General features: G+C 37.8%; 6 protein-coding genes across 6 annotated transcripts; 3 read left to right on the top strand and 3 right to left on the bottom strand.

Moving 5' to 3' along the window:
* Positions 1-6,019: 6,019 nt before the first annotated feature.
* LOC308693258 (zinc finger MYM-type protein 1-like) lies at positions 6,020-8,400 on the top strand (the record flags this gene model as incomplete). The annotated part of the gene is made up of 2 exons (XM_081370052.1): positions 6,020-6,113; positions 6,159-8,400. Exon 2 carries the CDS (start codon positions 6,268-6,270, stop codon positions 8,398-8,400), a length of 2,133 nt encoding a protein of 710 aa, XP_081226178.1. The 5' UTR covers positions 6,020-6,113; positions 6,159-6,267.
* A 14,381-nt stretch (positions 8,401-22,781) lies between these two features.
* Positions 22,782-45,851, bottom strand: pax3b (paired box 3b). The gene is made up of 9 exons (XM_081371310.1): positions 45,538-45,851; positions 43,965-44,200; positions 43,657-43,783; positions 42,970-43,119; positions 31,516-31,715; positions 31,273-31,438; positions 30,996-31,183; positions 25,102-25,330; positions 22,782-23,900 (listed from the first exon to the last, which is right to left on the bottom strand). Exons 1-9 carry the CDS (start codon positions 45,620-45,622, stop codon positions 23,866-23,868), a joined length of 1,416 nt encoding a protein of 471 aa, XP_081227436.1. The 5' UTR covers positions 45,623-45,851; the 3' UTR covers positions 22,782-23,865.
* An 8,780-nt stretch (positions 45,852-54,631) lies between these two features.
* rnf228 (ring finger protein 228) lies at positions 54,632-55,460 on the bottom strand (the record flags this gene model as incomplete). Its single annotated transcript, XM_081369695.1, has 1 exon — positions 54,632-55,460. The coding sequence occupies exon 1, from the start codon at positions 55,364-55,366 to the stop codon at positions 54,632-54,634; it is 735 nt and encodes a 244-aa protein (XP_081225821.1). The 5' UTR covers positions 55,367-55,460.
* A 2,465-nt stretch (positions 55,461-57,925) lies between these two features.
* Positions 57,926-67,180, top strand: sgpp2 (sphingosine-1-phosphate phosphatase 2). The gene is made up of 5 exons (XM_081370358.1): positions 57,926-58,289; positions 59,126-59,287; positions 59,877-60,056; positions 62,495-62,584; positions 64,429-67,180. The coding sequence occupies exons 1-5, from the start codon at positions 58,050-58,052 to the stop codon at positions 64,990-64,992; spliced, it is 1,236 nt and encodes a 411-aa protein (XP_081226484.1). The 5' UTR covers positions 57,926-58,049; the 3' UTR covers positions 64,993-67,180.
* Positions 67,181-68,670: 1,490 nt separating this feature from the next.
* farsb (phenylalanyl-tRNA synthetase subunit beta) lies at positions 68,671-81,886 on the bottom strand. Its single transcript, XM_081371480.1, has 17 exons — positions 81,723-81,886; positions 81,149-81,204; positions 80,082-80,236; positions 79,930-80,005; positions 79,714-79,829; positions 79,473-79,623; positions 76,760-76,868; positions 76,543-76,613; positions 76,319-76,380; positions 76,184-76,235; positions 75,262-75,323; positions 73,997-74,204; positions 73,817-73,897; positions 70,677-70,769; positions 70,444-70,561; positions 70,221-70,373; positions 68,671-69,335 (listed from the first exon to the last, which is right to left on the bottom strand). The coding sequence occupies exons 1-17, from the start codon at positions 81,778-81,780 to the stop codon at positions 69,184-69,186; spliced, it is 1,773 nt and encodes a 590-aa protein (XP_081227606.1). The 5' UTR covers positions 81,781-81,886; the 3' UTR covers positions 68,671-69,183.
* A 542-nt stretch (positions 81,887-82,428) lies between these two features.
* Positions 82,429-124,399, top strand: scaf4b (SR-related CTD-associated factor 4b). The gene is made up of 19 exons (XM_081371479.1): positions 82,429-82,657; positions 83,346-83,429; positions 83,764-83,808; positions 83,898-84,059; positions 84,141-84,270; positions 85,148-85,353; positions 85,472-85,567; positions 85,759-85,844; positions 85,927-85,990; positions 86,075-86,236; positions 86,384-86,454; positions 91,920-92,134; positions 92,270-92,370; positions 95,469-95,582; positions 99,924-100,080; positions 100,211-100,305; positions 122,211-122,355; positions 122,585-122,647; positions 123,040-124,399. Exons 1-19 carry the CDS (start codon positions 82,622-82,624, stop codon positions 123,534-123,536), a joined length of 2,529 nt encoding a protein of 842 aa, XP_081227605.1. The 5' UTR covers positions 82,429-82,621; the 3' UTR covers positions 123,537-124,399.
* Positions 124,400-144,179: the final 19,780 nt, after the last annotated feature.

Raw genomic sequence — 144,179 nt, 5'->3', positions numbered from 1 at the left:
CCTCCATCTGCCTCTTCCATTCCCACGTCTTTGAGTCCGGAGGGGCCACGTGTGAAGAACAGAAGAAAAGGTAACTTTTTGCATAGTACATACTCTACACTGTTAATAAATTTGCTCCCAGTCACAGTTGACTTAATGTAAATTAGATTCATCGGCTTACCGATTCATTGGTAGCCAGTTCACAGTATTTAGTTATTTAGCTGTGGCCAATGTCCAAGGGCGGTGGTTAATGTCAATCCCTGACTTAAGCTAAGAGGACTTTGAGAAAACCAATCCTGTACTTTTTGCTTGATTGACATAAACAAGGACAAATTCACTTTGACATGAATGGAAAGGACTGCATATCGCCTCACATGTGAAATTATAAATATGCACTGATTCAGCTACAAAGCATGGCATTCATGGCTTAATAAGCTTTCCTTGTTTTTTCATTATTTCAGGTTGCCGAAAATGTAGTAGGCAGAAGGTGTTCCTTTATGATTGTATAACTGGGGAACGGATAAATGAGGTAAAATATGTTCCGTTAGGATGCTTTCTTATCTCAGTGACTGATTCTGACCTTTCAAAGATAATACAACAATATGTTATGCCCTATTCATTGATTGCTTAAACAGTTAGAATACTTATTACTTGTGTTTGTGTGTGTAGGGGAAAGCCGAATTGAGAGTCCACTGGTTGCCTTGCACTGTGTGGTATGTTATGTTTTATTAATTATTTAATTCCATTGCAATGCAAATTAGTCCATTCCATGACTAATACAATGTAGGCAAAGTTCAACTGGTTTCTTGCAAGCAGCATGGAAGTTCATGTCAGTGTTGTCTGTGGCAAGAGAAAACTCCCTGGTCCTGTAGTTGATCCCGTCAGTAAATCATCCTCTGAGGTAGTCTTTAGAGAAACTGGAGTGAGGTCGATTGTCAGTACTCAGAAGCAAATAGCAATGAGGTAGAGGCATTTGGAAGAGCTAGATCCATCAGGTAGGCCCTTGTAACCTTTAGGACATGCATTCCGATGATGAAAAATGATGGAATAGTCTTCCGTGCATTTCAAATTCAGACACACTCTCTCAGTCCAGACTAAAAACAAATATCTGGACTGTCTTTAGTCTGGACTGAGAGAGTGTGTCCTAATTTGGAATGCTCGGAAGACTATTCCAAAATTTTAAAGACAAATGGGAGAATGATCTACCTTCTTGTCTTCATTTAGAATATTCTATTTGTAATATCCTGGATTTTGTGATTAACACAATGGATTATAGGTAATGAGGAGCTGGACCATTCAGTGCTTTCTGAGTAATTAATAGAATTCTAAAATAAGCTGACAGACAGCCAATTTATGGACAATAAAATGGTCCTGATGTGATCATGTTTTCTGTTTCTAGTAAGTACTCTAGCGGCTAGCTCTAGCTCTGAACTAGCTTATTTATTGAGCCTACACATTAATTAATTTTTCAGCATCTGAAACTCTTATGTGTCATAAGTTAGTTTTTCTAAGATGGAGAATCCTGTTGTATGTGCTGGAAATGTTATTTTCAAAGGAACATAAGAACATCAAACATAAGATCTGTGTTCTAAACTGTTGTAGATGACATAACATTTTCCTCATCCCACTAATGACAACTTAATCCCTCAGTTTATCAGAAACATTTTGAAATCAGTAAATTTGGAAATACATGGCTTTCAATGTACAGAAACTGAATGGAAAATTGTGTAACTAGAGCTGCCAGACAATTGTGGTTTAGGAAAAAGTACCATATTTTCCTGTGAGATGCAATGTTGTAAAATACACCAATTAAGTCCAAGTACCTCAAATTTGTTATTAAGTAAATTGAGTACATGTACTCAGTTACATTCCACCACTGGGCTTAACCAGAGTTAATGCTACTTTAACAAGCATCAATACATTTCAAGAAACTCTCTAAATTTAACCCAACAGTGATTTATGTATTTATTTTCCTCTGTGTTCTAATGAAATGTTGTGCACTTATGATATTTTACAGTGGCAAAACCTGGGATGACACATGGGAGCCTGCCACTGAATTCCTACATGTAATGCCTAAGTCCCCAGATCCCAACCAGCTTTCAGCATGACAGCCTAGTCACCTGTACTCTCACCTGGAAGTTTATTTATTTTTATTTTTTTTTCTTGCTTTTGTTCATTAAACTTTTTTGCACAATACCCAGTCTCTTTTTTGTTTATTTTCTTAATGGTGTTTCAAAAAAAAAAAAAAAACGTTTGCATTTTTCATGAAATGAAAGCTTTAGCGTAAGTTCTGCTGGGAAGACTCAATTGTTACGTCACTTATTACCTTCTCATCTATCCAATCGTGTTCTAAAACTTGTAGTAAAATAAATCTGTACTTACACATGTCTGAGTTCACAGATGCTGACGCCTACATTCCCCTTCATCCTCCCCACCACCACCAGGATGGTCCCTCCCCATACCTCACAGGGGGTCGGCTGCACCCCTGCCTTCGTCTTCAGGCAGGAAATGCAGATGATTGCGAGCTACGCATGGGGCCAATGCCAAAGAACTTTATATCTCAATACTTGCTTGCTGGGCTGTTAATAAATGCATACTTGTTACGTTATTTTGCCTCCCGAGTCTTTCTGGTAGAACTAGGCGTACAAAGTTAGTGCTGTTTGTCATAATGGCTTTCCAAAAGGCATTATTTTTACATATTTTTGTTTTAGTATATTAGTAAGTCTACTTGAACTATTGGTCTGGTATGCCAGCCATGAATAAATACTACAGAATACTACTAAAGCTATTAAAATGTCACTTAAATGTTGTAGTCCTGTTTGAAATGTTCAATTACAATATTATATGTTAATTCCTTTAACATTTATAATTATAATTGTCATTAACTATTTATATTTGCCTTGCATTTATTCACAGCAAAATAATTTAAAATGAATCATGTAAATATACATATTATTTTTTTTATTTTGGGGGGCAATGTGTTCTTCAAAGGGAAGAAAATAATGTTTTTTCTGGTGGCTCCTGGTTTGTTGTTTTTTAAAAAAGAAAAGAAAAATTAAAGTCTAAATAGTTTGGCATATCAATACATTTTGGGAAATTAGTACAAAGTGTGTGCAATCATCTTTAAATGTTACAGACGCATTTTATTTGATTAAGAGATTAACTTATATCTGTTTAAAACAAAATACTGCATGCTAGAATAACTAGTAGGCTACTTTTTGTAATATCCATGTGGGGCGTCGCACCCGTGGGGGATGTGGGTGTTTTAACACCCACACTTTTCCCGATGAGAGGGTTCAACACCCACACTTTTTCTGCAGGTTTTCCGCAGTTTTGCACAAACGCCTTACTACAGTCGTTCCTCCGTTTCTGCCGGAGAAGAGGCTGCCTCCTCTCCCCCTCCCTCTCAAACGTGACACCGGCTTTGAGTGTGACCGGCTGATGATTGGCTGTTCTGCCTTAAGTCCCGCCTCTCTTGGTGTGTTAGATGTATCGCCAGCTCGTGCTGAGGCGGGAACTTGATTAAAGTTACTTGAATGTTTATCGTTATTTACGTCTCCCCTTTCCAGGTACTTTGAATGAGTGTTTATGCTTTGGAGGTTTTTAAATAAGCTTGATATGTGTTTGGGAAGATGTTCTTTTTATGTTTTGTTGACATGTCGAGTGTTTTCTGTATTATATTTCGTTTTTTAGACTAATGCTAATTTGGATATTGTTCAGCAGCTAGCTAAATTCAGTTATGTATGTGGTATGTAGTGTATAAAGTAACTGTGATGAAGAAGGCAGGGGATTGACGAGGAAGAGGGACAAATAGCCATTATTAAGCAGTGTATTTATGGGTTTATTGCCAGTGCAATTGATTTTGATGTTTTGAGCGTTGTTTGTTGATTAGCTGAATACTTTAGTGGATACTTACCTGTTGTGTTTGATTGTACCTTTTGAGGAGAAAAAAGTGAGAAATCATGACCTTGGGTCTCATTCATGAAACATTCGTAAATATACGAGTAAATATGTGAGTGATTTGCGAGACATTCCCGAAAATTCTTCTCCTGATTCACAAATACTTCGTAAACGTCAGATTTGATAGTGAAATGTGTGTGTGGGTTAATGAATTCCAATCAGTCGTAAATGGGACGCGCGTGCACGCTCATTCTCTCAATTACCATAAATCCCGCCCATTAAAACCAACTGACAACTATATATGGGCATCATCTTATGACACGAAACGAAGGATTTCAACATGTCTTCTCAAAAGCGAATGAAGAAGAGAAATTTCTCAGATGCAGAAATTGAAGTTTTATTATCAGAAGTTCATTCAAAACGCCACATTTTATTTTCAAGCATAGGCCTACATAGTGGCGTATCAGGTCCTAAAAAAAAAGGATTTTTTAGGTGCTTTAGGTAAAAATGCTTGGCAGCATATTACAGATGCAGTTAATGGAGTTTCATCTGTTAATCGAACAATCCCAGAAGTGAAAAGAAAATGGTTCGACATGAAGCTTGACTGCAACACTTGTGACTTGCGGACTTGTAAAAAAAAAAAAAAATGAATAAACAGCTTGAATATAAAATAAAAAAATAAATAAAAAAAATAAAAATAAAAAAACTTGCGGACTTGTGTGCCGTTTGCAGATGCTATTACTGCCTCTCGTAATAAAAGTCAAAAGAAAAACCGTATGTAATTACTATATAGGCCTATAATATTTTTTCAAAATGCTGTGTAAATATGTAGCCTACCCGATTAAGGTGAATTAAAATGCAGCCTTATTAATGAGCAAAACGTTCGGATGTTAAGCGCACTATTTACGTGTGGCTGGGAGCAGATTTATCTGGGTGTAGATTTCTTTCGTACCAACTAACATTTGGAAAATACGAACATTTTAATGAATCCGAAAATTTACGCCAGAACCACTTTACACACGATTTACACAAAAATTTGTTCTGCTCGTGTTTCATGAATGAGACCCATTGTTTGCATATCTGTTGAAGAACTATGAAAGAAAAGTGTATATTATTTTAATGTTTAAAAACAGTAAATTGTTACATTATTTATACCACCTGAGAAAAAGCTTTGGGTGGCCTTTTTTTTTTTTTTTTTATAAATATATCTCCCCTCTTCAGGGCGCAAGTAAGCAAAATTTAGCAGTCTCAGTCACAGTCCTGTCAGACCCATGTCACTATCAAGCTTACCACTGTCTTTTTGTCACGCAGTATCATTAAGATGCAGAAAAGAAAGAGGCAGGAGAAGATTGACATCTTTTTCAAGAGAAATCCTGTAAGTGAAGTTGAAAGCTGAAAGTTGAAAAATGTTGACATTAAACAACAGTAGCCTATTATCATTAGATATTGTTTGCATTTATTTCATGATATTACTTTTCAGTATCCACTGAGGTTTGCTAGTGCCACAGCTGTAACTGTTTGACCCTATTCCTTTACCACTGCACCCTTGTTTAGGAGAGAAAGTTGCTGGAGCCATCAGTTTCAGATAGAGCACAGGAAGGTTCACAGGTGAGCAATGAAATGAATATTACAGTTTCTGAAAGAGTTATATGAAGGAAGAGAGGCCATGCGTGTGTTTGTGTAATGTTTGGTGCTTATTTCCATCCCAGGTGCATGCGTGTGTCTGGTGTGTTTATATCAAATTCACAATTTCATTTCAAACGTTTTGATTAGGGTGTATGTGAGGATGTGGCCAGGAGTGAGGAAGACAGAGATGAAGAGGGAGGAAAAAGCAGACCCGAAGCAGGCAGGCACGAAGCAGGCAGGCCCGAAGCAGGCAGGTCCGAAGCAGGCAGGCACGAAGCAGGCAGGCACGAAGCAGGCAGGCACGAAGCAGGCAGGTCCGAAGCAGGCAGGCACGAAGCAGGCAGGCACGAAGCAGGCAGGCACGAAGCAGGCAGGTCCGAAGCAGGCAGGCACGAAGCAGGCAGGTCCGAAGCAGGCAGGCACGAAGCAGGCAGGCACGAAGGCAGGTCCGAAGCAGGCAGGTCCGAAGCAGGCAGGTCCGAAGCAGGCAGGTCCGAAGCAGGCAGGTCCGAAGCAGGCAGGCCCGAAGCAGGCAGGCACGAAGGCAGGTCCGAAGCAGGCAGGTCCGAAGCAGGCAGGTCCGAAGCAGGCAGGTCCGAAGCAGGCAGGTCCGAAGCAGGCAGGTCCGAAGCAGGCAGGCACGAAGCAGGCAGGCCCGAAGCAGGCAGGCACGAAGGCAGGTCCGAAGCAGGCAGGTCCGAAGCAGGCAGGCCAGAAGAACAGAGTGAGGGAGAGGTCAGAGAGGATAAGGATGAAGATGAAATGGTTGAGAGAGGAGCAGAGAACTCAGACGTGGCTGTTACTCGCCATCAGTTCAGTAAGCCCAATCAACCAGATCCAAAATTAATTGCAAAACAGTCCTTGCCCAAATATACTCTGAGTTTTCAAACTCAGTGGTACCAGAAATTTCCATGGCTCCATGTCAGTCCTGGTGTTGAGGGTGTATTGTGCTTTTACTGCTCCAAAGCCTTTAACTCTGAGACATCACCTCTTGCCAAGAATGCTGATTCAGCATTCATTTCATCTGGGTTTAAAAATTGGAAAAAAGCCCTTGAGCGATTTACTGTGCATGAGAGATCTGATAGTCATAAGACAGCCATGACAACGCACATCTATGAAGATCAATCAGTACAGGTTCAGCTATCTAGTGCGAGTGTGAAACAGCAAGAGGAAGCAAGGGGATGTCTTCTCAAAATCATTGGTGCTGTGCAGATGTTGGCTAGGCAGGGCTTACCTTTTAGGGGCCATGAATGTGGTGAGGGAAATTTTGAACAGGTTCTGAAGTACAAATCAGAGGATGACCCCTCTCTAACCAAGTGGTTGACAGGTGGTAGAAAGGATGTATATACTTCAGCTATGGTTCAAAATGAAATTCTAACTTTGTTCAGCAGCGTGATCATACGCGAAGTAGTTGAAAACATCAGATCACTTCCACACCTTCAGTTCTCTGTGATGATGGATGGGACACGAGACGTGTCTGGAAAAGAGCAAGAGGCAGTGTGTTTGAGATATGTTGACAAGGATTTAGTCCCTCGTGAAGAATTTATTGGTCTTTATGAGGTTTCTTTGACAACAGGAGAAAATCTAGCAAAAGTAGTCATGGATGTTTTGCAGCGCCTAAACTTGCCTATCACTGGGTTGCGTGGCCAAGCATACGATGGGGCCGCAAATATGGCTGGCAAATACAATGGAGCACAGGCCATTGTAAGAAAAACACAACCTCTGGCTCCCTATGTTCATTGTGCTGCCCACTGTGTTAACCTAATTACACAGAGGTCCTGTACTGCCTCAATATTTATACGGAATTCTCTGGATTGGGTCAATGAGTTGGGAGTGTTGTTTGGGCAGTCAGGGAAACTGAAGGGCATATTTAAGGGAATTGCAAGGTCTGAGGAGGGTGAGGGTCCATGTCACACTATAAGACCTCTGTGTCCAACAAGGTGGACGGTCCGCACTAGTGCCATCCGAAGTGTGCTAAACCAGTACGAGTGCATAAACAAGGCTTTGGCTGAGATGGCAATGAGTGAGTCTGATGCGGCTAGTAAGGCACAGGGGCTGTATGAGACATTTCAGCAGGGAAATGTTGTCCTTGGTCTTGTGTGTGCTTTGGAGATCACAGGGGAGTTGGAGGTTTTGAATATGTCCCTCCAGAGAAGAACACAGACCCTAGATGGTATGCTTTCAGCTGTTGCCTGTGTTAAGGAAAGTTTCAGCAAAAAGAGAAACACAGAGAGTTTTCAGGCTCTTTACACAAAAGCAACAAGGATGTGTGAGACACTCCATCTCACTCCAATTGCCTCTCCTCGTGTCCGTATCCCACCTCAGCGCTTCACAGGTAGTGCTCCTGCACATGTACATGTGTCCCCTTCTGACTACTACAGGACTGAATTCTACAAAGTTCTGGATGTTGCTGACATGCAGTTTAGAGAAAGATTTGAGCAGGAGGGAATGCAAATGTTAAGGCACCTGGAACAAATTCTCTTAACTGGAAAGATACATGATGTTGTCCAACAGTACCCAGAAATCAACCCAGACATCCTCAAAGTTCAGCTTGCGTTGTTCAGAATGAAGTACAGCTTCCAGTCTAGTACTGAAATTGTTGCTGTTCTTCAACGGATGACCCCAGAGGTCCGTGGTCTCTTTGACCAAGTCGAAACAGTTGCCCGACTCCTCCTAGTTGTGCCTGTGTCATCAGCAGAGTCAGAAAGGAGTTTCAGCAGCCTCCGGAGGCTGAAAACATGGCTACGCAGCACCATGACCCAAACCCGCCTCAACAGTGTTGCTGTGTGCCATGTACATAAAGACAAGCTGGACAGGGTAAACAGAAAAAAGATTGCTGAACAGTTTGTCTCCTGTAAGGAGGGCAGAAAGAGCACTTTTGGTTCTTTTAAATGAGAGGTAGTTGGTCATATGTTCATTGGTCAGTTTGGTTGTTGTTCTTTGCATATATATATATATATATATATATATATATATATATATATATATATATATATATATATATATATATATATATATTGTTCTTAATATATATATATATATATATATATATATATATATATATATATATATATTTATATTGTTCTTAATATATATATATATATATTATATATTGTATATCTGGAGTTTGCTGTAACAAAAATAGTTTCCCCCTCTGATTATTAAAGTATTTCTGATTCTGATTCTTTAGCAAGTCTACTGTTGCGTATTTTCACTTATTTTATTATTTTCCGTGTTCCGAGTGTGTTTTTATACTTTTCTAGAATCACTAATTTAAATGGGAAGCTTTTTATATCTTTTTTTTTTTTTTTCGAAGAACTATACCATACAAAATGTTATCAAGAAACAAAAAAGTAAAAAAAGAAACAGAAAAAGATGGAAATACAAATTACAACAAACAAAACAATTGCCAGGGGGAGGAAAGTATTATACACGCATAAAATCAAATAAATAAATTGCAAAATTTACAAATTTTTAAAGTTCTTACTGCTTTCTTATTCTGAGTCTCTGATACTGTCAATATAAATACATATTTCAGTTAACAAAACCATAAAATTGTTTTTTTTTTTTATTGCTAAATTTACACTTATGAATGTGAAATTTGGTCAACAGAATAAGTAAATTAATTAAGTAAAAGTACTGTTCTTTTTGGTCAGGATAGTCAGTTAAGCCAAAAAGTACATCTTCCCATAAGAGTGAAAAATGTTTTAAACACTGAATATTCTCCCTAATAAACCTTTGGACCTTACCCCATAGTGTAACTGAGTGCACAGTGCCAAAATAAGTGCAAGGCAGTCTCCTCATATTCATTACAAAAAGTACAATTTACATTTATTCCTTTTTTAAAAATTTTGTAAGTAATGACTTGCTGGATAAAATCTGTGAATAAGTTTATAAGAAACTTCTTTAATCTTATTTCTAAAATAGCTTTTTATATCTTGTATGCTATACCTTTTGTACCCTTCTGTCATTGTATTCATCGTTTTTATTGTTAATAAACAAACCACATCCATCCCCCCCACTTTTAAAAAGCTTGCTACGCCCCTGTCCATGTAGGGTTACATCCTATCTTCAGTCGGAAGAGCCTGTTTTTTTTTTTTTTTTTATTGCAGAACTTATACATGCATGATCAGGGAAACTAAGCGTTGTTGTATTTCTTTCAGTAAAATAATTACAACAACAACAAAATAAATAAATATCCTGGACTTGCGTACATCAAAAGTCGGAAGAGCCTGTGAATACCATATATGGACAAGTGTGACGAGGCTTTGACGTTTCCATGGCGCCAGAAGGACAAGCTGTGGTTGGACTAACGTTTAGGTCAGAATAAAAAGCGCTCCATATCGCAAACTATGTTTTGCTGTCGTTATGACGTCAGTAATACTGTCAGTTAACAAAGAGGTATTTCTATATTGAAAGAAATTACACGTTTACCGAGATCCTAACCCTAACCCTATAGTGTAGTAACTACACACTTCAATGAACTACAATTTACAGCACCCGTCCTATCGACACAGTAATAGAGGCTTATGGGTAATGTAGTTTAAAAACGTCTAGTAATAGAATTAAATAAATACAATCTTTAATGAACAAAGGGAGATCCAAATATGTTCATTCTACAAACCTCTTTGACATATTTGAGAGCCAGACTGAAATTTGGTATTTTACTGTGGGCACTATTTAAAATGTTTTTATAACACCTTTCCATGTATGCCAGACATCTCTGTCCAACATTATGTATTAAACAAAACCTAAATAATTGTCCTACCAATTTTAACTTTGATACGCTTATCAGACTTTGCATTTGCAGACTTTGCAGAATGTGCATTTTTATGCCCTTCCAGGGGTGCTATGGGACCCCTGGGGGAGGAAGGGGAGTAAAACCTACACAGATGTACTCTCTTCATCATGGTCAACAAACTGTATTGAGGCACATTTATATCTGAAATTTTTTTTTCTTTCCCCCCTTTTCTATATTTACATCTTGCTTGTGTTAGGTTTTGATTATATTGCAAGACTCTGAACTCGGAATACAAAAATACAGTAATATTTTACAAACGTTGTATAATACACGTTTTCTGAATTGCTAAAACACTAAACCCCCCAAATTCTGAATAGCCTAATCTAATTTGTCGAACTGTATATAATACAAGTCAGTTCAGAGTGCCAAAATTGACTCAAAATGTTGCACTGAATGTTGATACCAACAATGAATGGAAACAATATAAGAGGGAGAGGAGGAAGAGTATGTGTGTAAGAGATGGTGAACAAGGAGGAATATGAGAAAGAGCAAGTGTGGAGAATGTTGTCAAGGCTGGATCTGCTTTAGGGTTTTTCCCTTTGCTTGCAGAGATGACATTGTCCGTGATGTGAATAAAGTCCTCAGTCTGAACCCAACATGAAGACATGATGCTGAAGCAGAATCAATCTCTCTCACTTACCTTGATTCTGCAGTTGCACATCTCTTCTGAGTGACTATAATGCTTTTCATTTAGAGTTTTTTACTGTAACCTTTTTGTCTTTTACAGTTGGGTCACTATATTTTCACAATATGCAAGTGCTGAATATACAGACATTCAATACTATACAATATTCAGTACGATACTATACTTGCAGTGCATACAGTATACAAGTTATTCACCTTACTTACCTCACCGGTAAGTTGTAATTACTATACTTTTGCTATATAATTGCAAAATTTGTTTACTTAGTTACGATACACTTTTTTTCGGTAACTGCGTGCTTTGGATTCTGTGTTCTTATTTTTTGATGTACTGTAGTGTCTAATGAATGATCGGTATAGTGTTTATAATATTGACTCACTGTGTGTATGATTGAGACTGAGCATTGTTTAATTTATGGTTTCGAGGCAATTATTTGATTTTGCAGAAGAGTCAGAGGTTTTCTGAATGTGGTTTGAAAATTTGTTTTTGTGTTTAAGGTTTTGAGAATGTGAGTGATGGTTTCAAGAAATGTGTTTTAGCAATCCAGAAAACTGTAACATTATACTGTATTATATTGGGGAGAAAATTATTCCTCCCCATTATTATGGTTTTCTTCCTCATAATCTGCTTCTTGCATGTCTCTAAACAAGTTTCAATTGTTATACAGCACCCTAGAGTTCAACAAAAGTACCCCACACAGTACAGTACTTCAATTAATGCACTTTATTTCCACCACTGACTGGTTGTAGAGGCATGCATGCACACAATTCTATATATGTGAAAGAAGAGGTAACACTTTGGTTATATTGGTAACACTTTACAATAAGGTTCGTTAGTTAACATTAGTTAACTACAAAAGTTAGCATAAACTAATAATGAACTGCACTTATACAGCATTTATTAATCTTTGTTAATTTCAACATTTACTTATTAAAATCTTGTTAACATTAGTTAATGCTCTGTGAGCTAACATGAACTAACAATGAGCAGCTGTATTTTTATTAACTAATGTTAACAAAGATGAAACAAATACAGTAACAAATGGATTGCTCATGGTTAGTTCATGTTAGTTAATACATTAACTAATGTTAACTAATGAACCTTATTGTAAAGTGTTACCCTTATATTTATATGGTGATAAAAAGCAGATGTTATTACATGCTTTATATTCATAGTTAAGGTCATTGTCCAGAAGTATGAAAGGTGCTACACTCTTGTTGATTACAGTCCATCATCAGATATTTCGTAGTCACTGTCGTACTCATCAGCTGAATCACTGTACAAGAAGTTGATGTCCTCTGCTCCAGACAAAACTTGCAGGTAACAGTCTCTTGTTTGCGCCTTCATTTCTTTGATTTGATGCCGCTTTCTGAGGATGATGCTCTGCAGACCTTTCAAACCCTCTTCACTTAGGCCACATTGCGAATCTTAAAAGAGGAACACAAGAATATAAGACCAGCCTTAGAAACTTTATAAACAGTCATCATTGTTGTGTATATTTATTAGGACTGCCCCCTAATAGTAATCTTTGGTCGGGGCAACCCTACATTTATGTAATTTATTACAAATACATACTTTTCATTGTCTCACTGGAAAACAAGCAGGACAGCTCTCTGAGGGTATCGGAACGAGTTGAAAGAGATTTCCAATGGTGGTCCATCTCTGCAACAAGAATCTTCTGCTCCTCCTCAAGTCTCCTTACTGACATGATGATGTCAAACGCCCTTCTCTTTGTCCTTAGATCGACAGATTCTGGGATGCATTTATGATAAATAAATAAATAATTTGTATTAAACATCAACCTTAAAAGAAACTCTGAAATTGTATGGGGTTACAGAATGAGATTTAAAGCATTGCGGGTTATGTGTCATTATGTATCAGATTTGTCAGAAGCAGTCAACAGACTAGTGTACATACCACTGTGTGGAAGCTGCCATGGCCAAGCGGTCTCACCAGACAGAATGGTTTCCAGGCAAAGAGTTTCTGTGATTGGAACCATTCTGTTGTATTTCTCCACAACAGATGTCAGATGTCCCTTCTCCTCCCTGATCTTGCGGCGGATTCTGGCACGCCCTTTGTTGCCATCGGCATCTTTATAGAGACGCTGGGAACGTCTCTTGATACTGGCTACCAGCACCTCAATTCTGCTGGCCAAGGCATCAGCATCATTTGTAGTTGTTGTTGATGCTGAGAATAAATAGGTGTGGTTTGCACTTTACAATACCAGTAACAATTACAATTATTTGTAACTAAATGTATTACAAGTAATAATTTCCTCACCGTCAGCCCAATCCTTTACATCATTCACCCAGTCTTCCAATTGGCTCGCTGTCACTGTCAATTGGGCTTTCATGGACTCTAGGTTTTGTAACTGGCTTTGCAGAGATTTAGTGGTCTACAATAACAAACAATAGTAAGAAACAAGAACCAAATGTTCAATGCACAGCTTCATACACTGCTAACATGCAATACTGAACATCTAAAATTAATTCTACTGATGTCATTACCTTTTGATATCGACGGGTCAGTGAGATAGCCAAATTGTTGAACTTTTGCTGATTCCAGCGCATGGCCATGAGAGTCAGCATGTCTGTGCGTCCTGCAAACACAGAAAATATGATGTTACCATATCCCCCTACTTATTATGTAAGGATGTAACTAGTGCAGTATGTGGTCATCTTACCTGCTTTTGACATATGCTTAGTGGTTACTGCAATCCTAGAGAGGAAGGCATTGCACTGTTCCACCTCCTCCCCTAGAGTTAAACCAGCACCGTCCTGATAAGCCCCACTCCATTTCACCTGGTTAAGAATAAAATGAAAATGTCCATGAGCAAGACACCTAACCCCAGCTGCTCCCGACAAGCTGGACGGCGCCTTGCATGGCTGACACCGCCGTCGGTGTATGAATGAGTGAGTGAATGGGTGAATGTGAGGCAATATGTAAAGCACTTTGGTGGCCATGGGTCTGTTAAAACGCTATATAAATGCAGTCCGTTTACCATTTATCACATAGCAACATTTCCTTACCTCGCATTTAAAATCATGGGCTTTGGCATGAAATACCGAAAGAAATGGCTTCATGTTAAGAAGATGCTGGAGCTCTGGACAGCTTTTTGCAACTCTTTGGAGGTAAGGCCAATATTTGCAGGTCACATCCATACAAAAAAAAGTGATTTGCCTACTGGCCAGCTTTTCTTGCAGGTACAGGGGATAGGCAAAAATTTCCCCCCTATACATATTTAAGGCAGAGAGCAGGACTCCGTGCCGACACACCGCAAGCTCCAATCCCTCCTCGTCTACCTTGCTGGCAGATCTTTGGGAGGTCTCTCTGGCTGCTGACCACTCCCCTCCACAAACACCTCTTCCACTATACAATATGGAACAATATTGTACAATATGGAAAATGTTTGATGAAAAAAAGAGTCTCCTAAACAAACTTTTCAGAAAGAGGTTATTAGTGCTGTAGTCTAATTATCATCTAGAATTTTACATGTTTGGTTGTGTTGTGAATGTGGTCCACAAATCTTTTCACGTCTTCGTCCTTGGCTATGAAGACGCCTTCAAAGATGGCCTGTTCCTCAGATCTAAAAAACAACAAAAAACAACAATTGATGATTGACAACAATTTATGATAATTTATAATCTGAGATTACTTGGTTCACAGCTATGTTTTCTTATTAATACAAACACTGTGATACAGTTTGGTGTACCTAGCAGCATTCTTGAAACGGTAATGCTTGCGGTTTCCATCAACTGAAACTGCAAGCATATCTGGGGTGCATGCAGGACAGTTGAAGGGCTCTTCCTTGCATATATTGTCCACCTCAAATCGCACAGCCTCCCACTCAAAAAAACTTTTCTGAAAACTGTCTGCTGAGATCTTGCCAGTCTATTAAAAGTAAGGAAACCAACAGCTATTAATGTACAACAAATACATAAGCATCAAACAGCTTATCAGCCCACAACTCAAAGATATCAACAACACTGCAGGATAGATAAATTCAATACTCACACGACCAAAGCGGACAGTTCGCTGATTCAGCATTCTTAGAAATGCTTGGCAGGACAGTCCTGGTGCCGCCATCTTCATTTCTTCAAATGAAAAAAAGACATCTGTGGCATAAACTGTGGCAAACTGAAGGGTTGCAGGCCAGTAGTCACTTCGGTTTAGGTCAGCGACTCCAGCAGTCCAAGTAGCTTGGCATGCCTCACAAATTAACTCTGGCATGCTTAGATCATGTCGTCCTGGAAATATCAAAAACACATCCACTGTAATGTAAACCTTAGCTGATTAATCAGGGTTTGGGTTCTTTGTACAATTTATACATTACTTTGTATACTTCATATATATATATTTAAGTTTTATATCTATGTGAAACGTGTAGGGAGTCGCGTATGGATAGATATTTATTTTTAAGATGCTTCTCACACAGGACAAAATAAAGTTCTTCACATTCTTACCATTCATTGTGACCACAGCAACAATCTTTCCTGGACTAACCCTCAATGACTCTGGAGAACAACCACAGATTTTGTCAGGCATCTCCACAGGTACAAGCCGGACTGAAAACACAGAGTATCCACATACATTCAAGATAAAGCAATAAGAGACAAAAAGGCATAATTTAAATAGTAAAGCTTATGAGCTTAACTTTTCTGAGAATGAGATATATGTTGTACACACACAAACCAGAACTTACCACAATGGGAAAGAGCCTTATCCACCACGAAAGTTGTTGGAGGCAATGGCTGGAAGAATCCAGCAGTCATGGCATCTCTGTTGTGGAGGACATGTCTGGTGTGCATGCTGACGTCACAATCAGCACAGAGGAAGGGACGTGGTCGACAGTCACAACACCGGACAGCCGCTGGATTTCTCCCACACTGTTGGCAGATGCGTGTTGCCACATTTTCTTGTGCCGCAGCAGTGTTCACCAGACGGGGTCTCTCTGCCCTCCACCTCTCTGAAAAGAGACTTTGCCGTGTGCTCCAGTTCGAGGAAGCCAGAAGTTTTGGGGTTTCAAGAGGTGATGCCTCATCACCTGAGGATTCGCTTAGTGAGTGCTGTAGATCTTGTAGAAAACACTCTGTAAATGGTAAGGAATATTAAAAAACAATAATTTCTTTTTATGTACATGTATATTTTTACAATATTAAAGTGTACTCCATTATTTGTCTGCGAAAGGATCAGTATTCTAGCTAATTTTAAAATAGAAACATTTTAAACATAAAATTTACATTCTAACCCACTGTCATATATATATATATATATATATATATATACACACACACACACACAGATACAAGGGCCAATGGAAACACAATGAAGTACACACCAACAGTCTCTGGAGTAAAGGCCACTTCACAGTTAGTGTCAGGAGCAATGAAGGGAGGATCAGTCTTACGAATGTGATCAGCTGTAGAGGATAAAAACAACACAAATCAACATTTGTTACATTCAAATTTCCAACTTGTCCCAAGGCCTGGTTACCAGCCTAAATTGGTGCAAGGTCACTGTTTAACTTACTGTATAGCTAGAGAGAAATACTAGTACACTTTTTGTTTCCCAAACCCTAACGGAGACAGTCCAATTACTGTCGGTTATCTGCATACAAGGTGTCACTAGATGATGACAGCAAATAGGAATGCTTATATAGGAGGAAGCTGGCTGGCCATTGACAACACACTCTGAAGAACAAACTGTTTCAAACACAGCCTTGCCAAGACCAATAACTTGCAAGAGATTTAGTGCAAGCTAGCTCATTTGACATCATAACCATATTGACAAGATTTTCTGACAATGTCAATAAAGCCCACAATAAAACTAATTTTTATGCGCTAACTTGCTAGTTTATACTGCTTTACACAAATATGTAATATTAGCCTTAATCTGTCTCTTTCACTTAATCTAAGACTTGTGACATATTTAATTAATCTACTTTTTATGTAAAAAAATCAAATGATTGGTTCTGGTTTGATTGTTTTCCTGACATATCAAGCTATACATAGGCCTATATTCCTTGATTTTATACACTCATACAGTAAGTGCCTAAACAATGTAAATCTTCAAAATATCTTGAATGAAAAACAATACTGACCCTTATTTGACTGATTCCTGCTTGATCTTGGCCTCGCATAGACAATATTTCCAGTAATGTCTCTTTTTCTCCATTCCACCCTCGGCTCAGGTCTCTTCACTGGTGCTGCTGCCTCCTCTTCTTGCAGCTCACCAAGAAGGTCATCAAGACTTTGGAGCTCATCCTTCAGTTCTTGGTCATCAACCAGGTTATCCAAGATCATGAGGTGTTCTTGGATTTCTGAATCACTCTTGGACATTGTGATGGACAGAAACACAAACAGACAGAAAGACTCACAACGAAGAGATGGACAGATAAAACAAATATAGATGTAAACAGAGAGAGAAAAAGAAAAAGAAAGAGAGAGAGAGAGAGAGAGAGAGAGAGAGAGAGAGAGAGAGAGAGAGAGAGAGAGAGAGAGAGAGAGAGACACTGATGAGTAGTACAGGTTAACAAGACGGACGTGGCTCTTAAAAGTGCCTTTGTTTGTGTGTGTGTGAGTGTATGTATACTGTATGTGGTGTGGGGTTAGAATAAAATGAAATTGAAGCTGCCAAATTTGAAGGACCTAAAGGAAAAAAACAACAACAGATTTTAACATTTTACACCAGTATTCTCTTCATCTGTGTTGCCAGAATGGGCTAGAGTGTATGTGATATTGATTTTATACAGTTCAATAAACAAGAAGTTAATATTGTTAATTACATTTTATACCAAAAAAATAAATAATGTAAGTTTTGCTCTATTTCGCCAAAAAAAAGCCAAAGCCACAGCTGAACTTATATATATATATATATATATATATATATATATATATATATACATATGAATCAGTCAATAAGTTATACTTATTACATTAATTATACACATTGTTTTATTTCATATTGAAAACTTGTGATGAGCCACAAGGTTGTAGTTATGAATTAATCGGTATTGTTTATTATAGATTTATTTGGGTGTTTATTAAATCATTTTGTGTGGATTTTAAACAATAACTGGGCTGTAAAACAAACCAATCTGGCAACACCGTTCTTCATCTGAACATTTATAATGTTGGATAATAGTTGTGGGCTAATGTAATACTGGAAATCTTACTTTCCCCTATAATTGTACCTTGCATGATTATATGCGACAAAAATTAACTTTCAGTATTTGATTAGCTAACTTTGCTAGCCTGCACATGTGGTGTAGCAAGCTATATGCTTTAATAATGTCTTCATTATCATTGATATCTTCAATATCATTTTCCGTCATAAGAAAAAAAATGACACCTTACACGTCTAAAGGTTCTAAATTGGTTCTTATTGTCCTGATTCAAAAGTTTTTGATGTGTACATTTAAGAATAGTATCCATCTCTATTAATTAACTCTTCTACTTACCGAGTGGAAAATCGCAATGGACCTTGGGATCGCCCCATACAGTGACGTCAGCGTTATTAATTAAGAGGATTTAATAAATATAAATAAATAAATAAATAAACTTTGATTAATTGAACACAATCGTAGCGTATTGTATATATTTATTAACATCAACAAACCTCCGATAAAAATACGTTATCCAGCATGCTCTAGTTAAAGCAGTGTCACTAAACGTTACCTATGACTAGAAAACGCTTAAATGCTTACTTGAACGCGCCATGGAGTGTTGTTAAACTCACCTCTGAATGCCGTTTTACCTGCAGTTGGGCGTTGTTTTGGTTAAACTCACCTCTGAATGCCGTTATACCTGCGTTGTTAAACTCACCGCTGAATGCTGTTGCTCACCATGTGCGTTGTTAAACTCACCGCTGAATGCTGTTGCCTATGAACGCGCTAAACCTTTGCGCAGAGGGCACTTTGATATCAGATTGCGAGAGGTTTTAAACATCAAAAACTAGTTGAAGGGCCAGATAAAGATGATCTGGGGGCTGCCATTTGACTAGCCCTGGCATAGATCATTTATTGTAGACTATTCCTTTTAATTTTGTATTTATTGTAGTCTCGGCCCATTCACCGCGGACAACGGTTCCCCAAGACGTCAAATTTCAACGCCGCAGGCTCCAGTTCAGAGTTCTATAGAAGTCTATCGGACTACCCTGCACGTTGAAAATTGACGCTAAAGGTATACCCAGATCGTTGAAAAGTGACGCCAGGGGGTCCTGGCCAAGCGTCCATATGTGACGAGTTGGGAGTGAGAATGTGTTGATTTAATATCTTCACTAATCATGAGTTCATGTTGAAGTAACTATTAATTCAGGTATTAGTACATGATTATTCATACCCTGTTATTGTAAAGTGTTACCAAACATTCTTTGTAAAAACGACTCCAAGTCAATAAATCACTGGTCCTTCAGGTGTGTGAGAGATCAAGAGGATGTTGGATGAAGTTATAGCCTAATAAAACCAAACCTGCATTTCCATCCTCAACAACGCCTTAAGTCTTAAAAACACTACATGGAAGTACCACGAGCTTGACATTAAATTTGCCAAGGACCATGGTTTCTTTAAAAAACCTTGCCGTGTATACGAGGTTTTGAATATGAAAATAGATGTAGGCTAGGCCAGAGCCGGATTAACGCAAAGGCAAACTAGGCACGTGCCTAGGGCCCGATTGGCGGGATGGGGCCCAGACAGAGGGACAAAAAAAATAAAAAAATAAAAATAAATAAATGTTCAAATGTCCTATCTACAATTTATTTCAAAATTTATTAAATAACTAAAAATAGTGACGATGTTTATCTAAACCATAGACTGTTACATTATATCACATTAACGCGAGGCGCCAGCCAGTTAAGTCCGAGGGGACGTCAGCGGCGGTCAGGGGCGGTCAACGAACGCATCCATCAGGTGCTGCGAGTGCGAAGCAAAAGCCTAAATAGGCACGCAAAGAAGCACATTTCGTAATGCAGGTCATCGATTTTGGAGTGATTGCAATGTATTTTAAATATAAACTTGTGGGCTACTGTAGATCAGCGTCATTTCTGGAAAAATAATTCATCGCTTTGTTAGTCTACGAGTTTAAAAGAGCGCGAGCGTCATTAACGTGCCCAGACGCGACGCTTTGAATTTGCGCGTACAATGAATAACATCGCGTTGGGAGCTGACTAATAAAAAAGCTACAAAAGTAAAAGACAAGACGTTTGTATTCAAAGTTAAAAAACCAACACACTGCAACATTTTTAAATGTTTCAAATAAAAGATCTCATATCTATGGGTCTATCTTCTATATTCTGATGCTGATGATTAGATAATACCCTGACATCCTAGCCTATACGAATATTAGTTTAGAATTTTTTTTCTGCTCAGTAGCGATCGTATCTTTCTCTTCCACTTGATTTGTGTATAGCATATTTAAGGTAGCAATGCAATACATAATATCATATTACTGATATTAATAATATGACAATATCTGCAGTCAATATTGATTAAATGGGAGGGAAACATCCTGCCCATAACGTAGCTATGAAAACATTTATAAAAGCACGTTCATGTTCATCTACTGAAGTGCTATTCTGGAACTGTGAATAAACTGAATAAAACAGCAAAATAACAAGAAGAACAATAACATCTTCATTAAACAAAAAAGAGATTACCTTAGATAAAGTTTGATGTAGTAGGCTACCAGTAAAAAGTCTGGACCCATTACTATTTTTAATGTTTCTGAAAGAAGTTTCCTATTATGCTCTTCAAGCCTGCATTTATTGGATCAAAAATACAGAAAAACAGGAATATTCAGCAAGGATGTGTTAAATATATAAAAGTGATAGTGAAGACTTTTTTAAAACAACTTTTTAATAATCAAAAAATCCTGAAAAAAAGTATCACATGTTATAAAATAAATATTAAGCACCATTTCTAACATTTGATAATAAATCAGAATATTATAAAGTTTTCTGAAGGATCACGTGACACTAAATTCAGCTTTGCATCACAGAAATATATTTTAAAGTATAGTAAAATAGAAAACCATTATTTTAAATTGTAATAATATTTCACTATATTATTTTTCTGTATTTTTGATCAAATAAATCCAGGCTTGATGAGCATAAGAGACTTCTTTCAAAAACATTAAAAATAGTCATTTGTCCAAACTTGTGTACTGTGTAAGTAAAAATATACTAAATTTAAAATTAAATGTTGTATAAATAAAAAGGTTAGGAATCATATTTGTTTCAAGTGTTTTTTATTGGGGGTGGGGGGCCTCCAACATGAATTTTGCCTAGGGCCTCCAAATGTCTAGAACCGGCCCTGGGCTAGGCTATATTTCAACAGTTGTAGGCTTATTCTAATATGGCATCATCATACTGATATTTCAAAATGTTAATGGCCTTAATGTCTCTGCAATAAAATTTTAAAAGATGAAGTAGCATTATTTTAGAGTTGATTAGAATATATTTTAAAATAACAAGCCCGATTTGCTGTAGAGCCGCAGGTGTAATTACACACCAGTAGGGGGCAGCATTGCAATGGAAATAAATCAGCAGGTCTCTCAGGAACCAGGACAGTTCTGAATGAGCATGGATATAAAATATATAATGAGAGGGAAAAACTATAAATTCAGACCAGTATAGGAGTACAGTTTAAGGTAGTCTTTAACTGTACTAAATGCAGAGCCAATGGAGCTTCTTTTAATCTATTTTTGTTGGTGGAGAAGAAATGAACAAGCTACATGTTATATTTTGTTTGAAAGATAAGCTATTATATTAGCCTATTGTTTAACAGTTATATGAAAACAGCATTTCACTCACAATCACAGATGTTTCAAAAGCACACTTGCCTGTGTGATATAAACTGCATTAATGTGTCATATGATTTAGAAAATGTTACACCAATCTGATGTACAACTAATTGTGGAGCATATCAACTGACTTTCATGCTCAATATTATTTAAAAAAAAAACTATTCCCCTCTAATTATAGAAAAATCAACAATAATTGTGTTTCCCTGCTATGAGAGCGTAATGAAGTCAAGACATGTTTGAGGATCAGATGAAAAACAGATCAGACTGTAGTTTTATTTTCATCTGCCTGAGCTCGTCCTCTCTCTCTCTCTCTCTCTCTCTCTCTCTCTCTCTCTCTCTCTCTCTCTCTCTCTCTCTCTCTCTCTCTCTCTCTCTGTGATGAACATGTGCCAGACCTGTGAACTTTACACTTTGACCCCTCAGATGATGGAGCAGGGTGAAGGAGAGGACTCTGTTTGAAGGTTGGCATTTACAGGGGAAGACTGCGGGTCAAAAGAAGCTTCTGAGCGAGCCAATGTAAGAAAGAAAGATGCATGAGTTTGTCATAAAATAGCATCTGTCTCCCTGTCTGTTATTCTTGAGGTGTTTTGAGGAGGTTTTCAGTGTTCACAGGTGAAGCGTTTGATCAGATGGGGAAGAACAGAGACATGAATCATCCTGGAAAGTGTGAAACATCAGCTATGAATGGAGACAGATGTGTGAGAGATGAATAACCTCTGTTGTTTTTATAATTACATTTTGAGTGAATTATAATGACTACAGACTAACTGAATCCTTAAAAAAGCCATATTAGCTTTATGGATCTATTTAGCAATTGACAATATCCATAAATGCACCAAAAGGAGGTCATGTCCCCTAAGTAAGTACACACACGCACACACAGGGTTTATTGTCATACAATGAATGATTTAATTAGGCAAAATATCTGTGGGATACATATACATAATCACACACACATACAAAATAAATTAATAAAAAAGACATTCAGAGTTTTTGTGGCTGTATTGTCAGTATTGTTGAGCGTTTTTAGTTTTTGACCATCTCTTGTAAGAAGAAAAACAACAAGGGGGGGGGGGGGGGGGGGGTAATTATCGTGGGGATGGACAAACTTAAATGGCAATCTTAAGCATATCAGATAATATCAAATCAGTAGAAATATATTTACTAAAAATAAAAAAAGTAATTTTCACAGTGCATCTTTCCAACACCACGAATGCAGCACCGCTAAAGGAATTATTTTTGAAATGTATAATAAAACAGACAGTATGATTTCGAACTCACTTTAAAGCATCTATGCATCTTTTTTGTTCAAAATTAACAACATTTAAAGTCAAAACATTTGTTCTTCTCCCGAAATGTGTTTTTGTCTTACCCTGATTCATTATGGTAAGCCTGTTATAAGTGTTTATATTTCAGACCTGACAGGATGGTTTTCGTAAGAAATTGTGTACATACGTCACTTGACTGTGTGTTTCGTCATATCTGTAAATAGAGACAAGTTACACATGTATGGTTTGTGAACTTTCCAATCATCTGTCATTAAAAAAAAAAACTAAAACATCATTCAAATGTCAAGGAATGTGTTAGGAAAAAGTTCATTGTCGGCTCTTAAATATTTGTCTTTTATTTACAACGTGGGCAGAGTGTCTGGCATCATGAGAACGGCCGATCTCGTTCCGCGCTCTTGCTTTGGACGGCTGCGAATGTCTCGTATGAATATGGTCATGCATTTCGATTTCTCATATTGCACTTAAACATGTTTTGCAGTAAAATCATACACAAATGTCTCCTTTTTCATTTTGATTCAACTTGTCTTGTTGTGTTTTCTGGGATTGTGGATAATTCAACTGGAAGGACTTTTGAAGAAGAGTTCAAGGGAATGTTTTAGACAGACAAAAGCCCTTTTGATCTGCCGGCTGTGTGTGTGTGTGTGTGTGTGTGTGTGTGTGTGTGTGTGTGTGTGTGTGTGTGTGTGGCTGCATGTGCCATCCTGTGGTGTAACAGTTTTATTTGTATTGCCAAGTCAAAAAAATTGGATTTCAGTCTATATCTGTGAAAAATCCTAATTCCGGCTTTGAAAATGCAGGACTTTGGGACGGTTGAGTTGCACGACCCATTCAGGCAATTTCAGGCCTCAGATAATGAAAGGAATCTAGAAGAAAAGAAAAAGAGGATTTTGATGAAAATGTATCAATAAAGTTATATGATTTATTTGAGTAATATAGAGCTTTAGTAATATTTGGTCTGATAATGTTTGAGTTACTCCAGCTGCCGGACTCTAAAAGAAAGCATGTGCCGTTCATTGGACACAGTAATCAGGCTGGCAAACGCTGACCCTCCTCTTCATTAAAGAGCTGCCGTATCTGTGCGACGGCCATTTCATCCGAGCGTAACTGTATGAGCTGACTGTGAGCTGGGATAGTGAGTTAGACAAGAGCAGCTGCTTCTCATCATGATACTGCCACAGGAGATTAGCATCCAACCATGACATTCACACACACGCAAACCCAGTCCAGATATTACAGAATCAGACCTCTGCAAATCACACAGAACTATATCCAAACATCTGATGTGAGCGTGAAGCCTTTTACCCTCTTATTACATGTTCAGGTTCAGAATATCAGGTCACAAACAAACTGCAAGTATTGGGAGTGACGATCACATTTTGGAGATTTTCTGTCAGTGTACAGATGACACTGTCACTATCAAAATGATAATGTTCGACATAACGATTATTACTGTAGCAATGTTTTTTTGTGTCTTGCAGCTGTAAACGGGAAATACATGTGCTAATTTTGACTAATTAAATATAATAACTTATAATTTTATATTATCATTAGAATATATTTGGAGAGTGATTTTGAGATTAAGTGATTTATTTATTATTATTTTATTGATTTTACATTATATATTAAATTGTATAAATATATTATTTAAATAGAATAATATATAAATATGTAAATAATTTTTTTAGCTATATAAAATATTTGAATGCCTTTGATATAGAGAATATCTAAAAAAATATGTTTTTACAATAATAATTAATAATGTATAAATAACGTATTATATGCAATTTTATGTAATTTTTATGTCATGAACAGTGTAAAATTGCTGGTACTGGTGTCAGATTTAAAAAATATGTTTTCATTTTTTGATTCTTTTTTCTTTTTTCATTCTTTTTTTTTTAATTTATTGAGAAATTGTGCATGCAGGGAAAAGACAGAGGTATATGATCCGCAAATGATGCAAAGAATTGGACACACACCCTCCAGAAATCAGAGCATGTGCACAAAGACTCAACCTGTAAATCAAATAAGGTTAAAGTAGGCTGACAGTAATAATAACGACCTTACTTTGTCCATACTGGCTGTACTGGTAGGGGGCGCTGTGCTCTGTGCTGTAGAAGGAGGCCGGGCCGTAGGGCTGAGGACTGGGCAGGTTAGAGAGGACAGGTAGAGTCGACAGGTTCTCGACGCGCTGAGGGCACGAGCTGCTGACGGACACACACGACTCCAGAGACGACAGAGAAAACTCAGCCTGGCTCTGGTGTGTGACTCCAGCTGGGGTTATTAGTCCCATGACCTACAGAGAGAGAGAGAGAGAGAGAGAGAGAGAGAGAGAGAGAGAGACTTCATTCGAATCACACTGTCTGTTCTACATAGTATGTGAGGATGGGATTAGAGCATTTAAAATGATAAAAGTGCATAGAAAATATTTCGAAGGCCAATTTTTTTTTTCAAAATGATCCCATTTTACTAATAATCATACATGGTATTTGTAGAAAAATGGGAAAGGTGCTTGTAATTTTTAGCCATGATATAATCAGACATTTCCTTTAACCCTAAAACTCAAAGCAATGCAAAATTCTAAATATGGGGAAAACACCAATTGAACACAATTATCAATACAAAAAAATCTGTCATATTAATGAGTGTCCTCTAAATGGACAGGTCTTTGGTACAATATGCACAAAATTTAATGTTGGCAGTCAAAGCTGTTTTTGAGAACTGCTGGTATGCAATAATAAAGGACTCGAGACGCTGTTTGTTGCGCCTCTAGCCGCGACTGTATTGTTTAAAATAACACACACACACACACACACACACACACACACACACACACACACACACACACACACACACACACACACACTTGCATACAGATATCTGGGTAGATCTCTGTGACCTGCAATTGATCAGGCAAAAACAATAATTGAATTTGGGGATTTTTTAATCTGATTCTAGGACTAGAACGGAGCCAGAGGGCAGTACAGTGTGTGTGTGTGTGTGTGTGTGTGTGTGTGTGTGTGTGTGTGTGTGTGTGCGTGTGTGTGTGTGTCTGTGTGTGTGTGTGTGTGTGTGTGTGTACTCATTATTATTTAACCTAGAAAACACTGTGCTGCATTTCAGGAATGTTGCATGTGTGCTCTGGGGAATAAAAGTTCCTGAAGCATAATTGAATCTACCACCAGAATTATGGCCAAAATAAACACACACTCCAGTCGCTGCACCAAATAAGCACCTTAGCATAGAAACAGAAAGAGAAAAGCATGTCTCCCAGGCTACAGGATCCTATTACATCAGAGGACACAGTAAACGCAGTACAACACACACACAGACACACGGTCACGCACATGGTCTCGCTTAAACACTTTCCCAGAGTGAAATGTGCCGAGTCCGGGATGGAATTCTGTTTCCGAAGCTCTGGAAGATTTTCTCTGCGAGTTTTGGAAAATTTAGCAGGCAACAGAATTTTTTTTTTTTCACTTTAAATTTACATTGTTCCTGGATACTATTTAAACTAAAATTTTTCATTGAAAATCTGAGTGGTGATCTGGGCAGTGGTGATCATAGATGTGTATATGTAGATGCCACAATTAGTTTTCCAAGAGGCCACAACATTGCACAGCCATGGTTGTAAAAATCATCTGCTAAAGTCTATTGCAGATATAGATATGCATTCATGTGCATAACTTGTGTATAACTTATTATAACTTGCTCTTAAGTAGTCACCAGTGACGTGCGGTGATGTCTTAAAGAGGCTAGGCACTGAGTTATGAAAGATTGCCTGATTTATTGTTTAAAGGCTAATAATAACAGTAAACATTACGCACAAGCGCGGCATATCAAGAAATGTACAAATCAGGATCGCGTGTATTCTCTCAGTCTCTCTCTCTCTCTCTCTCTCTCTCTCTCTCTCTCTCTCTCTCTCTCACACACACACACACACACACACATACACGCACGTCGCACACACACAAGCGCGGCACAGGCACACACCGCGAGTAACAGTAGTTTATGTCCACTCCACTCCAGCATTAGAATGCAACCATTCTTAATCCTTATTATACTACTGGGCCGTTGAATGCTTGAATCTGATTGGTTGACGAACGTTCTAAGGCGTGCATTATTTTCAGGGAAACGCACAGCTAAAGTAGTTCCAGGCAGGTCTTGACCGCATTACAGTTCCATATCACTTCGCGTAGTTAACGGTAATAACGGAAAATAGGATACAATTCATAACAAGAAAAAAACATTTAGCCGCATGAGCTTGATCTGGAATTTTCAATGTCTAGCTTCACAATCAATGGAAACATGCAGTTTAATTTGAACAAATAAAGTATATTCCTATCTATAATCAATAGAAAATTAAACTGAATATAGGCTAAATAAATGGATAATCCTGCAGCACGGATTATTATTGCAGATAATATAACAAATAAATAATTATTGATAGGCCTACTTGTTAAAAGGGCTTTGTGTTTCATTTATTTGGCTAGTCTGTCATCTGTCAATAATAGGAAAAAAAAAAGAATGAATTCGAATTAATTAAAAGGAATTGAATTAATAAATAAATAATAATATTGACGCACATGCTTTTCTGTCTCATTATTGCAACATCTCTCTCTCTAATAACTGCATTAATAACTGGGGACACACTTTAAGGCCGGTTATGAATGTAATTTGATACGTATGACTGATCATGCCCAAACGCGTGTTCAGCGCGTTCAGTCTGTGTTCAGAGTCGGTGTTTAAAATCTGCTGCAGTCGATGAAAACAGTCAGAGAATGTGTCAGCTAGTCGTGTGTCCAGCATTAGTCTGCTATCAGTGGCTCAAACCTCCGTTACTAACTCTAAAATGACGTTTTGGAATTAGCAACGGAGGCATTGGTTTAGATGCGTAAGAAATTAGTCCTACATACAAGAGCGTTTTAATGACAAAAACTTTACAAACGTCTTGAAATACATAATCTGAACAATGTTTCGAGGTGTGGTAACTGTAGTATAAGCGGAATAATTGACTTCAGGCCGTTGAATTATTAGAAAAATAATGCACACCCGAGGTGAACGGCCACTCCGCTTCGCGTCGTGACCGCATTACCACCTCGGGTGTGCATTATTTTTCTAATAATTCAACGGCCTGTCGTCAATTATTCCTTACTTGTTGCACAGCGGCCAAAAGTAAAATCACACACCGCTCAATTGAATATGAAGTCAAATGGCTTGCATTAATTCAACCATATTTATCAATTCAATATTAAGGCCAAAATAGTTTTTGACTCACCAATCGGTAGATTATTTGTAGCCTACATCAAATTCATCCGCCGCCATTTCCTCATGAAGACGTCGATCACATCTTTGTAAAACTCATCTTTATGGGCCTTCAGTTTGCACAGTCTCTGGCTCTCAATTTAAAACATTTAACTCTCTGATGACAGCCTTTTAACTCCGGTGCTGTCATTTTGGCTTTGAATTTGCCGCGGGGATTAGGCATGTAGGCTATCTGTGGTGTGTAACGTTAATGACGTTAGCTGCGCAAATGTCCAGTAATATCTTGATTTTAATTGGTCCATGTCTGATATGTTACGGAGATGTTACGGGCATACCATATTTACGTCCAAAGGCACAGCAGAGTTGTGCTTTTTGACGTACATGTGAAAGAATACAGGATCGAAGTGCGCGTGCGCAACATGGGTTTTTCGCTTGCCGTCTGCAATGAATGGACAGTAAAAGCACTGCTTATTCTACGATTTGTTTTTTATTTGATTATGCGTAACTGCTACATTTGTCATCATAACGTCTAAATAATTGGAATAACACACATATTGCATATATAAATCACAAGAATAAACAGTAAAAATACAAATACAAGTTTATTATTTAATAAACCATTTTATTTTTGAATTTTGGCAGGGTAGGCAGTGCCTAGTTTGCCTACCCAGACCGCACGTCACTGGTAGTCACGGACTAGCGTTCACATCCCCATATGGCGGACGGCTTTACTTATAAACGGCCCATAAAAACAGCCGCTAATGATAATTCTATGTATGTTTATCTATGAGTGTTAGACTATTTTTTAGAGCAGTTTTTGCATTTAGTAATATTTCCAATCAAATTAAATTAAGTAGCTTTAATTTTTTAAGTTTCATTTAATTCACTGTAGTTTCAGAAAATACACATTATGTGGGTTTAATATTTAAAATATTTGCTGGTTGTATATACACAGTAAATACACACATTCACATTCATATACATATAGTACAGATCAAAAAGCTGCATACAATTTATAATAACTGGTTTCTATTGTAATATATTTAAAAATATTATTTATTCCTGTGATCAAAGCTGAATTTTCAGCATTGTTACGCCAGTCTTCAGTGTCACATGATCCTTTAAAATAATATTATAATAATATATTATGATGATTTGCTGCTCAAGAAACATTTCTGATTATTATCAGTGTTGAAAACAGTTGTGCTGCTTCATATTTTAGTGGAAACCTTGACAGGATTCTTTGATGAATAGAAAGTTCAAAAGAACAGTATTTAGTTGAAATAGAAATCTTTATAACATTTTAAATGTCTTTACTGTCACTTTTGATCAATTTAATTCAACCATGCTGAATAAAAGTATTAATTTCTTTAAAAAAAAATACATGCAAGACAGCACAGATTGAAAGATCTATCTCAATATCACACTGGGATGCTTTGAATCTTAACAACATTTTTCACGTATTAGTATTCCCACTGTATGGATGATGACAGCGAGGATGTGAGACTGTAATACATTCACACCCGTCAAACCTGTAATTCACAGCGGACTGTCAGTGTTCTTGACAAACACCCCGTGGAGGAATTGCTGCGCTCCTTTTACAAATGAGAAACATGTGTGGGTCAGTTGTCCGATCTATCACACTGAAGAGGGTGTGTGTGTGAGATGAGAGTGTGTTCTGTGCTTTGCCTCGCACGTTCCAGTGATAAAGCTAAAGATAACCGAATGAAAAATGGCCCGTAGATGACCCGCGATGGAGGAATTTATCTGCGTAATGCGTCGCCTTGAAGTGTGTGTTTGTACAGAAGCCAGAAGAGTCCATTAAACTGACACTCAACTTTGGGTCAACAGGTGGGATCCACTACACCTCCACTGAGTCACTCTCAACTGGATGTTTTTAATGATTTAAGGGCTTCACCAAAAATATAAATAACATTTAGCACTTTTGTATGCAGTGGTTTAGGGTTTGAGCTCTATCATGCTGCCGATTACCACAGGAATTAATGTTTCTTGACAGTTTGCTGCTCATAGTTTTGATTAATTTGTCAGTTAAAACGTTTGTTATTTGAGCTGTAAAGTGTCTAAATTGTCCTTTTGAGGTGGGACTACTTTTCTATGTTGATGAACTTCTGATAATACATTACTGACGTAATTCCTGTGAATAGAGTCAGCTTCATGTGAAAAGTTATTAATAAAACAAATGTTTCATTAAAAAAAGTCAATAAATAAATTACATTTCTCCATTGGTTTATATATAACTGATCCACGGCTCTACCACAAACACATACTCACTATTTTTATTTCAAATTCAGAAGTTTTCCTTGCTTTACCCCGGTCTTGCTTTTTTTGTATTGAATTAAATACATTTATGGTGAGATTACTACATTTTATTTAATTAAATGCATTTATGGTGAGATTATTATATTTTCATGTCAATCTGTGTTAATTTTGACCACGAAACATGCGCTGTCACTTTAATTCAGCGCGTGCAGCACAGCAAAAATAGACTCGGTGTGGAAACGATCGCTGTATACACACCGCAACTGGAACGGATCGACGGACCGCATCCGCGTGCAGTGTGAAAGCTCTAAAAAAATACGCAATATATTGCGTAACGGAGTATGTGTGAAACGGGCATAACTGGTCTGGAAAAATAATAAAAAAATGACTAGAAAGTAGTTCTGTGGCTTTATTACCTGAGAAGACAGTCCATTATGATGCGTGATGGATGAGTTGGCGTGACTGTTATGAGGTCCAAAGGTATCTGAATATCCTGCGTAACCATGGCGACTCGAGAGACAGTAGGAAGCCCCGCCCTCTGGCCCCGCCCCTCCTGAACTCTGATGCGGCGGGAGCGGCTGAGGTCTGTGTACAGTACTCGAATCTGAGAACAGATACATTCACCAATAATGGTTACACAATACATCACAATATATTTTAGGTAAAATTGGAATTTATATATAAAATGTTTACCTTGAGAAAGGCCAGAGGGTGGGTACGGGCTCTCTGACAGCTGATACGGGGAGAGACTGGACATAGCCGGATGTGAAAACCCACCAGGGATCAGGTGATTGAATGCCATGATCTGATTGGCTCCCGCTTGCTTCCTCCAACGAGCTCGTCTATTACTGAACCAAACCTGAGAAAAGACAAACATAGGAAACAGTTCATATGGAATTTTTAATTCTGTCTATTCGTTTTGAGGTGTATTTGTACCTGTACTCGTGCCTCTGAAAGTTTAGCTCTCTGAGCGAGCTCTTCTCTGGTGTAGATATCAGGGTAATGCGTGCGTTCAAAAGCTCTCTCCAGCTCCTCCAGCTGTTCGGCTGTGAATGTTGTTCGACTGCGCCGCTGTTTCCTTTTCAGCGGCAGGTCGGGCTCAGATTCCACCTCTGAACCTTCATCAGACAGACTCGCTGAAGCACATGCAAAGTGTGCAAAGAATAGAGAATTTGTTATTAGATTATTTAGAGATTTATTTAAAGGGGTCATGGCATGAGAAATCAAATTTGCTTTGATCTTTTGACATATAAGAGGTCTTTGAACCATTAAAACATAAAACATCCTGCAAGTTTAACCAGTCCTACTTAACCAGTCCCACTCCGAGCGGGATTCGAACGGGATTCGGGAGGCGGGTGCGCTAACAAAGACGCTAAAGACCGCAGTCACTAGCTCGCCTCTTGAGATCATGGGATTGAGGTTTACACGTACAGTTCATAATGGCCTACATCCGTTACAATCACGCCCCTAAACCTCACTCCCATCCGGGTCACGGCACCAAATGTAAGGAATAGTTACACATCATCACACCATAGGCCCCGCCCACTGGCATTCTGTCACTTAAACGGCTGACATTTGCCTACACTTGATGTGAGTGTTGCGTCAAAAGCAAATAGAATCCATTATAATCACTGGCACTGTCTACACTGGGTCCAGTATACAGATGCGTGTTCAGTTTCTGACATACTCCACGCACTTGAGTCTGTCGACAACAAGACAAATGGAAGAATGAAAGAGCGATCGCTTTGAAGCGTCCAGTTTAAACAGCTTGTTTGTGTCTCTGTAGAGACTTCAGAAGGATTCCAGCATCAGAAACAAGTGGATGATTCATTTTATCGCATCAGAGGATTACATATTTATTCGGAGCATTTTGATTTGTAAATGAGTTATAGTGTGATGGAGAATTCACAAAGAAACTTTTGTTGACAGCTAACTTTACTGGTTCTGACAGCAGATGCATCACTACAATTTCATAATTATTTGTCTGTAAATTATGTTTTTTCACATATGTTTTTTTGTGCATATATATTTATACAATTTTTACATGTTGTAAAATGTTATAAAATTGTTTAGAAAATTATAAATTATATAATTTTCTACAATTTTCTAATGTGTAATAAAAACAAATTAAACAAATATTTTAATTGGATTGTGTTTTTTACTATTTTGGAAACAACAGAGGTTTATGGTAAATCGCCTTTTATACAATCATGTAAAGTCGTCGACCTACAAAATATACAAATACAAACAAGCAGAGGCACAAAAGACATTCCTCAACGGGCAGAACTACAAAACAAACATGCTTTAGTAGCTTTTTCTCATTTTTATTGCTGTAGCGCTTTTATGAGGGAGAATTTGATGAGCTTCTTCACATCTTTTCTTGAAAGACTTCAGAGCCAGGCTTATTTCTGCGTCACAGTAATTCATTGTCTGTTTTTTATCTGTCATTTTTCCTCAGTAACTGAAAAACCAAAGTGCAACAGTCAATAAAACACAATTAGAGAGAGCTGCAGGAGGGAACATAAAATGCGAAAAAAAAAATTGTCCTTTTAAGGACAGGGACAGGATGTTTTTAAACAGGATGAAAGAGAAATACAGAGGAGAAAAGAAAGAAGCAACGCGCTGGATGATCATATTTAATAGAAAATAAGAAGAAAAACCTATAAAAGAAAACAATTAATAAATCAAACCTGATACATGTCTTCGTAAAAAAAAGTTAAAGTTGAAATGTTTTTCTTGTTTTAAACAGAAATCAGCCATTGTACCTATGAGGACTCATCGAGAACTATGGGAAATTCCAACAATTTCACAGGGATTTGGCTTAGGGAACGCTGAACTCTGTGGAAAACTGTTCATCAGCCTGGAATGACTTCACAACAACACATGCCAAAAGGAGAAGCTGGTAACTATATATTCATGGGGCTGGAATTAAAAGAGATTCATATTTATATAATTTATAATCTTCAGACATTGATCTATTAGTCAATATCTCTCTCTCTTTCTCTCTTTCTCTCTTCCCCTCAGTCTTTGTTGGATTGATTTGCACGCTCCATCTGTGGAATCCGTCACGACGGCCAGGGCTCTCAGTGGAGGCCGTCACCTGCCCTGGAGGGGGTGGAAGGGGCATACAGAAGGCCAAAGGTGGGTGTGTGTGGGGCAAAAATGGAAAGGCTGGGCCAGTGCTAAATCTCTTCAAAAACCCATTCACAAGAAGCACAGAAGCACCTGAAACTTCAGATCTGGATGCGGACACAGATAATTCAAAGATCTGAATTCCACTCAAAACTGATTCTGATCCATCCATTCAAGGAATGAGAGCTGAATAATGAGTCGTACAGGGTTTTCTAGTTCTGTGCACTCACATAAATAGGCATGAAGACCGATTTTTTATTTTATTTCCATAAAATAAAAGTAGATGGTGATTTAAACTGTGAAAACTGGTAAGTGGAGATATTTCTACAGGATTTAACACTTAAATTTAGTTTAGGTGTATTTAGGTTATATTTAGTTTAGGTGTAATGTATTTAGGGTGATTAAGTGACTTTACAAATTATATATATATATATATATATATATACACAGTATATTCTGTTGGTATACACTAGGTTGTGATCAAACAGGCTGCGGTTTTCTGTGCTGTTTTTAATTAAGTTTTTTAATATGTTTATATAAATGTATATATACATTACATAAATGTAAATATACCCTAGACATTATTGATATCAAACAGCGTTCTCACATCACGTAAAGTGATTGCAATGTGGCAAACTGGAAAAATGCAGTCTCAAATGAGATTTGACACCAGAAGAGAAGATTATCAGTGAACAATCATTTTGATCAGTTTTTCACACAAATCTATTGTATGACTTGAAATATTGTGCACAAGTTGCATGAACTGCTTTTATGATACTTTTATGGTGCTTTTTGTCATTTTAGGAGCACTTTTTTGTGTCAAAATGTTCATTTTTGACACCTGATCATCTGGTTGAAAATAAGTAAGCAATTGCAGTTTTATATTTTTGCTGAGTGAACCAGAATCAATGCAAATGAATAAACAGAAGGAAAGAGCAAACAGTAAACACAGGTTTAATTCAGGCAGAAGAAAACAGACCGCAGGTTTCTAAACACACAGAACCAAAAACCCAAGCGTCATGGAAATGGAACCACTGGACAATCTAGAGATATTCTGCCTTCTGTAAATACACAAGAGTGTGTGTTTGCCTTTGAATGTGTGTGTGTGTTTCAGGTCTTTGGCATGTAAAGTTAGCGTGTAGTGCACACGAGTATGTGTTTTAAGGTCTTGCTTAGATATTTTAGCCCTCCGCTATGTAAACGGTGCGGTCACTAAAAGCATCTCCAAAGTTTCTTTTCAGCTCTGGGCCCTCGTCGCTTAAATTCAATATTTGGAGGCGAAACATCACCCCGAGCACATTTACCTCGTGCGTCCATGCACACAAAATCCACCTAATACCGTGGGACTCCAAATGCATAAGCACTTTCACTTCTTATGAAACTTTTATGAAAATAAGACTTAATATCCTATGTAATTTTCCTTCTAAAGTAAATGCATCTTAAACTAAGAACGTTTAGATTTTTGGAATGGGAAACAAGACAAAAATACTGAGGAAGAAAATCCTCTTAGCTTAACTTTGGTCTGTGGCAAGCGGCAGAGGTCCAAGATAAAACCATATGTGCGTGTGTAGCGCTCTGAGTTTGTGTTTTGGTGTGTGTTCCTCTGATTCTCTTGGGGGCAGGTAATGAAGAGGGCTAATTGAGCCAATGACATGCCCCCTCGCCATCAAAAACGGCCCAAAAAGAAAGACAAAGAGGGGAACAAAAGAAAGCTTGGGAACAAATGCAGCGTCTCGAAGAGGGGAGAGCGAGGCGGGTCCGTTTCAGCGCCGAGGCCGGCTGAGTGACTGCCCGACTACATTAAGCAGTACATAGAGAACTAACAGATGCCGGAGACAGAAAGGATGAGTGACAGCTCGTGGGCCCATCTGCCCCCCAGCGTTTAGGAACAGAGAGAAACAGAGGGAGGACTTGACTTGCTAAAGAGCAACTGTGACCCTCGCAGCTGCCCTCAAACAACCACACGTTTCAGCTCTGAGCCAAATGTGCTCTTCGTCTGTTTAGCCTCTTTTTCTTTGCTTTTTTGGTTGTGTGACTTATGTAAAAGAAGCTAGTGTGTATGCAACGATAAACATTTCGAACAGTGGTATGGTGCACGCTATGGCCTCATCACATGGCACGTTTAATTTGGCCACTGGCATCAAGTTATCAATTACAGATGATTATTTTGCAGCTTGAATCCAAGTTTGTGTAGAAATGCATTGACTGCGGTTCAAAAGCAAGGGTGGATATTCAGCAAGGTTGCATTAAATTGATAAAAAAAGTGACATCCTGACAAAAAAATGTATTCACAAAAATATGAAGCAGCACATGTTTTCAACATTGATAATAATAATAAATGTTTCTTGAGCAGCAAATATACTGATTTCTGAAGGGTCGTGTGACACTGAAGACTGGAGTAATGATGCTGAAAATTCAGCTTTCATCACAGGAATAAATTACATTTTTAAATATATTCAAATAGAAAACACTTATTTTAAATTGTAAAAATATTTCAAAATTTTACTGTTTTTACTGTATTTTTGATCAAATACACTGTAAAAAGTGAATAGTTGGATCAACTTAAAAAAATTACTTCAATTGGTAACACCTAAATAAATTAAGTTTTATCAACTTAAATTATCATGAAAAACGTGATAATTTAAGTTGAGAAAACTTAATTTATTTAGGTGTTGCCAATTGAAGTAATTTTTTTAAGTTGATCCAACTATTCACTTTTTACAGTGTAAATGCAGCCTTGGGGAACATGAGAGATTTTTTTACAAACATTAAAAATCAAACCAACTCCAAACTTTAGAATGGCAGTGTATGTCAGTCCGATCAAATAATGAGTCAAGAAAAAGACTGCTGTTAATATATTACTTCACACTGGAGAAGGAGTGCATTGCATTGTAGGATATAGTATTCCATGCGGTGTGTATATTGCACATTTTGGCAATTCATTTTGTGCTCACAGAAAATGTGCATACTATGAACAGATTGTAAGATGCTATTGCAAACATAGTCAGTGTTTTATGCTGAAGGGAATAGGAGTTAAAACAGGAAGTAGTCACCTGCCTCTCTAAACATACACCAATGTGACCTTTGCTCCCTGGAGGTCAAACGCCAGTGACCTCAAACCGCTCTGTTTACCAATTGAAAACACATATTCAGACAAGTGTTTGCTGACTGTCTCCTTTAAGTATTCACTACTTAAAACAAGTTTTTCTTAGCAAATTGAGAAGGAAACTGCACTTTGTGATTGGGTGAGTTGATTCATATTTGATAATAGGTTCAGTTATCAGCAATCCAATAAATAGCAGCCATCCTGAACTCTCTCTGTTGTTTTCGTGCTGTCTGTGTTATAATTCACACACACACACACTGTAATTTTGCCTTCAGGGCCTGAACACAAGCAGACACGGATTCCTAAGTCTGCTGACCCTGACACTGCACACTGGACACAATGGAGACAGTTTGGTTTGGGGGGTTTCCCCACATTGTCCATCTCACTGTAATCCTTTCACTGTCTGTCTCTCTTTTTATCAGAAAAAGAAACAATGTATGCATTAATATCTCAAATAAGATAAAAATGTTACTCTGTAATCCATAATTTCACAATTCCAAACCCACGACCAAATTGTTCACATGTAACTCCTAGAGATTACAAGATACTGCTTCGGCATGTTCAGACTTGCATATATATTTCCTATCTGATCAGACTGAAAAAAATCCCATTGAAGATTCCTTCCTTAGCAACTTAGGTGTGTGGAGTCAAGTCAGTTTTTTTTATAATACTCATAGGTCCAGATTTACTAAACAGGACAAATTAGCGTTAACACAATCCTATAAAAGCACCGATGGGAGTGTAAAGTTCTGCATGTGATCTACTGACGACACGCAAATTAATCCGGATCATTTCCATAACGACCAACACAATCTATCAAGAGCAGCGCAAATTAGCGTCTGGTTTAAGACATGCTTTTTTGGTGATATATAATGGCGATAATACCAGTAAATTAACTAGCGCAAACCTTAGTAAATCACCTTGCATGATTGATTTAAAAATTATCCTCCCATAAATTTAAAAGGGAAGCTACAAATGCAAAAATAACCCTGTCCACGCCGTTTAAGCGCTAATTTTTCACTGCATGTCTTTAGTAAATCCTGACCGTATTTTTTTAACGCCAAAAGAAGGTTTGCGCTGGTGCAAGCTGTTAATAAATCTGGCCCATTGTTTCAAAGCAGCATTACAGGAAATCATGATGGTAATATTTATAATATCTTAATATCTTCATGCCAAATTTAGCATATTACAGCTGGGCGATAATTTATTTAACATTTTGCAATGACACAAGCAATCAAGCAGTTGAGATTTTCTATATCATATAAATAGGCCTGTATGTTTATGCATGCGGATAAAGTTGGAGATACTTATATCCAATACAGTTCACATTTTTGCAATGATATAAACAATCATGCAGCCTAGATTTGCTATATAGTATATAGCTTTATGTGAATACACTGTTTTTATGCAGGTAAAGTATCTTTGGACCACACAGAAAATCATAGCAACCGCCTAGCAACCACTTCTCCAGTACTTAAACAACATCAGGCCTTAATGAACGTCACTTTTCAATCCTGTTTTCAGTTCAGGCTTTGTCTTGCCAATTTAGTCTGGATGAAGTTTCCTTCTTTAGGTCTTCCTGGTGGTGCATTTGTGTTTTTGTGCTTGTGTGCATGTGCTTGTGTTTGCTTCGGCTTTCAGAGTAAATTACGAGCCGCTGACTGCACACTCCATGGTGCCACACAAACCATCCCGCGCTGGGCCAGTTGGCACTGTTTGTGAATGCTTGTGTACGTGTGTGTGCATCCATGCATGTGTTTGCATGTTTGTGCATGTGCATATGCTTGGCGGCGTGTGCATATGTCCGTATTATAGGAGTGTCAATCATTTTACACTTTTTAAAGTAGCATTTTATATTCTGGCCATATTTAAATGCATCAACTCCAATATAATACAATGCTTTATCCCAGCTAACAGGGAACGTTCTCTGGTTACACTTTATTTTAAGGTGTCACTGTTACAGTGTAATTATATATATTTAAGTACAGAGTAATATTAATTAACAACATGTACTTACTATAGGGTTAGGGTAGGATTAGGGTTTGGTTGAGGGTTAGTTGCATGTTATTGTGCATAATTTACTGTTATTACTATGGTAAGTATACAAAAACATACATAAAGTGTTACGGGTTCTCTTAAAGTTCCAAACAAACATTCTTCCAGTAAAGTTAAAAGGACATCCGTCCAAAGTTATCTGGTCTTTAATTATGCTTTCAAAAATCATTCATGGAGCTTCATTTTAGTTGCACGCTTTGTAAACGTGACAAGATGGTCCAGAGAACATTCAAAAGTAACATTCCCAGAATGTTTGCAAAATGGAACTGTTAATGTTCACACAACCAAGATAATAAATTTCCCTCCCCGCACACACGCCAACATCTTTGAGTCTTTAAGATGAAATATGGAGCCAGTATGAAGGAAAGGGTTCAGGAATCAAGCTGCTGCCTGTTCAAAAGAAGGGTGTAAAGACTGAACTCAACTTGCCTGTCTGTGTCTCCCACAGAAGGAGGGGCGATGGTGGGAATGAAACGGACAGACAACGGCCCACAGATATTAACCGAAAATGCGCCGCGGGCCAAGAGAGGTAGAACGGGGCATGGGGAGGACGGAGGAGAAAAAGAGCGAGGCGCATTTGACTCATTGGCCAGATGAAAGTGAAGTTCAAATAAAGAGCCTGATTTAATCGGCTCGGGCAACTCGTCTTTCTCGGATCGCGAGACGGGCAGAGCGTGACGGACGGGCTTTGTGGAGGCGCGCATGACGAGAGGCTCGCCCCCATTGTGACTGACGCTCCGGGCCATGAAGGAACAGCCGAGGAGAACACTGGTCCCTATTGACCGAAATAGCCTTTAATAAACTCCCGTCGCCATTAAGTGTGACACTGCATCCCGATCAGTATTATTTAGGGAGCTGAAGTGGTGTTAGCAGGGCATTGGTGGCAGTCAAATAACGTTCACCTTAATTAGTCACGCAGAGATAGGCTGTTAGCTCATTAAATATCATTATAGAACAGCAAAACATCAGTCACTCCAGCTGTTGGCTTCATCCAGAAGGCAAAAATAGACTCTTTTACTCTGTTTTTTAGGCCTCTTTGAACAGTAAATGGTACAGCTGTCCTGTCCTCTTAACAATTCATGTGTTGTCATATTTTAATAAGTCTGTTTTAATCATTTCTCCTTCAGAGTTCCACAGAAGACAAAAGTCAGAAGTTTTGGAGTGACATGAGGGGGAGTAAATTATGACACTTTTCTTTTTTTCTCCCAAACATGACCAAATATAATTTTTAGTATACACATTTAATTTTTTATTATTTTAAGTGAAATGCTGAACTCGCAGAATGAATCTATCATTGCAGCCACAATAAACATCCTCTTTCCAGATTTCCCATGTTTAACTCGTTCTGTGGTTTTTGTCTCCCACTCTCTTCATGCCTGTTGCCATAATGTTTGTCAATTTATGAATTATTACTTAATCTAACTCATTTTAATAAAAATAAATGATTGAATGGATTAGAAGAAATATTACAAATGAATACACATTTCTGTTATTTCTGTACACTACCAATCGAATGTTTGGACTACTTAATGTTTATTATGAATTTTTCCACATTTTAGAATGATAGTAAAGTCATCAATACTATGAAACAACACAAATGGAAATATGATAATTATGCATTGTTCAAGGAATTAAATTGTATAGAATCCAGCTCTACACATTGTGGACATTCTCTCATGGGGTGCTATTAACACTATTGAAGAATTCTACATGTGTATTCTGGACACTTGTTGTGTCTGTCATTTTTTTTTTTTTTTTTTTTTTTTATGTTTTGCTGAGAAAGGCACAATTTTATTTACATTTACTTTTTAAAGGCAGGGTAGGTAGAATTTTTCAAAAAAAAAAAACATTACAAATTTGTTTAAACTGTCTTTATATACCAATACATAATTAAAATGTAAGTACTCTGAAAAAGAGAGTATAAAAATCGAGTGTCTGTAGACCTCTCACCGCTGTTGTAAACACAGCTAATTATTTCATTCACTCCACCCCCTCCCTTCTGGGCTCCTTCCAAAGCCACGCCCCTATAAAAACATGAACGCGCGACGCCAAACGCTCAGGCTCAGCTGGAAGACGCATTTATTTACCTGAGACGAGCGGAGAGGAAGGAGCGCAGTGCATGTAGTGACATGATGTCAGAATCACATGTAATAAAATACCTAACTTTATCACTATAAATATAAAAAAAAAAGATTTCTTTTAGTACTCACTATCAAGCTAGCATATCGATACTGGTAAAGTTTAAAATATACTTTGTTTGATTCGGTAACGAGCTATATTTATAAGGCAAAGCTAGGTTGCATTGATATACGTTTTTCCATTACCATCAGTTACACAGTGATGAAGGTGAATTTCGTGTAAGAGTCATAATATATACGGTGTTTTGCATGTAAGAGTTTCCATGATGAAAACATTGTTGACTCTGATGAGGACTAACGTTACACTCCGGTGACAAGTACCGCATCGTCGGTTCGAGGACAGGTCCGGGGTCGAGGGCGAAGCAGAGGAGGTCATTCAAGAGTGTGGGCAACCAGGGTCCGAGGAAGTAGTTTTTGCCTTGTTTGCCTTCGCTGACTGCATATGCAGGTGCTTTGAATTTTGAATGCTCTTTCTCTGCCATAATTTTATGTTCCGCGCCTCTCTTGCACTCCTCAAATCAAACTGGTGCGCACGCATATGGGCAGATCTTGTAGCAACAGGGGTGGTAGTCATGGTTGCGAGAGTGAGTGACAGTCGCCCAAACCAATCAATTGTTTCGTCCCGAATGGACATAATGAGCTGTGTTTATTGCAGATTAAAAGGTCTACAGTCACTTGATTTTTATACTCTCTTTTTCAGAGCACTTACATTTTAATTATGTATTAGTATATAAAGACAGTTTAAACAAATTTGAAAAAAAGTTTTTTATAAAAATCCTACCTACCCTACCTTTAATAATTTAGCAGACACTTTTATCCAAAGCGACTTACAAATGAGAGCAATAGAAAAAATCAAACTAATAATAGTGCAACAATATGCAAGTGCCATGACCAGTCCCAGTTAGTCTAGCACAGTGCACGTAGTAAGATTTTTTTTATCATTAAAATTATAAATGATTTTTTTATATATATATACATATTAATGTACAACACTTTTTTAAAGAATTTACAAGCACATTTAGAAAAAAAACTGTAGACTGGGTAATTTATGTCTTTTGTAACTGGCTGACCAATACCAAGTGATGGAAACCTGTAACGGTTGTAATCACCATTATAGGCCCAAAGTTGTTCAAGCTATATTTAGAAAATAGCTTGAACAACTTAGGTTGTAACTGATCTGAAGTTGTTGGAAAGTTGTGCCTCTAATAAATTTAATAAGAGGCACAACTTTCCAACAACTTCAGATCAGTTACAATCCTGCCAGAGTTCTGTCTGGAAACAGTCTGTATGTAAATTTAAACATTCATCAACTCACACATTAGTAAACAGAAACTCAAGCATGCTTGCTTGACGTGCGAGAACCAATGAGGTTCATTCTCGTGTTACACAGCACGTTTGAGCTTCAACAAGAACCAGTGACGTTCATTCTCGTGTTACGCATCACTTTTGAGCTTCAGCAAGAACCAATGAGGGTCATTCTCATGTTACGCATTGAGCTTCAACAAGAACCAATGAGGGTCATTCTCGTGTTACGCATCACATTTGAGCTTCAACAAGAACCAATGAGGGTCATTCTCTGTTATGCATCATGTTTGAGCTTCTGCAAGAACCAATGAGGTTCATTCTTGTGTTATGCATCATGTTTGAGCTTCTGCAAGAACCAATGAGGTTCATTCTCGTGTTATGCATCATGTTTGAGCTTCTGCAAGAACCAATGAGGTTCATTCTCGTGTTACGCAGCACGTTTGAGCTTCAACAAGAACCAATGAGGTTCATTCTCATGTGCGATCTCTTTATGAGCTTTTTGAAGTGTCAAAGTGTCAGTTTTATAGCTGGAGGGACAGAAATCTCATCAAAAAGATCTTCATTTGTGTTCCGGAAAATGAACAAAATTCTTTTAATTTTTGCGTGAATTAACCCTTTTAAGTTGGCTATAAAAAGTGTGTAGGATCCACTCACATCTGTCAGCTAGAATCCCCTCGATACTGTGTCCGCTCCTGCGAGCGATTTCTTCTTGCTCACGCTTTTCGATGTCCTCTTCATCCTCATCCTCCTCCTCGTCACCTCTCCCGCCATATCTGCCTCTCATGATGCGGCTTAATGAACTCACTGAACAAGAGTTGAACAAAATGTTATGACAATGATGATAATTGTTGTTAATGTTTTTTTTTTTCTTCAAGCATTCAATAAAAACGTTGAACAGAATGTGTAAGTGCTCTTATTATGTTTTCTTTTTACATATAAATAAACATTTTAACAACGTTCACAAACGTTTCAGTAACCAAAAAAGTTATACAAGAAATTAACCAGGGTGAGCAATGAAATATTTGTGGTAACTAAAATGTTGAAAACAGTTCAGCAACTTGAGCAATTAAACGCTCGCGAACAGAAATCGTACTCGAGCGAATATTGACAAAACATAAATATTGTCATTGTTTATTTCTCAATTTTTTTTTAAATTATAGATTAAACAAATTTTAGAAAAAAAACTTTTTTATTTTTAGCCCTACTTTGAGATAGCCTATAGTTGACGGCTAACCTGATGAAATAACCTAAATCTATTTTTAATCCCGTAAATGTCAGCAAGTAGCCTAACATGAATAATTCGCACACTTTCCAGCCTATTTGATTATGTTTATCCCATACCTGATGGTACGTTGTCCCGGTCACAAATTCCCTCTTTGAGCAGTTTATCCCGAATTTCCCAACTGAATATTCCGGGATTTTCCCGTTTATATTCCTCAACGCGCTTCTCCACATCTGGAGAAGTAGTCTGTTAAAAATAATATAAAAATAAAAAACAGTCAACAATGTGCCTGATTCAGTTCAAAGACTCTCGTTATGTCATAATGTCAGCGCTACGCTTTCGGTCGACCAGTTGCTTTGAGTTTGCTCACAAAACTCCTGCGCGCCAGCTGTAGCCTAATAGATGAATCCGCACTTCAGGGCCTCACCTTGGATTTACTCCCGCCGATTGCTCCAGGCCGGATGGATCCAGTCTCCTGATACCGGCACAGAATTTTGGAGACGCATCCGTGAGAGACTCTGAGCTGGCGGGATATCATGCACGGCCGGATCCCATGATGGGCCATCTCCACTATCTTGTGCCGAATGTGGTTCGGGAGAGGCCGGCCGTTGATGAAAACTCCTCCGAGCTGGTTGACTCGACCCTGACCCATCGGAGTTGAAACTGCATCGAAGCAAACTCAAATGATGTCAGAGACGGTCATCGAAGTATGCACAAACATGATTGAAAAATTATTTATGCTGTAGTTATCCCTAATCAACTTAAGTGTGCTAGGAAGAGCTAGGCTCCATGCATGTGCATTTAATTCCCTGACATAATTCGTATTGCCTTAAAAACACATCAGTAATTGTTTTAAAGTGTAAGGGGTTACATTTTATTTTAAGTGTTACAGTGTAATTATGCATTTAAGTAGGCTAGTGTGTAATAATAATTAACTACAGGCCTACTTTCTATAAGGTTAGGGTTAGGAATAGGGGTTGGTTTAGGGTTAGTTGCGTGTAATTATTCATAATTTATAGTTATTACTACAGTATAACTACATGTAACGTGTAACAAGACCACTGTAAAAGTGTCACCGTTTTAGGTAGCCTAAAATAAAATCTGTGCAAATTGGTTACAATCAAAATAGCTTTTCCATGCTATTTTGAATGGCATTAGAATTTAGCTAAATAAAACAAAATAGAAATGGCAGTAAATATGCGAAAAAGTTAAATGGAAACAAATCTGTTGTTAATGATGAAAACAAATAAAAATTATTATTCCAATTAAATATGTTCATAGCCAGAACTTTACCTTACAACTTTTGGTTACATTTTATTTGGTAACACTTTATTTTACAGTGTCATTGTTACATATGTTACATGCAGTTACCTTAGTAATAACCCTCATCCTAACCTTAACATGTAGTTAGCCTACTTAATATTACTCTATACTTAAATGTATAATTACAGTGTAACAAAGACTCCTTAAAATAAAGAGTAACCACTTTATTTTAATGTGTCTTTGTTACACTGTATGTGTTTAGGGATAGTTGCATGTAATTATGCAAAATTTAGTTGTAACATGTAACAAGGACACTAAAATAAAGTGTTACCATGTTAAGACAAATAAGTGTTAATAAAGTGTTTTAGAGTAACAGAAATCAACACATTGGTCTGAAGAACCGAATGTACTAATCTAACATCAGCTATTGTTTCTAAATAAGAAGGGTTATTTGCTCATCCAAAGAACCACTGAAGAACATTTCTTTTTATTTCATATATTTTTTTTTTATAATTACATAATTCAATTTATGTTTTTAACATTGTAACAAAATGTGTGTATGTATGTTAACAAACGTTTAATATCTAAATTAAAAACATTTAGAAAAATAACATCACCGTTTTCAGCACTTATGCAACCCCAATTCCAAACATAGTTTACATTTGACCTCAAATTTCTACTATTAAATTAAATTATTTTAATGTGCATTGTTTTTAATGTAGGCTAATGTATTTTACCCTCCATAGGGAAGCCAGTGCGGGGATAGTTTTGAGAGAGAGATGGACGCATCATCCTGGGAACGGTCCCTGCCAAGCCGTTCATTGTTGACTAAAAGTGCACTTCAGCCAAACCACCAGGGCTTAAAAATACATGTAAATATTCCACGATCAAAAAACAAAAACAAAAATATAAGCTCCAATGATCTTTTTGTATCCCTCAAGGAAAATAGAAAGTAGGATGGAATGAAAAGTTATCAATCAGATGCAGCCTCTCCACGTTTGTGGTCCTTTGGTTGTTCTCATTGAGGAGAATTATAATCGCCGCGTTATTGTTATTAGCAGACGTTTGGGATGAGCGCGAGTTCTCAAACTACTGAGACATTCATTAGTTTGCAGAGACCTCCTTGTCTATTACTCGAACAGCGCGTTCTGATTGGTCCACAGGATTCCGTAACCGAGAGCTGATTGGTCGAAGATTTCTGAGCGTTCCAAAGTGGACTTTGAAGATATTTCAGAGAATAAATTCTACAAAAAAATATTAGACTACTTTAAAAACAGTAATATATATATATATAATTTATATTAGGCCTAAATCAATCTCGTAACATGATTTATTATAACGTATTTTAAAGATAGAAACTCAGAATGAAGCAATTTAAATGAAAAGTTATTCATGATTGACTGATTTAACTCTCTCAGTTCTCTCTCTCTCTCTCTCTCTCTCTCTCTCTCTCTCTCTCTCTCTCTCTCTCTCTCTCTCTCTCTCTCTCACACACACACACACACACACAGTGACTTCAATGACATGTGGCTCTTTTGTTGGACTAAAAAGAAACTTCAAATGTTTTCTTTCTGCCTGCGCGCGGGGACAATGGGGCGCACGCGGGAGGGAAACACGCGTGGGAAACGGGGGTCCTTTCACGTGCAAAACACTCGATTATTCTCTCTTACTTAAAAAGTTAAATCAACGCCAAATAGCCTGGACCCTGGAGACACCGACCCAAGTATTTAATGGAGAAGTTAACAATGAATGCGTGTGTGTGCGTGTTTGTTAATGAGTTTCTAGTCGATGGCATTAATGGCATTATTTCACGATTAGCCTACTATTGCATTATTTTCCTGTCAGATTTTCATTTTAAATGTATCTCCTTATGCTAGCTGTAAATCATCTTATAGTTCTACATTTACAGAGGCTGAATAGAAAAGCCACATGTCGAGAATTCATAACATCTGACGTAGACATATCGTTGACTGAAAATATGAAGATTCCAAATAAATGGATAAATAGGAGAATGTTTAAAACACAAAAAACACAGAATATTATGCATTTATTTTTTACTTTCATTTTGAAAAGTCTAATAAATTAATATGATGAAAAAAAAATTAAGATGTTTCTTTAGAATACTTGTCGGGTTCCTAAGGGTTTATTCAGTATTAAAGTTCAGAAACTTCAGATGATTGGTTGTAAAGGAGAGCGTGGGGAACAGGCAGGGGAATGATGCATGTTTCAGTCTTTTGAAACACCGGATCCGCGTGTCGAATCCATTTTTGGAGAACAGATCTCGAGCAGAAGTGCGCTGATGAGAGCATAATTAGGGTCAAATATCTATTTTCTCTTTTAGCAAATAGTGTCAAAATAATTCGAATCGGTATTGAAATATATGCATAATGGAACAAAAAAACAAGACAGTTTATGTAACTGAGATCTCCCTACAACATAACCTGATATTGAGTGTGCTGGTCGAAACTGGCATTAAAATTAGACTAACCAGGTTTTTTTTTTAGAGAATGAAAAAGCATAAACCTGTAAAATAATGTTCACACACCATTTGACCATATAATGAACTTCTTGAACAGTGCATGCCTATGTTGTTTGTGTCATCTGTCTTGTGATCTATCTTGTCCAGCCTGAGGAAGGTCACCACCCTTTTAACCTCAATTAGATGAGGTTCCTGAGAGAAAACGTAAATCCTCTCCAAAGACAACTTTAGAATAAAATCATCTGTCCTGCATTTACTGCCACAAGCATCCCAGAGCTCCAGGCTAGAGAACACATGGGGAACGTCTTTGAGATACCCCACTGAGACACTTAGGCATGTATCATTCATTGTCATGTTATATAATAATAATAATCATCATCATAAATAGTGGTGAGTAGAATTGTTTTACTGTACATTGCACACACATGCAGTCATTTCAGGTTGTAAAATAATATAAATTTCATGACGACAGCCATTTTCTGCATTTTTCTCATTTATTAGCCAACCGAGAGGTGAGTTCTTGTATGTAAACAGAAAAATTTCAATGTGCAAATACAATTCAAACAGGTTTCACAACAATTATTGAGGCTTAATAGTAAAAACACACATTTCCTAATCTATAATAAACATATCACGGAGTATATAAGGGCTATGTACAAAGCCCACGACCCTACGTAGTGTTACTAAGAGGGCTGGAGTGCATTAGGGAAGTATAGTCGTCCCAGGCAGTAACACTGGGTTCAGGAAAGTGCCTTGAAGTCATTGGGGGAGTGTGTGCGGGACAAACGGACATACATGAGTGCACATCACATCAGGCCTGATCGTCCAGACAGTCACAGCCATAGCGGTTTACTACAAAAACGAGGGGAGGTCACACTCAGTAGTATGGAAATATCATGGACAGAGACAAGGACAGAGTACAAGAGCATCTTCTCTCCTTATCCTCATCCCTGTTGAAAAGACCAGCACGGATTGAGTTTTGGTTCCCAGTACGGGATGCTGGTGTGTCCCCTCTAGACTTCCTTGGTCCACCAGCTTCACAAAACTCTTTCCCCCGATAGACCAGCACAAATAAGCAGTTTATCATCATATTATTATTATTATTCTGTGCAAAAGTTTGGGATTGGTGAGATTTATTTTTGAAAAAATCTGTCATGTTCACTAAGGCTACACTTATATAATCCAAAATACAGTAAGACAGTACTATTGTGAAATTTGTTTTGTTTTTACAATTCACAATCACTGTTTTTATTCGAATACATTTTAAAATGCAATTTATTCATGTGATCAAATCTGTTCACATTCTGATCAATTTTCTCCATTCCTCCAGTCTTCAATAATGATTTGTTCATTTTTTTCAGGATTCTTTGATGAATATAATGTTCAGGTACAGCATTAAGTATCTTTGTAACATTGTAAATGCCTTTACTGTCACATTTGATCAATTAAATGCATCCTTGCTGAATAAAATTATAAAAGTAAAACTTACTGACCCCAAACTTTTGAACAGTGTGTGTATTTGGTCTTTTCAGCAGGGATAAAAATGGGATGAAAATAGGCAGTAAAAGAAGTAAATCAAGGCCATTGTGTAAATTATACATGACATAGGGCCTATATTTTGCCGGACAGAATGGCAGGAGGAGCTGTGAAGCTGGTGACTATATAACACACTGCACTGCACACTTCCTGTACAAGTGTTGAATTGAACGGCACAGTTTACAGCAGCTAAATGCTGTTTACCTCTTTAACACTCAGGAACATAACCTTTGCATGTCTACATCACTGCTGCAATGATTCATATACCCCCACATTCATTTTATAAACCTTCCTTACAAAAAATGTAAGCAAAACCTCACATTACTACACACAAATGACTGCATCACTACACTTGTCCACCAGCAGAGGGCAGACCTGGTTTGATCCATCACATTTGCCTACAACAACAGCACAACTTTATCAAATATCAAAGAGTAAGCTTCTATAAAATTCACTCAAATGCATCCTATTAAAATGCTCAATTACTTCAATAAATAAATCAATAAATAAAAAGGAAAGGCACATAAGAGCTAATTTAAATTATTTACCCACACTCATGTTCGTTGTTGTTCTTTTTTTGGAGCTTGATAGTTTGTTTATATTTCTCCTTTTGTTTTTCACAGATAAGGTGACAGGATTCAGGAATGACATGAGGGTGAGTAAATGATAGAATTATTTTTTTTTGGGTGAACTATCCCCTTGTGATTTGTTTTCCATTTGAAAGAGAATGGCCTTAAAGCTACGGTCACATTAGCGAAATTTCGTGTGGAAAAAACAGTGTGTTCAGTGTCAATAGGGTGAAGATGTATGAAGCACAGCTCACACAGAAGCCACTTTGAAACCAAGTAGCTTTCTGGAGGTCAGCGCGGCGAATTCAGACGACCAACTTTAATGAGCGAATTCTAGGGAACTTTTTCGCCCTCACGCGAAACAATCGTATAAGCTTGTTTCTGCCACAGAATAAAAATGAAACAATTTTTTTTCCAGAATTGTGTGATATAAACTCGAAATCGTGAGTTATAAAGTCAGAATTGTAAGATATAGCCTAAACTCGAAATCGTGAGTTATAAAGTCAGAATTGTGTGATATAAACTCGAAATCGTGAGTTATAAAGTCAGAATTGTAAGATATAGCCTAAACTCGAAATCGTTAGTTATAAAGTCCGAATTGTGAGAAATAAACTTGCAATTGTGAGAAAAAAAGTAAGAATTGCGAGATATAAACTTGCAGTTACGAGAAAAAAAGTACGATTTGCATGATTCAGAAGTAGGCTAAGAATGGCAACTTTCTTATGCAATACTGAGGGAAAAAGTCAGAATTGCAAGACGTAAACTCGCAATTGTGAGAAAAAATGTACGAATCGCAATTAAGAAAAAAGTAGGCTAAGAATTGCGACTTTATATCACGCAATTTTGAGAAGAAGAAAAAAATGTCAGAATTGCGACATAAGCTCGCAATTGCGAGAAAAAAAGTCAGAATTGTTCAATAAAAAGTCGCAATTAAATTTTTTTGTATTATTCAGTGGCGGAAACAAGCTTCCATGCGATCGCGCGGACTCCGATTGGAATGAGCCAGCGAAATTTCGCCAAGCAACGGTAAATGTGACCGCACCTTTAATAGAAGGAAATACAGAAGTTAAGGGCATCAAGTGTCTATAATCATCGTCATAAAACCATTAAGTCTAAAACGAGCTGAACGATATTCAGTAGCCTAGGCTATAATGCCTAGTTAGAATGTGTTTAACACTGAAGTTAACAAGCCACGGTTAGCTGGATGAATATATCAGTTTGTGACATCAAGACAAATGACCTATGGGAGAGATGCAACATTTCATAAGTGGGTCAGTAAACGCTCGAAAGCACCTCTTGGCTGCAGTCCCAGTGTGTGAGTCTTCAGCATTGATTTCTCTATTGCTGCATCCTGTCTCTGCAAGGACACAGCAAAACTCAAGCTGCTCCTCAGGTGTCAGATTCCTGTCTGCTTCATCCGCTGTGCACGTCTTTTCTAACACATCTCACACAGAGATAGAGCTTTTCACCAACACGTTTTACATCAAGCTTCATCATATCAAATACCCTTCATAAATTACTGATTTGTCATTGCTTAATGTAGAAATGGAAAATCGGCAGTAGCCTACTGATTTGATTAACAAGGAAGCTTTTGTCAGGCGAAGATTGACCTTCTTTTCCAAGCAGAGTTCAGTAGGCCCTATCTAGTGTTCGTTTAACATCATGCAGCTTGTTCGCTTCTATACTAGGTACATCGGTACTGCGCATCACAGGTTTCTGTGGTACAAAACTCAGATGAACGACTTGATAAAGTGAGTACTAAGGTAAATGCATCGTGACGCTACGCACATTAAAAGCACACGCAGACGATAGCAAAAAGAGATTGTCAGTTAGTCGTCAAATAACACGGTTTCTTTCACCGTGGTAGATGCATAGGTGAAGCGAGAACAAAGAGGTGGTATAAAATTCACAATTTCCATAATAAAGCTATTGATCCATAAGAACAGAGGTCTACTTTTTCAAAGACTGAATAGCATATATGATAAAGCGATTGGATTGCAACACCCAGTGGCGCTTTTGAGATTATCTTCCGATTACGGTCTGCTTGCTCGACTCACAGAAATGTTACTTATCAGATTTTGGTAGTGAATTTTCAGTGCATAAAATGTCAAATGTACGTCTCATTTGGTATGGGTTAGGTCCAAAAGTCTGAGACCACACTGAAAATGTGATATATCCCTAATAGCACACATACATCTCGGAGACGTCTATTTGACGTGCCTGTTTTCAATTGCAAGATGTATTTTTTTAGAGTGTTTCCTCCTCTGCAATAAGTCTCTAAGACATTTCCTGTCAGATGTTAAATAGACATTTAGAAAACGTCTTTAAGATGTTTATGATTTAGACTGTATGTAAAACTGACTTTTTAAAGATGTTTATAAGATGCAGCAGATACTTTCCAAATGAACTGCTCTTAAATCTTGGAGACGTACTTGTGCTATATTATTTTGGACATAAACAGACTGATTTGGAGAAAAAAATATGACAAAATATGGAAGAAATTTAACGATTCTGCATCTAGATCGCTAAGCAGATTTGTGACACTGACCCATTTTTAGATTAAACTTTGTGCTCACGTTTGCTGATAATATAATAAAGTTCCTGTAGCTCAACAGTCGAGCATCACGTTAGCATTGCCAAGGTCATGCTCAGTTCCCAGGGAAAGCATTAACTAATGAATAACTTGAATGCAATGTAAGTTGCTTTGGATTAAAGTGTCGTTTACACTTTATTTCCATAGTCCACTTTAGACATTCTACTAACTATAAGTAACTTTATAACTACATGTCAACTAACACTCATTAGACAAGTAGACTGTTAGGTTAGGCTACTGACAGTTTAAATGTTGAATTTCAGTGTGGGATTGTGAATATTGCGCATAATTCTACTCATTCCTGCAGATTTTGTCTTGGCGAGTATTCACGTAAACACAGTGAGTTATGTTTTAAGTGAATGTAAACGTGTAGCAGTGTAAAGGATCAGGCGTTAAAGTGACAGCAGCCTAATATACCTGCTCACAAATTATGAGATAATATTAAAAATATCTATATGGCAGTTTTTCCCCATGGCATCGATGTCGAAATTGTGGCCAGTGAAAATGCTGAGTGGCTAGTAACTTCATCAGCTGGAAAAAAAAAATCATTCTGAAGTGAATCAAATCATATTGTTTCTCAGTGCTGTTAGTTGTAGAGTGAACTCGGCTATTCTTTTCTATTTAGAACGATTTTTAGAACTATATCTTTATCGTTAGTTATCGTCCTAGGTGTGAACGGACCTATAGAGTTCGGGTTAGAAGAATAAAGTTGACGTAGTTGCAAAGTTACTTATTGTCAGAAGAGTGTCTATTGGGAGAGCCTCAAAATAAAGTGTTAGCTGATATTAAACAGGCAGTCTAATGCTTTAGTAATACTCTAATGAGAGTTAGTTGACATGTAGTTGCAAAGTTGTGGACCATCGAAATATAGTGTCTGCCAAATGCATAAGTAATGGACAGGTTGGATTAAATAAAAAATAATACAAAATAGATGCATTTTCACTAGTGGTCTTGCAGACTCTTGAACTTTTTGTATATTGTGGCTGAATGTCTTTCCATTAGAAATGAAATATCAAACCAAATGGCAGCTGTGCTCAAATGCTGCACGGGTTTTTCCCGGAACCGTTTCTGCAATGACGTTTAACCGACTGGTGTATTGGAGATTTTTAGTGGATGCATGAAGTCCGTTCTTCTCAAGCTCACGCAGGTGTCCTAGCAAAAGATCTACGGGAGTCTGTGCACGAGTGTGAGAGCAGCACAAGAATGGACAGGCAGGAGAGGGTGACACACACGTATCCGCTTGTTCCAGCTGTCCTGGGACAGTGTGGTCGTAGTGGAGCTAGTTCTGTATCCAGTGGTCTGGGACAGGCATCATACAGGGCATCTGATGTGCAACGGCTGCTCACGTGTTCAAGGTTTTGGGCTGAAATAGTTGAAATACTAGCACTCGCCGTAGAGAAACGACGGCCCGTTGTAGTTGAAGTTTGCTTTTCAAGTAGTAACTAGTATATTTTCCAGTTTTCCTAGTACTAATTGAATTGACGCCTGTGTGAATTCCAGGTATTTTAGCAACATTGGAATTGTTTTTGGAATAAAGGTTCTATTTGTTAGCATTGGTTAACGTGAACTAACAATGAAAAAAGACATCTAAAGCATTTATTAATCTTAGTTAGTGTTCATTTCTACATTTACTAACACATTATTAAAATCAAAAAAAAATTCTGTTAATCTTGTTGGTAACACTATACAATAAGGTTTCATTTGTTAACATTGTTTAACTACATTAGTTAACATTAACTCGCGAGAAACAATACAGCATTTATTAATATCAGTTGCTGTTACATTTACTGATACATTATTAAAATCAAAGTTTGTATCAGTTACCAGTTAATGCACTGTGAACTAACATGAACAAACAATGAATACTTTTATTTTTTAACAAAGGTTAATAAATGCTATTTATAAATATTTTTTCTCATTTTAGTTCATGTTTACAAATGCATTAACTAATGTTAATAAATGAGACCTTATTGTAAAGTGTTACCATATTATTTATTTATAGCATGAGCTAACATGAACTAACAGATGCATTTTTATTAACTAATGATAACACGGATTAATAAATACTGTAAAAATGTATTGCCCATGATTAGTTAATGCGTAACTATTGTTTACTGAACATGTTTGAGCTATTTTGACTAATCATTACACAAATATAAACAATTGAGTGAGATCACTGTAAAAAATATATTTTTGGTTTAACTTAAAAAAGTAAACTGGTTGCCTTAAAATTTTGAGTTCACTGAAATTAAAATTTTTAGTTAATACAAAAAAGGAGGTTGCTTAATCAACAAGAACATATTATGTTATCTGAACCACAAATTATCTAAGTTGATTTGACAAAAGAAAAATGAAGATAATTTTTTACACTACTGTTGAAAAGTAATTTTGTCAAAGTTGTAGATAAAGCAAAAAATATTGGAGCATTTTGCAAGAAAACAGCCTAATATTCCAGTCTGTCTACTTCAAAATTTCTTGTGCAATTCAATCAATTATTTGTGAAATTTACTTGCAATTTCTGAGTGAAAATTGTTGGTATTTACTGTAGTTGTGCATGCCTACTATTATAAAAGATACTGATAGTAACATAAAAAGAAACTACTTGGTTGCCTATTAAGCAATAAAAGCTGAGAGGGCTTGATGCAGATTTTCTGTCACGCGTTTCTCCGACTGGCATTAGTGGAGGCAGAGGAGCGGCCCGTCTCGTGCTCCGGTCTGTCTTTGAGCCAGTAGAGGAGCCACGTTACCATCGCAGACACCATGGCGAGGATGCTCGCGATCGACAGACACAGGGGTCCCGCGGGCGAGGGCGGCCCGCCGTGGCTGTGCACAAATATGAGGCCCATGAAGAGCAGCACGAGCATGGAGAGCAAGGAGAAGATGACGCACACGCACCCGGTCGTCAGCGCGAGACGCCTGCAGTTGCGGCAGCTCTCGTAGCGCGAGACCGAGTCCTGAGACAGCGTGGTCGCGGTGGACACCGTCGTGGTGGACGCGATGATGGACGCGTCCTCCTCGCGCCTGAGCGCCACGAGCGCCGGGTGCATCGGAGGCGGGTGCGGCGGAAGAGCATCTTGAGGCACAGGGTCCGAGTCGATGTACAGAGGGAAGTCCTCTGTGACCTTGGTGTTGTTGGGCAGGTTCTGGATCCGATAGTCGGGCACGGACGTGCGGTGGCGGCACACGGGGCAGCTGATGCGCCACGGCCGCTCCTCGCACAGTTGCAGCGCGTGCAGACACTCCTCGCAGAACGTGTGTAGGCACTCCAAGATCTTGGGCGCGCGACGGTCGAGATCGAAATAGTTGTAGCAGATTTTGCACTCGTATTCCTCGTAGGGAAACGCCTTTGGTGCCGGGAGAGCAGGCGGCTCCGACCCGTTATCTGCCATGGCATCTCGCGCTGCCTCACATCCTCGACACAATGGGCGCGAGGCAGTCACGCGCGCCGCCTTTTCTTCTCTTTATCCTGTCAGCGAAAGCCCGTGCTCCCGTTAAACCCGGACATTTTTGTGTAAGGCCTTTTTTTAAAAACGGTTCTTTTAGTCTCCGTGCACGCTGAGTAGCCTAAATAATTAACCGTAGCTATCGTTCCAGTCCGGAAGGGAGGTGATGTAATGCTTTGCTCTCTCTCATCCAGAACCGATGTGTGTGTGCGACCGAGCCCGGAGAGATGCGGGACGCGGGAATCACACCTCAATCAAAGCATCAGACACGCGTACGGGTCAAACGGCACGAGCCTTTCTGCTGAAGGATGCTGTTTACGTCAGTAGATTTAACTCTTTTTTTGCTGTTCAAACATGTCGGTGATGTTTTTCCCCCTATAAAACATTTCCGACCATGGAAATAAAATTTGCCCATTTAACAGTTTATTTTCCATTGTGAGTCATTTACCTGATTGTTACGCTTGCTCACGTTGTTGTCATGGAAACTAATAACCCAGAAACAGGTGACTTGCCCACTATTTCAGGTGCATTCATTCCCAGAGTTCTCGTACACCCTCCATTCAATCAAATAAACTTTTTTTTTAATTTTTTGTATTAATTTTATGTGACATCCCCGGTGTCCCTTGTGTGTTCATATATTGGATATAATATAAATCTCACAATTTTAAAAGATAGAAATCACATTTATGACATGTTTTTGCAGTTGCTACCCAGGCAGCAACATAGTGTCGGCCCAGATCCGGCCCACATCTGGACCGTGTGAAATCCACATAAACCAGATTTGGGCCAGATCTGGGCTGATACTATGTTTTGCTGTCTGGGTAACTTCTGATGTGAAAAAACTGACTATTAGATTTATTTAAAAATACTTTTCTTCATTTTTTTTTACTTTTTATTAGTCAAAACATGTTCAAATGAATGGTCCTCAGTCAGGAAGTTTGTTTTAACAGCAGAAACACCAGGGCCCAGTTGTTCAGAAGAAATATGATCAGATCAGTCCGTTATTATTGGATCAAATCTTGAAAATGGGTTGAAAAAATGTAATCCTGTATTGGTTTGGATTTGGATTAGTATGTTAAAAAACATTTTCAGATTTGCCTATACCTTGATTCATATTCCTGATCCCAGTCAAAGGGTATGTGGTGGATTTCAGGAACAAAATGTAGGTTAAGAAAACTTTAAAACTGATCAAATAATGCAACGTTTGTTTCATAGTGTGGCCTAATACACACACATAGGCCTATACATATTTTAGACTTAACCATTAAAAGAACCAGTTCAACAAACACCTCATATCAACTGTTTGGCATCAAACTAAAAGAAAAGTCCACGTGGGGACAGAAACCTCAGAGTTTCTGCTTGCTGTGCTTCTTCGGCTGCTTTTATTCCCACAGGAGCCAAGGGATGGAGTTTAGTTGATAACCAGCAAATGCAGGAGTACGCATTCAACAACACCTGTCAGAGAAGGAAAATACAACATTAGACGGCAAGAACAACACCAACAATACGTCACACGATGTAACACTGCGTTTAAAAGAAATGTTGTTGTTATATTGTGATGTTTCCTGTCTGGAAAAGTTTGTATCTGGATCAAGGTTATCCAATCCAGTTTTGCTTTGAAAATCCAGCTCAAAATGAAGATGGATTACCTGATCCTGGATAAAGCAAAACATGGGATTCCCAAACCTGGATCATTCTGATTAAACTTTTTGAACAACTGTGTGTCCCTCATGTAAGATAACCGTGACTGAGCAATATAGAGCATTGTGTAAATACTCAACCGAATCAGGTCGTAGTGCCTGAGCTTGACCAGAACACATTTCCGAGAGTTTCCTAAAGGCTACACTTATAGAAATAGGGTAACATGGGAAAATATCTTTTTTTTTTCTTCTGACCATTGATCTCATCAAAATCTCATCTCAGTACTAGTCATTTTTTATTTTCTCATTTCATCTGAATATCAACATTTGTGAGATTTAGTCAGGCGAAACAGTTTTGTGTCTCTGGAAAATAGTGATCTATGACCTTGTATTATGTTGGATTTTAAAGTTTTTTTTAAGGGTGTGTGTGTGTCTATTTGTTAATAGGGGATTTGTGGACACATCTATGTTTTTGGATTTGTGGAGTAAAAGGATGAAATTGGACCCTTGGGGTAAGATGGGCCACCAGAATTGCCACAGAAGGCCCCAAGTTGCATGTTGTTAGTACTTTTTTTTTTAAAAGAGGTGGGCGACTTACCCCTCTTTTAATAGATGTTCTTTAACAAGTAAATTGTAAATAAAAAATACTGTTAATAATAAAATACTTATTCTTATAATAACACATTGGTTGATGCATCATCATCCTGCACATGCTAAACATATCTAAACAAGTTATAATTTAAAAGTAAATCCACATATTGTTCTTAAGGGGGGCAACTTCCCCCATCCTATACTCTGCTACTAGGCTACATGGCAGGAATGACTCACCTGTGACAGATAAGCAAACACTTTTCCTTGGGTAAGCATGTTAGCCAATCAGAATAGCCATACGCTTCTCTACGTCAGCACACTTTGACGCGCTGTCACCTGCAGCTGTAAAACACACCTGTGAATGCGCGCGGGGCCGGTGCGGAAGCCAGAGCTCAGACATGTGGGGGGTCATCTCGTACCTGAACAGCCCCGAGCTGGTGGTGAGCTTCCAGCGATGCTGCGGCCTGGTCCAGAGAGAGAGGGGCTCGTTTATCACTCAGAACACACGCGTAAACGCCAATGGATCCGATCCGGTCACGATCCAGCGGCGCAGAGCGGAACAGGTGTCGAACGGGACGTCCCGAGCGCACGACACCAACTCCAACTACAAATCCATCAGTTCACAGTCTGAACACAAAGTGAGTAAATCATATTTAAAAGACGCTCTTTTTTTCAGGTGAATCAAAACCGCGAGTTTCCCCGAACGCAAAGACAATGCGTTTCAAAATATATGCCAAAGACAAGATTTTCCTGTTTGGTTGGTTTAGACTAGAAGTTTATTGAACAAATTGATGACTCAACATGTTTTTAAAATATGTTTTTGTTTCTTATATATACAGTAGCCTAATATATGAACTGAAATAGATCTCTCAAATTTATACCTTGTATTAATAACATACTTAAAAATATTAAATGTTTATACCATATCAGCTTTTAATGTGGATTCAAATTTAGTATTTTCAGAATTTGGGTGAACTATGAAAAAGTTTAACTTTTGTTTGATATGTGGTGGATCACAGATATATATATATATATATATATTATGATTTTCATCAGGCTTACTTGTCAGTTATTTAAATGTCTTATTTTAAAAAATGTCACTGATAAGAGTAACAGTCGAAAAATGGAAAATATGTATTGCACATAGCATAAGCTAATTTGCTTCTCAGGTCCCTAGAAAGGCTTTTCTAAAAAATAAATAAATAAAAAAAAATCATAAAAAAAACACTAATCATTGAATAAAGCTATACAGCATGTCATTTATACACATACACATACACATACAATCCTAAATGACCATGTGCCTATTTTAAGGATGGCATGAATAACTAATTAAAACAAACATATATTAAATTGAAATATGCATGCCGTTCTGGTTTATTGTGGTTTATTATTATTATGGTTTATAAATATTGAGGTCAATTTGTATTGCTTGTGATTCCTGTTTGACTCAGTTAATTGAGTTGCTCTACAGGATGGTCCCAGGCCTCATTACGAGGTGAGGAACTGGCTGTTCTACTTCCTGTTTGTGACGTCGGCCGCTCTGGGTCACGAAGTGTTTTACATCAGCTTTCTGCCCTGCATCCACTGGAACCTCGACCCATTCCTGTGCAGGAGACTCGTCAATGTGTGGGCGGTGAGTGGCCGAGATAAACACTCACACACTCACTCACTCTCACTCACACACACACTCTCACTTTCTGTCTGTCTCTCTCTCTCTCTCTCTCTCTCTCTCACACACACACACACACACATTCCCTCTCTCTCTCTCTCTTTCTCCCTCTCTCTCTCTCTCTCTCTCTCTCTCTCACACACACAAATACACACTCTCACACATGTCTACTATCTTTGTGGGGACTCTTCATAGACTTTATGGTTTTTATACTGTACAAACGGTATATTCTATCTCCTTACCCTAACCCTACCCCTAAACCTACCCATCACAGAAAACTTTCTGCATTTTTACATTTACAAAAAAACTCATTCTGTATGATTTATAAACTTGTTTACCCATGGGGACCTCAATTTAGGTCCCCACGGTGACACGAGTCCCCAAGAGTCTGTGTGCATTCAGGTTGAAGTCCCCACCGTGATAGAAAAACATGAACTCTCTCTCTCTCTCTCTCTCTCTCTCACACACACACACACACACACACACAATTTGAAATCGGTCAGCTGTAAAAATGCACCACATAGAATAGCGCATCTCCTTCCTCTCTCCTCAGGTGGTGATGTACATCGGGCAGGTGATGAAGGATATTTTAAAGCTGCCCCGTCCTCCGTCTCCCCCTGTGGTTAAACTGGAGACTCGTGTGGACGCGGAGTACGGCTTGCCCTCCACACACGCCATGGCAGCAACAGCCATCTCATTCACACTGCTCCTCAGTGCTCACGAGAGAGTAAAGGTCAGACACACACACACCATTGAGAACGTTTTGAATGTGGTTTGCTTTTGCATAGTTTACTGAAGGGGCGTGGCCATCTGTCTCATCAGTCAGATCAAGCCCCGCCCACACATCTGCTGTGTGACTTCATAATGAGCTCTCAGTAAATGACTGTCAATCAGTGTCAGTGATAGTCAGACGGTGCCATCCATCAGCTTTCAAACACTTTGAGTCTTGACAGTGTTTTCAAATATTGGGTCAATTATAAGTCTAAACCTCTTAACTTATCTGTGCTTCGATTTTAAAACAGGCCACACAGTCGCACACGTATATAAGCACTGTAAAACTGTATTAGTGAACTGTAAAGTTGCATTCCCTCCTTTAACCCTCTGCTTGTGTGGCGGTCAAAAATGACAGATTTAAAAAAAACATATTTTAATGAGACGAATGTACTATATTTTAGCTTGTTAATGTTTTTTATTTAATATTTTGTATTTTTTAGGGGATTTTATGGTACTTAATTATATTTATGGGATAGTTATAATCCATTTATTTCCTCTTAAACACTTTTTTAGCATAGACCTGAAAATAAAATTTTCAACTTAAACTAATACTTTGGAGCACAGACTTAAGTTTGGTCTCTTTTTAAATCTTGTCAGCTTATTTCTGAAGTGAAACTAAAAAAAGTTATAGAAGTTTGTTTATTATGCAAAATGCATAAAAATACTATTTTAAAATTGTATATGAAATATATATTATATAAAGCATGTTTTGCTGTAAAACTGAGAAAATCAAAGCCATAAATCTAAAGAAGTAAAATTTTGTTTGGGCGCAGTACCAAACGTTTCCAATAGATATTCGCTTGCATAATGAGAAATTCGCATCCCATTATTTTCCAGTGCTGTCATTTGTGACTGCAAAGTGCAAACAGTACAAGTGCGACTATTTTTGTCCAATGATGTCCATGATTTTTTTATTTATTTTTTTCGTTCACATAGCAAGTGCCAAAACCTTTACAAAATTTCGTACCATTCTGATGAAGTAAAACATAAAAAAAAAAAAAAAAAACTAAAAATTTTGGTTAAGAGTGTAATTTTATTAGTTGTGAATTAGTTGTAAATGTATTTATATATTAGCTGTGGTCAGAATTAATGGCACCCCTGGTAAATATGATCAAAAATGTCTGGAAAAAAATAAATCTGAATGTTTATCTTTTTGATCTTTCATTCAAAAAATGTGCAAAAATCAAACCTTTCATTGAAGCAAAAGAATTGAAAGTGTGCGGGAAATCACATTATGAATCATAATTCCCCCACATATGAAATAAATGTTTTTCTCCAAAACATGTTGGCCACAAATATTGGCACTTTTATATTGGCCACACAAGTCTTTGGCCATTCAAACTTTCCTCCTCACCGTGCATTAAATATAATATACTTCAGAGATATTTTACTCGTAAAAAAATTATAGGGGTGCCAATATTTGTGGCCAACGGTTTTGAAGAAAAACATTTATTCTATAATGTGATTTTTATTTAATTATTAAATTGATGAAAGTGGACATTTGTGTGGAAAGTGTGACAGTTAGGATATAACATAATATTTCCATTTCAAATAAATGCTGGACTTTCTGTTCATCAAAAGAATTACGGTTTGCACAAAAATATGAAGCTGCACAACTGTTTTCAGTGATTTCTGAAGGATCATGTGACACTGAAGACTGGAGTATTGATGCTGGAAATGTGGCTTTGATGACAGGAATAAATGACATTTTAGCATACTGTATATTTAAATAGAAAACGGTTTATTTCAGCCTTGGTCAGAATTTAACAGACTTCTGTTAAAAATCTTATTAAAATCTCGACTACTAGCTTTTAGCTCCATAAAAGGATGGACTGATTTGAAAAAACGATTCTTTGTATGTGAAGGAAACCAGAGAGCTGTGTGTGTATGATTTAAGAATAAAAAAGGCCATTCCAGTCAATAATACATGAGCTCTACTGTCCCAGAATCCATTGAGCCCATTCAGAAAACGTTCTTCATTAACTTCCTGTGAAAGACCCCCAGCTGACAGAGGAAGAAAGAGAGGAAAGGAGAGAGGGATGGACAGATGGAGGGACAGGGAGATGGATGGAGTAAGACAGAACAGAGGAGGCTGGGAAGCTTCATGAATATCTACGGACTCTTCACATGTTGTCAGTGATTAACAGAGTCCTGAATAAAACCAGTGGGAGGAGCACATGTCAGGAGAGAAAGGGATGTTATTAGAAGAGACGGTGAAGAAAAGAGAGGATGTTTTGAGTTTATTGGTACAATAAACTGACTATTTCTCTCATGGTTCACTCACACACAAAAGAGATTCATTTACATTAACATATGGCCGCTTTTGACGGATGTGCTGGAATGTTGATTTTTGAGTGAACGGTTTGTTTAATAATGTGTTTTTTCCCCTCGTCTTAGTTCCCGTTTGAGCTGGGATTGATTGTGGCCGTGGTTCTGTCTGCACTGGTGTGTCTGAGTCGTCTTTACACCGGCATGCACTCGGTTCTGGTGAGTCTGGAAGAGAGAGACACTTTAAAATGGACATGCACTTTTGCGTTTGATTATGAAAAATTTAAACTCCTGTATAATTCATATAGTCTGGAGAGTCTCCATAGATTTTACCTCTAGTTCTTTTAATACAGCACAGTTGTATTGGTGGATGCGAAGGCAAACGTTTGCTTACATGCTTAAAAGATGCTGTTTATCATTTTAGTTTGGCATTAAATATTGCATTAATGTGTAGTTTTAGATGGAGATTAGCATATCACATTGCAGGTCAGCTGCCCATTTAGAAATCACTCAGAAAAGCCTAGCAACCACATGGCAACATGTTAACAGCCATTTAGAACACCCTTGAAACCAGCTAGAAACATTAATAACCATTCAGAGCACCCTAGCAACCACATAGCAACATGTAAACTATTTAGAACACCCTTGCTAGAAACATCTTAACAACCACTTACAGCTTCCTAGCAACTGCATGGCAACACATTAACAACCACTCAGAGCACCCTAGCAACCACATAGCAACATGTAAACCATTTAGAACACCCTTGCTAGAAACATCTTAACAACCACTTACAGCTTCCTAGCAACTGCATAGCAACACATTAACAACCACTCAGAGCACCCTAGCAACCACATAGCAACTGCATGGCAACACATTAACAACCACTCAGAGCACCCTAGCAACCACATAGCAACATGTAAACCATTTAGAACACCCTTGCTAGAAACATCTTAACAACCACTTACAGCTTCCTAGCAACTGCATGGCAACACATTAACAACCACTCAGAGCACCCTAGCAACCACATAGCAACTGCATGGCAACACATTAACAACCACTCAGAGCACCCTAGCAACCACATAGCAACATGTAAACCATTTAGAACACCCTTGCTAGAAACATCTTAACAACCACTTACAACTTCCTAGCAACTGCATGGCAACACATTAACAACCACTCAGAGCACCCTAGCAACCACATAGCAACTGCATGGCAACACATTAACAACCACTCAGAGCACCCTAGCAACCACATAGCAACATGTAAACCATTTAGAACACCCTTGCTAGAAACATCTTAACAACCACTTACAGCTTCCTAGCAACTGCATGGCAACACATTAACAACCACTCAGAGCTCCCTAGCAACCACATAGTAACATGTAAACCATTTAGAACACCCTTGCTAGAAACATCTTAACAACCACTTACAGCTTCCTTGCAACTGCATGGCAACCACTCAGAGCACCCTAGCAACCACATAGCAACATAACCACTCACCACCCTAGCAACCACATAGAAACACATTAACAACCAACCAGAACACCCTAACAACCACATAGCAACAAGATTACCATTCAGAGCACCCTAACAACCACAGCAACATAACCACTCAGAACACCCTAGCAACCACATAGCAAAACATTAACAACCACTCAGAACACCCTAGCAACCCCATAGCAACACGTAACCTATTTAGCACACCCTTACAACCAGCTAGAAACATTTTTAAAAACACTTAGAACACCCTAGCAACCACATAGCAACATAATCACTCAGAACACCCTAGCTACTGCATAGCAACACAACCACTCAGAACACCCTAGCAACTGCATAGCAACACAATAACCACTTAGAACACCCTAGCAACTGCATAGCAACATAACCACTCTCAAAACCAGCTAGAAAATTAGTACATTTTTCATAATAATGCCATAAAAACTGCATTATAGTGTCAGTATGACGGTACATAAACCCGGTTGAGCTGCATGAATCTAGAATTACAGAGTCTGATACTAATGACAGGAAGCTAAAGTGAATCTCTCTCTCTCTCTTCCTCTCAGGATGTGATTTGTGGCGTTGTAATTTCAGCCGTCATCATGGCCGTGTCGTACCCGTTCTGGGGAACCGTGGACCTCCTTCAACTCCACAGCCCCGTCTCCCCCATCGTGGCGCTGGCACTGCCCCTCTTCCTGTCCTACAAGTACCCAGAGCTAGACCATTACACCACCACACGCGGGGACACCACCATTATTTTAGCATGCAGTGCGGGCTGTTCGGTCGGATACTGGGTGAATGAGCGTTTGGGCTTGACCTTTGACCTAGCCGGGCCTTTTCCAGTGACTCTGCCACCTCTGACCCTTGCAGCCGTGGGCCTCGGTGTGGCACGGTTCCTGGTGGGGTTAGCGATGCTGGTCCTGACCCGGCAGACGGTGCGCTGGGCGAGCCTGCGGGTGCTCTGCTGGATTTACGGCGCGTCTGTGAGCGACGTCGACGCACGCAGGAGGAAGGAGATCGAAGTGCCGTATAAGTTCAGCACGTATGTTGCCATCGGACTGGTCAACAGTATCTTGGTGAACAGAGTGTTTGTGATGATGGGACTTTGGGATTTGGGAAATTCTGTGTAATTTCTCAGTGTTTACAGGCAAGTTTGAACTCAGTCGAGCTGCAAGGTTCTGGATAAAGTGAGAATCACGACAAAACAGATCAAGATTTTCTAACTAAACCAATACAACATGAAATTTACTAGAGGTTCTGACAAAGTGTTAATTGCTGCAGTCTATTTAAAATTTGAATGATTCATTCATTAATTCATAAATACTTCACCTGTTTCATTACTGGATGAATCAACGTTTTTTGAACGAATATCTTGAATGGATGATTCAATGACTAATACATGTTTTTAACAGTCACTTGTCGCCACCTACTGGTGTAACGATCTAATTTATATTATCATTATTTGAGGTGCCATGTTACTTTCTAAAGGCGATTTGCTCTATTTTTATCGCTACCGTAGACATCAGTGTTTATATCCGAACTATAAACTTTTATCCCAGTTCTGATTATATGAATATTTGTAACAGAAATAACAAAAACAGTGAGGTTAAAAAGACTTGTTTGTGAAGTTGTTTCACATCTTTCTCTGTCTCGGCAGCAGATGTTGTGAATGTTCCGGTGAGATTTTGTCAAAGGTTTAATAGACAGACGAATCGTTTGTCGTTTAGGAGTATGATATCACGTGGATGTTTGAATTGAAATCGCAACTTTTTTTTTACACGTTATTCGTGCAGCTTTAATTCTCATTAAGAAATTCGTATAGGCCTTTGTCCAGAAATGGCTAGCATTTATATTAAACAGGATTTGTTAAACCTACATAAAACAACTGCATTTTGTCAGATTTTGAAAACAGTTTGTGGATGTTTTAGTGTAGTTCCACTTGCATTTTTAAAGGAATATTCTTGGTTAAATACAAGCTAAAGGTAAACGCCTGAAAAATACATTTTTATGCTTTATTTCACAACATAAAATGCACAAGTAATACATCCTTGTGAATTTTTAGGCCTATTTGCTAGCAAGTGTCTAAATGGGACTACAGAGGTTGTCTGGGACATTAAACGACACTTTCACAGCCTCATTGTGTTTTTAATGGTCTTTTTCGGAAGCTCAGTGGTGATGACGTTGAAGCATTTGACTTCAGCTGATTGTATTTAGGTTTAGGTTCATTTGTGAATATCTTGATGAACAAAAAGTGTAAGAATCATAAATCTTTGTTGGTCACGGAGTATATTTTCTGCAATAATCCAAAAGCCAATGGAAAAATCCTATTGGTTTTTGTTGAGGGAACCAGGATGATGCTAACTTCCTGTTTAGCCTACAAAATGACATCATCCCTCCAGCACTCTATTGGTCAGACTGATAGACCTGTCCTAAACCCCATTGGTTTTTTTTGCACTTTTTTTTGTGGGATCATCCAGTGCATGTCTTACTTGAAAATGGGATAGGCCTATGAGAACAGCCTCTCACCTTTATATTCTATGTAGAGGAACTGTGGCAAACTGTTGATTTCTACATTCGGCTTGTGCCTTTAGTTGTAATAAAGTGCAAAAAAGCACTTCCATTGAAAGTGCATTTTTATCTGGACAAGCAGTCCGGCTAGTTGATGTTTTCAGTGGTAATAAGAGTAAATGGAGCTTCATTTTTATAGGCTATGAGATATTTCTTTTGACGTTTTCCTAACGTCAGTGTCACGTGGAAACTTGATTCTGCACTGAAAACCTCAGATTAAAGGTCCGGTCACATTACTGTTCATTACAATTGGAAATTTTGTGCGAGGGTGAAACTTTCCCCACACAGATTTCGCAACGGGTTCAATTTGGCGCCACTGACAGAAAGTTGTTTGGTTTGAAAGTGACTTCTGTGCTTTCTGCATTATTGACAATACACAATGGACCTTTTTTGCCTGTGTAACTTTGCTGAAATTTGGCAAATGTGACCGCACATTAACTCTGGTCTCGGAGGAAAAAGGTTCAGTTGTGACATCAGACGGTAATTTAACATGACCACAGAATATGTTTGACATAATTTTTACTAACATGTAATACTTGTTATAAAGTGCTTTGACTGCCTCAACTCTATACGAATATTTGTTATACAATTATTATTTTTAAACATATAGTTATGCATTTGATATTTATTACAAAATACTGAATAACATAGTAGCCTACTTGAGTTGCCGGTTTTGACACTCAGGATGTGTGTTTATGAGCTTTTACAGATGTGGTGAAAGAAATGAATAAACACCGTAAAAATGGCTTCAAGAAAGGGCTGTCTCTCTGTTTTCTCCATTTGTTTGTTTTGCATTTTTAAAGTGTTGATGTGCTGAGGAATGTTTGCTGTGTAGACGGTTTACCAGTTCACTAAACACTACAGAAACCACAAACACGCCTCTCATGTAACCACAAACCCTTACAAATACAGTGTACACAGACCATCCTTCCACACACAAAGCTCACCCATAATAGTCTATTCACACACATAATAGCCTCTTATCACTTTCATTCTTACGGTTGTAGTTCAGACACTGAAGGCATTTAGACACACCTACTCAACTTTTTCACATATTTAGGATAATATTAAAGTCATTAAATATATGAAACAATACAAATGGAAGTATGGGAACATATAAAACCAAATAAACTGAAGCTTTAGGGTTTTAATATCATGAAAACCATTCATTCAAATGCATGCAAACTCTTTTGCCTATGACCGTATATCTGCTGGAAATCAGATAAGAGTCCGTCTGATAACCTGTTCAACCAGACACTTCCTCTCATCTGCCATCTCAAACCATCAGGTTTTGGTTAGTTGATCACTGATCTAGACTCTTGTTTAATGAGTTACAGCTGAAATATATTCACATGCACAAGCCACTTTCAATATACCTGTGATTGATTGTAGTCAGACACAGGCATTCTAACATCAGTGCATTTGGAGTTGTTCAACACCCTGATACACATGCGGACACGCTCAACATGCTTTTAACAGACATGCAGGTAAACACACCTTCATTCTTTATTCAGCCATGATAGGAATCATTAGCATGTGAGTAAGTGCACTGTCTCAATGTTGTTTACTGCATACTTATGTGAGTCTGTGATTCCTCTTCTGTAAGGAAGGTGAAAGGAACATGGGCATCCATCCAATCAATCCATCCATCCCATCCATCCATCCAAACAATCCCATCCATCCATCCAATCAATCCCATCCATCCATCTATCCAATCAATCCCTCCCATCCATTCATCCATCCATCCATCCAAAAAAATAAAAATAATGCTCACACTTCAGTCTTTCTGTCAACTTGTTTTCTTTCAAGGTTTGGTTTTTATTTTTGAAACTGTTTAATCATAGGCCTCATTGATCTGATAAAGATAATCTCTGTGAAAAAGAATGCCTGTAAAACTCAAAAATAGTTTGTTTGTGTACATGAACGTGTGTGTTTGTGTGTGTGTGTGGGGTTGTGTGTATCCATGCATGTACAGGTCCGAAGATTTTATCTTTGCAACCACACATGTAAATATGTGAACAGGCTTCTGAACACTAAATGTTTCTTATTTTCGATCTCCCCCATTCATTTTCAATGAGTGACCATATTTGACCAATATAAGCTCAGATCAATGAGGTTTACAATCAGTCAGATCCAAAAAGAAATATAAAACCTGTGCTAATTGACAGAAAACATGCGGACAAACATATCAGGCCGGTCATTTTTGACCAGGAACACCATGAGTGTAACAAGAATTTGTTGATCTTGAAAAAGATTTAGTTATTTAAGAAGTAGTTATATCCAGGGTGATTAAAGTCAGTAAGTTTTACTCCAATGCGATAACGTTAACTAGCATTTTCAGGAAAAGGAAAATCCTCTCCAGGGTCAAAACGACCCGAACACAACATGAGGGGTATAAGCTTAGATGAAGTACAGCATGTCATAATAGAGGACATTGCTTAATATACACCAAATACATGCAAAAACCAACAAAAGTAAACAGTTTCGGTTTATTAATCCATGTTTATTTGTTTCTATGTTGTAAAATATGCTGGACACATATATGTTATATATGAATAACATACCAGCAGTGGACAAGCTGAGGTTTATTAAAACAGTGATTTATTCTGAACATACAGTAACACATGCCGCTGTGACTATAGCTCATTCTCCTAAAGATAAACAGCCAGTAATGTGTGGATGAGGCTTCTGGAGGAGGAGCGAAGACACTGACGAACCGGAGGGGTGTGGCTAAGATCATTTGCATTATGACATCACAGGAAGGGCTCAATGTCGATGTCGATGGCAGAGCAGGGCATGGTCAGCTCAAAACGACTGATGACTTCAGGGTGAAGGACCCCGAGGTGTCCGATGCTTTTGCCACGTGTAAAGATCTCAGCGCAGCGGCCAGGGAAGAAGGTGGAGTCTGTAAGAAAAATGATAAATTAATAGGGCTGTAACAATATATCATGTCACAATATATCGCAAATACAAAAATGCAACATGTATCGTGGATAGTGACCATCTGTATTGTGTATAGTTCACCCAAAATGAAAATTACTGTGTGAGAAAAAATTTCAGTTTTCAGAGTTTTAGTGTCAGTACTATATATAATGTTGAATATAATGTATAATAATGCATATTTGTGGGTCCTGATAATGCCAAATGTCTTTTATTACTAGTAAAAAGTGGCCTACGTTATTTTAAATATATCTAGTCAGTGAAAGAGTGCATATTCGTCTAAAATAATTCAGTATTTTCAGCTTCAGAATCATGAATATTTATATTCTGGTGTCACTACTGTCCTGTGCATTGGGTTTCCAGCACCAAGTCCAAGCCTATTCATTTACAACCACAATGCAACACCCAATTTAGCATTTTAATCAACAGTACATTTTTGTTAACCTTTTATCATACGTCTTGGTGTATCGCTGGAACAAGGTGCACAAGGTTATTTTAGTATTATTTTTATTATTAGTCAGCAACATTTATATTCATTAATAATTGTTGCTTACTTTATTTTATTTTTTGCTTTATTTTAATAAACAGCCTCTTTAAGCCTTTTTTCATCCATCAGGTGAAAATAAAATGAGGAAATGAGCATCTGAGTGTCCAGTAATAAAAAAAGGAACTATAACACATCCATTTACATTTTGCTGACCTACTGCTCGCACATAAACGCTGTTAAATATTAACCGCTAAAATAAATCTTTGATTATGACTCAGAGCTCATAAAACAGGTGCACAGACTGATCTCACTCAGAGGATCAGAGGAAGGACATCATGTCGACTTTGAACATTTATGACTCACCCTCTGCCGCCTGGATGTGGTATCCTTGGTTACGGCCTGGTTTGACGTCCAGCAGCTGCATGACCCGGTCCAGGAGTCCGTGGATGACTTCGAACCCCGGGCTCTTGTTGTAGTAGACGGCACAGAGACGCCTGTTGTTACGGGCTCCTACGTCTGCGAGACAGATCAAGTTCAGAGACCGTTTATCAGCACGCATCACTTGATTTGAGGACGTCAAACACACCTTTTGTTTCATCCTTCAGGACGACGTCTGAAATCTCGAACAGTTTGAGAGGGAGGGGCATCTTCCTGTTGGCGGCGACTGTTTTCAGGAGGCCAGGAAGAAGAGAGGTGCGCGCCACCTAGAGGTCAGTGTGAGGTTTAGTTAGTCAAATCTCAGTCCGAGTTACTACTAAACTTGCGAAAGCACCCGCTAGTGGACAAATGCGAGAAATCTGAGAAAAATCTTGTTTTTACCTGAAACTCTGCGGTCTTTGGGTTAGAGATGTGGACAGCTCTGATTTCTGCTATGTTTTTCCCAAGTCTATCTGCGATATCTTCTTGTGAACACTGCAGAGAGAGGGGGAAAAAGGAGTGTATATATACATAAAATATATAAATATTTTTTCTGATTCATGTCATGCCAACTTTAAAGGACTGCCCATAAAAGTCTGATTTGCAAAACAAATTACAACATTGGTGGCTGTATATTTGTTTTTGCATTCAGCCACGAGGACAACGAAACAAATGTGGTGTTGTTTTTTTGTCTTTGGATTATTTTTGTGTTATCGTATATATATATATATATATATATATATATATATATATATATATATATATATATATATATATATATATACAAAGATGTCAACAGAACAGATAGTAAATACAGTAGTGGCCAAAAGTGATGTCCTGGAGGGGATGTTTGTTTTTAATGACCCAAGATGTTAATTAAACCATAAAAATATAAGTAAAATATATATTTATTAAAATATTTTAAATATGAGGGAAGAACAAAATGGTAAACTAAAGTATTTACCTGACAAAATTATTTTGCAAAAAAAGAGGAAACTACAGCTACAGGTTTAATTTTGTTTAATCTAAGCAGAAAAAAATTAAATGCATAGAAAAAAAAGCTCACAGGAAAATGCATAGAACAACATAATCCGTTATTATTATTTTTATTAGCACAAATCAAACAATTGACTCCAAGCACAACCATAAGCAATATGCTTACAAAATCTTACATTTAATAATATTTGAATAAAGGGTGAAGATGTCAATTTTCCTATTGGCCGGACATTACTTTTGGCCACTACTGCAGGGTTTTTCCTGCATAGAGAATTATGAGGCGGCCGCCTCCGTAAAATTTCGTGCCGCCTCCGGCTCTCGACAAAATTCGGACAGTCACAAGGTCAGATACAGTTTTTCCACCGTGATGGTTCTGTTGCGGTTACCGGCTTGTGTCCATTCTCAAGCCGTATAGTGCTGCGCGGATCGCGGATAATCCGCAGGTCGGGCGGGCCAAGTAATAAAAACATTCCATTCCAATTAATCGAGGGTGGATGACCGATAAATTATAATGTTTTGAGTTTAATAAAGACACGGAACTCTCATCACGGTAAAACGAAATGAACGTGCGTCACTTTTACTTTCGTTTTCAACAACGTAACGTTAATTCTCTTCAGGGAAAACCCATCAAGGAAAATATCAAGGCTTGACAATAACGCTTGTCTGGGACACGTGTTTTTTTTTTTTTTTCTTTTTTTTTTGAAGGGAAAAGTGAGAGAGAATTGTACTACTTGTCCAACCGAACAAATACCCTGATTAAAACAATTTTTTATTTAAAAATAAAAAATATCTAGGGAATCACCGAAAATGTGAGGATGATTCTGTTTTATTTAATTTAATGTAAGTGGCGATTGATAGCCTATAGTTGATAATAATAGGCCTACCTAATGTACTGACGGTACAATGTTGCAACAATGTTGTTGAGAATGTTGTTAAGAAACAATAGCCTAGGCTACACACGACAAGAGTGCTGTTTTCCTGAATGCCATCAAGACTGAAACCGAGACTGATTTCATAACAGTTCATTAAACAGTTAAAATGAAGTCACTTACATTTTAGACGCAATGACAGTTTTTGTTCTGTTTCTGCAGCGAAAATAGTTCCAAACAAAGATCACGAACCATCGCGCATCTCACAGCAACGAACACTTGAAGCATTACTGAATGATTCAGCGTTTCGAACGAATCGGTTGAGTCAAAAATTCAATGATCCATTCATAAACTGCCTCACTCTGAATAAATCAGACGTTTGAACGAATCGTTTGAATGAATGACTCAATGACTCGCTCATTAAGACGGTCGCCTGCCGCCTCCTACTGGCGGTTTAGTTTCATAAAGTATATTCTTTTCAACATTCCTTATTTGTATATTCAAAAATATTTAAATTAATCTCATTTAATACAGTTATAATTTTTTCAATGTAAATTATTTAATTTGATTGGTAACAGCCTGTGTCTTATTATTTTAATTGAATATATTGATCAAATTTAAGAATTTGAAATGAAAAATGGAGCATGCATTTAATAAAATTAGGGGGGAAATGCCCTTTATATAAGGTACAAAAAAATGTAAAAACAGGAAATGTAATTTTGCCAAAGGAAGAACTTTTATTTTAAATAAAAGTTCATTTTAAATCAGCCTACTTCAGTGTGATATGTTACCATCATGCTTAACACTGAGAATTTGAATAATTGTAATGTGATGATCAGATGCAGATATCTAAATCAAAGAATATGGGCGGTTTGCGGGTGGATTATTTATTTTTAACAGTGGATTCGGGTGACTCAAAGTGCACCAGATTAATGAATTTATCTTTAAAATGTACAAAATTTTCTTCCGGGGGGGCATGCCCCCGGACCCCCCTAGAGGTACCGAGCTACACCCACAAAAATGAATGTGGGAAACACATTAGGCTATATGATGCCCAACAAAAAATACCTTATTATTAAAATACATTATTAGGATTTTACCACCTCCGCCTCATTTTGAGCCAGGAAAAACCCTCTAGAGAGGAGCATTTTGCTAAATATATTCACTCTATTGCATTTTTTATTTTTTACTCAACTTGCTAGTGATGTCTTATTTAAATGTATGTTTGAATAATCTGTCGTGAAAACAAAAGTATACAAAAGCTACCATTTTAAAAGTTCATATTTCAACAACAAATTAGAGAAAATCATACCATTAAAAAGTTTATATAAAAACTGCCTAATGTGCAATTCAAATATTTGCATACAATAAGTTAATTATCATATCTTAAAAGAAATAGCAATTGACTTTTAACCTTTAATATTATAGTAATTATATAGTTTATTTCTATTGGATTTCTTAATGTACCTGATATATATATCCAAACAAACTGATACTGAATCGAATTGAAATCAGAGTCGAGGTTGTGTCCTAAAAATTAAGATAATTTACATACGGAAATCTTGTAAAAACTGCCCATTTAATTCTAATGCTCAGATAGAAAGTGGAATATGAGGCGGAATGCAAAAACTATGCAGAATATAAGCTTTAACTTAAGAGAGAGGAGTGATTTCTAACCAGAGCGAAGGTCAGAGCTTCAGTGAACCCGGCGGCTGCAAGGTCTTGCCTCAGTAACTCTGTCAGTTTATTTAGAGGGAGCTGCAAATACAAAAACACACGTGTAAGCGCCGTAACAAACACTGGACCTTTAAAATGATCTCAGGTTTGATTGGTCAGCATGAATGTTTTTCGGCGAACCTGATTGGCTACTGTGTACGTGCGTGGCGTGCTCCTGACGATGTTGTTGAAGCCGTACGCTATGGCAGCGTCCTCCATGATGTCACAGGCGTGGATGACATCAGAGCGTGTGGGCGGGATCTCAACCTGGATGTGATCGCCCTCACCGCTGACCTCTGACCTCAAACACATCCGGGTCAGCAGCTGCGCGATGCTTTCTGCTGATTCACTAAACGACGAGCACAGAGAGTGTGATCAGGGTTCAATCTACTGACCGGAGCTGAGAAGTTAAAGCTCTAACGCAGGGATGTCAAACTCCTGATGGACAACTGTCCTGTAGAGTTTAGCTCCAACCCAAATTAAACACACCCGAACCAGCGAATCAAGGGCCCTCATTCACTATTCCCTACATTACTTCTCTAATATGTGGATCATGGACCACAAAACCAGTCACATGGGTCAATTTTTGTTAAATTGAGATGTATACATCATCTGAAAGCTGAATAAGCTTTTCATTGATGTATGATTTTTTTTAGGATAGGACAATATTTGGCCGAGATACAACTATTAGAAAATCTGGAATCTGAGGGTGCAAAAAAATCTAAATATTGAGAAAATCTGCTTTAAAGTTGTCCATTTAAGTTCGCGATTGTGCTGCATTCACTCACAAAAATAAATGTTTTATATATTTATGGTAGGAAATTTACTAAATATCTTCATGGAACATGATCTTTACTTAATATGCTAATGATTTTTGGCATAAAAGAATAATTTTGACCCATACAATGTATTGTTGGCTATAGCCACAAATATACCCGTGCGACATGTGACTGGTTTTGTGGTCCAGGGTCACATATAGTCCACTTGAGGGAGTGAATGAAAATGAGTGAGTGAATCCGCACACTGAGTGCTGCCGCTTGATGTTTAAAAATCAATTAAAAAGGAATTTATCCCTGTATGAGATATTACACTGGACCAGCGGTTGGAAAATGGATGATTCACTGCGGCGCCATCTTCTGGCGAGATGCAGGAATTCATTCAACATGACCCTCACAGTGCATTCTGGGTATTCTCTAGCTGCTGATTTTGCACCATATTGCGGTGCATTATGAGATTGAATCAGTGCACTCGATAACGTCCACTATGGTTTGGGACACCACCACAAACAGCTGTCGCCTCAAACAGTGCCTTATTAAAGGTGTAATTTGGGACTCATAGCTCTAGAAACTGCCAAGCAAGAGTTTGACATGTGCTCTAATGAAATCAGATGTTTAAAATATGCTCACTTGATCCCAACTTTTTTGTTGACGAAGTCCCCAGACAGCGTCTCCGTCCTGTACGCCAGCTCCTAATGTCAGCAAATAACAGAATGACTTTCAAAAAAGGCCAAATTTTTTATATATATATAATAATAATAATAATTATAATAATAAAAATAAGCTTTGTTCCTTAAAGCCAAGATAATGTTATTTTTAATCTGGGTTTAATATTTAGGGTTTAACTTTTTTAGTAAGTTTATCAGAAGAACAAAAATGATTTAGACAGTTCTTTAACAAATAAACCAAAAACATGTTTACAGGACAAATGTAAGGTTTGCATGTAATGGTCTTTAATTCTTTAATTCATATACACTACCACTTAAAAGCTTGGGGTCAGAAAGGCTTTTTTTTTTTAAAGAAAGAAAGAAAGTAATACTTATTTTTAGTAAGGATGCATTCAATTGATCAAAAGTGACAGACATTTATAATATTACAAAATATGTATATTAACTTTTAATTCAGCTAATAAAAAAATAAAAAAAGATTTCCACATAAATATGAAGAAGCACAACTATTCTCAACATTGATAATAAACAAAACTGTTTCTTGAGCCGCAAATCATCATATTAGACTGATTCCTGAAGGATCACGTGACACTGAAGTCTGGAGTAATGATGCTGAAAATTCAGCTTTGATCACAGGAATACATTACATTTTAATATATAATTAAATAGAAAACATATTTTGAATTGTAATAATATTTAACATGTCTACAGTTTTTACTGTATTTTTGGTCAAATAAATGCAGCCTTAGTGAACAAGAGAGACTTCTTTCAAAAAACTAAAACACTCTTTGAGGCCAAACTTTTGAACAGTAGTGTATATATACAGGTAGCATTTTTCTATATTCATTATATTATTATTATTAAGTTAAAAACTGAATACTTACAGGATACACACACAATCTGCCATCAGGATAAACAACCTCAGCCGCCTCAACCCTGCATAAAGAGACAAGCACATCTCAGTGCTGAACAACACTGAATGATGTATAAAACAGCTGAGTCTGTACAGCGGCACTCACGTGAACGGCTCCTCACAGTATTCACTAAACATGGTCACGATCATGTCCAGCGTGATCTTCGCCTGCAAACACACAGAACATGTTTCTCATGTTTAAAAGCACCTTGTAGTTCCAGTCTCTCAGGCTACAGAGATTTTACAATATATATAATTACAAAATATACCCATATATAGGTCTGCATCAGTTAACAGAATCTAAGCTCATATTTGACGTCAGCGGTTTACCTTTGTGAGGTCTGTGGCCGTGCACTCGATGAAAACGTTCTTTGTGTTTAATGAGATTTTGCTGTGGTTCCCTGAGAGAGAAAGAGAGAGAGAGAAATACACAACTTAAACAGATCGAGCTGCAGAACAAAATCACAAAGCTTAAAGATGAACAGAAAGATATGGAGTATTTGTGTGCATTTCTATCCGTGTGTGTGTGTGTGTGTTTTTAACTCACCGTTGATGATGGGCGGCATCGACAGGACGACTCCATTACTGTCATATATGATGGGGTAGAGAGGTTCGTTCTCGATGATGTGCAGGTAGTGCCTCAGATGACTGTCAGTCTGCAAGACATTAAATGTATTCATAAAAGATTTCAGCCGTGGCGTGTAACGCAGTCACTCCTAACCACTTCGGAAGGTTGAATTTTATCAATAATATATACATTTTTTGTAGTCTTTTAAAAAGACATCTGAAATAATAAAGTGCAATGTAGTGTTGTCAAAAATATAGATTTTTCGATACATATTGAATCAATATCTGAAACGCTTCCAATATTCATTTTCCATATAATAGAATAGATACATGATAGCAGCTGCTCTTTCTCTCTCTCTCTCTCTCTCTCTCTCTCATCTTTTCGACAGCAAGCCGACACACAAACCCGCCTCCCTTCAAGCACATTTGCTCCGGATGAATATCGTTGTTGTTACAGGGATTGGGATAGCGTGTATTGCGCATCATTTCACTCATTCCTGCAGATTTTGTGCTCAAATCCAAAGTGTGGCACATAAATCCGCCTCTCAGTGCTAAATTGAGTTCTTATTCGCCGTTTATTGCACTTAAACAGACACAAAATCATGTAAAAAAAAAAATAAATCTTCAATTTATTTATTTTATAAAAATCTTCAATGCACGAGTATTCAAATCAACACAGTCAGTTATGTTTTAAGAAAACAAATGTGTAACAGTGTAAAGCATGTGTGCATCAGGTCTTAAAGTGACAGTAGCCTAATATACCTGCTGCAAAATTATGAGATAATATTAAAAATGTCTAGGGCTGTCACGATAACCGCAATATTGTCAAGCCAACCACAGAGGAATGCAAGTAACCGCCATATTTGCGTGTTTTCTTTTTTCATAAGGTTATAGCCTTCTTGTTTCGAACTTAGTGCATGTGTATTAAATGTCAAATAAGTTAATAATGATAAGGCTGTTTATCATGGTGATTTGTACAAAGGCTTTGTGGATTTGCACTTCAGCCTTACAAGACAGTGAATGAGAGATCGACTGAGCGCGTGCGATTACCTGCGTTTGTCTTTGAGGTCAAGTCATATACAGTATATTCGTGAAAAGGTTGCCGTGTCCAAGGAAATTTTTAACATTTGTCGTTTTAACATTTAAGGGTATTTACCATAAATGGCATCAGCGACAGCAAAGGTTAGCAAAAAAAAAAAATCAGCGAGTCACGCATTGAATCAATGCCATTGTTCTCTATTAAGTGAGCATCAGCTTCAGCGTTACCCATGCGATGCATTGCTGGTCAGCTGAGCCTTGAAAAGTGGAGCTCAAAATTACAAATAATTAACACCTTTTTCACTACATCTATCTTTTAATGAATCAGCGTTTTTGAACGTGTTCGTTGAGCGTTGGATGAACGTTTTAAAGGGTTAGTTCACCCAAAAATGAAAATTCTGTCAGTAATTACTCACCCTCATGTTGTTCCAACCATGTAAGTCTTTCGTTCATCTTCGGAACACAAATTAAGATATTTTTGATGAAATCTGACAGAATTTTGACTCCTCCATAGGCTTCCAGTGTGACCGAAACTCACCGGCCCAGAATAGTTATTAAAACATCGTTAAAATAGTCCAAGTAACTACAGTGGCACTACATTAAGTTTATCATGCGACGAGAATACTTTTTGTGCGCAAAAACAAACAAAAATAACGACTTTATTCCACTTTTCATTTCCTTCTCTCTGGGCCTCGTAGTGTTTTTGCGCTGCGCGTCTGTGTTGCACGTCATCACGCAACACACACATGACCGGCGTCGGCCAATAGTGAGCCTACGTGGTGACGTGTAACACAGACGCGCTACGCATTGTGCGCAAAAAGACTACGCGAACCAACTAGAGGCCCAGAGAGAAGGAAATGAAAAGTGGAATAAAGTCGTTATTTTTATTTGTTTTTGCGCACAGAAAGTATTCTCGTCGCTTGATATACTTAAGATTGAGCCACTGGAGTCACTTGGACTATATTAACGATCTCTTTAATAACTTTTCTGGGCCAGCAAGTTTCGGTCACATAGAAGCCTATGGAGGAGTGAAACATGGCTCAGATTTCATCAAAAATATCTTAATTTGTGTTCCGAAGATGAACGAAGGTCTTACGCGGTTGGAACAACATGAGGGTGAGTAATTACTGACAGAATTTTCATTTTTGGGTGAACTAACCCTTTAATGACTCACTCACTCAAAGACTGTTGCCGTAACAATGTGCACGCTGAGTGACAGCCTTTCAATGCGCAGAGGCGCTGTTTAGTTTCGGCTACATTGGTTACTGAAAATGTCCTCGTTTTCGTGCATGCTGACCACATCGTAACACTTATTTATACAGCAACAAATAAATATAAATAAATCCAAATAAATAAATAAATGGCGATAATATCACATATCGCGCTACTGAACCACTCAAAATTAAATTCCTTCACTGCGACAGCCCTAAAAATATCTATATGGCAGTTTTACTACGTGGTATCGATTAATTGTGGCCAGTAAAAATGCTGAGTGCAAAACCACTAGACACAGTGGCTGCTGAACAAAAAAGGTAACGTCAAGCCCAAGTTGGATGCAGTTATGCATAATTTACTGTTATTATTTGAAATTATTATCAACTGTCATTCCATCCATCCATCCCATGGTTTGTCCATAACAGCCAATCAGATCTCACCTTATAGAGACTCATGATCTCAGTGGCGCTGTACTCTTTGCTCTGATTGAGCGGTGTGAAGCGGATATCCGCGGGCGCTTTGGCTGTGTAGGTGAATGGACCGGAGATGGTGTCCAAATCATGAGTTCCTATGGCAACCAGCGTCCTTTTCCTGATGAGACACGAGCACAGAGATAAAAACATCAGAACTGGCAGTGAAACGTCTCATAGAGCAGCGGTGAGCATGTGTGTGTGGACTGGCCTGCAGACGTTCTGGTGCAGCTTCTCCTGCAGCTCTATGAAGCTGTCGTATCGCTCCTGAGTGAAGGTGATGTTGCGCAGTACAGCGGCCACAGCGTGAGGCCTCACAGACGCCGTCTACGTCAACACCAAAGCATCGTTTACAACACTGCACTTGAGCTCTTAAGAAAATCAATATAATGAAACCTCTAAAGTGAAATATGACACTGATACGAACCTCCTCAGTTATGACCAGCCGCTGAGGCTCTCCTCCATCCGCCGGACTCACACACTTATACCGGGGAGCTTCCATCCTAGAAACACCAACACACTCATATCAAACACACAAAGGCATCCGATAGACAGCAGAGCCACAGGCACGGGCCTCACCTCTCCTTGAAGACCTGCAGACCCCTGACGAGACCCTCCAGACACAGCAGATCATAGCGGTTCGCGGGAACGTCGATCTTGTACAGCACAACATCAGACGCCCCCTCCGCCTTCTCGTCTCCCTGCTCACGGCTGATGATGTCCTTCTCTGACGTCTACACGGAGACACACACACAGTTATGCATTGATCGGAAGCACTAACATCCATATCAACATAATGACTAATGTAGAATAAAAATAACAATTATTTACTATTATAAAACTAATGTCTGATTTCTGTGATGATATTTTAAATAAATACTTTGTTATAAGCATATAATTATATTTATAAAGACAAATAAATTTGTATATTATCTCATAAATTACAACTTCTAGTAAGAACATATATATTGTATGAACATAAAAATATATATTAGAAAGACAAATAAATTGGTATATTATATATTGTATCTTATAGTAAGGTAATAATTTATTATACAATTCTTAATATAAATCTTCTATAATTATTAACACATATATATGTATATATATATATACATACATATATATATATATATATATATAAATAATAGGCTAAGTGCTTACTATAAGATACAATATATAATTTACCAATTTATTTGTCTTTATAATATATAATTATTTATGTTTAAATATGTTTATATACATATTCATTATATCATTCTTAATATAAAACTTAAATGTATCTAAGATTTATATTAAGAATTACAGAATGAAATATGCACTTACTATACGATACAATATATATACCAATTTATTTGTCTTTATAATATATATATATATATACATACATATATATATATATATATATATATATATATATATGTATGTATATATTATAAAGACAAATAAATGTATATATATATATATATATATATATATATATATATATATATATATATATAATGCCTTTATATATATATATATATATATATATATATATAAATAGATAGATATAATATATATATAAATAATAATAATGTTCAATGTTTGTTAAAACAAGGGCCTGTCATTTCTTCTTATCTAATCAGCTTGTAAACATGACTTACGATTTCGTCCAGCTCGAGGCCAAACTCGAAACACAGTTCGTCAAATTCTTCATCCGCTAATACACGAATAGAAAATAAAAGAAATTATTTAAAGCAGAAATTATGAGTCGCATTATGATGGCGTCATCAATGGGCTTCCAGATTGACATCTGAGCTTTTCAAATGAAGGAAGAATAAAAATAACACAACAAGAAATAATGCATCACTGCATTCAAATAGCACCAGACTGGGAATCTATACATATTAAATAAGACAAAATCTTAAGTAGAATGGTTAAAATCTCAGAGTGTTAGAATCTGATGCAATCGCTGCGACACACTGGACAAATGAATCGCATGCAAGTTAAATTCGTTTTGAGTCTCAATATAAATTTGTTCAGTGATGATAAGATGGGCCAGTAGAATAAATGATTTATAGAATATAACTTGTTTTATTAAGATATTCCTCCTTGATTTCCACAGAAGCCGACAGAATCACACACTCTCTCTCACACAATGAGCACATTTCCCCTGCTAACAACAACACACTAATGAATGCGCTCACTTTATACAGCTGATAAAAGGTATACACGTACTGTATGTTTGTCCCAGAGCTTCAAAGAGCAGGTCTCTCTTCACGCTGACTGTCGGCATGCTCGCAGCGGATGATCACCGGGTCTGATCGGATCCGGACGATCGAGGAGGATCGAGCGTCACACTCTTTCAAAATAAAAGCCCCCAGAGACAACGTAGAAAATGCCTGTTTAAAAAAATAAAAGTCCCAACTAGGACCTTGAAAATTCACTTGACATGACAGCTTGCATAAAAAATGCATTTATTTATTTATTTTTTAATTAATTAAATTTTTTTTTTTTTTTTTTTTTTAATATAGATAGATAGATAGATGGATGGATGGATGGACGGACGGACGGACGGACGATGGATGGATGGATAGATAGATAGATAGATAGATAGATAGATAGATAGATAGATAGATAGATAGATAGATAGATAGATAGATAGATAGATAGATAGATAGATAGATAGATAGATAGATAGATAGATAGATAGATAGATCTAGTTATCTTACACTTAACATAACTGAGTGACACAAACAACAAATAAAGAAATAATTCTAATAAAGAAATTAAATGTTTTTTGTTGTCATTGATATTGGAAGGTGTATCATTTTAAAACACTGTAAAATTATATCTTTAAAAAATATATAATATTATATAGTTGCTTTACTGTATATTTTCTGCGAGTGACTGACTGAAGAGTTCCCTGAGGTGTTCAGTCTGTGTAGTGCAGTTGTCCTCCAGTCCGGTGGGCGGCGCTCTGTCCCCGCTCGCTCTACGCGTCTCTACGCTCGCGGAAGGTTGTGTTGAGTTTCTGAGCTTCAATCTCATGCGGCCTCGTCGCGATTATCCATTTTACACATGTTTATTCGGATCCAGGAGGATATATTCAAAGACATATTGAGTTAATATCGCCCATGGACATGGATGCGGTGAACGCCTTTAACGGGGAGGTGAGAATTCGCGTTTTATTCGCCGTTTACCCTTTACCATTAGCCGAGCGCGCGCGCCAAGCTCCTCCAAAACAATCCTTGTTTACGTTTTTTGTTCATTAGTGGATGAATATCAGACTGTTTTTGCAGCTCAAACGTCTAAATAGTCGAATAAAAACCTAAGTATAGTTAAGCAGATGTGATATGAGTATGATTAAAGTAAGTTTGTCTAGTGACCTTCGACCTGTTCGTGCTGTGAAATTGCGCTTAATTAAGATTTCATTTAGTGATCACATCACACTTATATGTTTATACAGATATTAAATAAGGGATATATCACATTTTAAATCAATTTTATCTAGTTTTGCCTGGCTGTTGTAATAGAATCGTATATAGAGAGATTTTCCGTGGCGCCCCCTAACGTTAGTGGTTCAGATACCTGATCAACTCTCAGGTGATAGATCACATTATAGAGTGCTATAATGCTGTTTTTGAGGTCAAACCCGAGATCTGCCGTTTTCATTGAGTTTGTTATGAGGTTAAGTGCATGTTCATATTCATTTTGACATTATTTATGTAAACACAAGCTGTTCTTTTTGAGTTTGAGATTGCCTGTAACCGAGCTGAAACTTGAATGTCAGTTCTCAGTTTTGATCTTATATTTCTGATGAGGGTAGTGCTAAACATGTCATTTGTTCATCTTGTGTAGATGTCGTCCATGATGGACATGACTCCCCCGATCTCTCGAGCCAAGATGATGTCTGTAACCAAAGCAGGAATCAAAGCTATCAAGGTAAGTCAGAAGAGAAATATGGATGTTGTGAGTTTCACAAAATGATCCTAATAAATTAGCAGCAAATTGACTTGTCTTTATGCTTCATGTTCCTAATATTTTGAGTTTGTGTTGATTTTTTATAATTGTATCTAAGAAAATGTTTAAAAGCTTTATTTTACCTGCACGTCATATACTGACGTTGATGTAAACATTTTATACGGTAGAGGAGAGATTAATTATAATTTTAAAGTTTATTTATTTTTTAATCATCTCATAGTTATTGGTGTTTTGATACTTTTTTTGTTGAAATGTTCTTTTGTGACTGAGTTTTATGATTCATTTGCTTTGTTAGCTTTACAAGCACGTTGTTCAAATCGTGGAGAAGTTCATCAAGAGGGTATGTAATAAACTTTATATTAACATTATCGTACTTATGATCGCTATTATTATGGGAAGATAAATACTTATTTGTTTTTGTCCTCTCAGTGTAAACCAGATCTAAAGGTCCCTGGTCTCTATGTGGTGGACTCAATTATCCGACAGTCCCGGCATCAGTTCGGCGCAGACAAAGATTTGTTTGGTCCGAGGTTTTTGAAAAACTTCACTGTGACATTTCAGAATCTTCTCCAGTGTCCAGCCGATGACAAGGTACTGAATAATCCCCTCCAGATTGTACAGTGAATGCGGCGAGCTGAATGTTATTGATGGATTTTGTGTGTTGTAATGCAGGGGAAGATATTGCGTGTGTTAACTCTGTGGCAGAAGAACGAGGTGTTTGGCATGGACGTCATTCAGCCGCTGTTAGACATGGCCACAGCTCCACTACTGCCCGTTTTAGAGAATGGAACCACAGTTGCCGGTAAATGAGCACAAGAAATAAATGTTTTATGTTTCAGCTGAATCACATTTGTTTCTATTAGGGATGGACCGATATGAAAATTTTGGCCGATAACCAATAATTCTTTATATTTGAAAGCCGATAACTGATATATTGGCCGATAAATCTAAATCCAAATTTTTATTATGCTTCAACTTTGAGGTTTTGTGTCTGGCCTCTTGAGTCAAAGTCTTTAAAGTTACACTATTGTTCAATAGGTTAGGGTCTTTAAGATTTCTTTTATTTATTTATTTTTATGGAAAAAGTGACTTCAGCTCACCAAGGCTGCATTTATTCAAAAACAGTAATATTGTGAAATAACATTACAATTTCAATTGTGTTTTCAGTGTGAATGTTCTTTATTCCTGTGATCAAAGCTGAATTTTCAGCATCATTACTCCAGTCTTCAGTGTCACATGATCCTTCAGAAATCATTATAATATGATAATATATATCAAATATGCTGTGCTACTTAATGGTCTGTTAAATGTGGAAATCATACATTGTTTTGATGATTAGAAAGTCCAAAAAATCAGCATTTATTTGAAATGGAAATCTTTTGTAACATTATAAATGTCTTTACTGTCACTTTTGATCAATTTCATGCATTCTTACTGAATGTTAACTGCAACAAAAAACATATTGACCCTACACTTTTGGATGGTAGTACATATATTTGGCAGAAGTCTGATGTAAATACCTTGGACTGTGTTCTGCTTTTGGTCATTGTTTGATATTTTTACGAGAGTTACTGTAACCTGTATCATATTCAAACTAGCAGCCTGTAGTTCGCTGATCTGTGGTTTAAACTGTAGCCTGATCTCTGTTGTTAAACTGCACTTCTCATTGCTTTTTGTAGCTCCTCCAGCCATGCCAATGGCAGTGCCAGTGCCAGTGCCAGAGCCAGCACCAGCACCAGCACCAGCACTAGCACCAGCACCAGCACCAGCACCATTTATTGCAGCTGCACCACCAGCGCCCGCACCCGCACCCGTACCCAACCTTCAGAGCCCAATGCCCCTCGCTACAGTCGCTCAGCTCCTACAGGGCACAGGAGGCATAGAGGTAACACAATATTCAACTCAACTCAAATTTTATTTATACAGCGTTTTCAAAGTCATAAAAATTAAGTGCTGTACATAAATTACTGTAAAAAAAGTTTAATCTGAGTTATTTGCTTTAGTTACAGCAGCTCCTCCAAACTCTTCAGCAGGGCGGAGGGGCGGGGCTTCCTCAGTCCACAGCCCCGCCCACTGAGCAGAAACCATCATTAGCTAAGGTAAACCGTCTGAATGGTTCAGTTTGACCATTTGACATTACCCTTGCATCCTTGTACGTCTACTTAAGGAATAAATAGGGTTGAATCTGGAAGATATCAGCAGTTCCTATGCTATATAAACCGCAGTGCTAACGCATGGTTTGGATCTGTTAATTCACTGCCTCTAACATTGTGTTTCTGGTTTGACTCAGTCTCTGCTGGATCGATTTGATTATGATGATGATCCTGAACCTGTAGAGGAAAAGACTGAACCAGCCCCTGCTGCTCCCATTACCATGTAGGACATGAATAAACTCTGTTCACATACAGTGAAATATCATTTGATCCCGGTATTTAATTAACATTGTCATTCTTTACAGAAACCTCCCTCCAGAATTACAGCAAGCCCTGCAAGCTCATCTTCTAAGTCAAATCGCTAACCAGGTATTAATTCTGGCCGACAGAGCTTTAAAGAATAAGGACTTGTCAAACATATTGTGTGAAATTAAAGTGTTTCCTCACGTCCAGACACAGATGCAGGGTCAGATGGTGTCGCAGGGTCAAGTGCCGTCCCAGGGTCAGATGGCACCTCAGGAGTTCCCGGCGATGGTTCAGACCCAGATACCAGATAACCCTCCTCAAACCTTTGATGAGAACATCATACAGCACAGTACAACCCAGCAGCCACAGGTACAGAACATCAAGATATTAATAACTCAACATCCTCACCAGTCCAAGCTCTTATTGAAATGCTAAAACGATTCCAAAATCAGTTTGCCTATATTTATACGTCAGTGAGGCTAAAATCACGTGCATAATTCCTTTGACCCATTTCAGGATTCAGTTGAGACAGAACGCTCGGTGCATGATGGGAGAGATCGAAGACACGGCAGACGAACAGGATCAAGGTACGTTCCCTGAGTCCTTTAATAAAAAAGCCTCTACAATGTTAATAAATCACTCACATATGATGGTGATTAAATAATGTCTATCATCAGCCACTGGCTAATAAATTGCTCGATTTCATTCGCCAGTGTTTGAGTTGGAGGCTAAGTATATGTTTAGCCCTGATATATTTCCACTCATCTTGAACACTCTGACTAAATGCTTAAGAGTTTTGCTCTCTGTCTTTAAAGCGCACTTCCAATTCATCTTATTGTAAACTTGAATCACTCATATGAAAATACTGTAGTAATTATATTACATTAATGGGCTATAGTGCATTTTAAAGGGGTGGTTGATTATGATTTCACTTTTCTAACTTTAGTTAGTGTGTAATGTTGCTGTTTGAGCATAAACAACATCTGCAAAGTTACAACGCTCAAAGTTCAAAGCAAAGGGAGATATTTGCTTTAAAAGAAATCGCTTTTTTAGGATTACAACAAACGGCTGGTAGGGACTACACGAGCTTCCTCCCGGGTTAGTGACATCACCAACCCTAAAATTTACATAAACCCCGCCCCCTGAACACAATTTATAGATTATCAAGAAAGAATATGCTAATGACTAGAAGATAACTACACATACGCTACATAAATTCATCAACTAACCATTCAGAAATGTCCTGTTGCATTCAACATGTTGTCACTTCTTGAGTCTCTCCATCTTTGACTGTGGATTGAACATAAAAGGCTAAAAGTTTTTGAAATTTTAAGTGCATGTCTGTGTGAGTGCAAGCTGTTTAAGCTCCGGCCCCTGTGCCGGGAGCAGCAGCTCATTTGCATTTAAAGGAACAGACACAAAACTGTATGTTTTTGCTCACCCTCAAAAAGTGATAATTTTAACATGCTTTATAAAAATATCTGTGGGGTATTTTGAGTTCAGACTTCACATACACACTCTGGGGACATTAAAGACTTATTTTACATCTTGTGAAAAGGGCATTATACCACCCCTTTAATGTTAGTGCTCTCATACATACGAATACTCGTGTTACATGTATATTTTTTTACTTTTACACTTAATTTCTAACAATTTTTTTTTTTTTAGCAAAACGTGTATTTTAGTCAATTATTTCACTCCTAATCTACTGCGTCCGTTTGACACGCTTGCGCCCACCAGCGCTTGTTCATTGAAGAGTGTGTAGTTTAGCAAGTCCCGCTTGTTGTCAGAATATGCAAAATGGAAATACTCACTGGACTTTCTAACATTTACAGATAAGGATATAAACCATCAAATATAAGATGTGCGCTTAGGAAAACATGTGTCAGAGGCATTAATCATCACAGGGCTTAAAGGAGAACTCCGGTCAATTTTAACATTGAGCTCATTTTTTTGTACATTTGGAGTGCTGTCAATACAGAGAACAACGACAAAAATCGGTGTTGCCTACACCGAGTTATTCTATTTTTAAAATTTGCACCCTGTTGACTTCAATGGGGCAAGTACTAAACCTGCTTTTAGCCTCTTAACATCCTTGATGTGTCATTACAAGTGCACAGAAAATGTGAGTGATTCCTTCTGAGTGAACACGAGTGGATCTTACTGCAGTAGATGTGAAAGATTTGTATAAAAATGATGTTATTTAAGCCAGCGCAAATACCTGTGTTTACATCCTGTTTTCGGTTGAAGTCCATAGTAATCGATTATCGAGTTACCTATGATCACGCGCGTGAACTCGGCAATCGACTACTTTGGACTTCAACCGAAAACAGGATGTAAACACAGGTATTTGCGCTCTATATATAGGTATATATCACTCACATTTTCTGTGCACTTGTAATGACACATCAAGGATGTTAAGAGCCTAAAAGCAGGTTTAGTACTTGCCCCATTGAAGTCAACAGGGTGCAAATTTTAAAAATAGAATAACTCGGTGTAGGCAACACCGATTTTTGTCGTTGTTCTCTGTACTGACAGCACTCCAAATGTACAAAAAAATGAGCTCAATGTTAAAATTGACCAGAGTTCTCCTTTAACGGGTACAAAAACTCAAACAGACCCGGACCCTTCTGTTGGACCTTGACCTGACTGGATCTGATAGACAAATTTTGTATCTCGTGTCAACTTACATTTTAATAACTTTGACTGTTTGCCATTTAAACTATAATAATGATTGCTCATTCAGTGCCACGGCCGCTGGCCGCTGTGATCATCTCTGAGCCGAGGCTAGACCAAACATTTTAGATTTATCAAGACAGTTCATTCATTATATAATAAAAAAAATGGGTGAAAGAAAGTGTCTTGCTTGAGACTGCACATGCGCATAAGCTGGAGCAACCTGAAATATAAGCTTTTCAACACAATTTAAGCGTCACAGAAAACATTCATGTGACAGTTCATCTCAGATTTTATCGCTGATTTGAAATATGTTAAATATAAGTGTGCGAGGCTGCAAGCAGTTTTTGAGATTTCATTTTCAAAGTTGGTTTGCATTTAATGTTGCGCACAATAGGAGCAGGAAAACTCATGATCACTGTGCGCTCACGTTAAAGGAGAACTCAGGTCAATTTTAACATTGAGCTCATTTTTTTGTACATTTCCCCTGGTTTCACAGACAGGGCTTAAGACTAGTCCTAGACTAAAATGTAAGTCTGAGCTGTTTCCACTGAAATAAACTTGCACTGACTGATCTTAAAAATATATCAGTGCCTTTTTAGTTTTAAGATGCATATCAGTAATGTTTTTTTCTAAGCATTGCTGAGTTCACGCGCGTGATCATAGGTAACTAAACCTATGTGCGTGAACTCGGCAATCGATTACTTTGGACTTCACCCGAAAACAGGATGTAAACAGGTATTTATGCTGGCTTAAATAACATAATTTTTATACATTTCTTTCACATCTACTGCAGTCAGATCCACTTGTGTTCACTCTGAAGGAATCACTCACATTAGCTGTGCACTTGTAATGACACATCAAGGATGTTAAGAGGCTAAAAGCAGGTTTAGTACTTGCCCCATTGAAGTCAACAGGGTGCAAATTTTAAAAATAGAATAACTCGGTGTAGGCAACACCGGTTTTTGTCGTTGTTCTCTGTATTGACAGCACTCCAAATGTACAAAAAAATGAGCTCAATGTTAAAATTGACCGGAGTTCTCCTTTAACTCCGCCCTCTCTGCTTCTGACGCGCACAACGCACAGCGCTGACTGGCTCTGATCACGGCCGGGTGTTCTCAGATCGACTCGGGTATTACACAATGTTAAACAGACTCGGGACTCGAAGTGATAGATTGGGACCCGACCTGAAAAAGCACATCGCCGTGTGCCTGACCATTTAAAATATCAGGTCCTCTGTGCAGACCTCCATAGCCCCTTTCACACAGCGCATTGATCCCGGGAAATTGCCGTAAAATTGCAAAGAGTGCCTTCTGTGTGAACGCAGACACATCCCGGGATCGATGCCGGGATGGGGACCTAGTAACATTGCCAGGATCAGTCCCGGAACAAAAGCCAGGACCAATGCCGTAAGGGGTGTGTCGTAGGGCTGTCACTTTTGTGAAAAAATCCTGTTCGATTTTTGAGACATAAGTGTTCATTGAATCGATTGTAAAATTGAAAAATAAAACGCCATATATGGGCAAATCCACGGACAACTAACAGGCATTAGGACGAACGTAAAGAGGGCGCGCCACGCCTGACTCACAATTTCGCGCACAATGACTAGTGCAACATTCTCGAAAAGCAATAAGCATAGTGGACTGCCATAGCAGCATATATGAAAAACATTACCTCATTCTTCAACATGGCTGTGTTTACAATTAGAAATGTCAAACAAATTTCGCCTACATAGGCGATTGTAGACCGTAGCCCGAATCTGTATCTGAATGCATGAGACTGTCTGAATACCGGGAAAATTCACAGTTTTGTGGTAAAAAGAGACACATTATGTAGAAGGATCATTTGCTGTTATGCGTGTTTGTCAGAGCCTGCAGTTGCTGTCTGACGCGCGTTCGCTGCGGGCATAACATGACGAGCTGGACGCGCTCCGAGAAAAGACCGTTAAAATCGATTCCCTATTTTCGTTTTCGAAACTTGCATTGGTTGGTCCGATCGATTGTGCAATCGATTTTCGAACGTAAAGTGACAGCCCTAGTGTGTCGTAGTGATGACGCACATGCCGTCGCGTGACTCTGTTACTCTTAGAAGAAAGTTTGTGTTCGTCATCAACAAAGAAAGAACGAAAAAATGTCTGCAAACTGGAATAAGGCAGAGACCAGGAGCTCCTTACTATCCGCGCTAAAGCTGGGATCATTCGCCAGCTTTGTGGAACGGCACGCGATGTGTTAGTGTACGTTTTCGACGCGTACGTTACACGTCACTTCCTGACGTCACGTGTCTTTACGGGATGTGAACGCACTCACAGATTCCGGGAAAATCACTGGCAGTGTGAATGAACCAAAATCATGCATGTTTGACACATTACACAAAATCAAACATTTTTTGACACATTTTCCGTGTATTTTCCGGAATCTCTGTGTGAAAGGGGCTTTAATCACACGCATCTTTCAAAGCACAACAGGGCTAGATGCTGTAAATGCTTATGCTTTTGTTTGAAGAGCTTATAAAGCATGTTTCAGACATCTTGGATCATGTACCTTTCCTGCTGCAGCTCACTCTGTGTTTTCCATTTGTGTTATGTCCATAGCATTGTGTTATTCACTATTGTAAAGCGATGTGACTGGCTGATGTTGGCAGCGCACAGACTCGACTAATCGATAATCGATAATCAAATTCGTTGTGGATTATTTTCATTATTGATTTTAGCAATTAGTTGTTTCAGACCTAGTCTTAAAGGGATATTTCACCGCTGGAAAGATGAATGTGTATTTAAATTGGGTCATTTATGTAGTAGAAATGTGAAATAATTTTAGAAGTTGGTGCCTTCTAGACTGAGAAAAGCCAGAAAATGTATTTTTGGATCATGTGGATGAAAGACAACAACTCCCAGAATGCACTTGCTTCGCTGCCCTACGAGGCCACTCCCAATCCACGCCTTCGGGTTACAGAGGGCAGTATCGGAAGAAATGATACAACTAGGCTACTAGTCGACTCGAAACTGAAAAGACAGCGTTTTATCGTGAGATCCCCCTATGGGCGAGTTGAAGACATGCGGAACGAGCTCCTCCTACTGGCTGGAGTCTCTCGCCTCTGGACAAAAAAGCCTCAGATGACGCAAAATGACGATTTTTGAGTCATCTGAGGTTTTTTTCCAGACACACAATACAGAAATCTCTCGTCTCAGGGGGACATAAGGGAGGGAAGCACGGCCATTCGAAAATACTACCGGGTTTCTACTGATACAAAGCTTAATGCATATTTAATCGGTGAAGTATCCCTTTAAATGTAAAAAGCTGTGCTATTTTATGAAGATAAGCTGATTTGGTGGAATCATTCATTTTTTCAAAACGTTTCAAATGTTGTGTCTCTCCAGGTCTCCACGGAGACGATCGTCTTCACACTCGCGCAGATCGCGGTCCGGTTCCCGTTCCCGCAGAGAGCGCTCGAGGTATCATCGCACACGCTCCCGGTCCAGAGAGCGTCGAGGACGTTCACCACAGCCACGCTCAGAGGAGAAGAGAGACCGGGAGAAAGAGCGAGAGCGGAGACAGAAGGGGTTTCCGCCCATCAAGAAGGAGACTCTCAGCGGTGAGAACGCCACCATATGTTACAGTTGTTTCTGGCTACAACTCTTGTAAACATGAAATAGAATATAGATTAATAGCTATCTTGTTTGCACTGATTATAAATGTTAATTGTCAATTGATTGTTATTCTTCTGCAGTCTGCAGTACTACATTATGGATCGGACAGCTGGACAAAAAGACTCAACAGCAGGACATCATGAGTCTGATGGAGGAGTTCGGACAGATCGAGTCCATCAATGTATGTATAGATCAGTCATATCAATGTACACTACCGTTTACAAGTTTGGGCTCAGCAAACTTCTTTTATTTTAAAAGAATTTAATGATTTTATTCAGCAAGGATGAATTAAATTGATCAAATGTGAGAGTAAATAAATTTTATGATGTTATCAAATATTTCCGTTTCTAACAAATGCTGTTCTTTTGAACTTTCTATTCGTCAAAGTATCCTGGACAATATTTATCACTATTTCTTCAAAAATATTAAGCAGCACAACTGTTTTCAATATTGATAACTTTTTCTTGAGTACCAAATCAAACATAGAATAGAATGATTTCTGAAGGATCAAGTTACTATATTTTAAATTGTAGTAATATTTCACAATAATACTGTTTTACTGTATTTTTATCAAATTAATGTAGCCTTGGTGAGCATAAGAGACTTCTAAAAAAAACATATTAAAAAGACCCCAATGTTTGTAACGTAGTTTGAGGAGTTTAAACCATAGCTCTGTGAGTGAAGCATGTTCCCAAAGCGAAAACTGTTTCTAATAGTAGGCAAATGCTTTGAAATGGAAGCCTTGACTTGTAGCTTTTTTTTTTTTTTTCATTTTTACAATTAAAATGAATATATTTTAAATTATTTTTCAATAAATGCAATAGTTTTGCATTTAGTTCTATTTATGGCACTCTAAAAGACTCGTTTTTTTGTCAAGGTTTAGATATTTTTTGTTAGTTTAGTATCAAATTTTGCATTATGATTACAATAAAACAACATTTAGTTAGAAATGGTACACATGGGAAGCTTCTTAGTTACTCAGTATTTGATTGATAATTAAAAAAAAATCTAAGGAATAAATAGCGATAATTCAAAACAAACATTGCAATTAATTGGCATTTTGTTCAATTTAATTCAATAAATTGAAATAAAACTTCAGAAAGGAACCACAATTATGAACTAACAGCAAACATGATAAACCAACATAACAGCAAACATAATCAATTCATTTCTGTGTGTGTGTGTGTGAGCAAGAGAGAGATAGACTTGACATATTTTCAAAATTTGCTGTCTTGCAGTCTTACCAGTTAATTTCTGTGCGTGTGTGGGTGTCTTTTTGAAGAAGATTAACCCCTTCATTGCAGTGTTTTCTTGCATCATGGCTGATTTGTATTTTGTACCACCAAAAGATTCTCAGATTTTTTGGATTTCCCCATTCTTTTCCTATGTCTGTCATTTTTGACCATGAAGGTATGAAAATGTATCTACTTCACACATTATGATAAAATGATACATTCATCCGGTCATAAAGTACCAAGTGTTACCTTTTTCCCCGACCCTTTAACATATCCGAAGCATGTCCATAATTTGTTTTGTGTGTGTTCACATAGTGTATGCGATAGGGATGTCCCGATCCGATCCACGGCATCGGTATCGTGCCGATACTGGCCCAAAATGCTAGATCGGATATCGGAGGGGAGAAAAAAAATTATCCGATACCTATGATCGATACTCATTAGGGGTGTAACGGTACGTTTTCGTACTGAACTTACATTCGGTGCATGGATTTACACAGAGAATACACGGTATAAAAATAAATAAATCTCGCGTGCACATTAATTAATGTAATACGGAACTAACGTTACTGTTAGATACGCGCATATGCGGGTTCTTTAGGGACACCTAATCTGTAGCCCGCCTTAGCTCTGAACGTGCGTCTATTTCGCTTCAAACGCTCACTTTATCATTATACGCGCGCAGCGCGTCCTATCCGCTTTGGACGCGCGAATGGATTCAAACTGTTCAAGCATCGAACTAGACGCGATAGACGCAAATTTGACGCTCTATTCGCGTTTTGGTGTGAACGCAGCAAAATGAACAGGCTGCGATGTCAAGATTGCAATGGTGGAATGTGTGTGTGTCAGAGAGTGAGAGGCACGGGCGCGATCGAACAGTGGAAACATAAAAACATACTCCGTCATTTTCATACAGGACATCATTAAAACTGCAAAAAGTGTTTAGCCTACTTATATTTGTGTAAAACACAACATTTTGCTTTTGTCAAACTGTAAACTCTTGTCAAACTGTAACTGTCACCCAACCAAAATCACACACACACACACACACACACACACACACACACACACACACACACAGTTTAAAAGCAAAAATTATCTCATCTTTTGGACATTCATCATTGCATTGGTTTTCATTTCTTGTCCTAAATTAGAGCACTAATCTGTTTATTTTTAAGTTACACATTCTACATTGAATGAAAAAGAAAATCAAATGTGTTTTTAAAAGTAGTATTATTTTATACAGAAATAAACTATTTATAATTCAGATGAGAATAAAGTTAAAGTTAATTAAAATTTTAAGGAAACAAATTTTGATCTGAAATATAGCAAATTAATTTAAATTCATTCAGGTTGCCAAACATATCTCAAGGTCTTTTGAATAAAGGCTGGCAGTCTTTCATTATCATCTGTTGTTGTGGACTATATACTGGAGAAGTATTTATTCTCCATTTGAGTGAGATGTTTTTATGTGGCTAATTGAGCAAAGTGCTTCCATTATATTTTATTATTATTAGTATTAGTTCAAGAATAAAATAAAAATATCGGATTTATATCGGTATCGGCAAATAGCCAAAGCTGCGGCATCGGTATCGGAAGTGAAAAAGTGGTATCGGGACATCCCTAGTATGCGACAAAGGTCACCAAGTGTCATCCCATTCCGAAGAAGTAAAAAATCATATAGGAGGGATAATTATATAGCTGGTTTTAGCTACAAATAAGGCAGTATCACATGTGAAGAAGGAAGTCCCAGAATGCATTGCACTTTGTGTTTTATTGTATATGAGACTCAAATATGTCTCTTATAAGGTTCCATCTCAGTTAGGATGTAGTTGTCTATTTAGACAGCACGGCTGCTTACTAGATGTTGGAACAGAGCCTTTATGTAAAGCCTGCAGGTACATTTTGCATCTCCACAATGGAAATGTTGCATACAGGAATAGTCAAATGTAAAACATGATTTTTTTTATTATCGTTTCCATTGCTTATTTGTGGTTACATTTTCTTAACATAATATTTCAAATGTCTCTTTGATCCTGTGCAGATGATTCCTCCCAGAGGTTGTGCCTACATCGTCATGGTGCACAGACAGGACGCCTACACAGCCCTGAACAAACTCAGCAGAGGGGCTGTTAAAGTCAACCAGAAGTCCATTAAGGTATCGTGACCAAACTTTTCTTCCTGTCCCACAGTGTTCTTGAGTTAAAATGCCTTGCCAGGGTTATTATTACTTATTATATGGCTCTCTTGAATACATTTAGCGCATGCTTTTATCCAAACCAGGGACATAACAAGCCGGTCTTCACAGAACCAACAGTATACAATGCCAGGTTTATTAAAGAGGCCATATTGTGCCCTTTTACAAAGTTTTGGGCTCAACTTTTCTTGCTTGAATGTTCAAAAAATTTATAATTTTTCCCATATTCTCCATTGTTCCAGCTCCTCTCTTCTCAGTCTGTCAGTAACGCTCTGTTTAGTTCCTGTCTCTATGAAGCCCCTCCTTCTGAAAAGCACAATGAGCTCTGATTGGTCAGCTGAACCAGTGTGTTGTGATTGGTCAAGTGCCTCGAGCATGTTTGGGAAATGTCCCGCCCCTTACCATAACCTCTAATTTCAACACTAGGGCTGGGCAAAAAAAAAAAAAAATTTCAATTCATTGCTTTTTAAAATGTTTCGATATCGATTCTCAAAAGCCACAAATCGATTTATTTCCGCAAATATTAAACATAATATCTGATTGATGTTAATCTTATTATTAGTCTTGTCCACTAGATGTCATCCTCTTATTTACCTTGCTTGATGTTACAGCAGGTACCCTGTCCCTTCGTGGTCAGCAACGTTTATCATTTGCAGCGTTTTCAAGCCTTGCCAATTTAAGCATTCAAGCGCAAGAGAACTCGCGCGCACTGTGTGAGAAGCTTTGTGTGAGAAGCTTTGTGTGCGCAGCGCACACACCCAAAGCACACACAGCTGCGCATCTCAGACAGCATGCAAATAATATTATGAATTAGTTCATGCCTCCCTGTACTTAAACAGACAAATTCACACAAATTTATCTCAAAATGCCCGCCTTTGCAAGTATCCAAGTAAACATAGTCGGTTATGGCTGAAGTAACCAGTAGAGATAGAACATTTGTATCATTATTGTATTTGTGCATTAGTCTTAAAGAGACAGCAACCTAATATTCCTGCAGCAGTCTGTGTTTTAATGTTAATCAAACTACAAAAGACAAAGCGAAATTCACTCCCTGCTCTTCACTGAATATCTTTTGTGTATCTTTAATAAGGATTAACCTTTAATTTGTACTGTTAAGATTATATGCAGTGTTATTTTACATTTGAGTAATTAAATTTCTGTTCCTGAAAACTACTGTTAAACCTACCTAAAAAACTTTAAAAGCACTGATTATTTCATTTGTGTCTTTGTTCTATTGTATTTATTTATTTGTGCTATTGCTTAAGTTTAATTATTATTATTTTATTTTTTTTATTAATGACTGTTTACTTGTCTTTAGGTATATTAGTTAGTAGTTTTAGCTGTGGTATTGAAAAATGGAATCGAGAATTGTTAAATTTCACTGCTATCTAAAATATTGGGTGTTATAACCTTATTTATCACAATACAAGGATGCATAGGTCAAAAACAATAACTATTTTATTCAGTTATTAATTTTTTTGTGGTGGGGCCAGTGAAAATTAAATCATTGAATCGAGAATCGAATTGAGATTCCCAGCCCTATTCAACACACTACTAACTAACTCAAGCAGGCCCCGCCCCTTTATTTTGCATATGCCTTGGCTGTGAATATAATAAATGAGTAATATTGTGCCATGTTCATTCCTGAAAGAAAACTCAAGACTACAATGGAGGTGTTTCAGGGAGTTCAGAAACAGTGACACTGATATAGAGAATAACTCTCGCTGGAGGGACTTTGTGCTTTACAACTCTGCAGAGCTTTTTCAGGCTCAAACAGCAACATTACACACTAAAGAAAGATAAACATGAAAAAAACAAAAACATAATGGGTCCTCTTTAAACAAAAGCTAGATTAGGAAACAATACATAATTCTGAATGCTTGATTCTGGCATTCTGTGGCTGAATATATTTTGTATAATGACACTGATCTGTATAATTGGCCGTTGCTTTAGAAGGTGATTTCCTAGTACCTAGCTTTGCTAGTTGTATATGTCTCTTGCATCACTCTGCACTCTTCTTCTCACATAATTAATTTATTGGGTAAGTAAGAAATACATTTTTCTAATGATTGTCATTTTACATGAATGGACTTCCAAACGCACAAGTCCACTCTTTACATGACAACCATGCAATAGTCTTTGCGTTTGTTGTTAGTAGGGGTGCAACGGTACAGATAGCCCACGGTACGGTCCGTACCTCGGTTTTTGGGCCACGGTCTCGGTTCGGTTTCGGTACATGTTTTGTGCATAAAGAGACTGCTATTTCATCCCAAAAATATGTTTTATTTTTCTTATGAGCATATACAGAATGTCACAGTAGGAAGAACATCAATGTATGGAATAAATTAACACTCTAGTCTGTACTGAACAACACTTTGTATTTCATATAAGTGATAGTTGAAGAGGTTGAATTACTTAATGTAAACAAACACACTTCAAAATATTCAAGTGGATCCCAATTCCAAACCTTGATAACTGGTATATGAAGTGATCAATGTGAAAGAAAAAGTGCACTTTTACCTTTAACAAACATAAATTAGCTTGTGCTTTTGAATAAAAAAAAGCAGAGCAAAATAATCTAATAAAAAAATACTGCATTCAGGATACAAAGTGCAATGTTATTTACTCATCCACTATTGAGAGATTCTTGTGCAAAAAGATGAGTCTATCAACACTGTCTGGTGCAAGGCGAGACCGGTTGGCAGTAACGATGCAGTGTTTCCCACAGAATTAGATTCTATTTGCGGTGGTGTGGTGTTTGGGGACCGGGGACCGGGGAGGGGGGGGGGGGGGGTGATTAAGTTAAATACACTTAGTGTCAGATAACTTAAAGACTTTGCCATTGCTACACTTTCTATGCTATGACTGCTCCACAGACTTTTTGTTGCAAATTTTGCTCACACACAAACCTGGAACTGGACACACACACACACACACACACACACACACACACACACACACACACACACACACACACACACACACACAAATAAACACACACAAACTTACTGACACACTTAAACACAGGCTCACACACACTCACACATTCAAAAAGACTCACACACACAGATTCAAACACAGACACACACTCACTCAGACCCAAACACAGACTCTCAGACTCAGACACACACAGGCTCACACACACACACACCAAACTGGACCTGGAGGTGGACACACACAGACTTAGACACACACACACACGCACACCTGGAGATTGACGTGGACAAAAACCAACACACACCAACCTGAACCTGGAGATAATAATAATATAATGTCTAGTCTGGTGGCTGTGATATGAATCTAACGTGTTACCAATGTCCGTTGCAATGATTTTTGGAATGACTGATCGCGAGAGGAACAAATTACGTTTTAGTCGCATAACATCGGTTAATGGAAACGCCGTCATTTCGCAATAGTTGTAACGTTAATTGATATTTAGAAAAAAAAAATCGCAAAAGTTTTCCGCGAATCTGTAATGAAACGCGACCGCGCTTAACATCTAGACAACTTCTCAGAGTTATGTTGAGCAACAGTGTTCATTATACTAACCATTCAACTCCGGATTGATTCTGGAATCTTCTCTGGGGGAATAAGCATTAAGCACCGGCAACAATCCGCCCTCTACATGCTCATGTTTTGATTCAGATCGTGCGGTAAGAGAAGGAGGGGCTAGTCGTGCCTCCATTGTCAGTTTGTGAGAGAGAGGGGGAGCAAGCAGCGCGAATAAAATAAAATTTTACCCATATTTAATAGTTAAAAAATCTGAATCAATCCGTGGCGGTCAGCGTTGATATGTGGCGGGCCGCCACAAATTAATGAATGTATGGGAAACCCTGCGATGTCCCCAGCAGTGGAGAAAATTCTCAACTTTTCAGAATGCCGCAAGCGCACCGTAGGTGACAAGAACCAACCAGAGCGCAGCTGATGGTTACTTTAGCAACGACAGACGCCTCCGGAGCGCAACCGCCCTAGCGCTTTGGAAAAAGGAGAATGCGGCGCGCCTAGCGTTTTCTACGCGTTTTTAGGCGCGATGTGTGAACGGCGCCTAAAGCAAAAACTGAAAGGATCAGCGCGAGCTCAATGGCAAAACCGAAGTCCCGCGGGACACGAGGGTAGATTGTCCCGTGCAGGGCTGACCGAACGGTCCGGGATTTTACCGTGTACCGTTGCATCCCTAGTTGTTAGATTACTTGCGTTACTTTGATTGATTGTCCCAGATTTTATGTTTGAATGTGTAGTAGCACCACATGCTTGTTTTGAATCTATGTGTGGGCAGTTGTTTGACTTGTTGTCCTTGATCAGATCGCATGGGCATTGAATAAGGGCATAAAGACGGACCTGAAGAAGTACTGGGACGTGGAGCGGGGCGTCACTTATGTGCCCTGGGAAAAAGTCAAACCCGATTGTATCCTGAATCTTCAAGAGGGAGGCATGCTTGACCCGGAAACACTCAAATCAGGTAAACGCCGACAAATGGCCTTTCTTTACATGCACAGCTTCTAGTACATCGTTTATTTGCCTAATTTCAAAAGGCATAACGTGAATGTATGTGACTTTTGTTTTTAAAATGACTTTAATTTGATCCTTAGAGTGGAAAAGTGCTGTGTCCAAACTGGTTGTGCCAGTAAGAGAGGGACCTGAAGGAAAACAGGAAGATGGAGCTGCACTACCAGCGGTATCACAGGTAAAATATGAGGGGTTTCCTACAGAACTCCTCAAGGGTGTTAGGTGTCTCGTTCAACTTTTCTGCTCTCGTTTTGTCACGTCTTCGGCATATAGTAGGCAAACAGTGTTTCTGTGTTATTTGCTTTGCACTGACGGTTTACTGGTGCATGGTTGCCATCATATCTGGCAAATGAAGAGCCACAGAGCTCAAAATAAAGCAAGGTTAGTGTCATGACTGTCTAGTTTTCTTTCCGTGTTTCAGCAACATCGCTTTCAATGACAGTTTTTGTCAAAACACAAGATCAGTGTCCCACTACTGTACTATAGTAGAGCTGATTTTGCATAAATGTGTTTCTGTATTGAGCCAATCAATGATGGTTGACATGTTGCAAACACTCTCCTCTAAATCTGTCATGTGTGTTTTAGATGGACCAGGTTGCTTTTTAAGAAACTTTTGAAGACTTTTCACACTAGGGCTGCCCCCTAATGGTCGACTACATTTAATTTAGTTGGTTAATCGTAGGAAGAAGAAAAAACCTCCTCTGGAATTGGAGAAGTCACGCAGTGACAGATCGTTAACACTGCTGGTCCATGCGGGAATATGTCGGGCAGAAAATCCAAAGTGAGGGATCATTTTGAGAGGGTAAAGAAGCAAACTTTTGCCTATCATTAAATGATCTGAAACGGTCTAACTTTAGGCACACATGGGCGCTCGTTCTAACATTAATGTGCACTATTATTAGGCGCGTATCCAAGTGTTCGCGCAGCGTGTGGAAGTTAAATTCGAAATGCATCTTCTCAAAGGCCGGCTACATTATGAACAAAACACAGAGCTTCCTTCTCTCTGACAAAGTGGACAAACTTGTTCCTTTTTCTCATAATATGAAGAAAAATAGTGACTCTGAGTCGGGTATCTGCTATATATTTTATTTATTCGTTTTATATATTGTATATGTATTTGGTTTGTGTTCTGACATGAGTTTTCATTCGATGCTGAGGCTACTTGTCCGTTGGCCTGATATTTCTCTCATACGTGTTAGTTTGCTTTATTTATTAGTTTGTTTATAATTTATCTTTTTCCTACATTTTAAAAGTATTTAATTTAAGATAAGGGTGTTATTATTATGATAGGTTATTTTGTTTGCATTCTGATCTCAGAGAAGTTCATGCGATGTTTGCCGATGTTGGCGCGGGAAGCTTTATGCACACGCTTAAATTTATATTTTAAATGCCAAACTAATCGACTAATGGCTTAAATGAATGACTAACAGTCGACTAGGCAAATCTTTAGTCGGGGGCAGTCCTACTTAATACTAGGAGTTAGAGCTGCACGATTAATCGTTAAAAGATTGCGAACCTGGCATGCGATCTTATTTCTAAATAACAACGATCCAGCTATGTCTATTAAACATTTGTCAAGTATGGTCACAGCGATTTAAATCTGTGTCTGTGCTGCCGCTGAGCCAGAGAGAGCAGGTCACATATAGGTATGAAAAAGCTCCACAAACACACCATATGATTATTTCTGTTACGATCATTTAAATTCACAGAAGTACTGGGATAAAAGTTTATAGTTCGGAAATAAACACTGATGTCTACGTTAGCGTAGTATTAAAATAGATGTTTTTGAAAGTAACTTGACACTTCAAATATAGTGTCAATTACACTAGTAGGTGGTGACAAGTGACTTAAAAAGTTTATTTGTCATTCAAACTGATAAAAAAAAAATTTGAATTCAAAGAACTAAATATTTTTTAAATATACTGCAGCAATTAATATTTTGCAAGAACCTCTAGTAAATAATGTGTTTTTGTTTAGTTGTCCATTCAGAATCGCAGGACAATTGTGATCTCTATTGTGATTCTCAATTTATCGTGCAGCTCCACTAGGAGTGTAACGGTACACAAACATGATGGTTCAGTACGTACATTGGTTTTGGTGTCAGTACAGCAGGGTGGAAAAAAAACATGTTTTTTATTAATATTAAACGGTTGTTTTACTGTACGTACCTCGGCTCTGAAGTCACGGTTCGATATGTTTTCAGTACAGCGGGGGGGGGGGGGGGACAAACCATGTTTTTTTTTTATTTATTATTATTATTAAACAGTGGTTTACAGAAAAAAGTATGTATGTTCATAAAAAAGTCTTCTCAATATTGCTGCAACCGACATACACTGCAGTTTTATGTTGCTGTTGTAATTGGGGAAGAGATTTGAAGTGCTTAGACTTTTGGATGAGAAATGGATTTCGCTTTTCGTTTATTGACGTCTGCAAAGATAAACCTAGACTCGCTTGCTGTCTGAATAATCCTTTGTGAAATGGCAATACTGTGAATTTGTTACATTTACAGGTAAGTGTACAACCATAAGATGTAAGTTGTGTGCTCAGGAAAGCGCATCTTAAACGCATTAAACAATACACTCATATGACCGTAAGGCAAGCCACTAAGCACTTAAGTGTTTGCAACATCAAAGTATATCGATATAAAATATTCCCTAGGGGGGAAACTCACAGGGGAGTTTTGCACGTGCAGTAGTTAAAACAACACTGTGTTCATTCGGTACACATGCGTACCGAACTGTAGACTCGTACTGAATATGTGTACCGTTCCACTCCTACTTCATACTCTACTCAAGTTCTTTGTGGTTTTTTTACTTGGATTGCTGCTTAAAGATGCACCAAAAGACTATAATCGAGATCAAAAAGTCACTCCTTTTTTAGTAAACGTAATTTTCCGACTTTAGATTTTCCCCAAAAGTTTGACTATTTGCAAGATGAGGACTGTCAGTGAGCAATACAGTAGCTCTGAACAGAAATAATGACATGTGCAAGCACAGAGAGACTGCATTATTCATTTTTCTTTTCTCAACTGGTTTCTTGTGATCTTGACAATTTCTTGGCAAAAAAAAGTGTTACGGTAATGCATGGCCTCCAGATATCTAAACGACTATCATTCTTGCACAGTTAGCATAAAATATTTTCTGCATATTTTCATTTCCATTGTTTAGTTACTATTAGAAGTGCCTTATAAATAAATGAACTTCTGCATTAGATGGATTTCTATTTTTATAGCATTTCAACAAGCACAATTCGGTACACAGGGTGTTTCTGTTCAGGTGTCTCTAGAGTCTGGCCAATAGCAACTGTTAACATAGTTTACTGTTCTGTGCTGGATCTACAAGTGATGTTCACTGGCACCTCACATGCTTGCACTCCATAACACACTGAAGCTCAGAGGTGGCCAGGAACCAGGGGTTTAGGAGTCACTTTAAAGAGAAACCAGACTTTTTGTGCATCACTGGTGGATTTAGACAGAAGGCGGAAGAACAAATGCTGGGAAAACCAAAAGAGGACAACAGGTGGGTTCAGGGAATGACTCAATCATAGGCAGTCGTCTTAATGATATTACAATACAATTCTGTTCGTTGTAAAAAGAAAACTTAATGAGAGTTTGCGTGTAGAATAAGGTGTTTCCAGCTGGTGAATTAGTTATTGTAAACAATGTATAGGTGGAAATTGTGTATATAATAGTATAATTTTAAATTGTTTTTATCATTGTAAAAACTAGTCTAACTTTAAAACAAGCTACATGACAAAACAATGTGCCACACTGAAGCTACTTCAGTAGTTTTTTTGTTAGAAATGTGTGAAATATTAAAAGCTAAAAAAACATCTCTAAAAAGGTACAACAAACTTCATTACTTGTTTGTGTGAGACTCTTGAGGAAATTAAGAAAAGGGAACATGTACATACGGGCAAAAACACCTCTGAAAAGGGTACATTTAAAACAATCTGTAGTCTCTGTGCTTTAAAGTATCTTGTCACCATTTCACAGAGTTGTTAGCCATTGAATCCAGTTCAGCCAGTGAGTGAGTTGTCTGACAGATTCAGTGATTCACAAACTGACTGATATTGACTGATTCATTAAATTGACCTACAATTATTAGTTCTCAAATCAAATATTTGCTAGTCCTTGATTAGACTCGACTGAACAAGAGTAAACTCAACTTGAAGATAATCTTGGTTTCAACTCACAATGGATCAAGTCAAAATCCAAAACTTGTCATGGCAATTGTCATGAGTTAAAGAGAAGAAATATGTTCATGTGACTATAAGGGGGCTATCATGTTTACAGTGAATAAAATGTTATATAAATCAGGCCAATGACATTCTGGGACAGTACAAGAATATAGATAGGAGTAAAACTGTAAAGGTTGTGTATGTAAGTGCTGCAGAAGTGGATCGGTACAGGGGAAAAATCACTAATAAAACAGTTAAATGTGTAGCTTAGATGTTTTCTCTCCACTATTCTAAAAGAAGACCTTATGGAAGCAAAATAGTCTATGAAAAAACTATGGTTTTGCCTGTACCGCCTTGACTTAATCGTTAGAAGAAGCCTTCGGTACTGAAAAGCTACATCTCAGATTGGTACTCTACTGCCTTGTTACTGAGAAACGTAGTTGAACTATTAACTTTGAAACTTCTGCTGCCTAACAGTGGTAAAGTGACCCAATGGTTTTCCACTGGTAACTTATGTCTGGTGTGTGGCTTTCAAGTAAATTAAGCAGATAATGTTGTTGATGATATTAAATGCACACTTTCTATAGGCATTATGCTATAGTTTAAAAATAGTTTTGCTAGTAAAAATAAACATTCGTTTAAACCAGTGGCTCTCATTTCTAGTCCGACAGCACCTCATATTGTCTTGTTTTATCTGACATCAGTTCATGGAGCTTTTGGTGATTTTTAAATCGGTTGTTAAATAAGGCAAAAGTACCAAATGTGTAGATAATGTCCATAAATTCATCAAACAATCCAGGAGAGCTGTGTTCAAACTAATGACTGTGCATATTAAATTACGCGTCGGTGAATGTTGTGAGAGTTCTGCGAGTTCTGTGTGAAATCATCAATATTCTCCAGTGGACTCTCAAAGGTGGTGCTGGATTTGGGATCTCCTCCTGCTTTGCGGTTCTCCATGAAGAACTCCAGTGGGAAGGTAAACGGTCATTGACTCCAGGACAGTAGTTGATAGCTGATTCCAGGGCCTTGAACTTCTCTCAACCACATACACATGGAAAGGTAATGGCTTGATGCCAGGTTGAATGAAGTTTCACAGTTCTAATCCCGTTTAGTGAAATGATTGGATTTTTTTCCATGTTTGAAGATGGCGAAGCATTACATGCGTTGCAGTTTTAAATCACGTTTTCATTGTTCAGCCAGTCGGATTCAAATCCGAGTATGAAATGCGGCAGCAATGACACATGTAGATCGACGAGATGAGGCCTTATTTCTGCGGATCCATCGCAGCGATGGCCTTGTATTCCTGCGGACTGAGTCTTTCATGATACAGCATCACCTCATGGTGATTGGTCGGAATCGGCTGGAATCATTTTGGTCGAGCAACCAGGATATTCTGGACCGTCTGCTCTCTTTCCTCGAAGGAACCAGAGATTTGGTAAGGTGACATTTTCTTTTACTCCGGTTCAGCCGCTGATTTTAGGCCACGCTTCATGGCCTTTTTTTTGTGCTATTCATACCCCCTACACAAAATATGACTCTATGCTGAATTTTAACATGCACTAAAAAGGCTCAGTTGGACAAACCCAACCATTGGTTTCAACTTTTTAATTAAAGTTTGAAACCTAATGGTTGGGTTTATCCATATTTGACCTAAACATGGGTTGAAACAACCAACAATATATATATTTTTTTTTTTTGGTGGCTAAAATGACAGACCTATTCAGACCTTTCCTATGCCAGTCTATTCAAAGAGTTTAGTCTTAAAGGGTTAGTTCACTAAAAATTAAAATTCTTGTCAATAATTACTGACCTCCATGTTGTTCCAAACCTGTAAGACTTTCATTCATCTTCGGAAAACAAATGAAGATCTTTTTGATAAAATCTGAGAGCTTTTGTGTCCCTCTATTGACCGCTACGCACATATAAACATTCATCAACTCGCACATCAGTTGTAAACAGAAGCTCAAGCATGTTCACTTGATGTGCGAGAACCAATGAGGTTCATTCTTGTTACGCATCACGCTTGAGCTTCTGCAAGAACCAATGAGGTTCATTCTCGTGTTACGCATCACGCTTGAGCTTCTGCAAGAACCAATGAGGTTCATTCTCGTGTTACGCAGCACGTTTGAGCTTCAGCAAGAACCAATGAGGTTCATTCTCGTGTTACACACGTTTGAGCTTCTGTTTGTTTGGTGATCAATGTTTATATGTGGATAAGCCTAAATTCAATCTGTTCTTCAGATTTTGGACTAAACCGCTCAATTCATATGGATTAGTTTTACGTTCTCTTTATGAAACTTTTCGAAGCGTCAAGGTGGTAGTGCATAGACTATCAATGGAGGGACAGAAATCTCAGAGATTTCATCAGAAAAATCTTCATTTGTGTTTCCGAAGGTAACCTAACGTCTTACGGGTTTGGAACGACGTGAGTAATTAATGAAATAATTTTCATTTTTGTGTGAACTAACCCTTTAACTTTCATTAGCTGACAAATTCAAGAGCAGCAAGTGTCAAATTAACAGCATGGTGTAAGTCTAGACTGTTTTCGGAATAAGATTCTAGCAGACCTGCATACTGTGCAATATATTTGTACTACTATTTTTTTTTTTTTTGTAGTATGTGTAAAGCAATATGCTTTGATAAACCTTGCATGTTATATTGTCTTAAAATATATTTTTGTCACTGGCAGCCCAATAAAAATAGGATTCAAGAAAGAGATGGTTGATCACAGTTAACTTTGCTTCCTGGAATACAGTAGTCCATGATGCTGCGTGGTTTGGTTGTATAGTGCATGTTGACTTAATTTAGCAGGTGTTATCTTCATATTGAAAATTTGCGCAGTATGCATCCTGCAAATATACTCATAATAAAATAATTTGGGTTCAATGAAGAAGTCATGAGGCCTTTCAATACACTGATTTTACCATAGGTAATGCATGCAAAGCAACATCTCTGTAAAATGTATCCAATTAATTAAATGTTTAACTCTAAAACTTTTTTATACTCTTGACACATCTAATTTCATAGCAGATTAATTCTGTTCTCTGTTCTGTTCTATATATTTTTTTTATCTTATTTTTATTTACATTTTTGCCATACACAGTGGCCCTAAAAAGGGTTTGGATGGACACTTACACAAAGAGGTCCGAATTTCATTGATTTAAAAAAAAAAAAAAAAAAATGCAAACCTTACTCATGATTTTATCATGGGAAAAGCATGCGATTACAACCCAAAATCCAGAAAATTTGGGACATTTTGTAAAATGCCATAAAATCAAGAATTTGATTTGACCTCTTTAACCTTTATTTAACTGACAAAAGTACAAAGAAAAAGATTTTCAAAGTTGATGGCTGCAACACACTCCAAAAGAGTTGGTACAGAGGCTAAAGAAAAAAGTATAGAATATCAAGGTTAAACACTTTTGAAAGTCTGGTGAATAAGCAGGTGTATTTTGGTAATAGTTGAGGATTTCACGATTGAGTGTAAAAGGAGCATCTCAGTCTCTGCAAGAAAAGATGGATGATGGTTCATCACTTTGTGCCAAATATCATGAGATCATTGTCAAACAATTCAAAAATCACATTTCTCAATGCAAGAAGAATCTGCAAAGAATCTGTCTTTCCCCTTCTACCATACATCATATTGTGAAAAGATTCAGGGAATCCAAAGAAATCTCAGTGCATGTAGGGCAAGGCAGGAGACCTATGTTGGATGAGCGGGACCTTTAAGCCCTCAGCCGGCATTGCACGAGAAACTGTCACGCGACTATGTTGAATACAGCCACATGGTACTCTGGAAAACCGTTTTCACTCAACACATTCTGACGCTGCTTCAAGAAATGCAACTCCAATCTCTGTTATGCAAGGAGAAATCTATACATCTTTTCAATGTGACGTTTTCACACCGAGCTCATCCCAGATGATCTAAAACAGTGGAAGTGTGCTTCAAAAAAGCTTCAAAAAAAAAAAAAAACGACATTGAGTTCCCAGTCCCAAAGACGAAAAGGACATCCAGCTTTCATCAGTGACATGAGTGCAAAAGCAAACATCTGTCATGGTATGGAAAACATCAGTGTGAACGGTATGGTTGACTTGCAAATGTGTGAAGGTAACACTGACTGGAAGCGTATATTGGGATTGTACAGAGACATTTAATGGCATCAAGATGACATCTTTCCTGGGAAGCAAGACAACGCCGGGCCTCATTCTGCACATGATAAAACAGTGGTTTCTAGACACTCTACTACACGTAGAAGGGATGTACTTGACTGCCTGCGTTCCAGATCTGTCTCAGGTTTGACATTTAAGGAACACACAGACTTTTTGGGACTTTAGCTTATTCACCGTATCCCCCAGAGTTAGATAAGTCCATACATACCCTTTTCATCTCCGTGTGTGCTGTAACTCTGTCTGACGCACCCACCGCTAGCCTAGCTTAGCACAAAGACTGGAGGTAAACGGCTCCAGCTAGCATACTGCTCCCAATAAGTGACAAAATAACTCCAACATGTTTCTATTTACATGTTGTGATTTGTATAGTCACAGCGTGTACAAATAACAAGGTCACATAAGACACAGACATCTAACCGTATACATACTGGGAACTATATTCTCTATATAGCTGGAGCCGTTTACCTCCAGTCTTTGTGCTAAGCTAGGCTAGCGGTGGGTGCGTCAATGTAAATTGTAATTTGTTCCAATGGAAATGTTCCTTTTACATCTGCCAAATGTGGGTGTATTTCAACAGTGGTGTGTAATGGTCACTCCTACAAGCAGCTTTGGCGGGTTGAATTTTATAAATGATATTTACATTTTTCACTTTTAAAAAGGCATATGAAATAATAAACTATATGACAATGTAGTGTCAAATCATACTTTTTTTTTTTTTTATACCTATCGATACTGAATTATCTGAAACACTTCCTATACTCATTTTCCACAGAATAGATACACGATACCAGCTGCGCCTTCTCGGTCTCTCATCTTGACACACAAACCTGCCTCCACTCACTCATTTGTTTTATTTGCTCCGGGTGAATATTGTTGCTGTGACGGCGTGAATTTTGGCATTGGATTGCGCATAATTTTACTCATTCCCGCAGATGTTGTGCTCACACATATAAAGCCACCTCTCAGTACTAAATTGGGTTTATTTTCGCTACTTATTGTGCTTAAACAGTCAAATACACACAAAATGCAGATGCTGGTGAGTATTCATGTTAACCTTGTCAGTTATGTTTTAGTGAACATAAACAGTTTAGAAAGAAAACGCATGTGTAACAGTATAATGGATCGGGTCTTTAAGGGACAGCAGCCTAATATACCTGCTACAAAATTATGAGATTAAAAATATCTATATAGTTTTCCCCCATGGTATCGACGTCAAAATTGTGGCCAGTGAAAATTTTAAGTGACTAGTAACTTTGGAAAAGGAAAGGTGATGTGACCCAGTGGTAAACATGCCTCTGTCCCAACTTTTTTGGAGTGTGTTTCCATCAAAATCAAAATTTGCTTATATTTACTAAATGTACTTTAGGATATTTCACCACTAGAAAGATGAATGTGTATTTAAATTGGGTCATTTATGTAGTAGAAATGTGAAATTATTTTAGAAGTTGTTGCCTTCTAGACTGAGAAAAGCCAGAAAATGTATTTTTGACTCATGTGGATGAAAGACAACAACTCCCAGAATGCACTTGCTTCACTGCCCTACGAGGCCACTCCCAAGCCACGCCTACCAGTTACAGAGGGCAGTGTCGGAAGAAATGACACAAGTAGGCTACTAGTCGACTCAACTTTTATCGTGAGATCCACCTATGGGCGAGTTGAAGACATGCATTACGAGCTCCTCCTACTGGCTGTAGTCTCTCGCCTCTGTAGTCTCTAGAGTTTTTTTTTTCCAGACACAATACAGAAATCTCTCGTCTCAGGGGGACATGAGGGAGGGAAGCACGGTCATTCGAAAATACTACCGGGTTTCTACTGATACAAAGCTTAATGCTAATCGGTGAAGTATCCCTTGAAGTTGATCAGTGAAAACTTTGAAAATCTTTTCTTTGACCTTTTGTCAGTTAAATAAAGGTTAAAGAAAGTTAACAAATCACAGATTCTTGATTTTATAAAATGTCCCAAATTGGACTTGGGGGTTGTAAATATTTAATACTAAAACTATTTTTATGCATTTAAGAAATCCAATTTGACAGCAGATTTATTCTTTTCTGTGTGATTTTATCTATGCGTTTATTTAATCAATGCGTTATTTATTTATATTTATTATTATTTATTTTTTATTATTGTGGCCTAAATAGGATTTTGGCACTTCAGTCACACATAAAAATGAAAGAATTTCATTGCATTAGGTAAAAAAAATCAAACCAAGTGGCAAAAAATGATGCATTAGCTTTTCCGACTTTTCTGAGACACGTTTTATAAATTAATTTTATTCAACTTTTAAAGTTTGCGTAGTATCCTTGCAGAATAACAGCCAGCATGGTTCTTCACAAAGTTTGATAACCAAGAAGTGTGCAAGACTTTTTTTAATTTGAATAAAAACCATTTGTTTTGATATTTTGTTATGATGCAAATAAATTTATACACACAATTTTAGTTTGTGTCCAAATACTTTTGGGGCCACACTCTCCAACAAATTAAACCAGTTTTTCACAGAAATAAGGTGAACAACAGTGCAATTAATAACAAGATTAACATGTTTGAATCATTTGCCAGTCCTAAAAAATCCTAATAAAGTAGCAACAACAGCAGCAATATGACAAAACGACACCCCAAATAGTCAATGAATACTTAATTCTTTAAAAAAAAAAAAAAAAATTCTATGATAGCCTAGCAACTTGCTAATACAGTATTAATATTCATTTCAGTATTTCTTGGGTATTTGTCAGCAGCTTCAAATGTTACTCATACAGTCAGTATTCAGAATCTGAACTAGTTTAATCTATAGCATGTGTCATGGTGTTGATTACCTCAGATGTCACTTGCATTTTTTTTTACTCGTCGTCTTACTTTATAGAAACAAGTAAAAATTGTGTTTACAATTACACTCTTTAATTGGAAATCTCTGCCATTATTGTAATCAGCAGCATGTCTCAGTTTAAAAGAACAAACACATCTGTATTTTATCTGTATTTATTTATTTGTTATTATTGAGGACACTTTTAGTCCACCGTTAAAATATTTGGATCCAAAACTTTTACTGCCATTTCAAATGTAAATATCTTTTCTCTGCTCTGGAAGAAACAGCATTGACAGTCATTCACTTTATTACATCTGTTATGGCTTGTTAGTTCTTCATAGTTGCTCCTAAATGACTGATCAAAACTCCCCTGATGTCTTCACATGTTGAAGGGCTGTTTTCCTGTTTGATGTGACACTGTATTGAGGACAGAGCTCAATGTTAGCATATGGTCCTATAGTCAACCATTTGATCTCTAAACTGTAAAAAAATTAAAATCCTGTTGTTTTTACAAAAACTTGGCAGCTGTCCCCAGTGAAAAATAAATATACCAAAATGTTTTTGAAATACATTTATTTTATGCTAAGTATACTAGAAATACATTTACATATTTATGTACTTAATATAAATACCCTGCAATTGCACTTTTGGTATACTAAATTGATATACTCAAAGTCTGCTAAATTAGAACAACTAATTGTATACTTAATTATCCAGAAATAGTGCAACTAAAGATATACCTACTTAAAGTCCCCCTGTAGTCAATAATTGTATCCCTTAAAACTCATCTTTGATCACCAGAATGACATATTTAAATGCTTTTTCCTTGAAAAAAATGTCTTAATGCCTTAAAATTGAATGTAACTCTACTCTACACCCTTGCCTCATTTAATATATGCGGTTCTATGAAAATGCGAATTAGCCCCGTCTCCACTCACTCACTCACACCAGTTCACAAATCCACTCGATGTCGATCACACGTTGATCTGATTGGCCCCCCGAACCCCTTGTAGAGGGACCGAGGGCCACAGTTACACAAAATCCTGTGGGAAACACTGATTGTATAAAAAAAAAGTGCAAAATTATAAACATATTTACAGGACAACCTGTGAACAAGAATAAACTGATAATGTAATAATAATGCAGATGGTAAAATAAAGTTCATCAAATAGCATATCCACAAGCTGATGCATATACAGGTAATAGACATGACTTTGAATACACATGAAATATTCATTAAACAACAGATGTAGTATCATAAACCCCAAATGTACGTAACTGATAACAAAAACCATTAAACAATTATTTAAACAAAATGTGAACTTCAAATGTGAAGTTTAAGGTCCTTGCACACCGAGTCCGAAATTCGCGTCCGAAATTTGTGCGCGTTAAAAATAAATATAACCTCACGTTATGTGAATTACGCACACAATGGCTCCTTCATAAACATTTTTGGATCGGGTTTGATTTTCTGCGTTTCATCGCATCCATAGCAAGCATTTTGAATGGTGTTTTGACAATTCAGAGCCACCGAATGACAAATACGAGAAAAAACATGCGAAAATTTCGAGATGGTCCTCACTGCAGAACACGAAATCCAGGGGGAGGAGTTGGATCCAGACCCAACTCCTCCCACCTTACATATACCTTAACCTACCCATCTCCAACCCCCTGATCCCTAAACCTACCAATCTCCACCCCTTAGATCTGGATCCAACTCCGCCCCCTGGATCTCGTGTACTGCAGTGAGGTGCTACTGAAAATTTCGGACTCAGTGTGCAAGGACCTTTACGTTACAGTTTTTCACTGTAAATTACAGACCGTATGTGCCAAAGAAACAAGCACGTAGCCATCTTTACAATTTTGTTTGAACTTCCAATTTTGTGGTAGCTCTGTATATTTCTATGGCTTCTCTGTCGAAGAGTAATTAGCTGGTGAAGTGGGTTTACTTATTGTAAATCTGGGAAACCGGGAGCTTATCTTTTAGCAGTTTAATCAAGCAAAAAAAAGAAAAAAAAATGAGTTTTTTTTTTTTTTTTTTTTTACTTAGTACTGTGCACATTGATATCTTGCTGAATCCAGTGTTTGTGAGACTTAACTCAGGCCATTCTTTAAACTCACCTACAGTAAATCAGGTTCACAAACTTTTTCAAGACATTTCAGTGTTCACACCACTGAGTGACTTAAAGTGTGCCTATTATGCGATTTTAAAGGTTCCTAATTTTGTTTTAGAGGCCTTGTGCAAAAGGTTTACATGCATCAAAGGTCAAAAAACACTTTATTTTTCTCATAATATACATTGCATGTCACCTCATTTCTCAATGAGTTTGAAAACAGTTCATTCGAAGATTCAGTCTTTAAACCCCTCCTCTCCGAGAAGCTACTCTGCTTTGATTGGTCAGACGGCCCAGTCTGTTGTGATTGGTCGAAAATTGAATACCCAATCTGAATTTCAGCTCCAGATGTTCCTCAGCACTTACACAGATACACAGTGATACGAACAGTAAAGATGGCGGTTACAGTTTTATCATATCAAATCCAGCGTGAGTCTCGTCCTTTTGAAGTGCAGCAAAATGGATTTGCTTTTTCAACTCAGAAAACAGCGTCTTCTCGACATGAACAACACAAACCAAACTCTTCCAGTGTCAGCTACAGTGTCTGAGGGTCAAAGATGCTGTTCGTTGACAGCCAATGAAGACCTTATGGACATTATACTAATTTGTTACATTGTGTTACATAGGGTATATAACAGGAAGTTACTGGAATTATTGACGACTCGTTTCAGCAGTTCAGAATCGATTTAGAATCTTTCTTTTATTAGACAATAACTTTATTTGTGGTGCACTTCGATCTTTGATACCTTGCAGACTTTTACATTCACACACAGCTATATAACACACATGGCATGCAAGGTAATGTTTGGAAAAGCATAGGGACAAAAAAATGGTGTTGTAGATGAATATCTTAATTTATATAATAACTTTTATAGCATTTTAAAAAATGTTGTGTGCTTTTTTCACTTTGCACAACGACTATAGATGTGTACTTTTTTTTGTACATATTGCAAAATTCTTTGAATAAATGCATAACTCCTGCTTATTAAATGATTCATTTATTTAAAACTAATATTATTGTTTATGTAAAACGAGGTATGCAGGTATGTATAAAATACGTTGAAAACGCTCTAAAAGAAATGACTGTCCCACCGTTTGTCTTTTAAAGGCATATTAGTAATTTGTCCTATTCACCAATACCTTAGCAATAGCTAAATAAAACAAATTAAATTTCACTCAAAAGCAACTTAGACATAAATATCCAAAATTCTGAATAGTTCATGAACACAAATTCAAATGGCTGTTTCACATTGCTTCTATTGTACTGTGCAAAAAAAATACTGTGGACATAAACACAGCCTGATGGTTCAGGATCCAGTCTACTAACTCAAAGGTTGAAGGTTCAGTCTCAAGAAGGTCTGATCCAGGACCTGGAGAGTTACTGAGATCTCAAGCCAGCATCAGGAACAGTCTGTGCGGTGCTGTAAGTGTTGTGGATGACGATTCCCCTGAGAAACACTGACAGGGTCTTGTGCATGAACTAGGCTACTATAACCTGTATTAGCCTTTAAGTCCTTTTAATACTATGCAGTTTTTTTTTTTTTTTTTTTTTACTTTAGTAGTATGTACAAAACATTTGTCCTGGCGTGCGTTTCCCGAAAGCATCGTTGGCCAACGATGGTCGCAAGTTCATCGCAATGTCCATTGAACTCTATTGGTAACGACGGAACTTGCGACCATAGTTGGCCAACGATGCTTTTGGGAAACGCACCCCTGATTGATAAGTGAGCAGGGACATGCACAGTAGCACCTCACTGCAGTACAGGAGATCCAGGGGGCGGAGTTGGATCAAGATCTAAGGGGTGGAGATTTGTAGGTTTAGGGATCAGGGGGTTGGAGATGGGTAGGTTAAGGTATATGAAAGGTGGGAGGAGTTGGATCTGGATCCAACTCCTCCCCCTGGATTTCGTGTTCTGCAGTTAGGACCATCTTGACATGCATGCCAAACAAACAATGTTCCCCTGGTGGAGCAGCAGTCGACTTCCTTTCAAACAGTGGAATCAGAAAGTATTTAGACACTTAAAGGTGCAGTGAGCGATTTCTGAGAAACACTGTTGATATTTGAAATCAACCCAAACACACACACACCCCTCCCTTCATTGCCCCGCCCTCAAAATACAAGAGTGGATGTGTCTTTATCATACCTGAAGTGAAGCAAAATAATGCTTTGTGAAAAATAAAGCGAAGATGATGAACGGACAACAAGGAAGAACAGAAAATGAACACAGTACACTAGTTTGTTGTTAGTCGCCAGAAAGCTCCAGACAAACAATAACACTCAAACTGTCCTGTACTAGAGCTAACATTACAACATCAGCATGTCTTGGTTCTGTGAAACAGTAAAACTAATGTTACTCGTATGGAGCAGAAACAACTTTCAACCTCGCCGTTCATTTTCAGGCCTTCCTGCTTCAGTCTCTCCAGCGCTTGAAAGCTTTTCTAATATTAAAGGGATAGTTCACTTTGAAATTAAATTTTGGTATGTTTTAGCTTACCTCAAGGGCATCCAAGATGTAGGTGTCTTTTTTTCCGCAGTAGTTTCAATTTTGATATTTTTAGGTCACTGTCTCAAAGAGCATAAAACAATTCCCCATCGTCCAAATTAAACTATTCCCCATCGTAAGTACACATTGATGGCCTAAGACATGAAACGAGCGGTTTTTGTGAGAAAACGAACAGTATTTATATTGTTTTTACCTCTTATACACAGCCACGTCCAAGTGATCTGAGGCGCGCGCATCCTGGTGTGTGACGCGTACGCAGACTGGTGCATAGATATATACACTAGATGTCGCCTTAAAGACATTCGTTCCAATGAACTGCCGTAGACAAGGCGACATCTAGTGTATATATCTATGCACCAGTTTGCGTACACGTCACACACCAGGATGCGCGCGCACGCGCCCTCAGATCACTTGGACGTGGCTGTGTATAAGATGTAAAAACGATATAAATACTGTTCGTTTTCTCACACAAACCGCTCGTTTCGTGTCTTATGCCATCAATGTGTACTTACGATGGGGAATTGTTTAATTTGGACGATGGGGAATTGTTTTATGCTCTTTGAGACAGTGACCATAGACCTGCATTATACGACTGACAGACAAGAACAGTTTGACCTAAAAATATCAAAATTGAAACTACTGCGGAAAAAAAGACACCTACATCTTGGATGCCCTTGAGGTAAGCTAAAACATACCAAAATTTAATTTCAAAGTGAACTATCCCTTTAACGCGGGTCCTAAAGCTCTGGCCTGATCATAACTCTTCTTTTTCCAGTGATATTCCTCCGAGCTTTTCTCTTTTGTAATGTTTCTCAGCCATCTCTCTTATTACAGTCTTATTTAAATGTCCCTCTTGTTCGCTCGCTCACTCACCTTCCCCAATCATGAGTGGACACGCCCCCTACTACTGATTGGCTCACTCTCCTCCCCATCATGAGTGGACACGCCCCCTGCTGCTGATTGGCTGCAAGTGTGCTGTGCTGCTCAATCTGATCCACTTTCCAACAGCGTTTCTCAGAAAACGCTTACTGTATCTTTAAGCCACACAAATGTCTTAACGTCATTGTGTTAATGCTGGAATACACAACACAACTTCTAAAATCTGAACTGATTTTAAAACACTAGGAATCATGCGCTTCACCACTTTGTAAATGGTTACAGATTGAAAATGGGCATCATAGAGTAAATGACTATACCAGACTTTTTTTTTTAAGTCGTTCCGAACACAACAAGCTCATGCAGAAACATGCACCTCATATCTAGAAGGTGCATGACAAATGAAAACAATGTGTTCTAAAATCAGCTCAAAATATCAAACATGTTTGATCACCGCAGTCCGGATGGAATCAGAGTCTGAAGCTGAAAATCTGTGGAAGTCTGTGTCCATCACACACTATATGATTTATATTCTGATGGCCCAATATCTGCAGACTGGATAAAAATCTGTACTAAAGTGTATTCCATTCCATATCTTTTTATATCTTAAAGATTTATAGCCCAAAAAGAATTTTGTTGTAAAAAAAAAAAAAAAATTCTAAAACTATTACTGGTAAAAATGAGAAAAAAATTATTGTGCCACATTCTGCTTGCTTGGTATTTTGCCATTTTATATAATGCAATGGTTTTCATACAATTTTAATGTCTAAATACTTTTGGTTACATTTTTTAGGTTTTTGTTTGTTTGTTTTTGTAATTTTTGGTAACACTTGACAGTTAAGCTCAAATCATTAGTTATTGCATTGCATTAGGTATTATGATATAACCATGAACAGTACTTGGACATTATTTATCAATCATTGCTAATGTGCATTTATATTTTCTACAAATACTATATATCCATAACATTTTTTTTTAAGTTATATAAATTTGCATTAGCTGATCTATGATGAAAGAACATGAGTTAACAATGAACAGTAGTATTTAAAAAAAAAAAAACTTAAACCTAGATCAATAAATGTTCCTGAGACTTAATGAATTAACTTGTGTTCACAAATGTAATCTTGTTGAAAAAAATAAGTGTTACCATATTTTTAAATGACATTTCGAATATACATATGTGAAAAATAATATATTTTACAGTTTATTTGTACTTGAATGTGTAAACTTCATGGAAAATAAGTCTAAAACATACAAAGAAAACTAAAAATAATGATTTAAATGTCCAAAAGTAAAGTATTGTAGTAACTGAATCACAGGTGTGCATATAGACGGCTGAATGCAGCTCTGTTTATTCATTCTTCAGCCACGCACTGTTTCGCTGGACACATTCATGCATTTCTAGGTTCATCTATCTTTATAGGAATAGCAGCTTTCTAAACACTTACATGTCAGAGTCAGCACTTCTGTCTCAGTGTTGAGCATGTCCCGCTCCAGAAATGAGACCACTGTTGCATGAATCTCTTCTTCAAGTGTCACGGTTCAATGCACCAAACTCAAAACTACTTGCATTGGTGAGTTTTTTTTACCAGTTCAAGCAGCCACGATGTACAGTATATTATTCTTTAGTTCGGGAACGTGCCACTAGATGTCGTCAGTCTGCCGTCATTCTGCATGCTCATTATAAGTGTTTGTGTACGGAGGTGTTAGTCAGGATTGTGCTCATGGAGAGTCTCTAGGGTCAGCGGATATACGGGACTTAGTTCATCCATCTGTCTGTGTGTGTGTGTGTGTGTGTGTGTGTGTGTGTGTATGGGACCAAACTTCAATGCAATATTGAAGCAATAAGTGCTGAAAAGTGAATACATCAATATTACTGCAGCGAAACCTAAAAAGTTCTCTATCAACGTGAAATGAGACAAAATATTAACAGAGATGTTGGACTTTCTCAGCTTTTTGGATTTTCATGCCATTGGATCGTCGAATCTTGAGTTCACAGGCTGGTGCAGAACAATTTCTGAGGAAAAATTGTTGGTAGATTTGTCAAACTTTGCGAAGTTCAAGGAATGGTTGTCTGTCTCAGTGCTTATTACATCTGAATGGAGGGAAATTCTGACCTCAGTCAACAGTTTTTGCTCACTTCTAAATCTGTTATAAGAATTGTAACTCTCAATCGTTGTATTGATGAGATAATCAATATTAGGCATGAAAAGGTATTGGTTAAAAGATGACAGTAAACACCCAGGTGGCTCCTACATCACTGTCTCGTTCCTGGATCTTGTTGAAAGCTAACCTGAAACCGCAGCTCTAATCTCATTGGCTGGTTTATGCAACTCCAGGGCTTTTCACACTTGAAGTATAGTTAACCCTGGGTCATTCTTCTCGTGCTATTACTCCACAGTCAACCTGTTCTAGCGCTACGCATCCTCATATTATACATTGCAGACTGTAATATCAAGTTTTTCCTAAATGGACATTTTGGACTATAAAGGTAAGAACGAATATTCACTCCAGGTCAGGTGTTTTCTCGAACTATCTTACATTTCCCCCCTCAAACACCGAAATCACAGTTTATACAGTGCGCTGTTTCTGTGTCCAAAACATGTGAATATGAATATGAGGCATGCGATTGCTTGTCGGTTGCTAAGCATGATAAATTTTAAACACTGCGTTGTTTCACACTGTACAAGTTTGGCACCGTAATGCAGAGCTATCAGCGCAAAAGTGGTGCTATCTACAAGTGTGAAACATTCCTTTAACCAGGGTCAAAAGTGAGGGTCAGAACAACGATAACCTGGGGTTAATGAAAAGCCCTTTTGGTGTTTAGTATTTTAACAGATCACATGAGAACAAAATCATGTTTGAAACTGATACAATGGAATTTAGTTCTTCAGCAAAGAGCTCAAAGTGAGTGTCTTCCAATCTTTTTAGTTAAACGCACATAGCAAGTTTACTAGCCGTTCATGAGCAGAACTGTATATCACGTTTTATCTTAGTCTGTGATGTATCTTAGTCTGTAACTGTATTTGGAAAGAAAAATTTTTTTTTGCATACATTCAGATCATTTCTTCAATGTTTTTGTTCAGTTATTACTTTTTTTATTTTAATACTTTATATTTCATAATAATAGTTGTTTTTCTACATGCAGTCTATTATTGTGATATTTCCCACCAACAACAAAATATCTGCACATAAAAAACATTCAGGTACACTTGACGACTTTTAAAATCATACACTTGACGACTTTGTAAATGGTTACAGAGAAACACTGGGCGTCATACACTAAATGACAGAATCACACACACAGATTTCTCAAGTTGTTCCTGAAACTCGAGCAGGAACTCCTCATTGCCAGGAGATGCATAACAAACTGTGTTGTAAAATAAGCTCAAAATATCAATCATATCTGATCTCTTCTGAATGAAAGTAATGAGAGTCTGTGTCCATCATACACTATGTGATGTTTTGTTAAATCGGTCAACACAAATCTACAGACTGGCCCTGACTTTCGCCAGCGCTGTCGTGTTTACTGTAAATCTGGGCAAAAATTAAGTAGTGGATTCCTGAAGAATTGGATGGCCCAGAAAAGGTGGCAAAGTGGGCCAGACCTTATGCTGATTGTCAAAAGATTGGCTTTGTGAGACTGGATTTGCAAAAAATGTTTTTGAGTAAAACTCTTTCTGCTCTCGGGTGACTTTGGTGAAAATAAGTCACCTTGTGAAGAGGATGATCTCCACAGGATTTTATGTCAACTTCCAAAACCTTTTCATGTTGGTGCTGACATTGTCAGACTGGGTCAGGCGATGGATTTCACTGAATCAGTTTATTTTTCATTTACATAAAAAAAAAAAAAATGTAATTGAAGAAGAAACCTCTTTGTTGTTTTGAATGCGATCTGAATGTGGTACAGTACCTGTGCATGCAAGATCTTTAGATCTGAATGTGTGACTTCAGATGGCAGGACATCAATTTTAAAGTCCACCTGTAGTCAATAATTGTATCCCTTAAAACTCATCTTTAATCACCAAATTGACATATTTAAACGCATTTTCCTTTCATGCCTTAAAAAAAGCTTGAATGTAACTCTACACCATTGCCTCATTTAGTATACGTGGCTCTATGAATATGCAAATGAGCCCCACCTCCACTCACTCCAGCTCAGAGATCCACTGGTTGACGATCACACGTTGATCTGATTGGTTACAAGGTAGTTTGTGGCGTCAGAAACACCAGCGACTTCAAACCGTGTTTTTGAGTTCACTGAGAAAATACAGCAATGGTGTTGACTTATGAATTTACTCATGGACATGGATTGTCTTAAAGAATATTAAAAACACCGCATAGACATATAAACAACATTAAAAGCTTGATTTTCACAACAGGGGGACTTTACATTTGTCTTTCAAATGAAAAATCACCCTTCAACACCTCAAATTCATAGTTTTACCCTGCAGTTGATTTACCCTCCACCTGTGACATTGTTTGCTTCTTCTTCCGGGATTGATCCTTACTTTTGATTTCAAAACATTCAGGTGTATTTAAAACGGTTGTATATTTGTGTTTTGTTTGCAATAAAGAACACACAGAACACTCTTTGCCTACTCATGTCCAGTGTTGGGTGTGTATCATGTTAGGTATCAAGTAATGTGAGTTACATAATCTGATTACTTTTTTTAAGTAACTAGTAAAGTAACACATTACTTTTAAATTCACAACAAAATATATCTGAGTTACTTTTTCAAACAAGCGACGCATCTAACTTGCACAAAAACAGATTTTCCTCAAAATGAATAAAAACAGTGAAATGGAAACTCAGAATATTACCTGCAAGCCTGCAATAATACAAATATACTTTACTTTTTTTATGTATTTAATCTCACTTTATTAAACAATGTATTTGCTGCTGACCTTTGATGAGCAGATAGAACCATATGAATAAGCAAAAATTACTTTAGTTAAACAACACATTTGTAAGTCTGGCCCTGTCCCAAATGGCACAAATTCAGAGGGGTGTTTTGCGATCGATATGCGCACTTTTGCCAAGCCCGCACATGAAAGTGTGGACTCAGAGGAAGGCTGTTAGTGTTTAGGGTGCCATTTGGGACAGGACCTAAGAGTGTTCAACTTTCTGTACGGGCGTGAATACATTTGCCAAAAATATATGTTTTTGTTATTGAAAAACAAACAAGCAAGCCCAGCCCCGTTGAGAAAATGTGACGCAAAAGTAATGTAACTCATTACTTGCCATAAAAAGAAATTAACACAATTAGTTACTTTTTTGGGGAGTAACAGAATATTGTAATACATTACTTTTAGAAAAGTCACTTTCCCCAACACTGCTCATGTCCTTATAACCATTTCTGTAGGATTTCTCAATCATTGATGTCGGAAATGTCCTTTCACACAGCGCTTCCTCACCCATTTCCTCTCTGTATTACAGAGTCCTTTGGCTCAGCCTGTTGCCTCAATGAATGTCGTCCCAGGACCCCTTCCTAACATGAGTTTACCACCTCCAGCCATGATCACAGGAGCCTCCCCTCCATCTTTCTCTCCTCTTGGATTCAAACCGCCACAGATGCCTACAGGTACCAGACACACACAGACAGACACAGATAGACAGACAGACAGACAGACAGACAGACAGACAGACAGACAGACAGACAGACAGACAGACAGACAGACAGACAGAAAGACAGACAGAAAGACAGAAAGACAGACAGACAGACAGACAGACAGACAGACAGACAGACAGACAGACAGACAAGGCATGAAATAATAACACAAATTCACCTTATCATGAACTGTTCCATACAGGATTCCCTCCTGTCATCCCAGTGGCCTCTATGAACCCCGCAGGTCCTCCTCCATCCATCACAGGTACAGCTGATCAACTGTCACTTAATATGCAGTTAAAGTCAGCATGACATCCAAATTGGCCATTTATTCTTTCATATATATTTTACATGATGCATTATTGAAATTGTCTTATTGTAAATGATTCATCAGTGCATGTTACTGCAAAGAAACTATTATGGTTTTTAAAACGTTTAAAAAATGTAACTGAATCATTTATCTTCCTAGGCTAATGTTGTAAAACTCTATTCTGATATGAAACCATCCAGAATTAAGTGATTCTTTGTAAAATTAGATGATGAATATCCTGTAATTTATCGCATAACTTGACTGGAAGATTTATAAATGTGTAAATGATGTTCGAGATCATTAATATCCTAAAGCTAGTGTCATTTTTTCTTCTTTTGTAATATCAGAAAGCCCAACCAAAGAACCTTCGGAAGACACTCTTGAGGGTCCCAGGAGTCACATGGACCCGACAGGAGCTCAAGCGCTCAGCCCGCCACCTCTCACGGGGATTCTGGGGCCCAGACCGGGACCCCTACCGCCACACCCCCCTGTGGGGCTCCGCCCACCATTCATGCCCCATTTCCCCAATAACGGGCCTCATCCCATCCACCCCCCTCAAAATATGCCCCCTCAAATGATGTCCCCCAGGGGCCCCAACCCAATGTTCGGTGAACCCCACGTGGGCCGTTTCCGGATGCCCATGATGCGCCCTCCAAGACACGACTTCCCCCCAAGACACGATTTCCCCCCTCACAGGCCCCCCATGGGACCTAGGGGAGAGGAACCGCACTGGCGGGATCAAGCTCCCGAAAGGGGCCCGGACAGATTTGGAAACGAGCCACCATTTCATCGGGGCGGGTGGGGCAGGGGCGGCCCTCGTGGAAGAAGTCGCTTTGGGAACTGAGTTTAGTGCTTTTTTTTTAGGGGCCAGTGGCTTCAGCTCCGAATGGACTGCAGAAAACGGGACTCTGCGTCCCGATGACTGGAACGGGAATACGGAGAACACATGGAATTAACAGACACTGTTTCTAAAGTTCCCGTCTCCGAATACCAGTGATGGTGCTCACCTTTCTACATGTCGTAATATTCGTTTGAATAGGCGAGAAAGAACCAGACATCACATATTATGAAATATTCCCGTTTGCACTTTGTTACGCCGTGTAAAATCTAAGAGGTCTGTAATATTTCAGACGTTACACTCACTACCATTGACTAACATTAGAGGTCTAGTGGAAAGTGTTTCATGTAAATAGTCCAGTTTTGCACACTTCACGATCGTTGTATATGAGGAAACCATCTCTGGAAAATGCTCAGCCCAGCATCCGTTGTGTATATTTGGAGGAAATATTTAGTTTAAAGCTTCTGTAGCCTTTCAGCGAGGAAGAATAGTGTAAGTACTGTGTTGTGTGATCGTTAGAGCTGGAGGTTACACTCTTTTCAGCGGTAGAGCATCATCTTTGGCGATTTAATTTTACGAAGCTATTTTTTTACCAATCGTTCATGGTTTCTTTTCCTGTCTTAATGGTTTATATTAACATGCTAAAAGGAATACGAGTAAAAGTTGTGATTATGTAAACCGACTTGTTCGTTTTTATTGTCTGTTTGTTTGTTTTTGTGCAAAGACTTTACGTGCAGTTTTGCAGTGATCTCAGTAGAGGGCGCCAGTTGTCAAGACTCAGACCTGACCCCTGTCAGTCTGGTAAAGCGTTCAAATGTATTTCCCAACACACCTGTCAGTAAAAATTAAATATTAACTACATTTCAGTTATTCATTTGCATGGTGATTAAAATCACAATTGAAACATTCAGGTAATTGTGAAACGAAAAAGTTTACAGTTGAATCATTTCAGAAGATTTCAGCACATATATTTAATATTTCTCAATTTTATTTAGATATGGTTAATCTTATGTTATGAGTAAATATTTAACTTTAGTGCTGATAAAGATTTTAGCTCTTTTACATGGCAAAAAAAACAATAATATTATAATAATCATATAGTATTAATAATATCTTGTATATATAATAAAGTATTTATTATTATTATGAATAGTATTATCATATACCATTACTATTTCGTTGTTTTATTATTCTTATATTTGTAAGTGTATAAAATATAAAACCCATAATTAATTAAATAATACTTAAAAAAAATTTACATCCATTGAGCAAGAATTATTGGTAACACTTTATTTTAGTGTCATTGTTACATTATGTTAAAATCGCAAAACGCAAACTAAATGCAACTAAACCAAACCCCAATCCTAACCATAACCCTATAGAAAGAAGGCTACATATAGTTAATTATTATTACTCAGTACATAAATGTATAATTACAGTGTAACTAAGACACCTTAAAGTAAAGTGTAACCGAATTATTATTTCTTCTAGTATTAATTAAACACACACACACACACACACACACACGGTACCAACAAGTGTGTGCGCGCGCACCGGTAAGCTCTGGTGTTTCACGGGTACAGCGCGCGCGCTCCTCCCTTCAGCCGCGAGCTAAACACTAGAAGCGCGTGTGCTTGACAGGAGAGACGCGCTGGTTGCCATGATGTCTCGCATCACCGCCAGTCACCACACACACAGAATACCATACGGAACGATGACAGGTATGTACACATACTAATACAAATTTGTAAATGAATGGCATTATTTTGTGTGGAATTGCGTTGAGGCGAAACAAACGCTGATGCGCGTGACTGCGGCATCACTAGAGACCGCACGTGCTGGCCGCGAAATGTTAATTGACTCGCTGTAATTGTGTTTATCTAGACTGCATGAATGCCAATAACAAATGTCCCGAAAGCCGCCGTTAGGTTGCTTTCAGCGATTCTCCTCTAACCGGGTTTGGTTCCCGCCCTGGTCAGCAATTTCTTACGGAAATTCTGTCATAATTTGAATTGAAAGAAGCAACCCTAAACGGATCCGAATGGGAATTTCCAACATATTGCAATAAGTAGGCTATCTCACAGTATCTCAGATGCCCTTGTGGAACATAACAAATTAAGAATCTTAAAACTTTCACTTTACCCAGTAACATCTTATTTGACCCTTTTGAGGATTTATAATTCCTCCATTATGGCTCCAACATTTGATAGAAATAAATAGGAATCCTTTACAAATTGCTTTAGAATGTTTCACTGTATGGAGTATGTTCTGGGAACATTAGTTTATGGTTTTAAGTCTAATGAACCTTAATTCACCTTCTGTTTTTATTAGAGTTCTGACAACATTTGTTTTTGGTTCTGAAAAACAAAGCCTGAAATAACCTTTACAGAAGGTTTCTATTAGGTTGTCACACAAAAACCTACTTGCTGGGATTTACGTTAATTTATACTTGTAAAAACGTTAGGAGTTGTTTCCCAAAAATAACCAAACCAGAACCATATGTTAACATTATAGGAACGTTCTGTGTCCTGGGATGCTGTTAATTATGGGTTATGAGTTTTATTTTCTGCAGTCAGTCAGACAGATGCGTTGGAGATGCATCAGATGTTTGTGCTCGTGTTATGAATTCATCTGCAGGATGTTCAGTCAATGCCAAGGGCATAAGCTCTCCCGTGACCCTGTCCTTCCTGCCCAGAGCTCACTGTACTGCTGATTTTAAAACACAACCGTGACAATCCATCACTGCTTGTGTGTCATTGGAGGTTTTCCTCTAGAATAAACGTGGCTTCTCTTGGTGTGTGTGAAGGTCTGACCCCTGCTGTCTAGCATCTGGTGCATTGATGCTCAGAATATGTGCCACATGCTGACATGCACTAGATCGTCCCTCGTTAAATATGTATGTTTTTGGTGCATTTCCGTTAATTGATTAAACGCATAAACAATGCATAAAATTATAGTAGAGATACGATCTGTAATGACATTTCAGTCTTCAATAGCATGATGTTAGGGCGTTGCTAAGGTCTTCTGGGTAGTTGCTAGGTGGTTGCTTTCTGCCGAGTCACACAGCCAAGTCAGCAAGTTGTTTACTCGTTTAAGTCAAAAGACTCCAAACACAAATTCTGTGATATTCTGGTCTCTAAATATGGCTTCCTTCTATGGCAGCTTTACTTCTGTGTTATCTGATTATAATAGTGACGCTTGCATTAACTTGCTTTCACTACTAGTAATATACTAGTGATATGGTCATGCAAGAGGATGAATTCAAGACAATATTTGGCCATTTTGAGATTGTCGACATTGGCCAATAATATGTTCTTGCTTGGTTGAGAAGGGATAATTCCCAAAGACCTTAAAGGTGCAGTGAGCGATTTCTGAGAAACACTGTTGGTATTTGAAATTAACCCAAACAAACACACCCCCCCCTTCATAGCTCCGCCCCCAAAATGCACGAAACATGCAGTGCAAGAGTGGATGTGTCCTTATCATAGCTGAAGCAAAGCAAAATAAATCTTTGCGGAAAATAATGTGAAGATGATGAACGGACGAAAAAGAAGAACAAAAAATGAACACAGTACACAAGAGTTTGTTGTTATTCGCCAGAAGCTCCAGACAAACAATAACACTCAAACTGTCCTGTACTAGAGCTAACATTACAACATCAGCATGTCTTGGTTCTGTGAAACAGTAAAACTAATGTTACTCGTATGGAGCAGAAACAACTTTCAACCTCGCCGTTCATTTTCAGGCCTTCCTGCTTCAGTCTCTCCAGCGCTGGAAAGCTTTTCTAATATTAACGAGTGTCCTAAGCTCTGGCCTGATCATAACTCTTCTTTTTCCAGTGATATTCCTCTGAGCTTTTCTCTTTTGTAATGTTTCTCAGTCATTTCTCTTATTACAGTCTTATTTAAATATCTCCCTCTTGCTCACTCACTCACCTCCCCAATCATGAGTGGACACGCCCCCTACTACTGATTGGCTCACTCTCTCTCCTCCCCAATAATGAGTGGACACGCCCCCTGCTGTTGATTGGTTCCCTCACCTCCCCCAATCATGAGTGGACACGCCCCCTACTGCAGATTGGCTCACTCTCCTCCCTCTTTTATGAGTGGACACACCCCCTATTGCTGCTCGGTCTGATCCATTTTCAACAGCGTTTCTCAGAAATCGCCTACTGTACCTTTAATCAGGATAGATGCCATAATGAATTTTAAGCAGATGAAAATGAAGCTGTGAGGGACACTTACCTCCTAGCACAGTGTAAACGTCCTTGATCACATCACGTCCAATACTCACAACTTTCAGAACTGTTTTATTTGTCTACTGAAAGACTTTTGGAAAGATGTTTCATCAGCCGAACAATCGTATTGTTGTTTAGCAACGGTACAATCCTTTGAACATCCCCCCACAGCCTCATTTTCATTCCTGTCAGAAACTAAATATGGCTCTAAGATCTATTGGGTCAGCTCCAAAACCCAGTGATTGACCAATATATCTGTATATATCAATGCAGCAAAGACAGTAACAAAGTGGACACAAAGTCCCAAGCAGGACATGAAACCCCAGAGCATTTGAACAGTACATGAGGTCGAGAACAGAGAGTGTTTAGTTAAAGATCGTTCAGTTGTAGCTTGATGTGTCTCTAGGGTAGAAAGAGAACATCTCTCTCTCTCTCTCTCTCTCTCTCTCTCTCTCTCTCTCTCTCTCTCTCTCTCTCTCTCTCTCTGTCTTTCTCTCTCAGGTTCATTTCTGAGTTAAACAGGCTCTGCTCCACAGGAAATCTTTTTCCGACAGCCGATATGATCTCTGATGTTCTGAGAAGATTGAGAATGAGTGATGAAAAGCGTCGGAATGCATTGATATGCACCGATCATCCATATGCTAAAACAATCATCTCTATAATCAGTACTCATTTAGTATTAGCTCAAGACTCATGCATACTTTATTTTAAATGCTAAATGGCCTTTTAAGTTTTTCACCTGTGCTTTATGAGGTCATTTGGAGTTTACAATCTTTTACATTTATGTCTGTCACCGTTGCCATGTTCCAGCCGTCGTGGATCATCTTTATCTACACAATGTTTGCGTGGGCCTGTTGTGTGATTTGTGTTTTAATAGCAGGGGTGATTGTACAGATCTTGACGTTTGTTTTGTGCCATGATGAAGCATGCCAAGTGTAAGGGCTTCAAATATGCATATTTTAAATCTTCCCGACGTGAATTATTCATATCATACCCACGTCCACAGAATTGTTCATTCACACCAGAAACGGCCCTGAATAATTGGAGCACTGTTTTTGCTGAGACAGTTGGTTTTGTGTTTGTTTATAATAAGAGCAGCGGGATTCACCCGCCGCAAACGTTGTTTCTGACTCCATGTCAAGAAAACAATTCTGAGGGAGTAGCGGGAATTATTCCGAGTTTAATCGTACTTTGTTGTTTTTTTGTATTTACGAATAAAATTTTGTATTTTGTATTAAGAGTAGTGTTGATTTTTTCTTTTTAGATTTTTGCTTCCGATTTATCACGTTCAACAAAGTCTTTAATCTCTTAAAAATGTTTAATCTCTGTATGGATACTAAGTTCTGTTGGTTTGTGATGTTTGCTAAGGATATAATCATTATTATTATTGCTTAAAGTTATGGATTGAGTGCTATTGCTTGGTTAAACGTGCGATTTTTCCACTGGCAAAGAATAAAATGGCAAAAGAATCCAGTAAATTTGCATTAAAGGAGAAAGGAGACCAGAATATCTCAAAGACGTGAGGGTGGACTTGGTTCATTAAAGGGGGGGTGAAATGCTTATTTTAACTCAATCTCCTGTTAATCTTGAGTACCTATAGAGTAATATTGCATCCTTCATATCTCCAAAAAGTCTTTTGTTTTATTATATTTTTGAAAGAAAGATAGGCTGTACCGAGTCTTTCCGGAAAAAAACGAGCGGCTGGGGGCGGGCCGTGTGGGCGAAGCTTAGCTGTGCTAACGCGCCGAGCTAGTGACAACACACAGAGACATTTGTTCAACAGTTTTACTCACCGTCCGGTTCCAACGCACGACCGCGAACCTTTATCATTGTGACTGCTCGATCCTTAAGCATTAGACGATCTGCAAATCCGTCGATCTGGGCTTTGTTTATAAAACGATCATCGTCGAAATGCAGGGAACAACAGTCTTACACAACTCCGTTTATGCTCAGGAAAACAAACTCCATCCACGGGTTCCTTAACGCCGGGTTCTTTGGGAATCTGTGCAGGGTTGTCTTGCCCTGGCAACCAAAAACACACTTCTTTGGTGACATTGACTTCCCAAAAGCCGGGCAGGGCGCTTTGATGGCGAACTGCTTTCACTCTCTTGCTCTGGTCTACGAGTGCGCGCGCGCCCGCGATCTTACCGGAGAAGTGCCCTTAGGACCCATATAAGGAAATTCCACTCTATCTTACGTCAGACAGAGCCATACTCGAAAAATACTTTCCGAAACTTGTGACAAACCGGAAGGAGTATTTTTGGAACAAAAATACTCCTTCAAACGTACAACTTAGTTTTTGAAACTTTGTCCATGTTTAGCATGGGAATCCAACTCTTTACCAGTGTAAAAAACTCAGTATGCATGAAATAGCATTTCACCCCCCCTTTAAGTTTCCAAGTTACCACCTCAGCAACCCCACATCAAAATGCAAAAAAAAAAACATGCTAGTAACTGCATAGCAACACTATAGCTTGGTGGTGGTGAGTTTTGCACGGGCAAACACCACTTACGTTTATTCAAGAAATTGTGGGAAAAAAATCTAGTTCTGTCAAGACAACTCTTGGAGAGTCTGGCATGGTAATGATTGAGTATGACCATGTTAATGTGTTTGGGTCTTGGCAGGGTAGATCTGCTGTTGTTGTTGCTGCTGTTGATTAAAGCTGCTGCTACAAAACTTTCCACTGCCAATAAAAACAACATGCTGCCGCTGTACAAGCACGCATGAATTAAACCCCGTAGCAGATCTAGACAGGTGGAGCTAGGGAAGGTTTTTGAATGTGCGCCGCAAAATATAGGCAAGAATTCAAATGCTGAGAAGAAAGCTCATTGGCTAACAATACAGCGGGAACCAATCAGCTGTGCCTTATAGAGAATGAAGTGATTTCAAGCAAATTGAGTTTCATGACAACTTTGTTTTTGTGTGTTTAACTTAATCTTCATCAATCAATGTTGCCGGTGACTCATTTGTGGAGTTGTGTTTGCTCAGGAAATTAAGCAATAATTTCTGAGGTTAAACACTGGCTTGAGTCCAGGCTTAAATTAATGTGAAATACTTGCAGCTTTGCATGGAGGGAGTCCAGACAACATGCCCACTTGTGTGAGATAAACAAACTGCTTAAGAATGATTTTGTTGCTTCAAATGGCTCTTTGTGCGTAACTCATCTTTATTGCTTTAATCACGGGCGTATGGCCAGAGATGTCTTGTGAGTGTTGTTTGCATCTTCTGTGGAGAACAAGTGATCACTTCTTCCTTCTCATGCATATAATAATGTCTGCTTATTTGATAATGTCGGGTTGTTTTAACTAAGCATACGTTGTGTAATCAGATTATCTGTGTTGGGTTTCCCATGCTTGGACATATGTCCGTCTCTCTGAGGATTGGTTTTGAACATGTCATGCAGTGCACAAAACCCAGCCCTGAAAGACTGTTATTCTGTCTGTCTCCACACTTATTTACAATCTGTGTGTCCTTCTTTTTTGCAGCAGCAAAACCACATAAGTAGTTATAAGTAGTTATAAGTATTTTTTAATAACCTTTCTTTCAGTGGTTCATATTAATTATAAAAAAATAATTATATAAATGTATTTAATATATTATTATTATTTTTTTTTACATATTTCTGAGCTATTAAATCTTAAAATACTGTAAGATGTATATGATTATGTCATATATTACATATATTTCATATATTTATTGTATTGAATATATTAATTTAATATTATAAATATACTTAAGTAACATAATATATTTTTTTGCATTTTTTTTAGTTACTACATCTTAAAAATGTCACATATATTAAATATGTAATATTATATTGAATGTTAACTTTTATTAAAAAATATAAATAATATATTATTTTATATTTTTTTAGCTCTTAGAAAAATACATAGGCCTATATATATATATATAGACATATACATATATATATATAATATGATACATGTAACATATTTAATGTATTTATATTGTGTTTAATTGTCAAAACTGATGTGGTAGTTCACAGAATGAAGATGATGAAGATCAAATGGTAACTTTCTTTAATAAACACGAAGATAACGAATAGATGAAGGCACAGAGAATGACACATAAACTTCTCGCACTACAGACAAGAACTGATAATGAACTGAACGAGACGGAGTTTAAATACACAGGGAACTTAAAGACAGACAGCTGAACGTAATCAGTAAACTAGGAGTTAATTAAGACTAAACTGAACTGATGCAAATGAAACAAACACATGGGAATGCAACTAACACAACATACTACTCACATTAATACATTAAATACATAAATGCAGTTCTTTTAATCAACCAATGCGATAACCAAAAAATGAAGGGTGCTCTGATCATGATTTTTTGGGCCCTGCAAGCAGTATTGGCCGATATCGATGACTGTAACGATCACCAAAATATATAATAATGCATGATAATGAAGCATTTTTAGCTGCGCACAGAAAAATAGTTTTTGTATCATCTGATCGGCTCTTCATGCGGTCTTTATAGTGACCACCAATCAAACTATATAAAAAGATTATCGGCTGATCAATCAGAGCACACACAAAAAAATATTGTCTGATACTGTATATTGGCCAGTCACTACTAAAACTGCCTTCACGTTCTTCTCGTTGTGAGTCTGCTTTTCTGGTTTGTGAGCTGTTATTCTGGACGATGTGAACCGTGTGGAGTTGGACTCTCACCAGTCCTCATGGCTCGCTAGTTTGTCCTAGATACTTGGGGCTTAAGATGACCCACTTAGATGCTTTTACTCATTGTGTTTCTGTCTGTGCAGCAACACAACACGTGAAATATGTATTACAATACACCTGCGCTCATATTTCACTGACTCGTAATGGTTCCATATACAGCAGGCTTTGTGAAACCCCGCCTGATTGGCTGCTTTCTCTGCACTTGCACCTCTGATTGGTTCTGATCTGTTTTCAATTAGTTTGATTGATATTTTGAAGCACTCTAGTCCAGGAGAGGACAGATGTGAAGTTAGCTTTGCATAATTGACCATGCATCTTTATTTTAGCCAGTAATGGATGCTGGGAAGGAGAAGGACGGCTTCTGAGCCAGAGACACGCACGTCTGCACATGCGGGGTCTCGGATTCACATGGATGGGTTCTAATCCTGATAAATATGAAGGATGAATCGTCTGGATGGGTGACTCCAGCTCATGGCTCTGACACCGGGAATGACTCAGCATTCCTAGCCTACATTATAACGGCACTACGGCTGATGGGGAAGCTGAAAGTGGGTCTGTAAGCCCAGACGTTCAGAGTAAACTTATAAACCAGGGCCATCCATCAATGCTGTTAATTATGCAGGTGATAAATGATACTCGTAACTTTAGCATGACAGACAGCTGCGGAGGAGAAATGTCACGGTGTAGCTGCGAGCTTAGCATATCCAGCCTTATCTGAGATCTGATACATGAGTAAATACACAAGCACAAGTTATTGTCAGCTTGATGTGATTGTGTTTCAGATCGCAGATGCTCCCATTGAAATTATGTGTGAACTGGCTATAACTGGAATTCTTTTGCTTGGAGAATTAAAAGGCTTTGGGTCAGTCAATTATTATTATTTTTTTTAAGAAATTATGCTTTCATTCTGCATCGATGCATTAAATAGATGAAAAAAATCCAAATAAACATTGTTCTCTTTTTTATTATTTATAAAAGAATTCTGGAAAAAAAATGAATCAGTTTCCACAAAAATATGAAGCAGTACAACTGTTTTCACCATTGATAATTATATAATTTTATTAATAATTCTTCTTAAGCAGCAAATCAGCATATTATACTGATTTCTTATGGATCATGTGACACTGAAGACTGGAGTAATGATGCTGAAATTTCAGCTTTAACCACTGGAATAAATTATATTTTACAATATATTCACATAGAAAATAGAAAAATTCCTATATCAAATTGTAATAATATTTCACAGTATTATTGTTTTTACTGTATTTGTATCAAATAAATGCAGCCTTAGTGAGCTTTTTATCAAAAGCTTTATAAAATGTCTTACCAACCCCAAAATTATTCATTTATTTAATTTGTTTAATAATATATATATATTTAAAAAAAAATGCTCAAAAACTAGCTTTTAGGATAAAGATTTCACAGACAGTGAAAGAATGATATTTGAATTTCATAATAACAATTAAAATGAATAATATTTATATTTTGCTGTATATATGAATTATATGAATTATATCAAATGTCAGTCCCAGGGACACACACATAAAGAACACAAACAGGAGTTTCCTGAGAATGACCCTGATGCTTTCACATAGTTTTATCTTTTTTATATACATTGCACAGATTTTTCCTCTGCAATCAGCACATTAACAATTGTTCATTTGAGGGAATGAGTGATTTTGCTAAATCAGCGTGTGTTTTCTGGATGACCTGAGCGGAAGGACATTGCCTGTCCCTCAGTTCAACCCTGGCCGTGTTCACACTTAATAAAAATAAAGCTCAAAGATTGTCAGTGGGCTTGTGATAAGCATTTGGCACAAATGTGTAAATGCATCATTGCTTTTGTGGGACAGTTTGATTTGCCCTTTTCCTTGCAAAACAAAGACGCTTATTCATTTTAGAAATACTAAATTCAAGGAATTATTCATCCAAATCTCATTATTTTCTCACCCTGCTGTTATCTTCTCCATGTAACACTGGAGGAATAGTCTTAAAATGTGGAGGTAGTTGGGAGTGAGCATGTCTTCAAAAAGACCACTTCAAAAACATCCAGTTTTGGCATGGGTCAACTGTTCCTTTTAAACACACAAAAATGTCATCCCAGAGCCTCAACAGACATGCAAGACCTCAAAACCACTCATCAGAACAAGTTCGCCTTTGTCCCGCCACACTGCGGAGTAATTAGTGTGCAGTAATGCAGCCCAAAGTCATGTGACCCGCAGGAACGCCCCCTGCCCTGGAGATAATCAAATGTGTGCAATCATGATTATGGCAGAAGATCAACATATCCTCGTAACTGAGCGTTTACATGACATGTTCTGGCTGGTTTGCATTCACAGCGACAGACTCGTTTGATGTATTTTGGAGAGAAGGAGAAGAAAGAGATGAGATGGAGTCTGCTGGGATCTTCACTAATGATCTCCAGTGTGCTCCGGCCAATCCCTTTCATCTGGTCCGTATTACTGATCCTGCCTCTTTGTTGTTTCAGATCGAGCCTAGCAGGACTTTAATAAATATTTCTTTTTCTTCTTAGGCCCTAATTGAACTGAGGTAGGTGCACGTCTTCTACTCCATGCTCATGTGCCAGAGATGGAAAGAGGGAAGATCAGATCCTACTAAGCCAACATGCCTGTTATTTATTAGGGATTTGTACTATAATCTTGTTTATTAAGGTACATATTCAGCAGCTGATGTTTCCCTAATATAAATCCTACAGGTTCAATCCAGGGTTTCTGGATCATCTGAGTCATCCATTCAATTTTTTCAAACTCTCAGCCAATCCAGGGACCACCTGATATAAAAAATCTTTTCTGTTCATGATATTCGTTGTATAATGTTAACAAACATTGCTATTCTAAATGGGTGGATAAAAAGCATTATATTTACATAAATGTACACCATTGAGTGGTTTAGGGTTGGTGGGGTTGTTTTTGAAAGAAGTCTCTTATACTCACCAAGACTGCATTTATTTGATCAAAAATACAGCAAAAACAGTAATATTGTGAAATGTTATCATTGCAATTTAGAATTACTGTTTTCTATTTTAATATATTTTAAAATATAATTTATTCCTGTGATCAAAGACGAATTTCCAGCATGGTTACTCCAGTCTTCAGTGTCACATGATCTTTCAGAAATCATTCTTCATCATCCAAAATTGAATACTTCCTTACTATATTGTATGTGAAAAACTGTACACCAAAAGAGCAGTATGTCTGAATACATAGTATTAAAAAAACAGTATGTGAAAAGTCGGATGACCTTCTACTTCCGGCAAAATTCTGAAGCGCACATTCGATGGATGCTTTACTATCCCATGAGGCCATGGGAGAGGATTTATGAATGGCAGTGAATCACGTGGTTGATCACGTGACAGTAACAACATGGCGGATGTAATACATTCGAACTTCATTTTTACTACCCATATTCATACTATAGAAGATACTTTCGCAATGTTAATTCAAATTCAAATGTAGCACCTACTCAGTCATTATGAGATTTTGGACCATGTCTTAATCAGACACAATGCGAGGCGCGGCAAAAATCACAACCAATCAGAAGAGCATGTGGGCAGGGTGTCAAGCGTGCGGCACTCGCAACAAAATGGAAAAGAACATAAAATACATACTGAGTGGCTGAAACAGTCTTTGTCATAGAATACACTTGTTTGAACACAGTTTGAATATTCTTGTTCCCTTTAGTTTGCTTTTAAGATCTGAGGTGAACTATCCATTGTCGCTTTCAGTACTGCTAGAAAGGCCATTGAAATGATATTCAAACTCAGGTTAGATGCTTTTAACATTAAAGAAAACACATAAACAGTACCTTAGATAATCATTGCCATACTTTGTAGGCTTCATGTCGTTGTTCCAGCTGCGACGTAGCAAAAATGGAAACAGTTTATATTTTAGAAACGGTTTTTAGAATAGAATCATCACTTATCGCAGTTGCGGCTGGTTAGGACAAAAACTATGAAAAGGCGCCTTTTATTTTGTGTCACAGCGAGATGTTGTAATGTGCTGATTGCCTGCACAAGAAACATTCTCAATATTGAAATCAGTTGTGTTAGTTCATATTTTTGTGGAAACCGTGATCATTTTTTCAGGATTCTTTGATTAATAGAAAGTTAAAAAGAACAGAATTCATTTGAAAATAAATCTTCTGTAACATTAAAATGTCTTTACTGTCACTTTTGGTTGATTTAATGCATGCTTGCTGAATTGAAGTATTATGCCCGGTTCAGACTACACGATTTTAGCCTGATTTTGGCACGATCCATTTGACGTAGGTTGTCGTGGGGATTCGTAAACGACAATAGGCGTCGGGATGCAAGAATCGATCGTTTTATCTCATAATGTGTCATAGTTTACGACAACCGAAGCTGCATCTGTGATGGTTCACAACGTCGCGATAGAAAGGCTAACATGCTTAATTTTTTTCGGTCTTCCACGACAGTTTCCGTCACATCTGTGACACTGACCAATGGGAGCACAACAGCTCTTCCGTACACTGCTTTCAAACATGCTAAACGAAAGAGAGATGATAGCATTGATGCAATGAGGAAAGATTCATGGAGCTTTGGCAGGACTCCTGACGTTATGATGTTTCCTCGAGGGACTATGACACAGTGGAAAAAAGATAAACAATAGCAGAGGTGTTTTTAGCAACCCGATGAGTCGGCTACTTTTATTTTTACCACTGGCTAAAAATAAAAAGACTATATTTTACCTCAAGTTCTCTTTGGAGGATTTTATACTGTACTCTTCATGCAATCTAGGACTGTGTCAACTTTAAGGTTTTCTTTCTTATTTGGTCTTTCTGACGACAAGACACACAGCTTCACTAGCCATTGTTTGTTTACGCTCACGTTTGTTTGTTCAGTCGACAGTCCCGCCTTTTCGATGACATCACACACCTTGTTAAAGGCGGCAAGCGATAATTTGTCAGGAAGGATATTGTTATGTGACATGTTATAGGATATTGCATAATATGACTCAGTGACTATCGCAAATATTGTGTAGTCTGAACCTGGAATCAATTTCATTAAATTTTCATAAAATCTTTCTTACCCCCAACTTTTGAATGGTAGCTTTAGAACAAATCACCACATTTAGAAATGCATTTTGAAATCCTTATATTTTCCACAGATCCTCTGCAGTACCTTCATGCACCCGGCTGTATTATGGTTGACTATTGACTACAGGTACTTTTAACGTTCTCTTACTTTTTTTATTAATTTATTTTTTACCAGTTTTAAATAGACAGATGTAGCAGAAAGTGATAAGAAATGTTTGGGAAAAGTCACAAGCTGGACTCGAGCCTGTGCCATGTGCACTATGTTTAACTGTTGCGCCAGCTGTGCTTCCATCCACCTATTTTTATGCATATTTTAGGATATCACATAAAAAATTCTGAATGGAAAGATGCACACTTCTAAAAAAATGTGCATACAAACGTATGCGTTTAATTGAGCCGGATCCTTTTTTCATCCAATATAAAGTACATGTGCATAAACTACGATGGAAACGCATGTACCGAATGAATCCCTCGATGCGCAACAAATGACTTTTCCCCAGCAGTGGATGTGATTGGATCAGTCGCATCACAGCATCTAAACTGTTGGTTTGATCATTCTGAAACGCCTGAGCCGAAGTCTCTCATCAGAGTAATTTGGTTTAATTCCCTCCCAGAAACGTCTCACATGACTGTTCCCAAACATCAGCATCCGAACACAAGACAACGTGACAGCGTTTGTTGCGTTTTGAGATGTGAGACATGATGTGGGGAAAAAGAGCCACAGTTTCTTCCCCAATTTCAAGTACAATTCTGATATTGTGCACCAATTTTCAAGGAAGTGATGATATTGTTCTCTTAAACCCATGGGATGGAAAGCTGCTTTACTCCCAAATGTTTTATGTGATATTCCAATACTGTTCACAAGTTAAATTTGCCAAATTGAATGGAAAAATATAGCTTATGATTACTCGGAATTGTTCAACAAATCAAGTATTTCTAAGCGTTTGGAATCATAATTTTCTTCTGCTGGTTGATTAAAAATATGTGCCTTCATAGAATGGCGCCATGAACTTATTACAGGATTACTTGATAAGACGAGACATATAAATCATAAAAACCAAACAAACACTTGCGGTCACATGAGAGCTGCAGTATTTCTCATCTGTCATGTTTTACAATCAGACAAAAATGTGATTCCCAAGTCACATCATGTTTCTGTGTACCTTTATGCAAAGCCAGGCTATTGTTTTCAGTGCTATGAATATGTATTGCCTTCGAGCGCGATTCCAAAGAGCTGTGAGCAAATTTGGAGTGTGTTTCCTTGCAGCTGGCGTGTCGACGATTTCAAATGAAAATCCCAGTTAGGCTGCTAGCTTTAGCGTTCGGCTTATAAGCCTCTCTCTTGGGTCATTGTTGAAATGTTGTGGATTCACGAACAGCAGACGCTGGAGAACGGGTTGAGATGTAAAACAGCTTCTCTGTGGGAACAGTGATGTTTGTTGTGTCTCTGACGGGAACGCTTCATTGAATTCCTCTGTGGCGGACTTCAGAAAGGCTAATGCAAACATGACAGTCGGGGAGGGTGAAGTCCCTGAGCGTAATTGAAAGCGACACGTGTCGTCTCAGTTTGAAGGAGGACGTCGTGTCCTTTTTTATCGTGGTTTGCTGGAGTGATTAGCTGATCTGGTTGGTTTGTTAAGGTCTAGCAATCATATGAAAGAGCATTTAGCATAATGGTGCTCAGTTATGTGACCCTGGATCACAAAACCAGTCACATGTCGCACGTGTATATTTGTGGCAATAGCCAACAATACATTGTATGGGTCAAAATTATCTGGGGTTTTTAATGCCAAAAATCATTAGGATATTAAGTAAAGATCATGTTCCATGAAGATATTTTGTAAATTTCCTAGCATAAATATATAAAACATTATTTTAGTGAGTGAATGCAGCACAATTGCGAACATAAATGGACAACTTTAAAAGGCTATTTTCTCAAATATATGAAATAAAAATATTCAAATAGTTGTATCTCGGTAAAGTTGTAGTTGTACAAACAGTTGTCCTGTTTTTGCCACTAAACAGCATTTGCGCAAGAAGGTACATCACGAAACTAATTTGTGACCCTGGATCACAAAACCAGTCACAAGTCGCACGGGTATATTTGTGGCAATAGCCAACAATACATTGTATGGGTCAAAATTATCGATTTTTCTTTTATGTCAAAAATCACTATAGTCCAGTGATTTTAAGCCAAAATGGGGGTCAACCTTGAACAAATTGCAACAGAAGCAAACTCAACTTATTTTGTATCCTCAATATGTCCTGAGTAAGGGAAAAAAAGGGGAAAGTTTCGAAAAAGACCCAAATATATCCTATTCATCCGTCTATTCATTCTTTTTCTCACGTGAATAGGGTAAAAATTTTAACCTTTAGATATCACCATGAAAATGACAGAGTTGATTACTTAAATCAAGACAAACAAAAAATGTATTACAAGTTTTTTGAAATTGTTTGTTAACATGGACAAACAGTGCATAATCTAATTATGTATGTGCTAATTTACATAAATACCAGATCTAAACATTGGGTATAGCCAGGCGAAAATGTCGTATTGAATCTTATTGACACATAACAGTAAAATACTTAATGTTAAGGTCTGAATGGAACCCATTTAGGCTACCCATGAGCAGTAATAGAGGCAGGAAGAAGTACTTTAGAAACCAGCCTTTATTAATTATTATTGCAGAGATTGGGGTTTGGGGCTGGGGCTGTGGGACTGTTTCTGGAGTCTGAGGGAAGAACAGGAGACAATGCTAAGGAGAATGCAGAAGACAAAAGGTAAGTGAATCCCCAGAAACAGTCCCACAGACCCAGCCCTAAACCCCATCTTTCCAATAATAATACATTGAAATAATAAAGTGAAATTATTTTATTTATATGAAAAATAATTAAGGGAACGCTGAATCCAACCTTCGCTTGTTGAGTCTTTGTTTTTCAACGATGACTGTTAAACTGTACATTATTGCACATGATCCTTCAGAAATCAGTCTAATATGATGATTTGCTGCTCAAGAAACATTTCTGATTATTATCAATGTTGAAAACAGTTGTGCTGCTTCATATTTGTGTGGATACCATCTTAAAAATGTTCAGGATTCTTCGATAAATAGAAAGTTCATTGATACAGCATCTATTTGAAATAGGCTAGGATTTTTTGTAACATAAATGTTTTTATTGCCACTTCTGATCAACTTAACGCATCCTTGCTGAATTAAACACATTTATTTTTGTCAATCATTAATATCAGAAATATTTGACTGCAGAATGCCATGATTGATCGGAATCAAGTATTCCAAGGAGATGTTGTTTATCACTGTTTTTTTTTTAGTTATGTAAATTGTGTCAAATAGTGTGTTATTTATGGCTCAAGCATGCTAATCAATCACTTTCATTTTTTGATATGACAGAATCATTAAGCAGAATATCTTCTTCAGCAATGGGACTTTCTGTCCGTCACACATGGAATTGGGGTCACAGAGGTCAGTTCCAATTCTGATACTATAAAAATGATTATTTCACATATATCCCAACATTACCATATTAAAATGGCCTGAGGATCTGAAGTATCATGAATACATATCTCCTTAATAGTGGATCACCGAATCCCATATTGAACCATTTGAAGCAGAATATGAGAGGATGCCGCTGATATTGTATCATGCGGTCGGTCTGTGGGTCCACCTGAACACTGTTCCTGTTCCTCCTGTCACGTCACGTCTGTCTCGATCTTCAGAAAAACAACACTGACTCGTCTCGTTAAAGCTGATGTGTGTTTTCTGCTCGTTGAACATCGAAAGACATACACTCATGATACCATGTGAAACACAATATTTGGAAATGGGTAGGGCTTTTTCATCAGGATTTGACTTGATCGTGAAAAGTGTGCGGTTTATTATTATTGGCTCATTTTTGTTTGCAACTGCAATTTGTTTGAAAGGTTAAAGTCGTTGACAGTTATTTTTTTATTTTAAAATATTAATTTAAAAAAATGTAAACTACATATTAGTCTTACTATTTTTTTATTTAATGTTTTTTTTTTTTTTTTTGTTAATTCGGATTTTTAAATGTTTTTAAATTTTTAAATATTTAAAAAAATTAAATAGTTTGTTTTTAATTAATTATGGAATTAAAACTTTCATATTTATTTTCATTTAATATTAATTATGTAATTATTATTTTGTATTTGTTTTTATCTTTTAATAGTTATAACATTAATATTATTTAATAAATAAATTTAATATTATTTAGTAAATAAATCACAGTAAGGATGCCAACATCCTTACAAAACCTTTTTAGGGCCAGAGAAACATGTCTGGATCAGATTTTTATTTTTATTTTTTTTACCACAAAATCAATAGAAAAAATACTAAATTGGAATTCATAGATTTATTGCATTGTGACATTATTTTAGTGAAAATTAAGCACATAATTCCCCTGTATTCTCATTACCATAATGCATAAAGCAAAAATTATATATTATTATTTTTTTTTTAATTTAGTGTTAATATAATTTTTATTTAAATAAAAAGAAATGATTTTTAAATGTTTGTTTTTAATTAACCATGCAATTAAAACTTTTACATTTATTTTAATTTAGTATTAATTATGCTGTTTTAATTTTTTACATATAATTTGTACACGATGGTTAATATTTATATATTTTTTTATTTAATATTAATTAGTAAACAATTTACAGTAAGGATACAAAAGACAATATTTATTTCTTCCTTCATTCTTGCTCCTCCGTGTTTCTCTCTCTCTCTCGCTCTGTGTTTTATTTGGGAGCAAGTATCCAGCTGTGGAGTTTGTCCAGAGAGGGGTCATAACCTTGGCTGGCGTTGTTAGTCACTTGATATGCCGGCAGACTAACCGCAATGTTGTGCTTCTTATTTTAGTCCGTTTAATCACAATTGTCTAGACGGGCTGTTGCGCTTCTGAGCTGCTGTGCACAGTCCAGTTCATCTGTGTGAGACGCTCTGTCGCAGGGTTATATCAGTCTCTGCACCGTCTCAATCTGCCCCGGGCGTCTGCGCTGCTGTGTATGCAAAGCAGATCGCAGATCACATGATCAGTTCTCCCAAACACTGTCCCAGAATACCTACACAAGGTAGGTGTGTGCGTGCGTCCGTGTGTGTGTGTTGAAAATGAATTGGGCTAGGGTCGTCATCATTGACGTCTGTGTCTCTCTCCTCCTCCAGCTCTGGTGCTATGACAACAACTCTGCTGCCTTCCCACCAATCACACCTCTATCTTCACACAGACATAAGCATGCTGTTCTGTCCAAATATTTAAGAGTTAACCTCTTCTGTTGTGGCATATAATAGATGATTTCTGTGGATGCCAACACTGAGATGAAACGGGGTCATGAGGGGTGAATATTGCAAAACCTTTTTTAGGGCCAGACACATGTCTGGATCATATTTTTGCCACAAAATCAAAAGAAAAAAATACTAAATTATATGTTTGCATGATGAAATGGAACCTTTTTATAGATTTATTGCATTGTGACAGTATTTTAATGACAGATAAGCACATAATTCCCCCGTGTTCTCATTACGATAATGCAACACAAATATAATTTTCATTACTTTGTGAAAGCAAAAAGTATGTATTATTTTAAATATTTATGCATCGTGGTAGAATTTGTTGCATTTATTGAATGTATTAAAATAATAAAAAAATCAATGTATTTCAGTAATCTATTGACGATAACAGAAATTACAGAAAAATCCTCAAAAATAAAATGTCCAAGACTTATGATAGTAATGAGAATATGAAGATGTTTAATTGTCATAAAAATAATATTACAGTGAAAATATCATCATGCTTTTAAAGTAAGTATTATAATTCAGTTTTATTTTATTTTTATTTTGTGATTAAATGCATCCTAGACTTGATTTAGTTTTTAAAAAAAATTGGGTTTGGGATGCACTTTATTTCAGCAGAAGTTGTGAGAAGTGGGCGGAGCTCTGTGGTAAAGGTGTGAGAAGTGGGCGGAGCTCTGTGGTAAAGGTGTGAGAAGTGGGCGGGGCTCTGTGGTAAAGGTGTGAGAAGTGGGCGGAGCTCTGTGGTAAAGGTGTGAGAAGTGGGTGGAGCTCTGTGGTAAAGGTGAGAAGTGGGCGGGGTCTGTTTCTGTGAGAGGCGGGTTTGAATTCTTTTGTAAATTCGATGCTCTCCGCAGGGTCATACCAGAGCCTTTCAGACAGACCAAAAGGAGCAGAACCACACACATTCCTGCTCCCAATCTCACAGTGATCCCGAGGCAGACGGAAAGGGGGAAGGGGAAGGAGTTAAAGGGAGTGTGGGAGAGGGGAGGAGAAGATTGGTGAGAGAAGGGTGGGGGGGATCGTTGAACGGACACAGACCCCCATCACAAGCTGTTTCAGTTCCCGTCCACTCACGTGGGAGTCAGTATGTGGTGGACTTCGAGACGGAATGTTTAATACGGCGCTGCAGGAAACAGGAGATTTTAGAAAGGACGTGTGTCATTGGGTCACAGGATCGCCCCCTGGGAAGGTAAGACGTCTGAGCGCTTGTCGAGGTGTGGCGTTGGTTTTTTAGGTTTTGCTTGATGCTTTTCAGAGCAGCTTCAGAGAGTGTCGATGTCTGTCGAGAGGCAGAGAA

This window comes from Scardinius erythrophthalmus (genome assembly GCF_964197995.2).
Source record: "Scardinius erythrophthalmus genome assembly, chromosome: 7".
Classification (NCBI taxonomy): Eukaryota; Metazoa; Chordata; class Actinopteri; order Cypriniformes; family Leuciscidae; genus Scardinius; species Scardinius erythrophthalmus.
The sequence above is the reverse complement of the archived record's forward strand: the minus strand, read 5'-3'. Positions and strand labels throughout refer to the sequence as shown.

Bases quoted from the DNA above. Each gene is read 5' to 3' on its own strand.
- farsb (XM_081371480.1), bottom strand. From the start codon at position 81,780: ATGCCGACAGTCAGCGTGAAGAGAGACCTGCTCTTTGAAGCTCTGGGA. The intron at 76,381-76,542 runs GTAAACCGCTGA...GTGTGTTTGCAG, and splicing joins CGGCCACAGACCTCACAAAG to GCGAAGATCACGCTGGACAT. The intron at 74,205-75,261 runs GTGAGCATATTT...CTCGTCGTTTAG, and splicing joins AACAAAAAAGTTGGGATCAA to TGAATCAGCAGAAAGCATCG.
- sgpp2 (XM_081370358.1), top strand. From the start codon at position 58,050: ATGTGGGGGGTCATCTCGTACCTGAACAGCCCCGAGCTGGTGGTGAGC. The intron at 58,290-59,125 runs GTGAGTAAATCA...GTTGCTCTACAG, and splicing joins GTTCACAGTCTGAACACAAA to GATGGTCCCAGGCCTCATTA. The intron at 62,585-64,428 runs GTGAGTCTGGAA...TCTTCCTCTCAG, and splicing joins CCGGCATGCACTCGGTTCTG to GATGTGATTTGTGGCGTTGT.
- pax3b (XM_081371310.1), bottom strand. From the start codon at position 45,622: ATGAACGGCTTGGCAGGGACCGTTCCCAGGATGATGCGTCCATCTCTC. The intron at 43,784-43,964 runs GTGAGGCCCTGA...TATTTTTAACAG, and splicing joins TCGGCGGGAGTAAATCCAAG to ACTACTTCTCCAGATGTGGA. The intron at 31,716-42,969 runs GTGAGTGGATCC...CATGTGCTTCAG, and splicing joins GGGGATTCTAGCTGACAGAT to CGAGTCTGTCTGATGAAGGT.
- scaf4b (XM_081371479.1), top strand. From the start codon at position 82,622: ATGGACATGGATGCGGTGAACGCCTTTAACGGGGAG. The intron at 100,081-100,210 runs GTAAACGCCGAC...TTTGATCCTTAG, and splicing joins CCCGGAAACACTCAAATCAG to AGTGGAAAAGTGCTGTGTCC. The intron at 100,306-122,210 runs GTAAAATATGAG...TCTGTATTACAG, and splicing joins CACTACCAGCGGTATCACAG to AGTCCTTTGGCTCAGCCTGT.